Below are 144,179 nucleotides of genomic sequence, written 5' to 3'. Positions count from 1 at the left end.
TGCAGGCCCCAATTTATTTGGTGGAATTAACATTCAGAACCTGGGTGTATATGCCAATAGTAAGAAATGAAGGTGGTATGCAGGCCCCAATTTATTTGGGGAATTGAGACTCAGAACCTGGGTGTATATGCCAATAGCAAGAAATTAAGGGTGTATGTAGGCCCCAATTTATTTGGTGGAATTAACACTCAGAACCTGGGTATATATGCCAATAGCAAGAAATTTAGGGTGTATGTAGGCCCCAATTTATTTGGGGAATTAACACTCAGAACCTGGGTATATATGCCAATAGCAAGAAATTTAGGGTGTTTGTAGGCCCCAATTTATTTGGTGGAATTAACACTCAGAACCTGGGTGTATATGCCAATAGCAAGAAACTAAGGGGGGATGCATGCCCCAATATATTTGGGAATTAACACTCAGAACCTGGGTGTATATGCCAATAGCAAGAAATTTAGGGTGTATGTAGGCCCAATTTATTTGGGGAATTAACACTCAGAACCTGGGTATTTATGCCAATAGCAAGAAATTTAGGGTGTATGTAGGCCCAATTTATTTGGGGAATTAACACTCAGAACCTGGGTGTATATGCCAATAGCAAGAAACTAAGGGGGGATGCATGCCCCAATATATTTGGGAATTAACACTCAAAACCTGGGTGTATATGCCAATAACAAGAAATTAAGGGGGGATGCAGGCCCCAATTTATTTGGGGGAATTAACACTCAGAACCTGGGTGTATATGCCAATAGCAAGAAATTAAGGTGGTATGCAGGCCCCAATTTATTTGGGCGAATTAACACTCAGAACCTGGGTGTATATGCAAATAGCAAGAAATTAAGGTGGTATGCAGGCCCCAATTTATTTGGGGAATTAACACTCAGAACCTGGGTATATATGCCAATAGCAAGAAATTCAGCGTGTATGTAGGCCCCAATTTATTTGGGGAATTAACACTGAGAACCTGGGTATATATGCCAATAGCAAGAAATTTAGGGTGTATGTAGGCCCCAATTTATTTGGGGAATTAACACTCAGAACCTGGGCATATATGCCAATAGCAAGAAACTAAGGGGGGATGCATGCCCCAATTTATTTGGTGGAATTAACACTCAGAAACTGGGTGTATATGCCAATAGCAAGAAATTAAGGTGGTATGCAGGCCCCAATTTATTTGGGGGAAGTAACACTCAAAACCTGGGTGTATATGCCAATAGCAAGAAATTAAGGTGGTATGCAGGCCCCAATTTATTTGGGGAATTAACACTCAGAACCTGGGTATATATGCCAATAGCAAGAAATTCAGCGTGTATGTAGGCCCCAATTTATTTGGGGAATTAACACTCAGAACCTGGGTATATATGCCAATAGCAAGAAATTCAGCGTGTATGTAGGCCCCAATTTATTTGGGGAATTAACACTCAGAACCTGGGTATATATGCCAATAGCAAGAAATTTAGGGTGTATGTAGGCCCCAATTTATTTGGTGGAATTACCACTCAGAACCTGGGTGTATATGCCAATAGCAGGAAATTTAGGGTGTATGTAGCCCCCAATTTATTTGGTGGAATTAACACTCAGAACCTGGGTATATATGCCAATAGCAAGAAACTAAGGGGGGATGCATGCCCCAATATATTTGGGAATTAACACTCAGAACCTGGGTGTATATGCCAATAGCAAGAAATTAAGGTGGTATGCAGGCCCCAATTTATTTGGGGAATTAACACTCAGAACCTGGGTGTATATGCCAATAGGATGAAATTAAGTGTGTATGTAGGCCCCAATTTATTTGGAAGAATTAACATTCAGAACCTGGGTGTATATGCCAATAGCAAGAAATTAAGGTGGTATGCAGGCCCCAATTTATTTGGGGAATTAACATTCAGAACTTAGGTGTATATGCCAATAGTAAGAAATTAAGTTGGTATGCAGGCCCCAATTTATTTGGTGGAATTAACATTCAGAACCTGGGTGTATATGCCAATAGTAAGAAATGAAGGTGGTATGCAGGCCCCAATTTATTTGGGGAATTGAGACTCAGAACCTGGGTGTATATGCCAATAGCAAGAAATTAAGGGTGTATGTAGGCCCCAATTTATTTGGTGGAATTAACACTCAGAACCTGGGTATATATGCCAATAGCAAGAAATTTAGGGTGTATGTAGGCCCCAATTTATTTGGGGAATTAACACTCAGAACCTGGGTATATATGCCAATAGCAAGAAATTTAGGGTGTATGTAGGCCCCAATTTATTTGGTGGAATTAACACTCAGAACCTGGGTGTATATGCCAATAGCAAGAAACTAAGGGGGGATGCATGCCCCAATATATTTGGGAATTAACACTCAGAACCTGGGTGTATATGCCAATAGCAAGAAATTAAGGGGGGATGCAGGCCCCAATTTATTTGGTGGAAATAACACTCAGAACCTGGGTGTATATGCCGATCGCAAGAAATTAAGCGTGTATGTAGGCCCCAATTTATTTGGTGTAATTAACTTTCAGAACCTGGGTGTATATGCCAATAGCAAGAAATTAAGGTGGTATGCAGGCCCCAATTTATTTGGGGATTTAACACTCAGAACCTGGGTGTATATGCCAATAGCAAGAAATTAAGGTGGTATGCAGGCCCCAATTTATTTGGGGAATTAACACTCAGAACCTGGGTATATATGCCAATAGCAAGAAATTCAGCGTGTATGTAGGCCCCAATTTATTTGGTGTAATTAACTTTCAGAACCTGGGTGTATATGCCAATAGCAAGAAATTAAGGTGGTATGCAGGCTTCAATATATTTTTGAATTAACACTCAGAACCTGGGTATTTATGCCAATAGCAAGAAATTTAGGGTGTATGTAGGCCCCAATTTATTTGGTGGAATTAACACTCAGAAACTGGGTGTATATGCCAATAGCAAGAAACTAAGGTGGTATGCAGGCCCCAATTTATTTGGGGAATTAACACTCAGAAACTGGGTGTATATGCCAATAGCAAGAAACTAAGGTGGTATGCAGGCCCCAATTTATTTGGGGAATTAACACTCAGAACCTGGGTATATATGCCAATAGCAAGAAATTAAGGTGGTATGCAGGCCCCAATATATTTGGGAATTAACACTCAGAATCTGGGTATTTATGCCAATAGCAAGAAATTTAGGGTGTATGTAGGCCCCAATTTATTTGGGGAATTAACACTCAGAACCTGGGTATATATGCCAATAGCAAGAAATTTAGGGTGTATGTAGGCCCCAATTTATTTGGTGGAATTACCACTCAGAACCTGGGTGTATATGCCAATAGCAGGAAATTTAGGGTGTATGTAGCCCCCAATTTATTTGGTGGAATTAACACTCAGAACCTGGGTGTATATGCCAATAGCAAGAAACTAAGGGGGGATGCATGCCCCAATATATTTGGGAATTAACACTCAGAACCTGGGTGTATATGCCAATAGCAAGAAATTAAGGTGGTATGCAGGCCCCAATTTATTTGGGGAATTAACACTCAGAACCTGGGTGTATATGCCAATAGGATGAAATTAAGTGTGTATATAGGCCCCAATTTATTTGGAAGAATTAACATTCAGAACCTGGGTGTATATGCCAATAGCAAGAAATTAAGGTGGTATGCAGGCCCCAATTTATTTGGGGAATTAACATTCAGAACTTAGGTGTATATGCCAATAGCAAGAAATTAAGGTGGTATGCAGGCCCCAATTTATTTGGTGGAATTAACATTCAGAACCTGGGTGTATATGCCAATAGTAAGAAATGAAGGTGGTATGCAGGCCCCAATTTATTTGGGGAATTGAGACTCAGAACCTGGGTGTATATGCCAATAGCAAGAAATTAAGGGTGTATGTAGGCCCCAATTTATTTGGTGGAATTAACACTCAGAACCTGGGTATATATGCCAATAGCAAGAAATTTAGGGTGTATGTAGGCCCCAATTTATTTGGGGAATTAACACTCAGAACCTGGGTATATATGCCAATAGCAAGAAATTTAGGGTGTTTGTAGGCCCCAATTTATTTGGTGGAATTAACACTCAGAACCTGGGTGTATATGCCAATAGCAAGAAACTAAGGGGGGATGCATGCCCCAATATATTTGGGAATTAACACTCAGAACCTGGGTGTATATGCCAATAGCAAGAAATTTAGGGTGTATGTAGGCCCAATTTATTTGGGGAATTAACACTCAGAACCTGGGTATTTATGCCAATAGCAAGAAATTTAGGGTGTATGTAGGCCCAATTTATTTGGGGAATTAACACTCAGAACCTGGGTGTATATGCCAATAGCAAGAAATTAAGGGGGGATGCAGGCCCCAATTTATTTGGTGGAAATAACACTCAGAACCTGGGTGTATATGCCGATCGCAAGAAATTAAGCGTGTATGTAGGCCCCAATTTATTTGGTGTAATTAACTTTCAGAACCTGGGTGTATATGCCAATAGCAAGAAATTAAGGTGGTATGCAGGCCCCAATTTATTTGGGGATTTAACACTCAGAACCTGGGTGTATATGCCAATAGCAAGAAATTAAGGTGGTATGCAGGCCCCAATTTATTTGGGGAATTAACACTCAGAACCTGGGTATATATGCCAATAGCAAGAAATTCAGCGTGTATGTAGGCCCCAATTTATTTGGGGAACTAACACTGAGAACCTGGGTATATATGCCAATAGCAAGAAATTCAGCGTGTATGTAGGCCCCAATTTATTTGGTGTAATTAACTTTCAGAACCTGGGTGTATATGCCAATAGCAAGAAATTAAGGTGGTATGCAGGCTTCAATATATTTTTGAATTAACACTCAGAACCTGGGTATTTATGCCAATAGCAAGAAATTTAGGGTGTATGTAGGCCCCAATTTATTTGGTGGAATTAACACTCAGAAACTGGGTGTATATGCCAATAGCAAGAAACTAAGGTGGTATGCAGGCCCCAATTTATTTGGGGAATTAACACTCAGAAACTGGGTGTATATGCCAATAGCAAGAAACTAAGGTGGTATGCAGGCCCCAATTTATTTGGGGAATTAACACTCAGAATCTGGGTATTTATGCCAATAGCAAGAAATTTAGGGTGTATGTAGGCCCCAATTTATTTGGGGAATTAACACTCAGAACCTGGGTATATATGCCAATAGCAAGAAATTTAGGGTGTATGTAGGCCCCAATTTATTTGGTGGAATTACCACTCAGAACCTGGGTGTATATGCCAATAGCAGGAAATTTAGGGTGTATGTAGCCCCCAATTTATTTGGTGGAATTAACACTCAGAACCTGGGTGTATATGCCAATAGCAAGAAACTAAGGGGGGATGCATGCCCCAATATATTTGGGAATTAACACTCAGAACCTGGGTGTATATGCCAATAGCAAGAAATTAAGGTGGTATGCAGGCCCCAATTTATTTGGGGAATTAACACTCAGAACCTGGGTGTATATGCCAATAGGATGAAATTAAGTGTGTATATAGGCCCCAATTTATTTGGAAGAATTAACATTCAGAACCTGGGTGTATATGCCAATAGCAAGAAATTAAGGTGGTATGCAGGCCCCAATTTATTTGGGGAATTAACATTCAGAACTTAGGTGTATATGCCAATAGCAAGAAATTAAGGTGGTATGCAGGCCCCAATTTATTTGGTGGAATTAACATTCAGAACCTGGGTGTATATGCCAATAGTAAGAAATGAAGGTGGTATGCAGGCCCCAATTTATTTGGGGAATTGAGACTCAGAACCTGGGTGTATATGCCAATAGCAAGAAATTAAGGGTGTATGTAGGCCCCAATTTATTTGGTGGAATTAACACTCAGAACCTGGGTATATATGCCAATAGCAAGAAATTTAGGGTGTATGTAGGCCCCAATTTATTTGGGGAATTAACACTCAGAACCTGGGTATATATGCCAATAGCAAGAAATTTAGGGTGTTTGTAGGCCCCAATTTATTTGGTGGAATTAACACTCAGAACCTGGGTGTATATGCCAATAGCAAGAAACTAAGGGGGGATGCATGCCCCAATATATTTGGGAATTAACACTCAGAACCTGGGTGTATATGCCAATAGCAAGAAATTTAGGGTGTATGTAGGCCCAATTTATTTGGGGAATTAACACTCAGAACCTGGGTATTTATGCCAATAGCAAGAAATTTAGGGTGTATGTAGGCCCAATTTATTTGGGGAATTAACACTCAGAACCTGGGTGTATATGCCAATAGCAAGAAACTAAGGGGGGATGCATGCCCCAATATATTTGGGAATTAACACTCAAAACCTGGGTGTATATGCCAATAACAAGAAATTAAGGGGGGATGCAGGCCCCAATTTATTTGGGGGAATTAACACTCAGAACCTGGGTGTATATGCCAATAGCAAGAAATTAAGGTGGTATGCAGGCCCCAATTTATTTGGGCGAATTAACACTCAGAACCTGGGTGTATATGCAAATAGCAAGAAATTAAGGTGGTATGCAGGCCCCAATTTATTTGGGGAATTAACACTCAGAACCTGGGTATATATGCCAATAGCAAGAAATTCAGCGTGTATGTAGGCCCCAATTTATTTGGGGAATTAACACTGAGAACCTGGGTATATATGCCAATAGCAAGAAATTTAGGGTGTATGTAGGCCCCAATTTATTTGGGGAATTAACACTCAGAACCTGGGCATATATGCCAATAGCAAGAAACTAAGGGGGGATGCATGCCCCAATTTATTTGGTGGAATTAACACTCAGAAACTGGGTGTATATGCCAATAGCAAGAAATTAAGGTGGTATGCAGGCCCCAATTTATTTGGGGGAAGTAACACTCAGAACCTGGGTGTATATGCAAATAGCAAGAAATTAAGGTGGTATGCAGGCCCCAATTTATTTGGGGAATTAACACTCAGAACCTGGGTATATATGCCAATAGCAAGAAATTCAGCGTGTATGTAGGCCCCAATTTATTTGGGGAATTAACACTCAGAACCTGGGTATATATGCCAATAGCAAGAAATTTAGGGTGTATGTAGGCCCCAATTTATTTGGTGGAATTACCACTCAGAACCTGGGTGTATATGCCAATAGCAGGAAATTTAGGGTGTATGTAGCCCCCAATTTATTTGGTGGAATTAACACTCAGAACCTGGGTATATATGCCAATAGCAAGAAACTAAGGGGGGATGCATGCCCCAATATATTTGGGAATTAACACTCAGAACCTGGGTGTATATGCCAATAGCAAGAAATTAAGGTGGTATGCAGGCCCCAATTTATTTGGGGAATTAACACTCAGAACCTGGGTGTATATGCCAATAGGATGAAATTAAGTGTGTATGTAGGCCCCAATTTATTTGGAAGAATTAACATTCAGAACCTGGGTGTATATGCCAATAGCAAGAAATTAAGGTGGTATGCAGGCCCCAATTTATTTGGGGAATTAACATTCAGAACTTAGGTGTATATGCCAATAGTAAGAAATTAAGGTGGTATGCAGGCCCCAATTTATTTGGTGGAATTAACATTCAGAACCTGGGTGTATATGCCAATAGTAAGAAATGAAGGTGGTATGCAGGCCCCAATTTATTTGGGGAATTGAGACTCAGAACCTGGGTGTATATGCCAATAGCAAGAAATTAAGGGTGTATGTAGGCCCCAATTTATTTGGTGGAATTAACACTCAGAACCTGGGTATATATGCCAATAGCAAGAAATTTAGGGTGTATGTAGGCCCCAATTTATTTGGGGAATTAACACTCAGAACCTGGGTATATATGCCAATAGCAAGAAATTTAGGGTGTATGTAGGCCCCAATTTATTTGGTGGAATTAACACTCAGAACCTGGGTGTATATGCCAATAGCAAGAAACTAAGGGGGGATGCATGCCCCAATATATTTGGGAATTAACACTCAGAACCTGGGTGTATATGCCAATAGCAAGAAATTAAGGGGGGATGCAGGCCCCAATTTATTTGGTGGAAATAACACTCAGAACCTGGGTGTATATGCCGATCGCAAGAAATTAAGCGTGTATGTAGGCCCCAATTTATTTGGTGTAATTAACTTTCAGAACCTGGGTGTATATGCCAATAGCAAGAAATTAAGGTGGTATGCAGGCCCCAATTTATTTGGGGACTTAACACTCAGAACCTGGGTGTATATGCCAATAGCAAGAAATTAAGGTGGTATGCAGGCCCCAATTTATTTGGGGAATTAACACTCAGAACCTGGGTATATATGCCAATAGCAAGAAATTCAGCGTGTATGTAGGCCCCAATTTATTTGGGGAACTAACACTGAGAACCTGGGTATATATGCCAATAGCAAGAAATTCAGCGTGTATGTAGGCCCCAATTTATTTGGTGTAATTAACTTTCAGAACTTGGGTGTATACGCCAATAGCAAGAAATTAAGGTGGTATGCAGGCTTCAATATATTTTTGAATTAACACTCAGAACCTGGGTATTTATGCCAATAGCAAGAAATTTAGGGTGTATGTAGGCCCCAATTTATTTGGTGGAATTAACACTCAGAAACTGGGTGTATATGCCAATAGCAAGAAACTAAGGTGGTATGCAGGCCCCAATTTATTTGGGGAATTAACACTCAGAAACTGGGTGTATATGCCAATAGCAAGAAACTAAGGTGGTATGCAGGCCCCAATTTATTTGGGGAATTAACACTCAGAACCTGGGTGTATATGCCAAAAGGATGAAATTAAGTGTGTATGTAGGCCCCAATTTATTTGGAAGAATTAACATTCAGAACTTGGGTGTATATGCCAATAGCAAGAAATTAAGGTGGTATGCAGGCCCCAATTTATTTGGTGGAATTAACATTCAGAAACTGAGTGTATATGCCAATAGCAAGAAATGAAGGTGGTATGCAGGCCCCAATTTATTTGGGGAATTAACACTCAGAACCTGGGTGTATATGCCAATAGTAAGAAATTAAGGTGGTATGCAGGCCCCAATTTATTTGGGGAATTTAGACTCAGAACCTGGGTGTATATGCCAATAGCAAGAAATTAAGGGTGTATGTAGGCCCCAATTTATTTGGTGGAATTAACATTCAGAACCTGGGTGTATATGCCAATAGCAAGAAATTAAGGTGGTATGCAGTCCCCAATATATTTGGGGAATTGAGACTCAGAACCTGGGTGTGTATGCCAATAGCAAGAAATTAAGGTGGTATGCAAGCCCCAATTTATTTGGGGAATTAACACTCAGAACCTGGGTGTATATACCAATAGGATGAAATTAAGTGTGTATGTAGGCCCCAATTTATTTGGAAGAATTAACATTCAGAACCTGGGTGTATATGCCAATAGCAAGAAATTAAGGTGGTATGCAGGCCCCAATTTATTTGGGGAATTAACATTCAGAACTTGGGTGTATATGCCAATAGCAAGAAATTAAGGTGGTATGCAGGCCCCAATTTATTTGGTGGAATTAACACTCAGAACCTGGGTGTATATGCCAATAGCAAGAAACTAAGGGGGGATGCATGCCCCAATATATTTGGGAATTAACACTCAGAACCTGGGTGTATATGCCAATAGCAAGAAATTAAGGGGGGATGCAGGCCCCAATTTATTTGGTGGAAATAACACTCAGAACCTGGGTGTATATGCCAATCGCAAGAAATTAAGCTTGTATGTAGGCCCCAATTTATTTGGTGGAATTAACACTCAGAACCTGGGTGTATATGCCAATAGCAAGAAATTAAGGTGGTATGCAGGCCCCAATTTATTTGGTGGAATTAACACTCAGAACCTAAGTGTATATGCCAATAGCAAGAAACTAAGGGGGGATGCAGGCCCCAATTTATTTGGGGAATTGAGACTCAGAACCTGGGTGTATACGCCAATAGCAAGAAATTAAGGGGGGGATGCAGGCCCCAATTTATTTGGTGGAATTAACACTCAGAACCTGGGTGTATATGCCAATAGCAAGAAATGAAGGTGGTATGCAGGCCCCAATTTATTTGGGGAATTGAGACTCAGAACCTGGGTGTATATGCCAATAGCAAGAAATTAAGGGTGTATGTAGGCCCCAATTTATTTGGTGGAATTAACACTCAGAACCTGGGTGTATATGCCAATAGCAAGAATTTAAGGGGGGATGCAGGCCCCAATATATTTGGGAAATTGACACTCAGAACCTGGGTGTATATGCCAATAGCAAGAATCTAAGGGAGGATGCATGCCCCAATATATTTGGGAATTAACACTCAGAACCTGGGTATATATGCCAATAGCAAGAAATTTAGGGTGTATGTAGGCCCCAATTTATTTGGGGAATTAACACTCAGAACCTGGGTATATATGCCAATAGCAAGAAACTAAGGGGGGATGCATGCCCCAATTTATTTGGTGGAATTAACACTCAGAAACTGGGTGTATATGCCAATAGCAAGAAATTAAGGTGGTATGCAGGCCCCAATTTATTTGGGGAATTAACATTCAGAACTTGGGTGTATATGCCAATAGCAAGAAATGAAGGTGGTATGCAGGCCCCAATTTATTTGGTGGAATTAGCATTCAGAACCTGGGTGTATATGCCAATAGCAAGAAATTAAGGTGGTATGCAGTCCCCAATATATTTGGGGAATTGAGACTCAGAACCTGGGTGTATACGCCAATAGCAAGAAATTAAGAGGGGGATGCAGGCCCCAATTTATTTGGTGGAATTAACACTCAGAACCTGGGTGTATATGCCAATAGCAAGAAATTAAGGGTGTATGTAGGCCCCAATTTATTTGGTGGAATTAACATTCAGAACCTTGGTGTATATGCCAATAGCAAGAATTTAAGGGGGGATGCAGGCCCCAATATATTTGGAAAATTGACACTCAGAACCTGGGTGTATATGCCAATAGCAAGAAATTATGGCGGGATGCAGGCTTCAATATATTTGGGAATTAACACTCAGAATCTGGGTATTTATGCTAATAGCAAGAAATTTAGGGTGTATGTAGGCCCCAATTTATTTGGTGGAATTAACTCTCAGAAACTGGGTGTATATGCCAATAGCAAGAAATTAAGGTGGTATGCAGGCCCCAATTTATTTGGTGGAATTAACTCTCAGAAACTGGGTGTATATGCCAATAGCAAGAAATTAAGGTGGTATGCAGGCCCCAATTTATTTGGGGGAATTAACACTCAGAACCTGGGTATATATGCCAATAGCAAGAAATTTAGGGTGTATGTAGGCCCCAATTTATTTGGGGAATTAACACTCAGAACCTGGGTATATATGCCAATAGCAAGAAATTTAGGGTGTATGTAGGCCCCAATTTATTTGGTGGAATTAACACTCAGAACCTGGGTGTATATGCCAATAGCAAGAAATTAAGGTGGTATGCAGGCCCCAATTTATTTGGGGAATTAACACTCAGAACCTGGGTGTATATGCCAATAGGATGAAATTAAGTGTGTATGTAGGCCCCAATTTATTTGGAAGAATTAACATTCAGAACCTGGGTGTATATGCCAATAGCAAGAAATTAAGGTGATATGCAGGCCCCAATTTATTTGGGGAATTAACATTCAGAACTTGGGTGTATATGCCAATAGCAAGTAATTAAGGTGGTATGCAGGCCCCAATTTATTTGGTGGAATTAACATTCAGAACCTGGGTGTATGTGCCAATAGTAAGAAATGAAGGTGGTATGCAGGCCCCAATTTATTTGGGGAATTGAGACTCAGAACCTGGGTGTATATGCCAATAGCAAGAAATTAAGGGTGTATGTAGGCCCCAATTTATTTGGTGGAATTAACACTCAGAACCTGGGTGTTTAAGCCAATAGCAATAAATTAAGGTGGTATGCAGGCCCCAATTTATTTGGGGAATTGAGACTCAGAACCTGGGTGTATATGCCAATAGCAAGAAATTTAGGGTGTATGTAGGCCCCAATTTATTTGGTGGAATTAACACTCAGAACCTGGGTGTATATGCCAATAGCAAGAAATTCAGCATGTATGTAGGCCCCAATTTATTTGGGGAATTAACACTGAGAACCTGGGTATATATGCCAATAGCAAGAAATTAAGGTGGTATGCAGGCCCCAATTTATTTGGGGAATTAACACTCAGAACCTGGGTGTATATGCCAATAGCAAGAAATTAAGGTGGTATGCAGGCTTCAATATATTTGGGAATTAACACTCAGAACCTGGGAGTATATGCCAATAGCAATAAATTAAGGTGGTATGCAGTCCCCAATATATTTGGGGAATTGAGACTCAGAACCTGGGTGTGTATGCCAATAGCAAGAAATTAAGGTGGTATGCAGGCCCCAATTTATTTGGGGAATTAACACTCAGAACCTGGGTGTATATGCCAATAGGATGAAATTAAGTGTGTATGTAGGCCCCAATTTATTTGGTGGAATTAACACTCAGAACCTGGGTGTATATGCCAATAGCAAGAAATTAAGCGTGTATGTAGCCCCAATTTATTTGGTGGAATTAACATTCAGAACCTGGGTGTATATGCCAATAGCAAGAAATTAAGGTGGTATGCAGGCCCAATATATTTGGGGAATTGAGACTCAGAATATGGGTGTATATGCCAATAGGATGAAATTAAACGTGTATGTAGGCCCCAATTTATTTGGAAGAATTAACATTCAGAACCTGGGTGTATATGCCAATAGCAAGAAATTAAGGTGGTATGCAGGCCCAATATATTTGGGGAATTGAGACTCAGAATATGGGTGTATATGCCAATAGGATGAAATTAAACGTGTATGTAGGCCCCAATTTATTTGGAAGAATTAACATTCAGAACCTGGGTGTATATGCCAATAGCAAGAAATTAAGGTGGTATGCAGGCACCAATTTATTTGGGGAATTAACACTTAGAACCTGGGTGTATATGCCAATAGCAAGAAATTAAGGTGGTATGCAGGCCCCAATTTATTTGTGGAATTAACACTCAGATCCTGGGTGTATATGCCAATAGTAAGAAATTAAGGGTGTATGTAGGCCCCAATTTATTTGTTGGAATTAACACTCAGAACCTGGGTGTACAGTCATGGCCAAATGTTTTGAGAATGACACAAATATGATATTGTCACATGATCTGCTGCCCTCTGGTTTATGTGTGTTTGTCAGATGTTTTTTATCACATACAGAAATATAATTGCAATCATATTATGAGTAACAAAAGCTTATATTGACAGTGAGAAAGACAGCAAAACGGAGCGGACCCGAAGGGGTAGTGTAGTGCAGCACATGACAATAAAGGGGATGAGGAGCAGACAGGGACAAGTTAAGGTGAAAAGATGATAAAGAGGGCAAGGGGAGGGGGAGTGGGCTAGCTAGGGGTTATTTAGTAAATAAAGTGGTGAAGTAGGGCTCATTCTACCAGGAGAAATCGTGAGGGAAAGTTGTCTACTCACCATGGCTGATTTGGATGTGCTGCTCCAGGAGATCAGGCAGGCTGCCCTCCAAAATGGGTCCGGCTGGCTTCAGGAGCGGTTTCTGGGGGCCCCTCCGGCAGTGGCTTCTCCTGCTGCTGGTGGGGATTCTCGGCCGCCCCGTCGGCGTGCCCGTCCACCTGAACGGCTCAGTCCAGAGCTGTCCCCGCAGCCCAGGCGCCGCAGAAGGAGCCCCGCAAGGGACCCTCCGGCACCGTCTCCTCGTCGGCATGCCCCGTCGGCTGGGAGCGGTGTGGGGAGGAATCCTGCCCAGCGGCCTGGGCGTGTGGCTCCGGGGGGATCCCGGCGTGTGTCCCCCTCCCCCCGGCGTCGGGATCCTGCTGCAGCTGTTATGGCCGCCCCACTTGCCGATGATCCAGGCAGGGGGCGGGCTCGTCGAGAGCGGAGGTCCAGCGGTGCTCCGGAGCCTCTTCTGACTCCCCCGATGTCGGCTCCGTCAGTCTCTGCGGAGGGCCGGGTGTCCTGCCCGGCCCTGGATGCTGCGGCCTCACCGGAAGTCCTCGGCCAGCGGCCATCTTGGGACTCCCAGGTGCAGGCCGGCAGTGGGGAGGGTGCTGCCGGAGTTAGCCCCGCCCTCTTCGATGACGACGATCCGGTTTCCGAAGAGGGGGAAGGGGAGGAGTCTCAGCCCCCGCCCCCTCCACCACGTCTATGGAGCCTGATGACACCTGGAGAGCAGGCTGGCTGCAGGAGCAGCCCGACGGGACCGTCTTTTACTGCTGCAGGCGGCGCCCCGCCGGCCTGTCGTCGCGGAGTGGTGGCTGCTTCATTTCCTCCTGCTTCTGGTGGATCTTCGGGAGGGACGGCTGCCGGGGTCCGGGTCCCCGCACCAGCTGGTGAGTGTGACCTCACACCTTCCGCTACGGTTAGGGGAGGGGAGGGGGATACTGCTCTTTTACTTACTGAGTTGCGGGGTTGTTTGCAGGGGTTTCAGAGATTGCTGGGTGCTGGGGTGGGTGTCAGTGGGGGTTCTCCTGCGGGTGTTTGGGGGGTGGGGGGTCAGTTCCTGTCCCCGTCCCCTGGGGTTGGTGGGATGGCGTGTTGTGGGGGGGGTCCCTCATGTGGTGTTCGCCCGTCCCCGGCGGTTGCTATTGCTGATGCCTGTGGTGGGTCTTTGGGCGCGTGCCAGGCAGGGCCTTCAGGGGCGGTGGCAGGGGAGGTCAGCGCTGATGGGGTGGTGACGGTGTCTGGGGCTGAGGCGGCGAAAATTAAGGATGATGTCCGCTTGACGGACTCTGCAAAGGGGGAGGTTTACGTCTGTTTCGAGGGGCCGCTGGGGGCCCACTTGAAGCAGGAAGTGCGTGAAAAGATTTGGAAAGGGGAGTATGTGGAGATTTTTTCCCTTCTCCCCCTGGAAAAGTTTAATTTGGACCGGGTGAAGCCCGATGAGTGCAAGAAAGAGGAGGAGGAACTGTGCCGTTATAGGCTGATTCCTCGTACTTTTTCTAACTGGCTACAAGCCTTCTGCATTTTGGCCAGTGTCATAGGGGAAAAGGCGCCGGAGAATTGTTCGGCGTTGTTTTACTATCTTGATGCGGTGGGGGAGGCGTATCGTGTCTATGGTGGCAATGCGTGGCTCCGTTATGACGAGCACTTCCGTCAGAGGAAGGCGGTTCGTCCTGCCTTATGCTGGGACCACAAGGACATTGCCTCTTGGATGAAGTTGATGGCGGCCCCTAAAGGGGGCGCGGGCCAGTCCTTTCGTGACGGTTCCGGCGGTTCCGGGTCTCGATCGGTTCCGGGCGGGACGATCATCGGGTGGCGGTAAGGGGTGTTGCTGGCAGTTTAACGAGGGTCAGTGCAAGTTTGGCAACGACTGTCGTTTCAAGCACGAGTGCTCCGGTTGTGGGGGAGCCCACTCCCTCACCCGGTGCTTCAAAAAAGGCAAAGGGAAAGGTGGGGACCCTGATGATAAGAGGGTCGACGCCGGTGAGGGTCGAAAAGATGGCGGCATGGCTAGGGCGCTATCCAAATAAGGCGGCGGCATCGCGCTTGTTGCGGAGGTTTTCTGTTGGTTTTAGCATTCCTTGTTCTAATTTGGGGGGAGGGGGGGGAACCTCGTAATCTGGCGTCGGCACTGGCGCACCCCGAGGTGGTTACGGCGAAATTGGCGAAGGAGGTGGAATTGGGTCGCATGGCGGGTCCCTTTGATAGTCCTCCTCTAGAGGGCCTCCGGGTCTCTCCTTTGGGTGTGGTTCCAAAAAAGGAGCCTCATAAATTCCGCCTCATTCACCATTTGTCGTATCCGGAAGGAGTATCGGTGAATGACGGTATTGATCCCGAGCTGTGTGCAGTGTCTTATGCATCTTTTGATGCGGCTTTGGCCTGGGTTCGGCGGTATGGGGTGGGTGCGCTGCTCGCTAAGACTGACATAGAGGCGGCCTTCAGGCTTTTACCGGTGCACCCGGATAGCTTCCACCTTCTCGGGTGCAAATGGCAGGATGGTTACTTTGTTGATAAATGTTTGCCTATGGGGTGCTCTATCTCCTGCGCCTATTTTGAGGAGTTCAGCACCTTTTTGGAATGGGTAGTGCGGCAGCGTACTCAAGTGGACTCGGTGCTGCACTATCTGGATGACTTCCTGTTCATTGGCCCTCCGGGTACGTGGGTTTGTCCGTTGCTGTTGCAGTCTATGGAGGAGACTTGCCGTGTTTTTGGCATTCCGTTGGCGCCGGACAAGACGGAGGGGCCGGCTACTGTGGTCAAGTTTTTGGGCATTGTCATTGACACTGAGAGGTTGGAGTGCCGGCTGCCGGATGACAAGTTGACTGAGTTGCGGGATTTGGTGGGTAGGGCTGTGCGACAAAAAAAACTTAGGCTGCGTGAATTGCAGTCCCTGTTGGGGCGCCTTAATTTTGCTTGTCGCATCATGCCCATGGGCAGGGTGTTTTGCCGGCGCCTGGCTGCGGCCACGGCGGGCGTTCGTCGTTCGTTTCATTTTGTTCGTTTGGGGAGTGAGTTGCGGGATGATTTGCTGGTTTGGGAGGGGTTTCTGGCTCGGTATAATGGGCGGTCGCTCCTGCAGGCGGCCCTTGTCTCTAATGTGGACCTGGAGTTGTTTACCGATGCGTCCGGGGCTCACGGGTTTGGGGCCTACTTTCAGGGTCAGTGGTGTGCGGGGGAGTGGCCGCAGGCTTGGCGTGAGTCGGGGTGGGTGCGTAATTTGGCCTTGTTAGAGCTTTTCCCCATTGTGGTGGCGGCGACGGTTTGGGGCGAGCGGCTGTGGGACCGCAGGGTGCGCTTCCTTTGTGATAACTTGGGGGTAGTGCAGGCTATTAACTCCCAGACTGCGCACTCCCCTCCAGTGGTTCGTTTGCTGCGTCGCCTGGTGTTGCGGGGGTTGGAGCTCAACGCACATTTTGTTGCTGTGCACCTGCCGGGTTCCACGAATGTTATAGCGGATTCCATTTCTCGATTTCAGTGGGACCGATTTCGGGAGGCGGCGCCAGAGGCGGAGGCGGCAGGGATCCCGTGTCCGGAGGAGCTGTGGTTGCTGGTCTCAGTGTGGCGATGTCCCTGGTGCGGCGGTCCTTGGGGGAATCTACATGGTGGGGTTACGCTCGTGTCTGGTCGGAGTGGGAACTACTGCTGGGGGAATTGCATGGGGCGCATGTTCCGGTTGATTTGGAGGCGTCCTTGTTGGTGTTTGTTGGGGCGGCTTTTAGTGCTGGGGTTTCTCCGTCCAGGCTGTCCAGGCGGCTCTCCGCCTTGGCATTTTGGTTTCAGTTTAAGGGTGTGCGGGATGTCACGAAGACTTTTCTGGTGCGACAGGCTGCCAGGGGTTTTCGACGAGGGGCGGCCACCAGGGACCGGCGGCGCCCGCTGACCTTTTCGATTTTGCAAGATCTCGTGGGGGTGTTGGGGCATTTTTGTGTGTCGGAGTACGAGGTGGTCCTGTTTAGGCTGGCTTTTGCCTTAGCGTTCTTTGGGGCTTTTCGTATTTCGGAGTTGGTGTCTCGGAGCCGGGTTTGCCCGGGGGGTTTGTTGTTGGAGGACTGCCGGCTCTTGGGGGATGATTTCGTTTGTCGTATTCAGCGCTCTAAGAGCGATCAGGAGGGCAGGGGTTTGGTAGTACGCCTGTGTCGCCTGGTGGGTTCGGCGGTTTGCCCGGTCAGTTGTTTTGAGGCTTTCTTGCAGATCCGGCCATTGGGGGGCGTGTCCTTGCTTGTGCATGTGGACGGGTCCTGTCTGTCGAAGTTTCAGTTTGTCCAGGTGTTGCGCAAGGGTCTGGGTTTTTTGGGACTGTCTTCCGGGGACTTTAGTTCCCATTCCTTCCGGATTGGGGCCGCCACTGAGGCGGCGCGCTGGGGCCTTCCGGAGGATGCCATCCGGCGCATCGGGAGGTGGGAGTCTGATCGTTTTCGGCTGTATGTTAGGCCTCATTTGCTGTGAGCTGTTGTCGGGTGGGTGTGGGGCTGTTGGGTCTTTTTGCCGTTGTTATGTTTCTGTTTTGTTGTGTTTCAGGTTCATCCCCGTGTTTGGTCTGGATCGTCGGCCATTCTTATGTTCACTGGGGTGGCGTTCGTGCAGACGCGCGGCCTTCCGGGCGACAGCTGGGCTTTGACAGATCAGCGGTGCAAGTTAAGTGGATTGGGGTTAGGGGCTTGCTGTGGTCTCGCTTGTTGGGAGAGCTACAGTATTACGTGGATATGGATCGGGCCCCTGACGTTTTAGTTGTACACGCTGGGGGGAATGATTTGGGGCTGCGTGCCGCTAGGGAAGTGATGCGGGACATCAAATTGGATCTGATGCGTTTGTGGGTGACGTTTCCTGGTTTGATAGTGGTCTGGTCTGACGTGGTGGCTCGGTTGTCTTGGCGGCACGCTCGTTCTCCTTCGGGCATTAATAGAGCCCGCATAAAGCTCAATAAGAGGGTGGGCCAGTTCGTGGCCCGCAATGGGGGTTTGGTAGTCCGACATCGGGAGCTTGAGGTGGCGTCGCCTGATTTGTTTCGGCCCGATGGGGTACATCTTAATGTCATCGGTCTAGATATTTGGCTGTTGGCCATTCAGGATGGCGTTGAGAGGGCAGTGCGGTTGTGGGGAGACGAGCGGGTGTGAGGTGTCACTCCCGCCCGTCGTGGCGTGGTCAGGAGGGGTCTTTGTAGGCAAGAAACGGGAGTGGAGGACAAAAAGGGGGGTAACTCCACCCACTTGTTTAATTGGATGCTGATTACTAAGTCCTGAGGCAGGGTACCCAGGACGGGTTGACACTCTGGTGTTGGTGCCCCTGGGCTAGGTGTTCACGGCCAAGGGTAATAGCCGGAGTCTGTATATCTAATGCTTGGGGAAGAATTGCCTTCAGAGATCCCTCCTTATGTCAGGTTTTGAATATTGTGGGGAAGAAAGGTTTTTCTTATGATGTTATTATCAGTATTGGAATGTTTAAAAGATACTTTGCTGTTATGGTACTAATAAACATGGCCGCTGTGGCCTTTACTCCCAAACGTGTGTCAGTGTACTTACTGGGGAGGTTAAGGTCAAAGGGGGGTGGAGGTTTGGGTCACAGCTCTGACTAGACCATTTTATTAGTCATGAGTTAATGCAGCAAGTCAATATTTGCAGTGTTGACCCTTCTTCTTCAGGACCTCTGCAATTCTCCCTGGCATGCTCTCAATCAACTTCTGGACCAAATCCTGACTGATAGCAGTCCATTCTTGCACAATCAATGCTTGCATTTTGTTAGAATTTGTAGGTTTTTGTTTGTCCACCCGTCTCTTGATGATTGACCACAAGTTCTCAATGGGATTAAGATCTGGGGAGTTTCCAGGCCATGGACCCAAAATCTCTATGTTTTGTTCCCTGAGCCATTTAGTTATCACCTTTGCTTTATGGCAAGGTGCTCCATCATGCTGGAAAAGGCATTGTTGATCGCCAAACTGCTCTTGGACAGTTGGGAGAAGTTGATCTTGGAGGACATTCTGGTACCATTCTTTATTCATGGCTGTGTTTTTAGGCAAGACTGTGAGAGAGCCGATTCCCTTGGCTGAGAAGCAACCCTACACATGAATGGTTTCAGGATGCTTTACAGTTGGCATGAGACAAGACTGGTGGTAGCCCTCACCTCGTCTTCTCCGAATAAGCTGTTTTCCAGATATCCCAAACAATCAAAAAGGGGATTCATCAGAGAAAATGACTTTACCCCAGTCCTCAGCAGTCCACTCCCTGTACCTTTTGCAGAATATCAGTCTGTCCCTGATGTTTTTTCTGGAGAGAAGTGGCTTCTTTGCTGTCCTCCTTGAGACCAGGCCTTGCTCCAAGAGTCTCCGCCTCACAGTGCATGCAGATGCACTCACACCTGCCTGCTGCCATTCCTGAGCAAGCTCTGCACTGCTGGTAGCCCGATCCTGCAGATGAAACACTTTTAAGAGACGGTCCTGGCGCTTGCTGGTCTTTCTTGGGCGCCCTGGAGCCTTTTTGCCAACAATGGAACCTCTCTCCTTGAAGTTCTTGATGATGCGATAGATTGTTGACTGAGGTGCAATCTTTCTACCTGCGATACTCTTCCCTGTTAGGCCATTTATGTGCAGTGCAATGATGACTGCATGTGTTTCTTTAAAGATAATCATGGTTAACAGAAGGGAAACAATGATGCCAAGCACCAGCCTCCTTTTAAAGTGTCCAGTGGTGTCATTCTTACTTAATCATGACAGATTGATCTCCAGCCCTGTCCTCATCAACACCCACACCTGTGTTAATGGAGCAATCACTGAAACGATGTTAGCTGGTCCTTTTAAGGCAGGGCTGCAATGATGTTGAAATGTGTTTTGGGGGATAAAGTTCATTTTCTAGGCAAATATTGACTTTTCAAGTAATTGCTGTTAAGCTGATCACTCTTTATAACATTCTGGAGTATATGCAAATTGCCATTAGAAAAACTGAAGCAGTAGACTTTGTAAAAATTAATATTTGTATCATTCTCAAAACTTTTGGCCATGACTGTATATGCCAATAGCAAGAAATTAAGGGGGGGGGGGGGGTGTGCAGGCCCCAATATATTTGGGGAATTAACACTCAGAATCTGGGTGTATATGCCAATAGCAAGAAATTAAGGGTGTATGTAGGCCCTAATTTATTTGGGGAATTAACACTCACAACCTGGGTGTATATGCCAATAGCACGAAATGAAGGTGGTGTGCAGGCCCCAATTTATTTGGGGAATTAACACTCAGAACCTGGGTGTATATGTGTTAGGATTGTGCAGTAACTGCGGCCATGACATGGGTGTCGCCGAATGTTCCTCTGCACAGTCCAGGGTTGCAAGGGTTAACCTGCCTTGCAACAGCCGGGCGTGGTTGACTGGTTGATCGACGTGTGTCAACCAATGGACGCTCGGATTGGGCAGCTGGGCTAGTTGCTGGTGACCGCCCCTTGCCTATATAAGGGGGCTGGTCCGGACGCCCGGTGCTCTATGATAACATTCTGAAACGATGCATGTGTATGTATGGGTTACAGCCTGTAAACCTGAATTGCCTTAGCTAGTAAATTACCCCTGAGATAGCAATGCCACTGTTAGTCATGCAGCATGCTGCCTTGTATGTGTGTGGTAAAACTCTGTAGGGTCAGCTAGCATAACTTCTCAGACAGGGTGACTGGGAGTGGGCTTGGCAGTAGTTGCCTGGGTGGTTGGGTGGAACAACTGCACACAGGGTTTACTTGGTCTCTGGCTTGTCCTGGAGTTCAGGCTAGCCAGTTTGTTTATTTGTGCGGCTGCTCTGACTGCACAGGACTCTGTGACTGGTAACAGAGCAAACCTGGTGGTTTAATTTATCTGGCAGTGACATCAACTGTCAGTCACTGTTCACACCAGGTTTTTAGTAGTCAGTAGCCCAGAGGGCTCCGCAGGGTTTTCATTTTAGTTTTTTTAATAAATCCTGCTGACCATAACAATATGCCAATAGCAAGAAATTAAGGGTGTATGTAGGCCCCAATTTATTTGGTGGAATTAACACTCAAAACCTAGGTGTATATGCCAATAGTATGAAATTAAGGTGGTATGCAGGCCCCAATTTATTTGGGAAATTGACACTCAGAACCTGGGTGTATATGCCAATAGCAAGAAATTATGGGTGTATGTAGGCCCCAATTTATTTTGGCTTGTCCCAATATATTTGGGAATTGACACTTAGAACCTGGGTGTATATGCCAATAGCAAGAAATTAAGGGGGATGTAGGCCCCAATATATTAGGGGAATTGACACTCAGAACCTGGATGTATATGCCAATAGCATGTATTCCAGTTAGTTCCAGGGGTGGGGGTGCACACTGTTGGAACATGGCTATATAGGGTATATGGGAATACACTTTCAGTGTATCCCACTTAGTATCATCCACACCGCAGAAAGATGGATTGCGCGGATGCAGCCTGTCAATCCCATATTAGTGAGATAGACACTTTGACAAGCTTCTCCCTTGAATGTAGCTCTTAAAAGAGCTGTTGGTTCTCTTCTCCTTCCTATCCCTGCCTAGCCGAATCTAATACCTATCTCAATGGCCGCAGACCACCGTCTGTGACCAAGTGAATGCTCAGAATGACTCGAAGCTGGCCGGCGCTGTTGTTATTAATCAGAGGTCACATGTATTCGGCAGCCAATGGCATTTTTCTATTTTTTTTCAAGGTCCCTGTTGTCGTCGTTCCTGTCCCACCTCCCCTGTGCTGTTATTGGTGCAAAAAAAGCGCCAGGGAAGGTGGGAGGGGAATCAAGTTTTTAGTCAGTTTACCACATGCTGTTCGATTCGAATCGAACATGCCGAACAGCATGATATCCGATCGAACATGTGTTCGATAGAACGCTGTTTGCTCATCTCTACTAAAAATGCTAATATTGGTGATGTCTTGCTTAAGGTTAACCCTAAACCCTTTGATTCTGACAGGGAAACACCAGCTGTAGGGGTGACCCATGATACTAATGATTTTCCCCTGTCATTTCCTATGTGCATGAACCAGGGCCTACTGCATAGTGTAAACCAAATATGGGGAAAAATTGTTGAACAATTGGTGGTGTCCCGAGAGCGGTTTAAGATTTGGCGCATAAGCATATGTTAGGAGGACACTTGGGGTACAAGACCAAAGAGTGCATTCTACAGCTTTTTTTTTTTCCTGTGGCCAAACAGGCGCCGGATAGTTTTCTCGGAGCACAGGGGACACCCCTACGGATGTTTGAGCGTTGGGGATCGCCCCCAGTGCTGCGAGAAAACTAATTAGCATATGGACAAAAACCGGGATATCTACGGAATGGCGGCGCGGAGAAGACATGTAAAGGTAGGGGTAGAAGAGCATTTTTTAAAGAGGAGCTTTCATGGTCCGGGGCACAGGCAGTTCTATATACTGCTGGAAAGCCGACAGTGCACTGAAGTCACATAACATCCAATAACAGGTTAACCTGCATCAATATTTAAAAATGGTGGTACATGTGCTGAAAAAATGCCCAATCATACGATCAACATATATAGCTAAAGAGCAAACGCCAAAAAGCGCAAACGCCAAAAAGGACGGAATCATATATCAATGAAAATGTATTAGATGTAAGACACAGATTAGGGCAAACAGAAACATGTACTATGTGAATAGAACCAGATAACAACTACCTGCAGTCATGGTGACAGAAACTGGTACGGCACTTGCTAAAAGAGGGTGTCCCTGGTATCAGTCTGTTTGCCCTAATCTGTGTCTCACATCTAATACATTTTCATTGATATATGATTCCGTCCTTTTTGGCGTTTGCGCTTTTTGGCGTTTGCTCTTTAGCTATTTATGTTGATCGTATGATTGGGCATTTTTTCAGCACATGTACCACCATTTTTACATATTGATGCAGGTTAACCTGTTATTGGATGTGATGTGACTTAATATATTTCTTTATATACCTTTTGGTGCACATGTATTTGTGCTGACATAAATTTCTACTGCTTCATTATCTTTGATGGGTGGAGCCATATGTATAATATTTGGGTATTTACCATCATGTAATTATTAACATACTGGTTTAACCTGTTACCTGCTGTGATTTATTTTCTATATATATTGGGGAATTATTATATCTTTATATTTATGCTATTGTAGAGATAATTTTTATACTTTCTACCCCACTATATACTTATATTGGCGATTGATACATCGGTAATGTGCACTTGTGTTATATCTTTGTATCTTCTCTTTGGCTTTTTTGTTACATCTGCCCTGCTGCCATATATTTCTCTTTTTTTTATACTAAGTATTAATAAATATTTACATATTTTATACATAAGAGAAACTTTTCCTTTTGGTGTATTTATTTCTATTGCGTTTTTGGTCCCCATGTTTTGGTTGTACGTCCTTCTTCAAAGCAGCGCCTATCGCGCTGTACAGTGTGAGCGGGGAGGAACGCCCCCTCCTTCTGCTCACAGTGCTCATCCATAGACGAATATTATCAGGAGGGGAGGGGGCCTTCCTCCCCGCTCACACTGTACAGCGCGATAGGCGCTGCTTTGAAGAAAGATGTACCTGACTGACTGTCAGGAACGCCCTTCTGACTGTAAAGAGCTACGGTACCGGGACCAATAGCTTTTTACCCGGGGCACAGATCAGGAAAGCCTGAATTCAGCGCACTGTCAGCTTTCCAGCAGTATATAGAACTGCCTGTGCCCCAAACCATGAAAGGTCCTCTTTAAGGCTATTCCGACGTGGCTTTAGCTAAAAACAGGATAATGATAGAATGCCTTTAATAAAATCTGTGAAAAGGCTGTTGGGTCAAAATGCTCACTAGACCTCCTGATAAATTCTGAGGGATGTATTTTTCAAAATGGTGTCACTTTTGGGGGGTTTCCCTTATACTGGTACTTTAGAGGCTCTGCAAATGAGACGTGGCACCAAAAACTATTGCAGCAAAATCTGCTTTTCAAATTCTCAGTGTTGCTCCTTCCCTTCCATGCACTGCCCTGTGCCCGAACCTCAGTTTACACCCACATGTGGGGTATTTCTGTGCTCGGGAGAGATTGCACAACAAACTGTGAGATGCATTTTCTCCTTTAACCCTTTGTGAATGTGTTAATTTTAGGCTAAATGAATGTTTTATTGAAAAAACAATGAAATGTCTAAATTTCACCTCCATATTTTTTAATTTCTGTGAAAGGCTTAACCCCTTCCCGCCGATGGCACTTTTTGACTTCCTGACCGAGCTCGATTTTTCAAAACTGACGTGTCACTTTGTGGCAATAACTTTGGAACGCTTTAACTTACCAAAGTGATTTTGAGACTGTTTTTTCGCAACACATTATACTTCATGTTAGTAGTAAATTTTGGTTGATATGTTTTGTGTTTAATTATGAAAAAATAGGAAATTTGGTGGAAATTTTGAAAAATATGCATTTTATAAAGTTTGAGATGATGTGCATTGCATACAGATAGTCAGACCGCCAAAATTATATCATAAATCTCATGTCCCAGATCTCTGCTTTATGTCGCCATCAAACTTTAGTCACCCTTTTATTTTTTACGGACATTATTAGGTTTACAAGTGAAACAACAATATTCAAAATTTTCAAGAAATTTCCAAAACCCATTTTTTAAGAGACTAATCTAGTTATGAAAGACCCTTGTATTAAAGACCCCCATAAATCACCCCATTTTCAAAACTGCACCCCTTAAATAAGCCAAAACAACATATACCTAGTATTTTAAACCTATAAGTGCTTAACAGGAATTAATACAAAATGGAGGCAAAATTTTCAAATTTGATTTTATTTTACTAATATTTTCGTTTAGCCGTAGAATTTGCACATTCACAAGGGGTTAAAGGAGAAAACGCATCCCACAATTTGTTTTGCACGTTCTCCGGACTACCATAGTACCCCACCCTTGTGGGTGTAAACTAATATATGGATGCACAGCGAGACGCAGAAGGGAAGGCGCGCCAATGAGCTTTTAGAGGGCAGATCTGACTGTGATCAATTTCAGGAACCATGTCGCATTTACAAAGCCCTGGATGTGTCAAAACAATGGAAACCTCTAGAAAGTGACTCCATTTTGAAAACTGCACCGATTAAAGAAATTATCAAGTGATGTAGTGAGCATTAGTAACCCCGAAGTGAATATGTAAGCTGTGCGGAGTAAATTGGGTACACCAAATCCCATTCTATCTTCCCACTAGCTCCTATGACACGGACGGGGAAGAGGAGCATTCTGGGGGATCAGCGCTGGTGTATTATCTCTCATAAGCTCTAAATATGGGGTGTCCCCTGAAAACGCTCGCACAGCTTATACATTTCCTTCTAGTCGCAGCCACTTACAGTCCTATGAAAAAGTTTGGGCACCCCTATTAATCTTAATCATTTTTAGTTCTAAATATTTTGGTATTTGCAACAGCCATTTCAGTTTGATATATCTAATAACTGATGGACACAGTAATATTTCAGGATTGAAATGAGGTTTATTGTACTAACAGAAAATGTGCAATATGCATTAAACCAAAATTTGACCGGTGCAAAAGTATGGGCACCTCAACAGAAAAGTGCCAGTAATATTTAGTAGCTCCTCCTTTTGCAAAGATAACAGCCTCTAGTCGCTTCCTGTAGCTTTTAATCAGTTCCTGGATCCTGGATAAAGGTATTTTGGACAAACAATTCAAGTTCAGTTAAGTTTGATGGTCGCCGAGCATGGACAGCCCGCTTCAAATCATCCCACAGATGTTCAATGATATTCAGGTCTGGGGACTGGGATGGCCATTCCAGAACATTGTAATTGTTCCTCTGCATGAATGCCTGAGGATTTGGAGCGGTGTTTTGGATCATTGTCTTGCTGAAATATCCATCCCCGGCGTAACTTCAACTTCGTCACTGATTCTTGAACATTATTCTCAAGAATCTGCTGATACTGAGTGGAATCCATGCGACTCTCAACTTTAACAAGATTCCCGATGCCGGCATTGGCCACACAGCCCCAAAGCATGATGGAACCTCCACCAAATTTTACAGTGGGTAGCAAGTGTTTTTCTTGGAATGCTGTTTCTTTTTGGACGCCATGCATAACGCCTTTTTGTATGACCAAACAACTCAATCTTTGTTTCCAAAATGAAGCTGGCTTGTCCAAATGTGCTTTTGCATACCTCAGGCAACTCTATTTGTGGCGTACGTGCAGAAACGGCTTCTTTCTCATCACTCTCCCATACAGCTTCTCCTTGTGCAAAGTGCGCTGTATTGTTACCGATGCGCAGTGACACCATCTGCAGCAAAATGATGCTGCAGCTCTTTGGAGGTGGTCTGTGGATTGTCCTTGACTCTTCTCACCATTCTTCTTCTCTGCCTTTCTGATATTTTTCTTGGCCTGCCACTTCTGGGCTTAACAAGAACTGTCCCTGTGGTCTTCCATTTCCTTACTATGTTCCTCACAGTGGAAACTGACAGGATAAATCTCTGAGACAACGTTTTGTATCCTTCCCCTGAACAACTATGTTGAACAATCTTTGTTTTCAGATCATTTGAGAGCGGGCTGTCCATGCTCGGCGACCATCAAACTTAACTGAACTTGAATTGTTTTGTAGAAAGAAATGGTCCAAAATACCTTCATCCAGGATCCAGGAACTGATTAAAAGCTACAGGAAGCGACTAGAGGCTGTTATCTTTGCAAAAGGAGGATCTACTAAATATTCATGTCACTTTTCTGTTGAGGTGCCCATATTTTTGCACCGGTCAAATTTTGGTTTAATGCATATTGTACATTTTCTGTTAGTACAATAAACCTCATTTCAATCCTGAAATATTACTGTGTCCATCAGTTATTAGATATATCAAACTGAAATGGCTGCTGCAAACACCAAAATATTTAGAACTAAAAATGATTAAGATTAATAGGGGTGCCCAAACTTTTTCATAGGACTGTATGTCCTAATGTTTTGGCGACTTTTGAGGGTTTTGTCTTCACATTGTACAAGCTAGATTTTTATTTTTATTTTCTGGCAATGTGGCCATATGAGGGCTTGGTGTTTGCGGTATTAGATGTACTTTTCAATGCCCCCATTTTGGGGTGCCTGACACTTATTGACTAATTTTATTAACTCTTTCTGGGTGGGATGTAAAAGGAAACATCAATTCTGGCATTGCTTTTTAGCATTTATGTTTTTTCCCCGTGATGAGTACAGAATAAGTAACATGTTACCTTTATTCTTCGGGTCGGTACGGTAACGGCGATACCTCATTTATATTATTTTTTAATGTGTTGCTATTTGTGCAGAATAAAATTCAATTTAGGGAAAAAATCAATTATTTTTGCATCGCCATCTTCTGAAAGGCATAACATTTTTATTTTTTGGTAGACAGAGCTGGTTGAGGGCTTATTTTTTGCGGGATGACCTCTGCTTTTTATTGGTACCATACTGGTTTTCATCTGACCATTTGATTACTTTTTATTGAACATTTTGTAAGGGAAAGGTGGTGAATAATCATTATTTTGTGCGTTTTTTTTTTCCAAATTTCCATCAAATTTCCCATTTTTTTAATTATAAATAAATATAAAAATATTGATCAATATTTACCACAACAAACTTGTGTAAGTTAAATCGTCTCAACCACCACACAAAAAAAAGAAACAGACCAACGAATAGTCACCTAACCACAGTCCGATAGCTCTGCAGGGTCTGGCTGTAATGATGTCTGCGGCTCGGCGCTCATTGCACTTCCCTGCACAGACAACACCAGTCAAAGGTTGAATAATGGAGCACAGAACTGATAGCTCAACGCTCCACTATGGCATACGTCCTAACTGTGCCGATTTTTTTTTTTTTATGTAGATTGTGAGCCCCACATAGAGCTCACAATGTACATTTTTCCCTATTAGTATGTCTTTTTGGAATATGGGATGGAAATCCATGCAAACACGGGGAGAACATACAAACTCCTTGCAGATGGTTTTTTGCCCTTGGTGGGATTTGAACACCAGGACCCAGCACTGCAAGGCTGCAGTGCTAACCACTGAGCCACCGTGTGGCCCCCCTAACTGTGCCGATTTATGCAGGGCATTCCTGGATTCAGGGTCATATCCCGAGATGTATGTCCTGGCTTCATCTCATCTGCATCTGGAGGACGTAGATGAGTTGAATACAGTATCGGAGGAAGCAGGGGCTGTTGCCAGACAGCTCTTCAACGCTGTGCTACGGCTCCGGGCACGATATGATGACGTCACTCACATTGCACTCGCAGCTTTCCAGAACAGACTGAGACTGCAGACAGGGGATCGAGGTTAAGGTGGATATCAATGTTTTTATGTTAAATTTTGATGACAAATTGAGGAGGAACAGTAACCTAGGGGCAGAGATGGAGGGGAACATTATACTGGGGGCAGAGATGGAAGGGGAACATTATACTGGGGACAGAGATGGAGGGAAGGACATGAAACTGGGGGCAGAGACGAGATGGAGCATGAAACTGGGAGAAGAGATGGGGGCATGAAACTGGGGCAGAGATGAGGGGTTACATGAAACTGGGGCACGGGAAGGACATGAAACTGGGGGCAGATGGAGGGGGGACATGAAACTTAGGAAAGATTGGGGGGCATTAAACCATGGGAGTAGCTGGAGGGGTACCTTTCTGCTTCTAGCTGCCCAAGTTTAATGTCCCCCTCTAGTTGCCCCCAGTTTAATGTCCCACTTCAGTTGCCATTAATTTATTGTCCCCCTCCAACTACCCCCACTGTTTAATATCCCCCTCCAACTGCCCCAGGTTCATGTCCCCTCTACTTTCCCCCATTTTAAAGTTAATACTGTGGAGTAGTTGGAAAGGAACATTATAATGTGGAGACATATAATGTACGGGTGACTGTAGGATGATTATACTGTGTGGGGGCACATGAAAAATGAATGAGAATGGAAGGAGTCAACATAAAAGTGAGCGGATCTAAATTTGAAGCGGCACACATATTTTGTCCCTCTGTCTGTTCTTCAAAAGTTGGGAGGTATGCACTATGGTATTCATTCATGGTATGATTATATGACTTCTATAGAATCTATACATAGGATGAATCTTGCAACGTAAGAAAGGTTGTGGACCATTGCTGTAAGAGAAGAACATGTGCACTCCTATTATTGGGGTGCATTGTTCCCAAATAGGATGTGCCTGTTAAACTGCCTCCTATCAGTAAAGACTGTTTTTGTGTTTCACCATGGGTCAGACCCAAAGTATTTTAGATAAAGCAGATTACAGTTAACCAAATTTCATACTCAAAATGACAAGGGGTGCATGTTTCTAGAGACAGTACATCAATTTATGCTTTTCACTATATCGTTTAACCCTTTGTATTTACCAAAGGAATTCAGCTGAGAAGAACTATCAAACTTTGGACATTTCATGTTATGGCACAACTTGAACACCTGGGTGTGCACACAGTGGTATTTGTTTGTAGGTGGAAATCCCCAAAACTGGTTTAGTTATCATACTACCTTACCATACTGAGCTTTGTGTGATTAATTGTATGACGATAGACAGACAGGCTTAGATACACAGTTTTTTGTTTGTTTTTTTTTACACTAACTTCTTTATTGACTTCATTCAAGGTGTGAAATGTAGAAGTTAGGATTTTAGATTTAGAAGGAGCCCTGAAGATGATGGGCCCTTGTATGTCTTTGGAGTGTGGGAGGAAACCGGAGTACCCGGAGGAAACCCACGCAAGCACGGGGAGAACATACAAACTCCATGCAGATGTTGCCCTTGGTAAGGACCTCAGTGCTGCAAGGCAATAGTACTAAGTACTGGTGGAACAGCAACAGCATGCAGAACGGCAGCCACTTCTAATGGCACGAGCAGCTCTGGATAATCTGCGCCGGCAGGACGATAACAATCGGCGGACTCTAGCAACTAGGAGAAGCAAATATAATGTAAGTAATGGGACAACATATTACAGGAAACTACTGTGATGTCACTGCGGCAGGATGGCAGAGGAGTCTTATCTATACGGGGTAAGGGATCATTGTTCATCATACATGGGACAAGCTCATCACTGACAGTGAACATCTATTCCGCATGAAGTATTCTCACTGACTGACATGATACAACATGGAGGGTATTGTCACACTTACCTCTGGCTCTGACTTCTACCTCTCCTATGGCTTGGTTTTGTTCTCTCAGGTTTAATGCAGCTTTAGAAGGTGACAATTGTACAGACCCGAACAGATCTGACGATGTGAATGAGGATGACTTGCTGCTACTAGTAGTGCTCCTCTTATTGTCACCAGCAGCTTTAGAAGGTGACAATTGTACAGACCCGAACAGATCTGACGATGTGAATGAGGATGACTTGCTGCTACTAGTAGTGCTCCTCTTATTGTCACCAGCAGCTTTAGAAGGTGACGATTGTACAGGCCTGAACAGATGTGACCATGTGTATGAGGATGACGTGCTGCTACTAGTAGTGCTCCTCTTATTGTCACCAGCAGCTTTAGAAGGTGACGATTGTACAGGCCTGAACAGATGTGACCATGTGTATGAGGATGACTTGCTGCTACTAGTAGTGCTCCTCTTATTGTCACCAGCAGCTTTAGAAGGTGACGATTGTACAGGCCTGAACAGATGTGACCATGTGTATGAGGATGACTTGCTGCTACTAGTAGTGCTCCTCTTATTGTCACCATCAGCTTCAGACGTTAAAGATTCTATCTGCCTGTTTTATAGAAGAAAAAATGAAAATGAAAAACAATACAGAATACCCAGCTAAATCCACTGCAATGTTACTGAGCTCCCAGCTGTGTGATAAATGTATTATCATGAGGACAGATGGCAGGAAATATGTCTACACTGCTGACCTGATACCCTAACACTGGTGAGAAAGGCTTCAGCAAATACTGCCCCATCTGGCTAAGTCAGAAAAGATGGCTGGGGTGATGGATACATTTAGTAAAGTGTTACCCCTGTCTTCTATCTGTTGTTCTCTACAGATATCAACCCAGAGATCCCAGTAATAACCCCACAATCTACTCACATTTCTGAGTGGTCCGCGCTGTGCGCCGGGGAACAACCTGGAGAGGACTTGGGATCCTCACTGATCACCATCCTGGTACAGAGCTAAATACACACAAGGAGATACAAGATATAATGTACATAAATATATTGTTTCCCTTTTGCTGTAAATGTATTATGTTACAGGTAATATAGACATATAGCTCACATACTGGACTTACTTTAGAAAACCTTTGAGTTGATGACACAAAGTTTTTGAGTTCTTGGCAGTCATCGTCCTCGCTTGTTTCCTCCTCCTCATCTGAGACTTTATGGTGGTGTCTCTTAGAACGAGCTACAAGCCATAAGAATTCAAGTGTTATCACAGGTTGTTAGTATAAGACACGACACAGAAACAGAAATCATTTTATCATTACTAATGATGGCAACATAAAGAAACGGAAGACGAGACAAACAGCTCGGTCTAGATGACATCTCATTGTACTTACTACCATCAAAGTTGCTGGTGTCCATGTCTGACACTAGCTGAGGAACATACTCTGGCTTCTGACTCAGAATGTTCTCAAAGTCCAAGTCCCTCAGGAATGGGTGAACCTTGAGCTCCTTTGCTCCTCCTGGAAAAATAAGAAAAAAAAGTGATGGAGAAATTGACAGAGACTGCCAAATGGAGATATGAAGGAAAGATAATCATCTACTAGAAGCCATACAATAAAGAACTGGAAATAGACAGTCACATAAAGTAAAAATTCTCAGTGCTGATCCTCATGAATATGACGTTTGTCTTGTTCCACAGTCCAGGGAGTAATAAGTATATATTAATACTGTTATATATATTACCTGTCCCAAGTCTACGTGCAGGATCTTTTCTAAGAAGCTGAGTGATAATATTTTGTACATCGGGTGGAGGAGCGTTGTCAATAGAACTCCAATGTATGTTTCCTATCATATAGAAAAGCAAATATTACAGAAAATAAACCACTGAAGTGTGATAGAAAGCAAACTTCTGATTTACAGAGCAAATATCTAAACCAATCAACCAATTCTAACAATAAAATCAAGGACAATGGCATCTCATATCATCCGGATTATTCTACTTACTCACGACAATCTTAATAAAAATCTCCTTTTTGAATTTTCCAGCAAACGGTACAGATCCTACAATGAACTCATGTAGGATGATCCCCAATGACCACCAGTCAACGGGTCTTCCGTATCCCTTCTTCATGATAACCTCTGGGGCCATGTAATAAGGGGTGCCACCGACCTGAAAACCAGTAGAAGAAAGACAATGAATTAAAAATCAGTATGACCAAAGATATCAGTGCAAACATTTTCTAGAAGGGAAAATAGAGAAGTTGACAGAGATGAGATCTGTAAAGAGCGAGCTAAGAAGAAGCTAGATTCTTGTAAGTACAGCTGACCTTACGATCGTGGAACTCTTTGCTGATATCCATCATTGTAGGCTTGAAGAGATTTGTTGCTGGTCTCATAAGGCCGACTTTTGCAAGCCCAAAATCGGTGACTTTAATATGTCCAGTGGGGGTTATCAGAATACTGTGAAAGAAAAGATGGTGTTAGATCCAGGTAATAATCCATAGACTGTAAGATAAGAGGCTGTAACTCTCTTTCCCTTTATTATACTACAAGTGTCACTTACTTGTCAGGCTTCAGGTCTCTGTGCACCACACCATAGCTATGCAGGTATTCTACAGCAAGAACCAGCTCTGCAAAGTACATCCGAGCCAAGGTGACAGGTAAAGAGCCCATTGACTTTAGAAGGCTCCCGCAGTCTCCTCCTGCAGCAGAAAGCAAAAATGACCGGTAAGGGAGTTATACAAGGTAGATCCCACATGTCATATAACGATAAGTAACCTGAGACATAGGAGAACGACATAACATATAGAGATATATAGAGTACATACTATCAGGATGATTGTAGTAGTGGTGAAATGGGTGAAATCTAAATACAATGCATATGTCCTACCTCCTACATACTCCATGACCATACACAGGTGAAGTTTGGTTGTAAAGGAGCAGAGCATGGAGACCACAAAGGGACACTCTACGAATGTTAGGACATCCCTTTCTATAAAGGCCCGTTGTAGTAGGTTTGGATCAAGGTTCTTCTTATCCAGTTTCTTCATAGCAAATAGTTGGTGTGTGTCTTTATGGTGCACTAAGTAGACAGCCCTGGAGAAGAGAAAAATCCATGGATTATAAAGAATAGAGTGATAGACCTACAGTGGACACTACAAATACATGTCTAGTAATATATGAAATAACACTCCATAAACTTGAGAGGTCTACACAATGTCAGGACTGCCAGAGTCCTCATCCATGTCACATCCTCACTGACCTGAATGGTGACTATTGGATGTGGACAGTGATGTGGATCTATATCATTTCTCTATGACAACATTGAACTGGCAGAGGACAGAGGCAGAAGCATTGTCATAAGAAACCCAGGACATGTATATAATACCAACATAATGCTCACCCAAAAGCCCCACTGCTGACCAGTTTGGAGGTCTCAAAGTCTCTCTTACATGGCTTTCTCGCCGCATTCAATGATCTGATCGAGTTCTAAAGAAGAATAAAAGAAATAACAATAAGACATAGAAGCTGCAGAAAATAAAAGCTCCAGATGTGGAAACTTCTCCCCTCATAACTGATTTACATCACAGCAGATACAGAGGACGTGATACAAGCCGGACTCTGCACAGACCCTATAGAATATAAGGTGTATCCACCATGCACATGTATTATTGTACAGTATTGGATAGTAAGGGATATCACACACTGGAGGTCTCAGTATAAATGTTATTATGTAACACAATAGATCTGATCTACATTAAGAATAGAGATATTTCATGGGGTATAATATCAGATATGTCATTTATACCCAGTTCTCTGGTGATATAAGGACACCTCTCTCCATGATACTTACACTGGCAGATTCTTGGACCTCTGGGGTCTCTGAGATTTCAATTTCTGCATTTGGTAACTCAGATGTATCTAAAATATTGAAGAAGAACAAAGAAGAAACATAATGTATTAGATTATATCAATCTGAAGTACATAATATAATAACATAATGAAGACAATGTCAGGGACAATCATGGACAGTCTGGTCTAGATGAAGGGGAGAACTTCTCAAAGAAGTCGGCCATTGGAAAGGATTTATCATACTTGTAAATAGGACGTAGGATGGTCGGCTTACCTTCAGTCAGATCACTTTCTGGTCCCAGTTGACAGCTCTCATGGTCAATTTCTGGTTTTGGAATTTGCCCCTCTTTGGCGTCGCCTTCTGTTTTGTCCTAAAAGTTATAAGACATATAATGAATTATATATATATAGAAGGTAGGAAGATCTAAACCTGGATTTACATGATTTATTTCATTATTGGGTGGAATTACTTTACACTGCAGCTCCTCTCTAGCACATCCACATTAATATATAAGTAACTTATAATCACAACATTTCTATAATAACATCTATTATCAGAACTGCAGCATTTACAAGAAGGACAAATCTGATAACTAAGCAAGACCACAAATAGAGGTCAGAAATAATAACTCCCCACCATTGTCCTGTGAATACAACAGCAGAATACAGGCTGCCATAAAATATCCTGTATCTGCCTGGAGATGACAAGGAAGATCATGAATCTGATGTTCTGATATCTGACTGGCAATGTGGAGAAAACAAAGACATATCATATAGAAGATGATCCTTACCAGGCGTTCCAATGGGGCCAGACGTTCTATCACACACAGGACGTATAGGGCCAGTTCTTTGACAAAGGCCAATTCTCCACTTTGGGATCTTTCTTCAGCCTAAATAGATCAAAGCAAACAGAGAAGGAAAATCATGAGATTAGAACGTGCACAATGGTTTGTGTATAAGATTTGGTCAGGATTTCTACCATTTACCTGTTGTAGTAACAACATGTCATGGAATCATGCTGCCTAGTAACACTTAGAACAGCATTCCATAGACTTACAGATGTCGCCATATTATGTGCAACCGGAATTCTCACCGGTATAGCGGCACAGTCAGTCATATTATAAGAAATATTATGTATATTTATTAGGGCTCCTCCTATCTTCTGCTACAGTTACATTTAGGTCTAAATAACAATTTAAGTGAATAACCTTTATTACATTATTATTACTATTAATATCTATTATCCTATATAAGATCTGTGAAAGGTATATTAATAGTGATGGTGAGCTGTGATGTCATCATGGAATCATGTTGCCTAGCAACACTTAGAATAGCATTCCATAGACTTACAGATGTCGCCATATTATGTGGAACCGGAATTCTCACCGGTATAGCGGCATAGTCAGCCATATTATAAGAAATATTATGTATATTTATTACAGCTCATAGATTTATCTTATTATAGCAAACAACATGGTTGTTGACCAATGTAGAATAACCTTTATAGTTTTATGTCTTCCTGCAGCCACCACTAGAGGGAGCGCAGGAGATTACTGCAGACAGTCTCAGGAAATTGCGTATAATCATGAAATTAGAGGAGAAAGCGGAGAATGCCATTATATATTAACATTTCACTCCTCCTATCTTCTGCTACATTTACATTTAGGCCTAAATAACAATTTCCTGTGAGTAACCTTCTATTATAGTGTTATTACTATTATTATCTATTATTGTATATAAAATATGTGCAGGGTATCTGCTATTTACCTGTTGTAGTAACGCCCGTATGTTGGTCTGGAAATCCTCAAGATAACTTGAGATTAGACGACCTTGGTGACATTTGGTCAGGCAATCTCTCACTAGCTCCACCACCAGCCGGTGAGTGAAGCTGAGGATGCCATCAGGTGGTGGATGCACATTGTCAGGGGAATAGTTGTCAAGAATCCCCTGTAGTGCTTCCACCAGAGCATTGTCCTTTAGAAATTTAGACATTGCAATCCAAGCGCAGTCAGTACGTTCCTAGCTATAGAACAAACACTGACAAGTGTGACCCCAAGACTGTGAACAGTGTATTAGTAGTGATGGAAGCTGTGATGTCATAATGGACAGCCATGATCTGTGATGTCATCATGGAATCATGTTGTCTTGCAACACTTAGAACAGCATTCCATAGACTTAAAGATGTCGCCATATTATGTGGAACCGAAATGCTCACCAAAATAGCGGCATAGTCAGTCATATTATAAGAAATATTATGTATATTTATTAGGGCTCATAGATTTATCTTATTATAAATGGCCAGCCCCATAATGGCCAACCATGATCTATGATGTCAGCATGGAATCTTGGGCTGCTAACTTTAAGGGACATTACTTAAAAGGTTATTGCCTAGCACACGGTCTGTTTTAGGTCTTGATAGCAAAACCATTTTGTTTGTTTTTCCATCATCACATAATAAGCCCTATAGATTTTTGATTTCTGTCAATGTAACTGTATGAGGACAAGTAAAACCCAGTATGTAATAAGATTAGAGAAACCAAAAAAAAGGTAAACAGACACAGAATAATGAGGTCATAAAAGACCAAGATTCATAATTAATAATATATACAAACTTTAATATTACCACATTAAAAAATTATACAAAATATATGCTGTAAATGGCAACAGTAAATATACAAAAATGAGCACAGCAGAAGTGTCCAATGGAGCCCTAAATAACAATAAAGTACAGATAATAGAGAGATGTACATTTATAAGCCTATAGCACATAGACCAAATGGGTCAGCTATCCAGTGAGGTTCAAATACACAGATGATACCAACAGGATTAGGTAGAGTTGTAGTATAGTAAATTGTGTATGCAGACACAACAGGATTAGGTAGAGTTGTAGGATAGTAAATTGTGTATGCAGACACAACAGGATTAGGTAGAGTTGTAGTATAGTAAATTGTGTATGCAGACACAACAGGATTAGGTAGAGTTGTAGTATAGTAAATTGTGTATGCAGACACAACAGGATTAGGTAGAGTTGTAGTATAGTAAATTGTGTATGCAGACACAACAGGATTAGGTAGAGTTGTAGTATAGTAAATTGTGTATGCAGACACAACAGGATTAGGTAGAGTTGTAGTATAGTAAATTGTGTATGCAGACACAACAGGATTAGGTAGAGTTGTAGCATAGTAAATTGTGTATGCAGACACAACAGGATTAGGTAGAGTTGTAGTATAGTAAATTGTGTATGCAGACACAACAGGATTAGGTAGAGTTGTAGTATAGTAAATTGTGTATGCAGACACAACAGGATTAGGTAGAGTTGTAGCATAGTAAATTGTGTATGCAGACACAACAGGATTAGGTAGAGTTGTAGCATAGTAAATTGTGTATGCAGACACAACAGGATTAGGTAGAGTTGTAGTATAGTAAATTGTGTATGCAGACACAACAGGATTAGATAGAGTTGTAGTATAGTAAATTGTGTATGCAGACACAACAGGATTAGGTAGAGTTGTAGTATAGTAAATTGTGTATGTAGACACAACAGGATTAGGTAGAGTTATAGTATAGTAAATTGTGTATGCAGACACAACAGGATTAGGTAGAGTTGTAGTATAGTAAATTGTGTATGCAGACACAACAGGATTAGGTAGAGTTGTAGTATAGTAAATTGTGTATGCAGACACAACAGGATTAGGTAGAGTTGTAGCATAGTAAATTGTGTATGCAGACACAACAGGATTAGGTAGAGTTGTAGTATAGTAAATTGTGTATGCAGACACAACAGGATTAGGTAGAGTTGTAGTATAGTAAATTGTGTATGCAGACACAACAGGATTAGGTAGAGTTGTAGCATAGTAAATTGTGTATGCAGACACAACAGGATTAGGTAGAGTTGTAGCATAGTAAATTGTGTATGCAGACACAACAGGATTAGGTAGAGTTGTAGTATAGTAAATTGTGTATGCAGACACAACAGGATTAGATAGAGTTGTAGTATAGTAAATTGTGTATGCAGACACAACAGGATTAGGTAGAGTTGTAGTATAGTAAATTGTGTATGTAGACACAACAGGATTAGGTAGAGCTGTAGTATAGTAAATTGTGTATGCAGACACAACAGGATTAGGTAGAGTTGTAGTATAGTAAATTGTGTATGAAGACACAACAGGATTAGGTAGAGTTGTAGTATAGTAAATTGTGTATGTAGACACAACAGGATTAGATAGAGTTGTAGTATAGTAAATTGTGTATGCAGACACAACAGGATTAGATAGAGTTGTAGTATAGTAAATTGTGTATGCAGACGGTAGTAGTGGTTTCAGCCAATTCTCCCCCTTTGCGGTCCTCTAAATAATAGTTACCCCCAGGACTTGATGCCAAAATGTTATCAATTTGACAATCAAAATCAAGGTCCATGTCTGGGTCCTCAGTCCAATCCACTGCATCAATCCCAAACAATGAGAGTGATAGTTCTGGAACCACCGTTTTAGGGGCTAAGAATTTTAAAGGGGCTAACACTCTGCTGGTAAGAGGCTGAAGTCACCTGAAGGGCCTCAATCTCTGCTGGTAGCTCAGCTTAAGGGCTTGTAACTTAATTTGGAAGGGCTCACGGCCATAAAAGTGAATTTTGGAAGGTCTTACCATATCACACTCACACATCCACAATGACAGTTCAGTGTGGGTACTGTTGGATTTCTCATTGTCTATTCCATCTGTGCTTGTCATGAGCAACAGGATTTAAAGGGCTGCTTGTTAATGTTTCTTTAGCTTAAATTTGGGTTCCTGTCCATCCAAATGGGGAAGAAGGTTTCCAGGTTTTCTCCCACTTTGATAGAGGTTTTTTTGAGTGTGGAAAGTGTGTAGTTGATAGGCTGTGATAGTGGGGTAATACTGTGACTTGGGCATGTTCGATGCCCCCAGACATGCTTCCCCTGCTGTCCCAGTTGCATTCCAGAGGTGTTGGCATCATTTCCTGGGGTGTCATAGTGGACTACCCCAGGAAACACTCTACCAGCAGAGTGTTAGCCCCTTTAAAATTCTTAGCCCCTAAAACGGTGGTTCCAGAACTATCACTCTCATTGTGTGGGATTGATGCAGTGGATTGGACTGAGGACCCAGACATGGACCTTGATTTTGATTGTCAAATTGATAACATTTTGGCATCAAGTCCTGGGGATAACTATTATTTAGAGGACCACAAAGGGGGAGAATTGGCTGAAACCACTACTACCGGTAATGGTTCTCTAATATGGGACTCTACATTACCTCTACAGGGTTCTGATCAGGTGTTAATAGTCCAAACTAGAGATGAGCGAACAGTGTTCTATCGAACTCATGTTCGATCGGATATTAGGCTGTTCGGCATGTTCGAATCGAATCGAACACCGCGTGGTAAAGTGCGCCATTACTTGATTCCCCTCCCACCTTCCCTGGCGCCTTTTTTGCTCCAATAACAGCGCAGGGTAGGTGGGACAGGAACTACGACACCGGTGACGTTGAAAAAAGTAGGCAAAACCCATTGGCTGCCGAAAACATGTGACCTCTAATTTAAAAGAACAGCGCCGCCCAGCTTCGCGTCATTCTGAGCTTGCAATTCACCGGGGACGGAGGTTTCCGTCCAGTTAGCTAGGGGTTAGATTCTGGGTAGGCAGGGACAGGCTAGGATAGGAAGGAGAAGACAACCAACAGCTCTTATAAGAGCTAAATTCCAGGGAGAAGCTTGTCAGTGTAACGTGGCACTGACGGGCTCAATCGCCGCAACCCAGCTTTCCCAGGATCCTGAATGGAACACACTGACAGTGTATTCCCGTATACCCCATATATACACCCCAAATCACCGTTCCAACAGTGTGCCCCCCCACCTTCACCTCAGAAATACCCTGCAAGTTCCCTAGCAATAGAATTGGGGCTATATACACCCACAATTTTTGCTACTGGTATATAGTGCCATTGTCTCACTGGGAATTCAAAGAATATATTGGGGTTACGTGCACCCACAATTTTTACTACTGGTATACAGTGCCATTGTCTGACTGGGAATTCAAAGAATATATTGGGGTTACGTGCACCCACAATTTTTACTACTGGTATATAGTGCCATTGTCTCACTGGTAATTCAAAGAATATATTGGGGTTATGTGCACCCACAATTTTTGCTACTGGTATATAGTGCCATTGTCTGACTGGGAATTAAAAGAATATATGGGGGTTACGTGCACCCACAATTTTTACTACTGATATACAGTGCCATTGTCTGACTGGGAATTAAAAGAATATATGGGGGTTACGTGCACCCACAATTTTTACTACTGGTATACAGTGCCATTGTCTCACTGGTAATTCAAAGAATATATTGGGGTTATGTGCACCCACAATTTTTGCTACTGGTATATAGTGCCATTGTCTGACTGGGAATTCAAAGAATATATTGGGGTTATGTGCACCCACAATTTTTACTACTGGTATACAGTGCCATTGTCTCACTGGTAATTCAAAGAATATATTGGGGTTATGTGCACCCACAATTTTTGCTACTGCTATATAGTGCCATTGTCTCACTGGGAATTCAAAGAATATATTGGGCTTACATATAACTTCAATTCCAGGGAGAAGCTTGTCAGTGTAACGTGGCACTGACGGGCTCAATCGCCGCAACCTAGCTTTCCCAGGATCCTGAATGGAACACACTAACAGTGTATTCCCGTATACCCCATATATACACCCCAAATCACCGTTCCAACGGTGTGCCCCCCCACCTTCACCTCAAAAATACCCTGCAAGTCCCCTAGCAATAGAATTGGGGCTATATACACCCACTATTTTTGCTACTGGTATATAGTGCCATTGTCTCACTGGGAATTCAAAGAATATATTGGGGTTACGTGCACCCACAATTTTTACTACTGGTATACAGTGCCATTGTCTCACTGGGAATTCAAAGAATATATGGGGGTTACGTGCACCCACAATTTTTGCTACTGCTATACAGTGCCATTGTCTCACTGGGAATTCAAAGAATATATTGGGGTTACGTGCACCCACAATTTTTACTACTGGTATACAGTGCCATTGTCTGACTGGGAATTCAAAGAATATATTGGGGTTACGTGCACCCACAATTTTTACTACTGGTATATAGTGCCATTGTCTCACTGGTAATTCAAAGAATATATTGGGGTTATGTGCACCCACAATTTTTGCTACTGGTATATAGTGCCATTGTCTGACTGGGAATTAAAAGAATATATGGGGGTTACGTGCACCCACAATTTTTACTACTGGTATATAGTGCCATTGTCTGACTGGGAATTCAAAGAATATATTGGGGTTACATATAACTTCAATTCCAGGGAGAAGCTTGTCAGTGTAACGTGGCACTGACGGGCTCAATCGCCGCAACCCAGCTTTCCCAGGATCCTGAATGGAACACACTGACAGTGTATTCCCGTATACCCCATATATACACCCCAAATCACCGTTCCAATGGTGTGCCCCCCCACCTTCACCTCAGAAATACCCTGCAAGTCCCCTAGCAATAGAATTGGGGCTATATACACCCACTATTTTTGCTACTGGTATATAGTGCCATTGTCTCACTGGGAATTCAAAGAATATATTGGGGTTACGTGCACCCACAATTTTTACTACTGGTATACAGTGCCATTGTCTCACTGGTAATTCAAAGAATATATTGGGGTTATGTGCACCCACAATTTTTGCTACTGGTATACAGTGCCATTGTCTGACTGGGAATTCAAAGAATATATTGGGGTTATGTGCACCCACAATTTTTACTACTGGTATACAGTGCCATTGTCTCACTGGTAATTCAAAGAATATATTGGGGTTATGTGCACCCACAATTTTTGCTACTGGTATATAGTGCCATTGTCTGACTGGGAATTCAAAGAATATATTGGGGTTATGTGCACCCACAATTTTTACTACTGGTATACAGTGCCATTGTCTCACTGGTAATTCAAAGAATATATTGGGGTTATGTGCACCCACAATTTTTGCTACTGGTATATAGTGCCATTGTCTGACTGGGAATTCAAAGAATATATGGGGGTTACATGCACCCACAATTTTTGCTACTGCTATACAGTGCCATTGTCTCACTGGGAATTCAAAGAATATATTGGGGTTATGTGCACCCACAATTTTTGCTACTGGTATACAGTGCCATTGTCTGACTGGGAATTCAAAGAATATATTGGGGTTATGTGCACCCACAATTTTTACTACTGGTATACAGTGCCATTGTCTCACTGGTAATTCAAAGAATATATTGGGGTTATGTGCACCCACAATTTTTGCTACTGGTATACAGTGCCATTGTCTGACTGGGAATTCAAAGAATATATTGGGGTTATGTGCACCCACAATTTTTACTACTGGTATACAGTGCCATTGTCTCACTGGTAATTCAAAGAATATATTGGGGTTATGTGCACCCACAATTTTTGCTACTGGTATATAGTGCCATTGTCTGACTGGGAATTCAAAGAATATATGGGGGTTACGTGCACCCACAATTTTTGCTACTGCTATACAGTGCCATTGTCTCACTGGGAATTCAAATAATATATTGGGGTTATGTGCACCCACAATTTTTACTACTGGTATACAGTGCCATTGTCTCACTGGGAATTCAAAGAATATATGGGGGTTACGTGCACCCACAATTTTTGCTACTGCTATACAGTGCCATTGTCTCACTGGGAATTCAAAGAATATATTGGGGTTATGTGCACCCACAATTTTTACTACTGGTATACAGTGCCATTGTCTGACTGGGAATTCAAAGAATATATTGGGGTTATGTGCACCCACAATTTTTGCTACTGCTATACAGTGCCATTGTCTCACTGGGAATTCAAAGAATATATTGGGGTTACGTGCACCCACAATTTTTGCTACTGGTAGATAGTGCCATTGTCTCACTGGGAATTCCACAAATAATTTGGGGATTCATTCACCCTACATCTCAGGCTCTTGCCATATTCACTCAGGTTGTCAGTGCTGCACCAGCTCGTTCCCAGACAGCTCGGCCCGAAAAACACGTTACCTATATAGAGGATTTGGACAATGAAGACAACATGTTCTAAATCTAATGTCTGCACCTTCTCCAGAATTAAAATAAAGGCAGCGTTTAACTTTCAAATAGCACTGCACAAAGGAAGAGCTTATCAGCTTGTCTCATGACATGCTACTGAAAAGTGTCATTTGTGTATCTTAATGTAAATATAGTTGTATAAGCTTTTTGGGTTTTAGGCACTGCCAAGTTATTTATTACCACCCGCTCCCTAATAATGATGATGACGCCAAAGTCATTGTTGGTGTTCAGAGCTCACAGCTTTGGGTGACATTTGTCTTGCTCTCTGTCGGTACCAGCTGTCTTTTTGGATACCGTAAAGTTATGTTGACTTTATTAACAGCTATAGAAGCTTTAGCCAGGTTGTGACGGTGTGTAACCCTAACAACACTAAGTGGGATACACATTAATAGTCAGTCTATGTACGCTAAACGTATCACTGAAGTAATTTTTTTTCCCTCTCCCCTAATATAAGAAAGGAACAGACATTAGACCTAGACCGGGGTTCGAGGCTTGTAAAAATCCAGTATTATTTGTTCTTCATGATGTGAAATATGTGTTGAAAAGCAACCCAAGATGAAGTCAGCCATGTGTGCCAGTGTGTTACTTGGCATGCCTTTGCTGGCCCCAACTGTAAGGGTCACTCTCCATTTCCTCCATTTTCCACTCCCCTTCACACCATTTGTGGTGAAGCAATGGGATGCACTGAAGTGCACCCTCTAGCCTCGTGTGGGATAGGGACATCAGATGCCACTCCAACCCCCTCGTCTTCCTCCGCCAGCCAACGGTGCGAAGATGAGAGGAGTGTGCTCTGAATGTTTTCTGCCTAGCAGAGGCTAGTTCTCACTTACGAAAATGGCCCCACTTTGACCTGTATATCAGGCACAATGGTGTAGGTTTCAAAGAAACATGGCACCAACAAGTTGGAAAACGTGGGCCATGCGTGGACCGTGTTTGAGTCTGGCAAGCTCCAGATCTGCTACCAGGTTCCAGCCATTATCACAGGCGCAAAAATGCCAGGCCCCAGGTGTAGCAGGGAAAAAAAATGCCATCTCAGCCAGGATGGCATCCCTGACCTCGGAGGCACTGTGCTGTCTGTCCCCCAAGCTGATCAGTTTCAGCACCGCCTGCTGACATCTCCCCATGCCAGTGTTACAGTGTTTTCCGCTAGTAGCTGGGGTGGAGGTTGCAGCTTCGTAGGGTTTCAGTCTACTCCTGCCATGAATTTTGGCCTGGGAGAGGAGATAGGCCACCCCAGTTTGCACCCGGGGAACAGACTCCACCACATTCACCCTGCCTGTCATTAAAGATAAGCACTGCAGCATCCCTGACCACAGGCGCTTGTCCATGTGTCGGTGGTCAAGTGGACCTTGCAGCAAAGCGCAGAGCTCTGGGCCCGACTGATGTTATGGGACACATGCAGGCGCAAGGCAGAGACAGCACACCAAGAGAAGTAGTAACGGCTAGGCCCAGCATAGGGAGGTGCCCCAGCTGCCATCTGCTGACGGAAGGCCTGGGTCTCCAGAAGCATAAACAAACACCAACATCTCCAGGGCCAGCAGTTTATCGATGAGGCTGTTAAAGGCTTGGGCATGGGGGTGGGTTGTGTTGTACTTCTGCCTGCAATGAAAAGCTTGGGAAATGTGGAGTGGCTGGGAAGAGGCGCATGATGGTGCAGGCCAAAAGGGCGCATGAGGGTGAACTCCCCAATGTGTCAGAGATAGGTGTGTAGGTGTCCTTGCATCATATACTTGCACCATATTTGGCTTTGGAAGTTAATTTTGTGCCAAAAAGTGGTTAAGACAGCGATCCCTCAGCTACTCCCGTTACACTGTCTATTGAAGTTACCATCTGTGGAAGTGGACCACCATTTCTAAGATCCCAAAGGAAGCAGGCAAGAGATGTGCAGTTCAGAAAAAAAGATGAGAAAATAAGTGTAGGCTGTAGAGCACAGAGTGATCGGAGAGGACAGAGCTGGTGTCGGCCAGGTATTCCCACAACATGCGCCTATACTTGTCCCTCCTGGTGACACTAGGCCCCTGAGTGGCAGTAATTTGTCCAGGGGGGCCATTAACGTGTTCCAGACCTAGGAATAAGTCTTCCAACAGTGTAGAGTTTTGCATGCCTTTGCTTCTACCCACTGTTTTTGCTGCTTAGCTTCCCTCCACATCTACACTGCTTTCACCCCTAAACATCACCCCAGTTTATGCCTTTGCTTCTACCCTTTTTTTTCTGTTGAATTAGCTTCCCTCCACATCTACACTGCTTTCACCCCTAAACATCACCCCAGTTTATGCCTTTGCTTCTACCCAGGATTTTTGTTGATTTAGCTTCCCTCTACATCTACACTGCTTTAGCCCCTAGACATCACCCCTGTCCATGTGGGGTCGGTGGCCTCGTCATCCACCAACTCCTCTTCCAATTGCGCACTGCCCCCTTACTGCAAACCGCACATGACCACAGCTTGCCTTGATGGCAACTGTGTCTCATGATCCCCACTTAGGTCCAGACAAGTCGGTGGCGGGTCCAAAACCCCAAAATTGGAAGGAAATGGCAGATGCTGCAGTATTTCTAACACCTGTTCCTGGTGCTCGGGCCTGGTCTGTGTTGTACCCTGCACCCTGCTTAACGCAGCTGCCATATCCGAAGTTGTGCTGAGCGCATGCTAATGTTTCGTGTCCAGTGCAATGGATGGGATGGGATTTCACATAAGTCTGCCACCCATGGCCACTCATGGTTGAGCAACTGAGGGAGTTGACTTTGACGAACCCGAGGGTTTTGGAGTTGGAACTACATCAAAGGTCTGTGCTGCTCACACACTCTGCTCAACACATGATATGTTTAGTGCCAGCAGTGTGGAGACGTCGCACAACAGCCGTTGTTCCAGCAGGTACAGGCGTTGTAGGAGTGCATAGAGGCTAGCAGCGGCAACTATAGACTTTAAAAACTATCCGCACAAGCGCCACACTTTCACCAGTAGCTCAGGAACATTGGGGTACCTTTTTCAAAAGATTAGCAGCAATGAGTTAAAAACGTGGCCCAGGCATGGAATATGTTGCAGGCTGCCAAGCTACAGAGCCAATCCCAGGTTACGGCCATTATCACACATGACAACATGCCTGGGCCCAGGTGCAGTGGCAAAAACCACATTGCCGTCTCATCGAGGATGGCATGACTCACTTTGTAGGCAGTGTGCTGTCTGGCCCCCAAGCTGATGAGCTTCAGCACGGCCCGCTGACGTCTCCCCACACCAGTGTTGCAGCGTTTCCAGCTCGTAGCTGGGGTCAATTTAACAGCGGAGGAGGGTGGTGTTTCAGCCCTCCTCCCAGGAATGTTTTGTGGGGAGACAAGTCAGGAAAATTCTTGAAACGGGAGAGTTTTGCATCTTTGCCCTTGCTGCCTATGGACATCCCTTTGCCTCTAGCCACCATTTTCCCTGCTTTGCTTGCCTCCACATCCACACTGCTTTTGCCCCTAGACATCACCCCAGTCCATGCCTTAGCTTGTACCCCCAGTTTTTCCTGCTTAGCTTGCCTCCACATCCACACTGCTTTTGTCCCTAGACATCACCCCAGTCCATGCCTTAGCTTGTACCCCCAGTTTTTCCTGCTTAGCTTGCCTCCACATCCACACTGCTTTTGCCCCTAGACATCATCCCTATCCATGCCTCTGCCCCTAGCCATAACTCTGCCACCCCTGGAAACTCATGGTGCAGAAACTTTGGTTGCTGACTTTGAGGAACCCTTGGGTTTTGTAGATGGAACTCCATCAAAGGTCTGTGCAGCTCACACACCCTGCTCAAGATATGGTATTGTAGGGTTTCAGCGTGTGTGAATGACGGACAACAGCCTGTGTTTGGACAGATGTAGGCCTTGCTAGAGTGTTTTTAGGCTAGCAGCGACTCCTGTGCACTTGCAAAAGTGGGCGCACAAGCGCCGCATTTTCAACAGTAGCTTCGGTACATTTGGGTATGTTTTTAAAAAACTTTGCACCACTAGGTTAGACGTGGGCCAAACATGGAACGTGTTGGAGGCTGGCAAGCTCCAGAGCCGCTACCAGGTTCCAGCCATTATCACAGGCGTAAAAATGCCAGGCCCCAGGTGTAGCAGGGAAAAAAAAAAGCCATCTCAGCCAGGATGGCATCCCTGACCTCGGAGGCACTGTGCTGTCTGTCCCCCAAGCTGATCAGTTTCAGCACCGCCTGCTGACATCTCCCCATGCCAGTGTTACAGTGTTTTCCGCTAGTAGCTGGGGTGGAGGTTGCAGCTTCGTAGGGTTTCAGTCTACTCCTGCCATGAATTTTGGCCAGGGAGAGGAGATAGGCCACCCCAGTTTGCACCCGGGGAACAGACTCCACCACATTCACCCTGCCTGTCATTAAAGATAAGCACTGCAGCATCCCTGACCACAGGCGCTTGTCCATGTGTCGGTGGTCAAGTGGACCTTGCAGCAAAGCGCGGAACTAAGGGCCCACCTGATGTTGAGTGACACGTGCTGGTGCAAGGCGGGGACGCCACACCGGGAGAAGTTGAGACGGCTAGGGACGGCATAGTGAGGTGCCACAGTTGCCATCAGGTCCGGGAAGGCGGGAGTTTCAACAAGCCGGAACGCCAACCTCTCCTGGGCCAGCAGTTTAGCGATGTTGGCGTTCTAGGCTTGCGTGGGTGGGTGGTTAGCGGTGTATTTCTGCCGGCGCTCCAATGTCTGAGAGATGGTGGGTTGTTGTAAAGAAGCGCCTGATGGTGCCTTTGATGGTGCAGGAGAAGGAGATAAGACAGAAACAGGGGAGGATGAGGGAGAAGTCAAAAAAGTGGCGGAGGCAGATGAAGTGATGTCCTGGCTCGTCCTCTGGAGTGCATCGCCAGCACTGTGAGCAGAGGCAGTGGCATGAACGGCGGGCGACGTTTGTCCTGCCGTTGCTGCCTGCCACTGATTCCATTGCTTGGATTCCAAATGACGGTGCATTGAAATGGTGGACAGGTTGCTCTTCTCAGGGCCCCTACTCGATTTCGAGAGGCAAATTGTGTAGACGACACTATATCTGTCCTCGGCGCATTCCTTGAAAAAACTCTACACCTTCAAGAAACGTGCCCTCGATGGGGGAGTTTTTCTGGGCTGGGTACAAAAGGGAACATCTTCGGACATTCCGGGTCTGGTCTGGCTTTGGCAAAGCAGCTGACCTCTGCCTCTGGACATGTCTCTGCCTCTAGCTACCCTTTTTGGTGCTGCACCTGCCTCAACATCCACACTACTTTCCCAGCTTGACATCTGCCTTGTCCAGGTGGGGTCGGTGTCCTCGTCGTCCACCACCTCCTCTTCCAACTCCTGTCTCGCCTCCTCCTCCTGCACAATGCGCATGTCAACTGGCTGCCCTGACAGCAACTGCGTCTCATCGTCGTCGATGAGGGTGGGTTGCTGGTCATCCGCCACCAAATCGACCGGAGATGGAATGGAGGAGACTCTAGTGTTTGAGCATCTGGACACAGATACTCGTCTGTTAGGTCCGTGGAATCGCGAAATGGAGGGGCAGGTTGCGGTACAGTCAAAGGAAGGGAGAACAGCTCTGGGGAGCAGGGACAGTTGGGGTTATTGTTCTCGGAAGATTGGGAATTTTGGGTGGAAGGAGGACAAGACTGTTGGGTAAGAGGAGGTAGAGGCTGCCTGGCTGGTGGACAATGTGCTTTAAGCGTTATCCGACAGCCATTGCAAGACCTGTTCCTGGTTCTCGGGCCTACTAATCTTTGTACCATTCAGCCTAGTTAATGTGGAACTTTTGTGCAAAGCGCAGAACTTAGGGCCCGCCTGATGTTAAGGGACACACGCTGGTACAAGGCTCAACTCACCCTAAGTGCCAAAAACACTGCTGGTGCAAGGCTCTACTCATGCCAAGGGCCTCAATCTCTGCTGGTAGCTCAGCTTAAGGTCCTGTAACTTTGTTTGGAAGGGCTCATGTTAAGGGCTAGAAAAGTGAATTTTGGAAGGTCTTACCACATCACACACACACACACACTCAAAATGACAGTTAAGGGTGAGGGCTTTTGGAATTCCCATTGCCTATTCCATTTGTGGTTGTCATGGGGAACGTGATTTAAAGGGGTGGTTGTTACTGTTTGTTGAGCTTAAATTGGGGTTTGTGTCCATCCATTTGGGGAGTAAAGAAGGTTTCCAGGTATTTTCCCACTTTGATAGAGGTTTTTTTGAATGTGGAAAGTGTGTAGTTGTTAGGCAGTGATGTTGGGGTAATAGAGGGTCTTTGGTGTGTTAGATGCCCCCAGACATGCTTTCCCTGCTGTCCCAGTGTCATTCCAGAGGTGTTGGCATAATTTCCTGGGGTGTCATAGTGGACTTGGTGACCCTCCAGACACGGATTTGGGTTTCCCCCTTAACGAGTATCTGTTCCCCATAGACTATAATGGGGTTCGAAACCCGTTCGAACACACGAACATTGAGCGGCTGTTCGAATCGAATTTCGAACCTCGAACATTTTAGTGTTCGCTCATCTCTAGTCCAAACAACATGCTCCAGTACTTTAGATGTAGATCAGAAACCACTTTCCCTTCTGACACAAGACACCGCACACACTACACAAAACATATATATGACCGCACCAGTCTAGGCATACGGTGCTCACCAATGGGAAAAGGATTTGTCCAGTGGCGTAACTAGGAATGGCGGGGCCCAGTGGTGAACTTTTGACATGGACCCCACCAACCGACACCGACGCCGAAGACCTCGACCGGCCCCCTCCTCCTCACTCTATTATGCCCCATAGTGGCCCCTGCACACAGTATTATGTCCCTTACTGGCCCCTGCACACAGTATCATCCCCCGCACACAGTATTATACCCCATAGTGGACACCCATAAACAATTATTATACTCTGGGGTCTTTTCAGACCCCAGAGTATAATAATCGGAGACCCGGGGGAATAAAATGATGTCAGACGTCACATGACCCGGGACGCAGGCCGAGTTCATGTGACGTCAGAGACGTCAGAAAGGACGTCAGGAAGGAGGCCTGCCCGGATCGTGGAGAGGTAAGTAACAGTGTTTTTTATGTTTCTTACCTCTCCCGGGCCTCCGATCATTATACTCGGGGGTCTGCAAAGACCCCCGAGTATAATAATAGTATTTGTGGGGCCAGCGGTGTCACTTACCGATCCCGGCCCAGCCAGGATCGGCAAGTGAATAGGGCCCGTAACGGCCTATAAAAAGAAAACACAGCGGTAGCGGCTGTCACCGTGCCCCCTAATGGCCCAGGCCCTGTGGCAGCTGCCTCCACTGCCTCTACGGTAGTTACACCCCTGGATTTGTCCCGTACAATATAACTCCAAAAAAACAGGCAGCAAACCAAAAATTGTATAAAAAGTGAAGGAGGTTTATTGCCTCATACTGCGAAGAGCCTGTTTCAAGCATTACAACAGTGATAGTATGCACATATACACTCACCGGCCACTTTATTAGGTACACCTGTCCAACTGCTCGTTAACACTTAATTTCTAATCAGCCAATCACATGGCAGCAACTCAGTGCATTTAGGCATGTAGACATGGTCAAGACAATCTCCTGCAGTTCAAACCGAGCATCAGTATGGGGAAGAAAGGTGATTTGAGTGCCTTTGAACGTGGCATGGTTGTTGGTGCCAGAAGGGCTGGTCTGAGTATTTCAGAAACTGCTGATCTACTGGGATTTTCACGCACAACCATCTCTAGGGTTTACAGAGAATGGTCCGAAAAAGAAAAAACATCCAGTGAGCGGCAGTTCTGTGGGCGGAAATGCGTTGTTGATGCCAGAGGTCAGAGGAGAATGGTCAGACTGGTTTGAGCTGATAGAAAGGCAACAGTGACTCAAATAGCCACCCGTTACAACCAAGGTAGCCAGAAGAGCATCTCTGAACGCACAGTACGTCGAACTTTGAGGCAGATGGGCTACAGCAGCAGAAGACAACACCGGGTGCCACTCCTTTCAGCTAAGAACAGGAAACTGAGGCTACAATTTGCACAAGCTCATCGAAATTGGACAATTGAAGATTGGAAAAACGTTGCCTGGTCTGATGAGTCTCGATTTCTGCTGCGACATTCGGATGGTAGGGTCAGAATTTGGCGTCAACAACATGAAAGCATGGATCCATCCTGCCTTGTATCAACGGTTCAGGCTGGTGGTGGTGGTGTCATGGTGTGGGGAATATTTTCTTGGCACTCTTTGGGCCCCTTGGTACCAATTGAGCATCGTTGCAACGCCAAAGCCTACCTGAGTATTGTTGCTGACCATGTCCATCCCTTTATGACCACAATGTACCCAACATCTGATGGCTACTTTCAGCAGGATAATGCGCCATGTCATAAAGCTGGAATCATCTCAGACTGGTTTCTTGAACATGACAATGAGTTCACTGTACTCCAATGGCCTCCACAGTCACCAGATCTCAATCCAATAGAGCATCTTTGGGATGTGGTGGAACGGGAGATTCGCATCATGGATGTGCAGCCGACAAATCTGCGGCAACTGTGTGATGCCATCATGTCAATATGGACCAAAATCTCTGAGGAATGCTTCCAGCACCTTGTTGAATCTATGCCACGAAGAATTGAGGCAGTTCTGAAGGCAAAAGGGGGTCCAACCTGTTACTAGCATGGTGTACCTAATAAAGTGGCCGGTGAGTGTACATAGTGTGAACAAAATTTATCAACAATCCCCGCTCCTCCCCGCTCACACAGTACAGCGCTATAGGCACTGCTGTGAAGAAGGACGTACCTGAGTGACTGTCAGGAACGCCCCTCTGACTGTAAAGAGCTGAAAAGTTTCTTTTTAGCTCATCATATCCTTGAAAACCAAAAAAATTCCAATCAGTCCATCTACCTGGAAAGCACGGGGAGCTGTATGGACTCGTATCAGTGACAAGCAAAAATCAGCAAAAGATATAAATTATAATTATTTTCCATCAAAGTATTCTGATGGAAATAAAAATTATATTTTATATTTTTTGCTGATTGGATGTGGATCTTCCCTGGTCTCCTGGGTTTTACTGCTTTCATCTCAGCAGCTTGCCGGGACACCATATAATGAGATGTGTTCTCTTGCCCAAAAGATAGTTCATTTTCGGAAAAAACTGACTTAGCTTCATCTAACCACACTTCTGCATTTTATCTTATTTATTTTTAATAAGTATTAATAAAGAATTGTTTTTATTGGCATATAGTGCCAGGGTCTGACTGGTAATTGAAAAAAGATATTGGGGCTTTCATACCATCCTCAATTCTTGCTATTGGCATATAGTGACATATATATAACCATATAATGAGCGTGTTGTTGGCGTTGATGATCCGCCTGCTGCAGCGTTTCGGCATGTCTCAGCTGATATGCTGCTGAACTTGCACTGTGCTTGCGATTGTTCCGGCATCTCAGCAGTTCGCTGGAACGCCATATATTGAGCATGTTGTTGACATCAATGATCCCCTTGAGCTCCGCTTGAGGAGAACTCTGTAACTTCTGGCTACCTTCATAGCTCTCGTTCTTTTAGAATTTTGTGACCAACTAGATTTTCTTTTTCCTCTCATGTTTAAAAGTTGCAAACTGTCAATTTGGATTAAAGGGCTTTGTGAGCACTGCCTGGAGCAGATCAGATAGTATGCAAATGCAGGTACACAATCCACTGAGGGTTAGCTGTGTGTTTACATAGAGAGATAGACAGACCTGCCTTTATCAGAACCTGAGATAAGCTGCTGCAAGAGCAGTGTAATATAGTATGTGAACATAAATTCATAACAGTCGTGAAGCCATGTCATTTACCGGATAAAAAGTAGCCAATGTGTTAATCCAGGTCCATGTCAGTGGGTATATAGATGAGACATTTGTGGAAAGGATCTGATCAGTTAGAAGATGTCCAACCTGCCAAACCAAATCAGAATCAGATCATGTACTGTAGTCCCTCATATGTTTCAGCCAGGTATAACTAAGGCTAAGTTAACATCTGCACAGGAGTCACCAGAAATAGCTGAAAATCGAAAGTCCTGCATGGAGGTCTTTTCTCTCCGCTGATTCAGTTTTGAAATGGTGGACACCCGTCGGAGCCCATTATAGTCAATAGGGTTCACTGATGTCCTGGTGTAACCGCTAAAACAGTGATCTGGCTCTCTATCATTCGGGGACCCCCAGTGGACCCGAACAACAGAGAGCCCTGCACAGATGTGAACCTGGAATACACACACAGAAGATACAGCACATACCTGGAGCCCAGTCAAGGACTGATTACGCTGGTCTGTAGCAACCTAATATAATGGAGCATAACCTGCATTGTAAGACTTCGGGAGGAGGGAGCTGTCAGCCTGTGTGGACAGTTCTAAAGATCAAAGGAAAGTAAAGTGGTGGGAGACAGGCAACAAGCAGAACAGTGCGCCCCCTCAGGAGCTTGGAGCTCCGGCACTTGCCCTGGTTTGCTGGGTGCTGACACCTGCCCTGGACACAATCGTGATTTCGCTGACATGATCCAAGTCACAGCTAAGGGCTAATCACAGGTCTCAGCGGTCTCCAAGGCCTAAAGGGAGTGGATACCTGTGTGCTAGATCCCAGGGGAGGTAAGACTGTTTGTTATGTTTGCTCATCTCCCCTGACATAGTGAGACCTCAGAGTATAATAGCAGTTCGTGGGTGGTGAACCCCGAAAATTTAATGATCAGCCAAATCTGAAATTTTTGGAAAATTCACAATGACAACTTGTTTGGTCATCCCTATGTATGTGCCATTATGGCACATAATATGGTGTGGAGGGGCCACTATACTGCAAGGGGCCCACTATGGGGCATCTTAATGTGTAGAGGGGCCACTATGTGGTATTATACTGTATGGAGGCCACTATGGCACATTAAGTGACATAAGTACCGGAGTAGCAGTGGTAGAAGCTGCCACAGGTCTTGGGATCTTAGGGAACTCAGTAGCCCCCTGATGCTTTTTTTTCTTAACTCACTTTTTCATTTTTTTCTTTTTTTTTCCCAATCCATGCTCCTGCTCATGGCTGCAGGGTGGTTCATTATGGGATATACAACTGTGTGGAGGGGCCACTATGGGGGATAATACTGTGTGGAGGGGCCACTATGGGGTATAATACTGTGTGGAGGGGCCACTATGGGGTATAATATTGTGTGGAGGGGCCACTATGGAGCATAATACTGCATGCAGGGCCACTATGGGGTATAATACCGTGTGCAGGAGCCACTATGGGACATAATATGGTGTGAAGGGGTCACTAAGGGGCATAAAACTGTGTGCACGACCACAATGGGGTATAATACTGTATGGAGGGGCCACTATGGGGAATAAAACTGTGTATAGGGGCCACTATGGGACATATTACTGTGTGCAGGGGCCTTGTGGGACACAATAGTGTGTGCAGGGGCCACTATAGTAAATGGGGAGGGGGGGGGGGGTCTGTGCTTTCTGAACAGCCAAAGGTACCCTTAATTCACCCCTGCTCCTCATGTGCACAGATAACACCTTATCCTAAAAACTCATTTGAATGAATAGGCACACTAAGGGTGAACACATTTCTTTATTCTATTTTTACAGTGACGTTTTCACATTGCAGTGTTTTTCATTACAGATACAAAAAAATGAGTGTGTAAGACGTGTGCAAACAATACGGTATAAACACAATGACAGTGTCTTGGGTCATTTTATTACAGGTTAGATTCTTACACAATATGAACATTTTATACAATGATATTATTATTTCATCCCAAAACACCATGTTACCTTTACAAGGAAAATTTAAAAAGGTTTTCTTGGACTGTAATATTGACGGCCTGTTGTTAGACTGGGTCATCAATATCAGATCAGTGAGGGTCCAACGCTTGGCACCCCTGACAATCAGCTTGAGGTCATCATGAGTGCTGCAGCCTAAGCACAGTGCCTTACAGTGGCTGGGTTTGGTATTGCAGCTCAATCCAATTCATTTGAATGGGACTGAGTTTCAGCATGGTCATGAGACCGGTGACCTGAGTTGAGAAATTGGCATTCGCTTGAGTACCATGGCTTTTTATTCAGCTGATCAGAAGGGTGTTGGATATTGGACCTCCACTGAACTGAAGTCGGTGACCTACCCAAAGGACATAAATATTGTGAAATTGGAACCCCAAAAGACCCTATGCTATGGTTTATTTATTGTATGTTCTTGTATTTACAGAATGTAATACGATACATAACACTAAGAATTCTTTATGCATTTTTGGTTGATTTCTTGGTTTATATCAACCACATGTGTGTATGTCAAATGTCATCTAATGCAAAAGTAAAGTGCTAAAAATTACACAATATACACAATATAGGAAAAGAGTTCTAAAAAATAGCTATAGTGTAGCTATAGGATGTGATGACGTTCGAATAGGTGTTCGAATGACGGAGAGACCAGTGCAGATGTGAACCTAGTCTAAGTGTCAGGGCTTAGGAGCAAACACAAATTACACCCCATGTGTGTGACCGGAAGAGGAGAACAGAATTCTAACGCTAATTATTTCGATTTCCTCCTCTTAAAGTGTAAAGTCATCAGGAGAATGTCCATTTGTACAGTGTATTAGACTGTTTTTGGTAAAACACAAGTAATAGCTAAATTCCTACAGGTTAGTAATACATACACTATGTAATAGTACCATTTAGAGATGGAACAGAATATACATTATAATACATGCTCTTTAGGTACACTAGAAAAGTGGAATTTTGCTACAGTGTATATGGATAGTACTATCTTTATATATAATCTGGCTGTATTTGCTGCACAAACCTCCCTAGGAAATAGGTATACTATATTCAATGGAGCGGTAATCTGCTCTGCATAACTGTACACCACTATGTATATAATGACCACATGGAAAAAAGTGTGGAACAGGAAAAGATATATGTAAAACTAAAATATTATCTTTAATAGAACCATATTAAAATTCTCACTCATGGTGAAAATGTAGAAGTTCATTTGTTCTAATAACACAAGCAGCTATTCAGAAGTAGCTAGAGGTATATAGACTCTCCTTACTCTCACTGTGAGCTGCGAGAAACTGCTGAATCCTCTCTGAGTAGTGTAGAGGCTGTGACGGGAGACCTGCCCCTCCCCTCTTCACTCATTGTATTTCTGCCTGAAAAACTTTCACTAGGATTCAACCTTTTTGCTACCTTGATGTTCACTCCCTGTTACTAAGGAGGTTCCGTCTTTAGAAACCAGCATGCTGAAGGCGGTGATGGTGGGAGGGGTAGGACCTCTCTTCATTGTCTCTTGTACAAATATTGCATTGGGGCTCATGAGCTTCAACTTACTCCTCTGTGTACTTCTTTCTACTTCTGACTAGCTGCCTGTGTTATCAAGGTGAATTGTTTTCTAGATCTATGCTTTTAGTTTATTTGTAGTGGTCTTTCTCTATGAGTGAGAATCTGTATACAGTAATAATAAAGGTTATATTGTATCTTTAATTTTATATATATATATATATATATATATATATATATATATATATATATATATATATTCCTGTACTCCCCCATCACTTTCTTTTTCTCCCTTTGTTTCAATGAAGGGAAATCTTAATGCTTCAACATGCCATGACATTTTGGGATTGTGTCAGCACTGCTATACAGTCACAGCAGTCAGTGAACTGAGCACAAGTTTGTAGATTTCCCATCCTTCTCTCTGTACAATATGTGCAAAGTATGGGATATGGCACCATGGTCGGGGCTGCTGTGCCACTTCTATTACTTATATATGAGCACTGATGCACGCGCTCCCGTCCACTAGCAGCTTCCAGGGCGGAGAGGCTGCTGTAACAGTCCAGGTATTGGCCCGTGGATCAATAAACACATATATACTGTGTATATATATATATATATATATATATATATATATATATATATATATATATACTTCCGTCTCAGCACGGTCATGAGAGTAATGACCTGAGTTGAGCAAATGGTGCTCACTGGAGTACCACGGCCTGTTTAATCAGCTGATCACATGGGTGTCGGAAATTGGACCTCCACTGGTATAATATATATATATATATATATATATATATATATATATATATACAGTCCTATGAAAAAGTTTGGGCACCCCTATTAATCTTAATCATTTTTAGTTCTAAATATTTTGGTGTTTATAACAGCCATTTCAGTTTGATATATCTAATAACTGATGGACACAGTAATATTTCAGGATTGAAATGAGGTTTATTGTACTAACAGAAAATGTGCAATATGCATTAAACCAAAATTTGACCGGTGCAAAAGTATGGGCACCTCAACAGAAAAGTGACATTAATATTTAGTAGCTCCTCCTTTTGCAAAGATAACAGCCTCTAGTCGCTTCCTGTAGCTTTTAATCAGTTCCTGGATCCTGGATAAAGGTATTTTGGACAAACAATTCAAGTTCAGTTAAGTTAGATGGTCGCCGAGCATGGACAGCCCGCTTCAAATCATCCCACAGATGTTCAATGATATTCAGGTCTGGGGACTGGGATGGCCATTCCAGAACATTGTAATTGTTCCTCTGCATGAATGCCTGAGGATTTGGAGCGGTGTTTGGGATCATTGTCTTGCTGAAATATCCATCCCCGGCGTAACTTCAACTTCGTCACTGATTCTTGAACATTATTCTCAAGAATCTGCTGATACTGAGTGGAATCCATGCGACTCTCAACTTTAACAAGATTCCCGATGCCGGCATTGGCCACACAGCCCCAAAGCATGATGGAACCTCCACCAAATTTTACAGTGGGTAGCATGTGTTTTTCTTGGAATGCTGTTTCTTTTTGGACGCCATGCATAACACCTTTTTTTATAACCAAACAACTCAATTTTTGTTTCCAAAATGAAGCTGCCTTGTCCAAATGTGCTTTTTCATACCTCAGGCAACTCTATTTGTGACGTACGTGCAGAAACGGCTTCTTTCTCATCACTCTCCCATACAGCTTCTATTTGTGCAAAGTGCGCTGTATAGTTGACCGATGCACAGTGACACCATCTGCAGCAAGATGATGCTGCAGCTCTTTGGAGGTGGTCTGTGGATTGTCCTTGACTGTTCTCACCATTCTTCTTCTCTGCCTTTCTGATATTTTTCTTGGCCTGCCACTTCTGGGCTTAACAAGAACTGTCCCTGTGGTCTTCCATTTCCTTACTATGTTCCTCACAGTGGAAACTGACAGGTTAAATCTCTGAGACAACTTTTTGTATCCTTCCCCTGAACAACTATGTTGAACAATCTTTGTTTTCAGATCATTTGAGAGTTGTTTTGAGTAGCCCATGATGCCACTCTTCAGAGGAGATTCAAATAGGAGATCAACTTGCAATTGGCCACCTTAAATACCTTTTCTTATGATTGGATACATCTGGCTATGAAGTTCAAAGCTCACTGAGGTTACAAAACCAATTTTGTGCTTCAGTAAGTCAGTAAAAAGTAGTTAGGGGAATTCAAATCAATAAAATGATAAGGGTGCCCATACTTTAGCACCGGTCAAATTTTGGTTTAATGCATATTGCACATTTTCTGTTAGTACAATAAACCTCATTTCAATCCTGAAATATTACTGTGTCCATCAGTTATTAGATATATCAAACTGAAATGGCTGTTGCAAACACCAAAATATTTAGAACAAAAAATGATTAAGATTAATAGGGGTACCCAAACTTTTTCATAGGACTGTATACACACAATTTACATATGAATTTAAAGTTAACATTCATATGTTCATTTTGCTTCCTCCTTAGACCAGAGCCACCTATAGGAATAGACACCACCATAGACACCTATATGGCCTACAGTACCTATATATAAATCTGACCCTAGGTCTAAGCATCCTGTTCTCCAAGAATTATATTTACAAAAAAAAAAAAAAATTGAACTATCGGACTATTTTATAACTTCCTCTTTCACTATATCACCAGTAATAATCCTGAGACAATGTTCAAGTATTATCAGATATGTTGAGGGCAGACTTCTTCATTCTTCCATCTTCTTCTTCAGAGGTCGTTTGAAAAAGCCGAGCTGAAAAGTGAAGAAGAATGTTACATGGCGTATGGATATTATGCATTGTCTGAAAATTTTAGTAGGTAATTGAAATGCATTCCTTAGGCTAATGCCTGGTTCATATCTGTGTTTGGTAATCCATTCGGGAATCTGCATTGGGACCCCCCGAACAGACTACCGAATGCATTGGAAAGCGGTGCGCAGTGAAAGCATACGGAGCCCATAGACTATAATGGGGTCCATGTGCTTTTCTGCACGGTCTCCGCATGGAACATGCAGACAGAAAAGTAGCTCTCAATCTACTTTTCTGTCCGTATGTTCTGTGCAGGCAGCGCGCGGAGAGCACACGGACCCCATTATAGTCTATGGGGTCCATGTGCTTTCACTGCACACTGCTTGCCAATGTGTTTGGTAATCCGTTCTGGGGGTCCCCTATAATAAAGCATACCATATACCGTGTATGTGCGTCTATATCAATACTTACCTTCCACATTGCGAATATGATGAGGGCTAGTATGAGAAGTCCAATGATTATACTCAGAGGAATTACCCAGATGGGCACCTTGCCATGCTCCAGCTCCTTAGACAGTTTTATCATTGTCTGCAATGAAAATATATCAATCAATGATATTGCAGCTCTGCTCTATTGAAGTGAATATGACTTACATGTAATACCACACATAACCTGTGGATGGGTGTGGCGCTGCTTCTGTTAGGACATATAACACTTTTGAACAGAACTCTGCTTACACTAAGGGCACTAAGAGGTTCTTGGCAGAAATTTTGAGCAATTTGTAAGAAAGTCCCTACACACTACATAAAGACACCTCATAAAGTCACTCCAAGGTACTGGCCACTAGGTGTCTCCCTTTCCTCTTACTTGGGGCCCACTGCCTATCATCAAGTGAAATCCGTAGCTGCAGAGTAAGGGTATGTTCACATGGTGGAATTTGCATTCCGCGTGTTAACCTTCCACGTGGCTAACCGCGATATCTCTTTGTCTCACCTCTCCTGGGCAGCTGGTGGCCACTTAGTATCATCTTCAGGCCTCTTACCCAGTGTCATTACATGAGCACCCTCCAATTGTGATTGGGCATTAGCGGTGACCCCAGAGCTCATGACATTAGTCAGAAGTATGAAGAGGACACAGGGGGACCAACAAATGCTGTGAGGATACCCAGGAGAGGCTAGGTAAGGTGAGTTTAACTTTTTTTTTTTTTTTTTTTTCACCTCCCGCTGCAACTCCACACATTCAGCCCAAAACAAGTGTAATGGGAAGCAGGTGATGATATACGCAGTAACTGCATGGAGCCACGGAACAACGATATAACACAATTTAATAAAGAAAAGAGGGGAGGGGAATGAAAGCCGGAGAGAAGGTAAGAAATAAGCATATAGTAGCTAAGCAAAATGTATAACTTCAATATGACAGTGCACACAACACAATGTGGTAGTTACCCCTCTAGTGTCCTTAGTTAGAACCAGGGGCGTAACTACCGTGGTAGCAGCAGCAGCAGCTGCCACAGGGCCCGGGCCATTAGGGGGCCCGGTGACAGCCGCTACCGCTGCGGTTTTTTTATTTTTATTTTAAAGTCCGTTACGGGCCCTATTCACTTGCCGATCCTGGCTGGGCCGGGATCGGCAAGTGACACCGCGGGGCCCACAGAGGCTATCATTATACTCGGGGGTCTTTGCAGACCCCCCGAGTATAATGATCGGCGGACCGGAGAGGTAAGGTAACATAAAAAACAGTGTTACTTACCTCTCCACGATCCTGCCAGGCCTCCGTCATTCGTGTCTGACGTCTCTGACGTCACATGACCCAGGCCAGCTTCCCGGGTCATGTGACGTCTGACGTCATTAAAGCTGGACAAGAGCGGACAGGACAGCCAACAGGAACAGGTAAGCAACTGTCTCTGTTCTTTTAATGGTTTTAATCCCCCGGGTCTCCGATTATTATACTCTGGGGTCTTTTCAGACCCCAGAGTATAATAAATGTTTATAGGTGTCCACAGTGGGACATATGGGGACACTATGGGGGATAATACTGTGTGTGCAGGGGCACTATAGGGGTTAATACTGTGTGTACATTGGACACTATAGGGGTTAATAATACTGTGTGTGCATTGGACACTATAGGGGTTAATAATACTGTGTGTGCATTGGACACTATAGGGGTAAATACTGTGTGTGCAGGGGACACTATGGGGGATAATACTGTGTGCATTGGACACTATAGGGGTTAATAATACTGTGTGTGCATTGGACACTATAGGGGTTAATAATACTGTGTGTGCATTGGACACTATAGGGGTTAATAATACTGTGTGTGCATTGGACACTATAGGGGTAAATACTGTGTGTGCAGGGGACACTATAGGGGTTAATACTGTGTGTGCAGGGGACACTATGGGGGATAATACTGTGTGCATTGGACACTATAGGGGTTAATACTGTGTGTGCATTGGACACTATAGGGGTTAATACTGTGTGTGCATTGGACACTATAGGGGTTAATACTGTGTGCGCAGGGGACACTATAGGGGATAATACTGTGTGCATTGGACACTATAGGGGTTAATAATACTGTGTGTGCATTGGACACTATAGGGGTAAATACTGTGTGTGCAGGGGACACTATGGGGGATAATACTGTGTGTGCATTGGACACTATAGGGGTTAATACTGTGTGTGCAGGGGACACTATGGGGGATAATACTGTGTGCATTGGACACTATAGGGGATAATACTGTGTGCATTGGACACTATAGGGGTTAATACTGTGTGTGCATTGGACACTATAGGGGTTAATACTGTGTGTGCATTGGACACTATAGGGGTTAATACTGTGTGTGCAGGGGACACTATAGGGGTTAATACTGTGTGTGCAGGGGACACTATAGGGGTTAATACTGTGTGTGCAGGGGACACTATAGGGGTTAATACTGTGTGCATTGGACACTATAGGGGTTAATACTGTGTGTGCAGGGGACACTATTGGGGATAATACTGTGTGCAGGGCTTACTAAGGGACATAATAGAGTGCGGAGGAGGGGGTCAGTCGAGGTCTTCGGCATCGGTTTGGGGAGGGGGGGCCCCATGTCAAAAGTTCGCCACGGGGCCCCGCCATTCCTAGTTACGCCACTGGTTAGAACCTGCATGCATTGACTAGGAGAGGCCTCTCTTAAAGTGAATCAGTAACACGGTGCACCGTATCAATCTTCCAGGCAGGGGCCTGCTTTATCTTCCAGCACACAAGGCTGCTTTAAAGCTTGACCGAGCTGTATGGCCCCTCACTCTACTCACACTCCCACGTACCTCTGTTTACAAGTTGACACAAGGCAGGAATAGTGAAGTCTCTCAGGGTCCTTGTTCATCAAAGGAAAGTCCTTAGTGAGTACAGCAACCTCCAGCAGGTCCCCTCTGCATAACATGTGTCTCCTTCTGCCTACAGCTTCCTGTGATCACACACTTTTCCTCCCTGGAAAATACTATTTTTCTCTGAGCTGTAGGGGAGGGTTCTTTTGTGAATAGTTTTTCCCTGCAATTTAGTCTTTTGGCAGTAGAAGATCAGACACAGTTATTCCATAAGCCCCTTACATGCCCCCCCTCTTTGACATTGGCCGTCCCGGTCGATACTTTCCTCGGATGCCCTACATAGGGTCATGCGAAAGCACCCTCTGGCGTTTGGGGGTCAATACTTTGTAATCAACCCTATTAACAGTGTACCCAAATTCATCTGCCAAGTACCTTTCAGGGGGAATACCAGCATCTCAGTTCTACGTATACCCATGACAACTTCTCTTGTGGTCTGAGCTATATCAGGGGTCACAGCGTTCTCATTGATGGCTCTGGCGAAGGTCAGATCATCCTCTGTAGGGATGGCACCTGCGTCTGGATTAGATGGAGGAACGAGGCTGTCTTCAAGGTTTACATCTTTTGGTTCTCTGTCAGGCGATGCTTCCCAGTCGACTGGGTTAGTCGGAGGCTGCCACCATTCTTCGTCTTCAAAGCCCCCCTCAGTGGGGACACATACAGATGCAGGTGTGTTCTCAGCTTCGCTTCCAGTCAGTCTTGCCTCAGAATAACAGGGCCTTAGCATATTTCGGTGGAGAATGCAAGTACGGTCCCCTCGCGCATTTTTCACTTCACAAACTAGTCCGTGGGGGAAGTTTCTCCTGACTACAATGTAGGGTTCTACTTCCCAGCGCTCACTCAATTTATGTTGTGGACGCTTCTCAGCAACTAGAACCTTGTCACCCGGTTGGAATGGAACCTCTTGTGCAGGTTTTTGTGGCGGATGTGTCTTTTCTTGTAGTCGCTTGGTGACAATGCGATGTACAGTCTCCAGTCGTCTGTGATGGCAATCTACCCAGGAGCCCACACTCTGATTTTCACTATCCGCAGGGGGAGTCAGGTTCAATTCCTCAATGCCCCTCCCGGTCCTTCCAAACAGCAAAACATATGGGGCATAGCCGGTGGTAGAGTGAACATGATTATTGTAAGTCCACACCAATTCTGCTACATAATTGGGCCAGTGGCTCTTTTGCGATCATCTTCTAATGTGTGTAGCATCTGTAATAGAGTCCGGTTGAACTGCTCACAGGCTCCGTTTCCTTGTGGATGGTAAGGAGTGGTTTTTGACCTTTGCATGCCATAGATTCTCTGCAGCTCCCTCATGACACTGCCCTGAAAGCAGGCCCCTTGATCAGAGTGTATTCGTTTGGGACAGCCATATACTTGGATGAAGTTCTCACTGATGGCTTGCGCAGCTGATGCAGCCGTTTGATCTTTGGTGGGCGTCACCACCGCAAACTTGGTGAAATGATCCGTCATCACAAGACAGTACTGATAGCCCCGATGTGAATGTCCAATCTCCAGATAGTCAATCATACGCACTAGAGATAAGCGAACAGTGAAATATTCGAGATTCAATATTCGTTTCGAGTAGAGCCTCAATATTCGACTACTCGATTGAATATAGAATCCCATTATAGCTTTGAGGTGAACTTGTGGAAATCTGGAATTTCATCTTCTTTCAAATGTTCATCTATTTCCCCCACAGGAACTTCTGAGGTGACTTGAGAGAGAGCACGTCAGCATATTGGTTTTCATATTTTGAGCGGTACTGTACATGGTAGTCGTACTTGGATAAACATGCTATCCATTTTTGCTCTATGGCCCCCAACTTGGCAGTGGCGATGTGCGCCAGGGGGCTGCTGTCCGTGTATACTTCAATCCGGGCTCCTGTGAGGTACTCGGCAAACCTTTCAGTGATTGCCCACACTAATGCCAGCGGTTCCAAGCGAAAAGAGCTGTAATTCACGGGATTACGTTCTGTTTCTCGTATGGCTGCCATAGGCAGTTACACGTTCAACGCCCTCTTGTACTTGTGACAGTACTGCGCCTAGTCCGGAAGGGAAGATTGTAGTCTGCTTATGCGAGGATAGGGGCACTGGTGAAGGCTTCTAGTACCAAGTACAACCACTATACAATGTTATAATGCGCTGCGCCTGATATGTAGTGCAGAGGCCACAGCGATCAATGTCATAGTCTCAGATGACCCCTTTAAGTATCGGACTTACCTCATAGTTTTCACTCTCAGGGTTTAAGGCTATGATGGATGAGTCACTTCTCAGGACAGCGCTTAACACGAGGGTCAGACTGTGGATACTGGCCTGCATGACAGAGATGACTTCACTTACTATAGGATTACATTCCCATCATGTCCCTCCCTATACATATATAATACTGTAGACTATATATAATATATATATATATATATATATATATATATATATATATATATATATATATATAGCACTATATAGCATATATATAGCACAGATAGCACTAGCTATGGATGTATAGATTTCTCTTTGCTACAATAAGAATTATATGAGATACATTATCAGAACTGGACACATTATTCTAGATGTGGTCTCACCAGCAGGATCACAATCTCTCTTCTTACTGGTTATATCTCTAACTGTACAGTAGATAGTGTATAGAATACTTGGCTGTATGGCTAGAGATATAACCAGGAGGAAGAGATAGATTGTTATCCCAATGTATGAGGCCACTTCAAGAATACTGTGTCCAATTCTGGAGATCCCACCTACAAAGGGATATAGATAAAATGTAATGAATACAAATATGGGCTACAAAAATAATGGAGGTTCTGAAGCATAAAACTTATCAACATGTATTTTCCACGGCAGAAATCTGAGAGTTGGAGGATTTGTGCTGTAGATTTGGAGGATTAACCCCAAGATAATGCAATTTCTGCGAGAAATGAGTAGTGGGCTCTTTACTTCCACAGCATTTGCTATGGGAAAATTCCTATGCATGGAAGCACAGTTGCAGTGACCACATTCACGTATGTATGGGATACAGATTTCAGTTTCCTTACTATGTTGTCCACGCCTTACCTTAATAAAAGTGGCTTTCCATACTCGCATAGAGATGTTGATATGAGTTTTGTCCGATGGCTCCACAGTACAGTAGAATGATGGGCAGACGTTTCTCTTGCAGTCCTATTGATATCACCTTATTATTGTTATGCATCATATGTCCATGGTGTTTTCTTAGACTCTGTTCACATTGGCATCATGGGTTCTACTTTTACAGGATCCACAACAGATCCTTTGTAATTGTTTTGATCCTATTGATTAACTTACGATTCGGCAGCAGACTATTCTGTCCTTAAGATGCCACGACTATGATGTGAATACTTCTATGACTATGTCTTTACAGCAGAGGTCAGAGGTTATTTGGAGCTGCAATGGGGTCATGTGCATAGGGTCAACATGATAGAACAGAATCATGATGCAAGTATGAACAGAACCCTGTGAATTTATATTACATGAGTCCAATACACATTATCTTCTAGAAGACAACATAAAATTGGTGTTCACGTTTCTGGCATATCCATACATTTGGGCTTGTGATCACTTTGGACCGAAATGATTTACTTTGGACCATGATTCATACCATTGAGAACCCTATGTGGGACAGTGATGGATGACAATATCTGTCCAACTCTGCGGAATATGTTGGTGCTATATAAGTAAGCAAAATAACTCACTTGTGATATATTGCAAAGAGCTTCTCACCTCTTACCATCATTGCAAAACAAAGGCCTCTTGGAAGGTCGAGCATGATTTTAAAGGGAGCAGCCTTTATTGGGCTATCTCACTGAGATTCTGTCTTCCTAATTACATCAGGGAAGACAGGCTTGCATGTTCCAGTGAGTGCCCTCTATTGGTTTGCCACACTGAGGCACCTGACTTCCTAATTACATCATGGAAGACAGATTTGCATATTCTTCCCATATATATATGGACATTTTTGATGTATATGTAGAGTATGCAGTGCACAATATCTGTATACAGTAACCATCACTACAATAGCCATACGGTACAATACTATAATATACCATATATACTTGAGTATAAGCCGACCCGAATATAAGCCGAGGCCCCTAATTTTACCACAAAAAACTGGGAAAACTTATTGACTCGAGTATAAGCCGGGGGGGGGGGGAATGCAGCAGCTGCTGGAAAATTTCAAAAATTAAAATGGTCGGAGTTTTTGGGTGCAGTAGATGCTGGAGAAGGGGAGGGGGTGTTTTGGTTGTCTGTCTGCCCCTTCCCTGAGCTTGAGGACTGTTGTCTTCCCCCCCACACACACACTTGGAATTCCACCTGGCTCAATATTGGGTATCTGCAGTGCTCCTATTAACCCCTTCCCGACGGAACAGGAGCACTGCAGATCCCCTATATTCAGTAGACCGGGCACGGTCAGACTCAGGGATACCTAATGTGTTTGTGTTTCACAGTCATTTTCTACTTTTATATATATTCTAGGGAAAGGAGTGAATTAAAAAAATGTTTAAAGCTTCTTTTTTTCCCATTATTTTATGGGAGATTCTATACATTGATATTGCGGCTGATCATAGACCCCCCCCCAAAAAAAAAAAAAAAATAATAAAACAACTTTTTTTTTTCTTTTGCTGACTCGAGTATAAGCCGAGGAGGGCTTTTTCAGCACAAAAACTGTGCTGAAAAATTTGGCTTATACTATAGTATATAGTGTCTAGTGGCGGTTCTCACCATATAGTGCCATAATACTATAGAGACCAAATAACAGTTCTAATATTTACCAAAATTGTGTCTTTTATACTTTCTGTAAATGGTTCCAAATAGTACGTTCTTCCTGAATTTATATTGAAAGGATCCAACAGATTATTAGTATCACAGATCACGTTCTGGAAAGAGAAAGCGGAAAGTTAAAGAAAAGCTAAAATGATGTTATTATATATTATAAAGCTGTTATTGTCTTGTCCTATTAATATTATAAATGTGAAATGTTTGTGAGTTTGTGGGTTTGTGACTTTGGATGTTCGGATGTTTGGAGGTCAATCACGCAAAAACCGCTCCACCGATTTGGCTGAAATTTTCCACATACATAGTTAATACACACGATTGTGCAATAGGCTACTTTTGAACACAATAACCCACATACGTTTTCCACACGAACCCCACAAAAAACTAACTGACATCACCATCTCTGCAATCTCACACACTTTGGACCATAGCAAGCCCCTAAACTTCACATTACCCCCTACAGCCTAGCCCCTAACCCCACACACTCACATTCACATATACTTTCCCACTTTCACCCTCACCTTCCTGCAGGAGCCTACCTCTGTCACTCTCGGGACCAGCCATGTTTACCGACCCCCACCGCTGGGAGGATCCGCGCCACTGCCCACCACACTACTCCACTAGCTTCACAGGAGCATGCGCACTTTGCACACATAAACAACGTGTTACTAGCACACCACCATTTTGCGCCTCCACCTTAGGCCGCAGCAAACAAAATCCTGCCTCCAGCCCGCAACAGTACCCGACGCTGCTATCACCTCCCTGCTGTTTCCTCTGCACGATCCATCCACCAGCTCGACACTGGTAAGTTCACGTACGCCATAGCCCTTCCCTTACACAATCGTGCATACACTGCGCTACCCCTGTCATGTCTCCGGTTCCTGTCAACTTTGCGTCCTCCGCCGCCTTCTCTTACCTGTCCCGCGGCTCCCGTCTGTCCCTCGCTGCGCGGAGGCATCCTCCTGCTCATCTCCGCCGCCTACACTGGGCTAGGGTGCCGCCGCAAAGGTTTATATAGCAGCCGCTGGCTCTCCCACGTCTCCCACACAGCTCAGTGTGTCCAGGCTGCTGCAGGCTATGCTACGTAGCCTGCAATAGCACTGGCACAATTATGCAATACATAGCAATACATTATGATTGCAATGCATTGCATTGTTCAGGACACCCCCTGCTGGTGTACAATGGTATTGTTTTGCAAGCTGCTGGATGCAGCCTGCAAAGCTCATTAGCATTAAAATAAAAAATAAAAAAAACAATACTGTGAAACACACACATTACCCATCCCCGCCTCCGAAATCCCCCACTCTACTAACTCAACTAAACATTACGCCTGCATACACTCACACTATTAGGCAATGCATTGCAATACATTACTATTGCAATGCATTGCATTATTCAGCACATCCCCTGCTCTCCTTCACACCCACTAAACGCCCATGTATTTGCTGAAAATACACGTCTACAAATACACGTGTAAGGGTCCATTCACACGGCGTAACGCGGCGCTCATTTGGTGCTTATTTTTACGCCGAGCGCCGCGTTACGGGAGCGTTTGCGCCACGCAATTTACGGTGCGCGTTTACGGTCGCGTGTATGTGGTGTTAACCCGATCGTAAAATTTCACCCGCGACTCGATTTACACACTTCTTCAATCACCGCAGACGAAGTAGCTGCTAGTTATTATATAAAACATAGAAATCTTGTTAATATTACATTGCAGATCCAGGATACACTCTGTTACATCTGTAGATAAGAGAAGCATTCAGTAGTAATGCTCTTACATCCGAGTGTGACACATTGGTCAGGTACAGGAGGACGTTGCCATCGGGAGTTTTAAAGTTTAATGAAAGACGGAAATTCATCCTGGGCACCGGGATATAGTCATTCCTCTTAATCTGTAAAATACAACAAAATTATATAGGATAATGTCTAAAATCAATGTGGTCAAGCGTCATATTAGAGCAATGACATGTCATATATAGTATACAGCCCAATACTTAAGGAAGTAATGGAGGAACAGAGTCCTCAAATGTGATCCCTTATCTTAATAATCAGAGCAAAGATTTTTTGGTGTATATTATGACGTTCTACAGAATCTCAGGATGTTCTGCAGGATCTGAGGTGTGTCTTATGATGTTCTGCAGAATCTCTTGTTTGTAATATAATGTTCTGCCGCATTTGAGATACGTATGATGTTCTGCAGCAGCTGAGGTATTGTTTTGATGTTATGATGTATGTGAGATATATATTATCCTGTTCTGCCACAGCTATAGCGACTATTACAATGTTCTGCAGCAGCTGGGGCATCTATTATGATATTCTGATATGTGCATTATGTTTTTTGCAGCAGCTCAGGCCTGGTTCGCATTTACATTCAGTATTCCATTTGGAGAATCCGCTTGGGGACCCCCCTGAACGGAATACCGAACGCATTAAAAAAGCAATGAAACCACATGGACCCCATAGACTATAGTGTTTTCCGCGCGTTGTCCACATAAATCATGTGGTGACAAAAGTGCTGCTTGAAGAACATATGCAGAGTTTATGTACGAACGAGTTACTGGACAGTTCCCATAGATATGTATTATAATTAGGGTTGAGCCGATCCTGACTCCGATCATTTTTCATTCGAATCTGATCTCGATCCCAATGCAAGTCAATGGGATTTTTTTTATTAATCGGAGATCGGATTTTATAAGCAATCCTAGTCACTATACAGCATGGAATCTAAGAATTGTTAGAATCCACGCTGTGTAGTGAATCACTAAGTAGCCAGAGGATTTTTTTTTTTAATCCTCTGGCTACTTAGTCCCCCCTGGTGTCCACTTACCTCCAGAGATGGCTGGTCCGCTGTTCTTCGCCTTGCTGCCGCACCAGCTGCAGTCTTCTTCTCCCTTCGCTGCCCCCTCCCTGCCAGGTTAGGAGAGTGTGGGCGGGTTAGGAGAGTGTGGGCGGGTACTGGTGTTGAGGGAGAATCCCCGCCAGAGTACGGGTCACTTACAGTGGTCAGTCACCTGCTCCAAATCAATCATGCATGTGCGCGTTGACTAGAATGAATTCTGACACATATGTCAGGGTTAATCCCAGTCCATGCAACGAGCGTGATGCCTGTTCACACAGAACTGAGGTTTATTGAGGAAGTTACAGTTTTTATACAGGAATGCAAGAAAGATAAGATAACGGCAGGCTGTAAGCATATACGTCTTGTATCCGAATACACTGGCGATCAGTCATTGGCTCTTAAATTTCAACATCTTTTAGCTTTCGAGTTCCCAGGAAATGATACTGTCTTTCTTGTAAACCACATGACGATCATGTGCGTCAGCATCTGGGTGTGGTACTGGATACAGGCGCCATCTTAATGTATAAACGTTGCACAAAGAAAAATATAATTTCTTAAGCAGTATAAAGCATGTATAAAAATAAGAATAGACATGGTCTACCTTCACACTGGAAGGGGAGATGTCACGTCTCCCTGCCCTGTACCCGCCCACACTCTCCTAACCTGCCCACACTCTCCTAACCTGGCAGGGAGGGGGCAGCGAGGCGAAGAAGACTGCAGCTGGAGCGGCAGCGAGGCGAAGAGCAGCGGAGCAGCCATCTCTGGAGGTAAGTAGCTACTACAGATGTTACTTTAGTCTCCCATTAGAATGAATGGAGGCAGCCGGCGCGCAGGGGGTTAAGGCTGTGTGCCGGCTGCTTCCATTCATTCCTATGGAACCGCAGCGGAGCCTTCACACTGAGTATACACTATATACTCAGTGTGAAGACATTGTGGGAAATACTACCGATCTCGATCCCACCTAAAAAGATCGTGTTCGGAATTCCGATCGCGATTGTGAAATTTTCTCGATCACCGATCGGAATCCGATTTTTTCCGAACACGATCGCTCAACCCTAACTATAATAACCAAATATTAACTGCACCTCACAGTATTCCTCACAGCACACAAGGTCACTTTATATAACGGTGAAAATAATACCGCACACTGGAATTACCAGATAACTCAGATGAATTTCTGGCCCAATCACATCGGTAGAATTAATGACAGCCGGGACTGAATCATTGGCAGGAACACTGATGTGGAATTCCTTTTTAGAACTAAAGAAAAAATCAAAATAAAATAAAATAAAAATAAAAATATATACATTACATTATCCAAAAATCAAGAGATGAAAGGTGAAAATAATATAAGTAATGGAATAGTTGAAAATACAGAGACATTTACTAAACTGGATGGCCAAAATGAACTCTGATAAAGATAAAACTCAACTTTTGATTGTTTTTTTTTTTTTTTTTAAAAAAACTACCCCATATAATAAGTGATGAAAAATGGTTACAAAATTCGGAACAAGTGCAACCCAGCAGTTATGTCCTCTCTTAACTAGCCACTGATATTGTGCAGTGAGAGATATATTAAGGGATGCACTAGTCCTCAATACATTGAACTACACCAATTGCCACCTATTCTATTCATTCCTGTGGTCTCCCTGGTATATGGTGTATCAAGAAATGTATCCCTGTGTGAGGGATAAAGAGGGTTAGTATAAAACAGGAAAGCCTGCACAATAATCTGGCACGCTGCTGTGTAACAATGTAACCCAATGATTAACCCTCTAATAAGCGGAGACTGCTAGATACTCCACCCTGGTATGTTGGGAATTGCTATGTCAGACCTGGGGTATGGATACCACCCCCCGAATATCTTGTATTCTGACAAGTTCGGATCTGCAGACAGTTATAGAGTTATACAGGATCACAGTGATCCGCAATAAATTGCTCACTATCACATGTGTTACATAAACCCACCCAATGCTGCCAGCACTAAAAGGTAAGGATGGGTAGAGCATAACCGTCTCATTCTCCCGTCTCATTCTCCGTTTGCACAGATACATAAAGTGCCCCGGGATCGTGCCGATATTAATCAGCTATATTCGCGCAGTTATTTACTGTATGTTATATATTTCTCCACACTTTCTTCTCTCAATTAGCGCAGTGACCTGCAGTCATAATAATACTATAAACTAAATATATAAATAAATAAATTTGAGGTTCTTCGTTGTACATATTGGATCAAACAGTAGGAAGCCCTATACCTGCCCCGACAAGGCGACCTCATTAAGATAAGACCCTACACTAATACCTCTCCCGGACCCAAGTATGGGTCTGCAGTATGAACACAGGGCAATGACATACCTCTCCTGGACCAGAATAGGTCTACAGTGTGAACACAAGGGAAGTAAGATCCAGAGAATACTCAACTTAAATGGCCTTGGGGAAATGGGTTCTCTGTCGGGGCAGGTACAGGGCTTCCTACTGTTTGATCCAATATGTACAACGAAGAACCTCAGATTTATTTATATATTTAGTTTATAGTATTTTTATAGTTTTTCTTTGTTCCTTTGTGCTGTGTCAGAGTGCTGCTATATTTTTCTGTTTTTATGTATTTTGCCATGGTAGCTTGCATCTGTTCACATTGGGAGGTACTGTCTGAATTTTCTTCTATGTAGATAGATAGATAGATAGATAGATAGATAGATAGATAGATAGATAGATAAAGATAGATATGAGATAGATAGATATCAGATAGATAGATAGATAGATAGATAGATAGATAGATAGATAGATAGATAGGAGATAGATAGATGATAGATAGATAGATAGATAGATAGATAGATATTAGATAGATGGATAGATGATAGATAGATATTAGATAGATAGATAGATAGGAGATAGATAGATAGATATTAGATAGATAGATAGATATTAGATAGATAGATAGATATTAGATAGATAGATAGATAGATAGATAGATAGATAGATGATAGATAGATAGATATTAGATAGATAGATAGATAGATGATAGATAGATAGATGATAGATAGATAGATAGATAGATAGATAGATAGATAGATAGATAGATAGATATTCAGTACATACCCAGTAAATGTCATCCAAGTCTCGTATTTAACTGAAAATTTGATGTTTTTTCTGTTATCGTCCAAATTCTTCTCTTCACTATCACTGTAAGGAAACAACAGAGCTGCATTCATATCCATTATCTTGATACTACTGTGTGAATTACGGCTTACTGTATGCTTACTCTAGTCCAATTAACCCAATAGTATCTAATTTGTCAAACCACACACTAAGCTTTCATATACAGGGGTGCAGTATGGGGGGGGGGCACACATTATGACCTGTGGGGATGTAATATGCAACAACGGTCTAAAGCCAAAGTGGAAGTAGTTATGAACAGTAGTGGGGATGGGTAAGTGAATATCGACCATTACTTGCTGGAATAATCTAGTAGGTAGCGGTGTGATGTCACTCTGTGGAGACAATGTGTGCAATATATTGTGTGGGGGGTTGTATAGTGTGTGGGGACCAATAAAGGGTCAGTATCCTGTGTGGGGTCCAATAAAGGGGGCAATATATTGTATAGGGAACAATAAACGGGGGCAGTAAAGAGGGAAATACTCTTGTGTGGGACAATATATTGCCCCTATACTGACCCCCATAGAGTATATTGTACACTGTATGGGGGCCAATACAGTGGATGTATGTATAGGGGGGGGGGGGGGTCAGTAAAGGGTTCATTATACTGCATGGGTCCCAGTAAAGGTTATTAAAATAAGGATTATTTATACCATACCTTACTGCATTGATAGATATGGACACTTTATCCAGAAGGTGCGAGATATTGAACTGGAAAGTTACCGTGAATGTGATCTTCAAATGGAGAAAGAAAAAAAGTCATCGTATTATAGCTATATGAGACCGAGTCAATCCACTATCCAATAAGATGTTATAACACAACTATAGATCCGGCCCTTGGAAACTTTTTGGAAAAAATTTGGTCAGAAAAAGTATGTTGAAATAACACACCTTGAAATATCCTGTTGTTCTCTATGGGTCAGACATGTAACTATCTTTTTGGAAAATTTCTTGGTAATATTAATTAATTAATTTTCTTGGTAATATTAATTAATTGATGGATATTCTATTCTATATAGGCAATGCAAAAATAAGTATACCTAACGCTCTGCTCACATCTACTGTACATAGTAGTCTCTGATAAAAATGTAAACCAAAGGCAGTGTTGGATGAATCTCAAGATGGACACCGACAGCACCGACAGACCCCATTGGCTTATAATGGGGTCCATCAGGTTATGTTGTGGTGTCAACTACTACATATTTTTATGACAGGCTATTATACCAAAAAAAAATCATTGTACTGTGTAGATCCATGAGTCCACTGTACTCATGAGTCTATCACCTCCCCACCAGTCAACGATGGCACCAATGCATTTGCCTTCATACACAGTAGACTGTGATAGTCTATAACCTACCGATTCAGCGCGCCTTAGGAAAGGATATCCAACTTTACATGCAAATTCTGTATCAGACTCACAGCTTACTTTTGGTTTATCCTGTGATTAACAGAAAGAGATTAGGAATAGATGGAAAATCTTCTTTAAGAACCCCCCCCTGAAAAAAAAAACCCCAATGAGTATTAACATTTCATTCATTTTTGCTTCATACTTAGCTTCTGCATCAGACTAAGCCCCTGTTTCTGATTCTGTATCCCTTAGCTACTGCTCATGCCTCACCCTCCCCTCTCCATAGACTTCTATAGACACATGTAATCTGCCATATATTGGGAAAAATATGAAACCTCTTCCTGACCTGTAACACGCCATACAACTGCAGAGATGGCAATCCCCATAAAAATAGTACCCTCCTAACTTCTGATAGAAGTCTCCTGCAGTCCATCTCAAGATCAGTATACAATTAAACAACAGAGAATAGACCTTCCCGTGCCGAAACATTTCTGCCAGGAAGATCATAATATCACCAGTGACATGAAAATGTTGATTTTAAGAGGGGATTTTAAATCAAGAAAACAGCGACTGATTTATGAATACAAGTGCATGACCCTATTTAAGACTCTGGACAATGGAATGAATGCATCACATGGTTTCATGTCATTCTATACAAATCACTGAACTAAGACAGCCATAAAGATTTTTATATTTATATTTACTTATATTTATATAAGTTTTTATATGTACAGTATATAGTAATAAGCCTCTTCCCCCCTCCCTCCTGTAATCCTATCCCTGTGTCCAGTTATACATAAATATGCAGCCTACAGAGAGTGTTTTTAGATATATCTGAGGAAGAAGCCCAGAGTAAGCTTCGAAACGTCATATTCTGTCATCATTATGAGTTAGCCATTAAAAAAAAAAAAGGTATCACCTACTGAAGATTTGCAAGTTTTTTTTTTTTTTTTATATTTCATAACCACTGGCTAACACAGTACAAAAACTTGTTTAACATAAAAAATAGAGCATTTTTTTGGTCACACAGAACAAACTTTCTAATGGACTTGATTGACTTCTACTATGAAATGCCATCTATGTCGTTTACCTCTATTCCAGCTAGTATAATATTCGGGGAGTACTTCATTGTGACAGTAGGGTTATAGGCGCTGTCCCAGTTGTTCCGTAATGTCACAGTAACGTTGAACTTGTCTTTGTTATATTTTACCACTGTCTGCTTAAAACTAAGGGGAAAAAAAGAAAATCTGAATCAGATGAATATGAGACATGGATGTCGTCAATATAACGTTTAGATCATAAAGTGTAACCCAAAGTTTTCTATCTTTTTCCAAATTCTCAACTATGGACATACAGAAGTGTGACTTGGTCCTTAGCTCCTGTAACATCTGTATCGGGGTCCTCAAAATGTATAATATTGGTGTCTCCTAATATGGCAGGGGATTTGTTGGGATACCTATTTACCAACTGGACCCTGCCTGCAAGGGTTTATAATTAGAGATGAGCAAGTAGTGTTCGATCGAATACTACGGTATTCGAAATACTCGTACTTAATCGAACACTACTAGCTGTTCGAAGTTTAATGTTCGAAGCAGAACCAGCATTGATTGGCAGAATGCTATACATTCTGCCAATCAACGCTGGTTCTTCTCTTACCTTTCCGAAGTCTTCTCCGCGCTGCGTCCCTGCGTCTTCTTCCAGGTGGAATTCACTCTGCCTAGGCATCTGGCCTAGGCAGAGCTGACTGCGCATGCACGGGCATGCACGCGCATACACACGCATGCGAAGTCGGCTCTGTCTAGGCCGGATGCCTAGGCAAAGTGAATTCCACCTGGAAGAGGACGCAGGGACCCTGCGCCGGGAGAAGACTTCAAGCAGAATCCAGCCCGACCGTCACTCATGGACTTGGTAAGTGTGCTTTTATCGAATGTTGCCTACCCCTGAAATGAGCATTTCCCCCCCATAGACTATAATGGGGTTCGAAATCCGTTCGAACAGTCGAACAGTGTGCGGCTGTTCGAATCGGATTTCGAACCTCGGACACTTTAGTGTTCGCTCATCTCTACTTATAATGTACAAGGGAAGAGAGGTGGAGACAATAGTTGCGGGTAGACCCTGTTCAGATGGTGGTGGGGTGGCCTCAGGGTTATTGAAAGTTGTAGGTGATTCTTCAGGGTCCTCTTGGAGGATGGGGTGGGGGAGGGCAGTCTTATATGTCAGTGGTGGTGATTTCCAGAGTGTAGGGGGTATGCAGGAGAAATCTTGGAGGAGGTTGTATGAAGAGAGGATGAGGCTAGGTTCATGGACCTCCAAGGATCTCCTTCGTTCATAGCGGATACAAGTGTGTTGTGAACCTTCTACTGTGGGTTCTCACAACTGTAGTTTAGGATAAAGAGGTGACATTCAATGTGATAAAATGTGTATATATTGTGTTATGTGTAACTCTAATTTGTATGGAAATTTCAATCCACATGCCAATATATAGGTAGTTCATAAGTCCAGTCAGGCATTGGGACACCGGACCATCGGAGATCTTGCTCATCAACAGCCCTATATTTCTCACAAAAGGAAATTATGACATCACGGGTGGGAGGTTGTAGGAAGTAGCTTTGGGGGTCAGGGGTCCATGAATGTGATGAGGTTCATGATTTTAGGGTCAGATTCTTTGGAGACACATCTAATGGGAGATCAGTTTGTTTTCACAGAAGATAGAAGTATATTCACCTGGTAGACACATTGAAGCAGTTTTTGTTATTGTACCATTCAGCTGAGTGAAACTTGCAGGCAGCCATGTGCTTGCCATTCATGAGGAGCGCATTTCAACCTAAAATCTCCTTCAGGTGAATGTACCCTTAGCAAGGTCGGACTGGGGTGTCTAGGATCCACCAGTGGAATTGTTTCTAGGGGCCCACCATCAGGACCCCTGCAGACCAGCGATACTGAGACAGGGCGGCTAAACATAATACTATGTGCAACAACGCACTATCTAAATCTACTTCTGCACACTGTATGTAAAGCGAACAGCGCAGCTCCTAGAAATGTTACCATTACCTGTAGCCACGCTGTCCTGGAAGAGCTGATCTGCAGAGGTCCTGGCTGTTGTATCAGCACAGATGTAATATTGATGGCCTATCCTAAGGACAGACCATCAATATTATAAAGATGGATAAATCCTTTAAAGATTTGTCCAGAAATTGGAGCAGCCCATGTGCTGGGCGGGAGGTGTAAAATAAATAAAAAGCGCCTTCACCTGTCCCCGTTGCTCCATTGTCTGCTGCCAGTGTCCATTTAGTCTTGTGCCGGCGCCTCCTTGATGGGAGTCCTGCACCTCATGTGATAGCTGAAACTAATCAACTTTCCCGTTCTGTGTCCCTGGTGAAGAGCTATCGTTGCCATTACCGTAGCGATTCAGTGTCAGAAGGGCGTCTATTGCGCTGTACTGTGAGAGGGGGCATTGCTTACCATCTAGCGATAGACGTTGCTGTGAAGAAGAGAGTTCCTGACTGACTGTCAGAAACGCCCTTCTGACAGTGAAGAGCTACGGTACCAGCACGATAGCTCTTCACCGGGGGACACAAAAAGGGAAAGGCGATTGGCGGCAATGCATCAGTTTCTCCTGCGGCACTTTTTGCAGAAACTCCACAGAGGTTTCCTCTGTGGACTTTTTGCTTCTATTATACCTACAGTATAGGGACACTAAGTGTTTCTGTAGGTATAAGAGACATAAGATAAGATAATCCTTTAATAGTCCCACCTTGGGGAAATTTCAGCGTGTTACAGCAGCATAGTAATACAGATACAGGATAATACAGAGTAATATGTTACAGACGTAGACACAGATAAGCTGAGAAGAGAAGATATACTAGGAGTCCATGGCAGCTAAGGAAAAACAGAAGAGAAAGAGGAAGACCTCATGGTGAAACACGTTCAGAATAAGCGGCGTCTAAAGCAGCTCCATTCATTTCTATGGGAGCGGGGATACGAGCGCTCCCCATAGAAATGAATGGGCTGCTTCTTTCACTCCGTGCAGTCCCATTGAAGTGAATGGGGAGTGCCGGCGTATACGGCAAGCTCTGCTCATGCCGGAGCGTACACGCCGGCACTCCCCATTCACTTCAATGGGACTGCACGGAGTGAAAGAAGCAGCCCATTCATTTCTATGGGGAGCGCTCGTATCCCCGCTCCCATAGAAATGAATGGAGCTGCTTTAGACGCCGCTTATTCTGAACGTGTTTTACGTTCAGAATAAGCTAGCGTTTACTCAGTGTGAATGCACCCTAACACTGTAACACATGATAGCGGTGTGGTGTGCTGACCGCTGGCAGGACCGCCGCTCAAAGATTCAGCGGTGAGTTGCCCTGCTCCACACAGATCTTTTAAACCTCCTACTCCGCCCTCCAGGCTGTTGTGATCCAATCTCCATCATGCTGAAAACACACCTCTTCCATGTCACTCCCCTAGCCCACGTGGGGCACATCTCCCTCATGCATTACAATGTACCACCCACTAGGCTGAACTTCAGTCCAAGCGCAGAGGATTATACCGTTCTGTTTCTTCACACATGCGCATTACATTCTACATCGTGCCGAACCTTTTCACAGTCAGCACGCTACCAATATACTGTACCTGCGTCTATGCATGTGAACGGTCCCCATATTCTAAAGCGCTACCAAGCCTGGATCAATAGATCCACATACATATAGAAAAAAAACAAAAAAAACTCAAAAAAAAAATAAATATTTTTTTTTCTTTTTTTCTTTTTCTTCTATCCTTCCTTTTGAGTGTTATTGGGACGTATCCAGGAACAATTATCCCACTAAATAGAGCGCCCCTTTTATATATATACCAAAAATACATGAGCGAAGGTAAATATCACCAATAACCAGGTATTGTCACACAAACTAAATGCTGCAGTCATTAGTAACATGCAGCAGGAGGATGAAAAGGGGGAGAACTAAGGTGTGAAATAGCAGACCTGTAAGAATATTGAGTAGGAGAACCATATTATATTGGGACAACAGCATATCATGCCGGACACGTTTATGTAAAATAGATTCCATCTGAATAGTCTAAAAGTAGAGATGAGCGAACACTAAAATGTTCGAGGTTCGAAATTCGATTCGAACAGCCGCTCAATGTTCGTGTGTTCGAACGGGTTTCGAACCCCATTATAGTCTATGGGGAACAGATACTCGTTAAGGGGGAAACCCAAATCCGTGTCTGGAGGGTCACCAAGTCCACTATGACACCCCAGGAAATGATGCCAACACCTCTGGAATGACACTGGGACAGCAGGGAAAGCATGTCTGGGGGCATCTAACACACCAAAGACCCTCTATTACCCCAACATCACAGCCTAACAACTACACACTTTACACACTCAATACCACCTCTCTGACAGTAGGAAAACACCTTGAAACATGTGTATTTGGCACTTGCAGTGAGGAGAGCTTGTCACCAGCAGTGAATTTGGCCCTTGTAGTAAGTTGAGGTTGGCACCAACATTTGTTTTGAAAATCAGGGTGGATTGAGCCTCTAACCAGCAGAGTTTGGGCAAATTCATGGTGGAGGGAGCCTCTAACCAGCCCAGTTTGGACCAATTCATGGTGGAGGGAGCCTCTAAAAACCCCAGTTTGGACCAATTCATGATGGAGGGAGTCTCTAAACAGCCCAGTTTGGGCAAATTCATGGTGGAGGGAGCCTCTAAAAACCCCCAGTTTGGACCAATTCATGGTGGAGGGAGCCTCTAAAAACCCCAGTTTGGACCAATTCATGGTGGAGGGAGCCTCTAAACAGCCCAGTTTGGGCAAATTCATGGTGGAGGGAGCCTCTAAACAGCCCAGTTTGGGCAAATTCATGGTGGAGGGAGCCTCTAAAAACCCCAGTTTGGACCAATTCATGGTGGAGGGAGCCTCTAAAAACCCCAGTTTGGACCAATTCATGGTGGAGGGAGCCTCTAAAAACCCCAGTTTGGACCAATTCATGGTGGAGGGAGCCTCTAAAAACCCCAGTTTGGACCAATTCATGATGGAGGGAGCCTCTAAATAGCCCAGTTTGGGCAAATTCATGGTGGAGGGAGCCTCTAAAAACCCCCAGTTTGGACCAATTCATGGTGGAGGGAGCCTCTAAAAACCCCAGTTTGGACCAATTCATGGTGGAGGGAGCCTCTAAACAGCTCAGTTTGGGCAAATTCATGGTGGAGGGAGCCTCTAAACAGCCCAGTTTGGACCAATTCATGGTGGAGGGAGCCTCTAAAAACCCCAGTTTGGACCAATTCATGGTGGAGGGAGCCTCTAAACAGCCCAGTTTGGGCAAATTCATGGTGGAGGGAGCCTCTAAACAGCCCAGTTTGGGCAAATTCATGGTGGAGGGAGCCTCTAGCCAGCCCAGTTTGGACCAATTCATGGTGGAGGGAGCCTCTAAAAAACCCAGTTTGGACCAATTCATGGTGGAGGGAGCCTATAAACAGCCCAGTTTGGACCAATTCATGGTGGAGGGAGCCTCTAAAAACCCCAGTTTGGACCAATTCATGGTGGAGGGAGCCTCTAAAAACCCCAGTTTGGACCAATTCATGGTGGAGGGAGCCTCTAAAAACCCCAGTTTGGGCAAATTCATGGTGGAGGGAGCCTCTAACCAGCCCAGTTTGGACCAATTCATGGTGGAGGGAGCCTCTAAAAACCCCAGTTTGGACCAATTCATGGTGGAGGGAGCCTCTAAACAGCCCAGTTTGGACCAATTCATGGTGGAGGGAGCCTCTAAAAACCCCAGTTTGGACCAATTCATGGTGGAGGGAGCCTCTAAACAGCCCAGTTTGGGCAAATTCATGATGGAGGGAGCCTCTAAACAGCCCAGTTTGGGCAAATTCATGGTGGAGGGAGCCTCTAAAAACCCCCAGTTTGGACCAATTCATGGTGGAGGGAGCCTCTAAAAACCCCAGTTTGGACCAATTCATGGTGGAGGGAGCCTCTAAACAGCCCAGTTTGGACCAATTCATGGTGGAGGGAGCCTCTAAAAACCCCAGTTTGGACCAATTCATGGTGGAGGGAGCCTCTAAACAGCCCAGTTTGGACCAATTCATGGTGGAGGGAGCCTCTAAACAGCCCTGTTTGGGCAAATTCATGGTGGAGGGAGCCTCTAACCAGTCCAGTTTGGATCAATTCATGGTGGAGGGAGCCTCTAAAAACCCCAGTTTGGACCAATTCATGGTGGAGGGAGCCTCTAAACAGCCCAGTTTGGACCAATTCATGGTGGAGGGAGCCTCTAAAAACCCCAGTTTGGACCAATTCATGGTGGAGGGAGCCTCTAAACAGCCCAGTTTGGGCAAATTCATGGTGGAGGGAGCCTCTAAACAGCCCAGTTTGGGCAAATTCATGGTGGAGGGAGCCTCTAACCAGCCCAGTTTGGACCAATTCATGGTGGAGGGAGCCTCTAAAAACCCCAGTTTGGACCAATTCATGGTGGAGGGAGCCTCTAAACAGCCCAGTTTGGACCAATTCATGGTGGAGGGAGCCTCTAAAAACCCCAGTTTGGACCAATTCATGGTGGAGGGAGCCTCTAAACAGCCCAGTTTGGACCAATTCATGGTGGAGGGAGCCTCTAACCAGCAGAGTTGTGGGAAAGCAGGGTGGAGGGAGCCTCTAACCAGCAGAGTTGGTGGAAATCAGGGTGGAGGGAGCCTCTAACCAGCAGAGTTGTGGGAAAGCTGGGTGGAGGGAGCCTCTAACCAGCAGAGTTGTGGGAAAGCAGGGTGGAGGGAGCCTCTAACCAGCAGAGTTGTGGGAAAGCAGGGTGGAGGGAGCCTCTAACCAGCAGAGTTGTGGGAAAACAGGGTGGAGGGAGCCTCTAACCAGCAGAGTTGGTGGAAATCAGGGTGGAGGGAGCCTCTAACCAGCAGAGTTGGGGGAAATCAGGGTGGAGGGAGCCTAGTATTAGCAGAATTGTGCAACGCTTATGGTGGATGAGTATGAGGATGCGGAGGAATTGGAGAGGTTGAGTACAGACATGGAGTTTCATGTTGGGGTGCTTTACACAGGTGGACACAAAAATGAAGGCTCTATCCAGTGGTGGTTCATTTTTATCAAAGTGAGCCGGTCGGCACTCTCAGCTGACAGACGGGTGCGCTTGTCAGTGATGATGCCACCGGCTGCACTGAACACCCTCTCAGATAGGACGCTGGCGGCAGGACAGGACAGCACCTCCAAGGCATATAGGGCAAGTTCAAGCCACAGGTCCAACTTCGACACCCAATACGTGTAGGGCGCAGAGGGGTCGGAGAGGACAGGGCTGTGGTCGGAAAGGTATTCCCGCAACATGCGCCTATACTTCTCACGCCTGGTGACACTAGGACCCTCCGTGGCGGCACTTTGGTGAGGGGGTGCCATCAAGGTGTCCCAGACCTTAGACAGTGTGCCCCTCGTTTGTGTGGACCGGTGAGAACTTGGTTGCCTACTGGAGGAACTGCCCTCCCTGCCGCCAACGTCACATGCTGGAAACATCTCCATCATATTCTGCACCAATTGCCTGTGGCAAGCATTGATGCGATTGGCCCTCCCCTCTACCGGAATAAAAGACGAGATGTTGTTTTTATACCGGGGGTCAAGGATAGCAAAGATCCAGTACTGGTTGTCCTCCATGATTTTGACAATACGCTTGTCGGTTGTAAAGCACCCCAACATGAACTCAGCCATGTCTGCCACAGTGTTAGTTGGCATGACTCCTCTGGCCCCACCGGAAAGTTCAATCTCCATTTCCTCCTCATCCTCCATGTCTACCCATCCGCGCTGCAACAATGGGACGATTCGAAGTTGCCCGGAAGCCTCCTGTATCACCATCACATCATCGGACAACTCTTCTTCCTCCTCCTCCTCCTCCTCCTCCATTAAACGCAGTGAAGCGGACAGATGTGTGGACCTACTCTCCAGCTGTGACGGATCGGATGCTATCCCTAACTCCTCTGTGTGATCTGAGTTATCCCTGATGTCAATCAGGGATTCTCTCAGAACACACAAGAGCGGGATTGTAAGGCTCACCATCGCATCCTCAGAGCTCACCCTCCTTGTGGACTCCTCAAAGACCCGTAGGATGTCACAAAGGACTCTCATCCATGGCCACTCATGGATGTGAAACTGAGGCAGCTGACTTTGTGGCACCCTAGGGTTTTGTAGCTGGTATTCCATCAAAGGTCTCTGCTGCTCAACCACTCTATTCAACATCTGAAACGTTGAGTTCCAGCGTGTGGGGACGTCGCACAAAAGCCGGTGTTGTGGCACATGCAGGCATTGCTGGAGAGATTTTAAGCTAGCAGCGGCTACTGTCGACTTGCGAAAGTGGGCGCACATGCGCCGCGGTAGAGGAGGAGGAGGAGGGGGGTGTTCTTCTCGTGTCCCTGCCAGGAATGTTAGGCGGGGAGACGAGGTACACCGGGCCAGTTTGGGAAGCAGTCCCAGCCTCAACTACATTCACCCAGTGTGCCGTCAGTGAAATGTAGCGTCCCTGTCTGCATGCACTTGTCCACGCGTCGGTGGTCAAGTGGACCTTTGTGCAAAGCGTGGAACTAAGGGCCCGCCTGATGTTGAGTGACACGTGCTGGTGCAAGGCGGGGACGGCACACCGGGAGAAGTAGTGACGGCTAGGGACGGCATAGCGAGGTGCCGCAGTTGCCATCAGGTCCAGGAAGGCGGGAGTTTCAACAAGCCGGAACGCCAACATCTCCTGGGCCAGCAGTTTAGCGATGTTGGCGTTCAAGGCTTGCGCGTGTGGGTGGTTAGCAGTGTATTTCTGCCGCCGCTCCAATGTCTGAGAGATGGTGGGTTGTTGTAAAGAAGCGCCTGATGGTGCCTTTGATGGTGCAGGAGAAGGAGATAAGACAGGAACAGGGGAGGATGAGGGAGAAGTCAACAAAGTGGCGGAGGCAGATGAAGTGGTGTCCTGGCTCGTCCTCTGGAGTGCATCGCCAGCACAGTCAGCAGTGGCAGTGGCAGAGGCAGAGGCAGTGGCAGAGGCAGTGGCAGTGGCATGAACGGCAGGCGGCCTTTGTCCTGCCGTTGCTGCCTGCCACTGATTCCAGTGCTTGGATTCCAAATGACGGCGCATTGAAGTGGTGGACAGGTTGCTCTTCTCAGAGCCCCTAATCAATTTCGAGAGGCAAATTGTGCAGACAACACTATATCTGTCCTCGGCGCATTCCTTGAAAAAACTCCACACCTTCGAGAAACGTGCCCTCGAGGTGGGAGTTTTTCGGGGCTGGGTACGAACTGGAACATCTTGGGAGATTACGGGTGTGGCCTGGCTTCGCCTAAGCTGCTGACCTCTGCCTCTGCCTCTAGCTACCCTTTTTGGTGCTGCACCTGCCTCAACATCCACACTACTTTCCCCGCTTGACATCCCCCCTGTCCAGGTCGGGTCAGTGTCCTCATCATCCACCACTTCCTCTTCCAACTCCTGTCTCATCTGCTCCTCCCGCACAATGCGCCGGTCAACTGGATGCCCTGACGGCAACTGCGTCACATCATCGTCGATGAGGGTGGGTTGCTGGTCATCCACCACCAAATCGAACGGAGATGGAGGAGGCTCTAGTGTTTGAGCATCTGGACACAGATGCTCCTCTGTTAGGTTCGTGGAATCGTGACGTGGAGAGGCAGGTTGAGGGACAATGAAAGGAGCGGAGAATAGCTCTGGGGAGCGGGGACAGTTGGGGTTATTGTTCTGTGAAGCTTGGGAATTTTGGGAGGAAGGAGGACAAGACTGTTGGGTAATAGGAGGAGAGGAGGCAGAGTCTGACTGGCTGCTGGACAATGTGCTGTAAGCGTTCTCTGACAGCCATTGCAAGACCTGTTCCTGGTTCTCGGGCCTACTAAGGTTTGTACCCTGCAGTTTAGTTAATGTGGCAAGCAACCCTGGCACTGTGGAGTGGCGCAATGCTTGCTGCCCCACAGGAGTAGGCACGGGACGCCCTGTGGCTTCACTGCTACCTTGCTCCCCAGAACCATTCCCCCGACCTCGCCCACGGCCTCGTCCACGTCCCTTTCCGGGAGCCTTGCGCATTTTGAATTCCCAGTTAGAAATTGGCACTATATACCAGTAGCAAAAATTGTGGGTGCACGAAACCCCAATATATTCTTTGAATTCCCAGTCAGACAATGGCACTATATACCAGTAGCAAGAAATGAGGGTATTTGTAACCCCAATATATTCTTTGAATTCCCAGTCAGACAATGGCACTATATACCAGTAGCAAAAATTGTGGGTGCACGTAACCCCAATATATTCTTTGAATTACCAGTCAGAAACTGGCACTATATGGCAGTAGCAAGAAATGAGGGTATTTGTAACCCCAATATATTCTTTGAATTCCCAGTCAGACAATGGCACTATATACCAGTAGCAAGAAATGAGGGTATTTATAACCCCAATATATTCTTTGAATTCCCAGTCAGACAATGGCACTATATACCAGTAGCAAGAAATGAGGGTATTTATAACCCCAATATATTCTTTGAATTCCCAGTCAGACAATGGCACTATATACCAGTAGCAAGAAATGAGGGTATTTATAATCCCAATATATTCTTTGAATTACCAGTCAGACAATGGCACTATATACCAGTAGCAAAAATTGTGGGTGCACGTAACCCCAATATATTCTTTGAATTACCAGTCAGAAACTGGCACTATATGGCAGTAGCAAGAAATGAGGGTATTTGTAACCCCAATATATTCTTTGAATTCCCAGTCAGACAATGGCACTATATACCAGTAGCAAGAAATGAGGGTATTTATAACCCCAATATATTCTTTGAATTCCCAGTCAGACAATGGCACTATATACCAGTAGCAAGAAATGAGGGTATTTATAACCCCAATATATTCTTTGAATTACCAGTCAGACAATGGCACTATATGGCAGTAGCAAGAAATGAGGGTATTTATAACCCCAATATATTCTTTGAATTCCCAGTCAGACAATGGCACTATATACCAGTAGCAAGAAATGAGGATATTTGTAACCCCAATATATTCTTTGAATTCCCAGTCAGACAATGGCACTATATACCAGTATCAAGAAATGAGGGTATTTATAATCCCAATATATTCTTTGAATTCCCAGTCAGACAATGGCACTATATACCAGTAGCAAAAATTGTGGGTGTACGTAACCCCAATATATTCTTTGAATTACCAGTCAGAAACTGGCACTATATGGCAGTAGCAAGAAATGAGGGTATTTGTAACCCCAATATATTCTTTGAATTCCCAGTCAGACAATGGCACTATATACCAGTAGCAAAAATTTTGGGTGCACGTAACCCCAATATATTCTTTGAATTACCAGTCAGAAACTGGCACTATATGGCAGTAGCAAGAAATGAGGGTATTTGTAACCCCAATATATTCTTTGAATTACCAGTCAGAAACTGGCACTATATACCAGTAGCAAGAAATGAGGGTATTTGTAACCCCAATATATTCTTTGAATTCCCAGTCAGACAATGGCACTATATACCAGTAGCAAGAAATGAGGGTATTTGTAACCCCAATATATTCTTTGAATTCCCAGTCAGACAATGGCACTATATACCAGTAGCAAGAAATGAGGGTATTTATAACCCCAATATATTCTTTGAATTCCCAGTCAGACAATGGCACTATATACCAGTAGCAAGAAATGAGGGTATTTATAACCCCAATATATTCTTTGAATTCCCAGTCAGACAATGGCACTATATACCAGTAGCAAGAAATGAGGATATTTGTAACCCCAATATATTCTTTGAATTCCCAGTCAGACAATGGCACTATATACCAGTAGCAAGAAATGAGGATATTTGTAACCCCAATATATTCTTTGAATTCCCAGTCAGACAATGGCACTATATACCAGTAGCAAGAAATGAGGGTATTTATAACCCCAATATATTCTTTGAATTCCCAGTCAGACAATGGCACTATATAGCAGTAGCAAAAATTGTGGGTGCACGTAACCCCAATATATTCTTTGAATTCCTAGTCAGACACTGGCACTATATGGCAGTAGCAAGAAATGAGGGTATTTGTATTCCCAATATATTCTTTGAATTCCCAGTCAGACAATGGCACTGTATACCAGTAGTAAAAATTGTGGGTGCACGTAACCCCAATATATTCTTTGAATTACCAGTCAGAAACTGGCACTATATGGCAGTAGCAAGAAATGAGGGTATTTGTAACCCCAATATATTCTTTGAATTCCCAGTCAGACAATGGCACTATATACCAGTAGCAAAAATTTTGGGTGCACGTAACCCCAATATATTCTTTGAATTACCAGTCAGACAATGGCACTATATGGCAGTAGCAAGAAATGAGGGTATTTATAACCCCAATATATTCTTTGAATTACCAGTCAGAAACTGGCACTATATACCAGTAGCAAGAAATGAGGGTATTTGTAACCCCAATATATTCTTTGAATTCCCAGTCAGACAATGGCACTATATACCAGTAGCAAAAATTGTGGGTGCACGTAACCCCAATATATTCTTTGAATTACCAGTCAGAAACTGGCACTATATGGCAGTAGCAAGAAATGAGGGTATTTGTAACCCCAATATATTCTTTGAATTACCAGTCAGAAACTGGCACTATATGGCAGTAGCAAGAAATGAGGGTATTTGTAACCCCAATATATTCTTTGAATTCCCAGTCAGACAATGGAACTATATACCAGTAGCAAGAAATGAGGGTATTTGTAACCCCAATATATTCTTTGAATTCCCAGTCAGACAATGGCACTATATACCAGTAGCAAAAATTGTGGGTGCACGTAACCCCAATATATTCTTTGAATTACCAGTCAGAAACTGGCACTATATGGCAGTAGCAAGAAATGAGGGTATTTGTAACCCCAATATATTCTTTGAATTACCAGTCAGAAACTGGCACTATATGGCAGTAGCAAGAAATGAGGGTATTTGTAACCCCAATATATTCTTTGAATTCCCAGTCAGACAATGGAACTATATACCAGTAGCAAGAAATGAGGGTATTTGTAACCCCAATATATTCTTTGAATTCCCAGTCAGACAATGGCACTATATACCAGTAGCAAAAATTGTGGGTGCACGTAACCCCAATATATTCTTTGAATTACCAGTCAGACAATGGCACTATATACCAGTAGCAAGAAATGAGGGTATTTATAACCCCAATATATTCTTTGAATTCCCAGTCAGACAATGGCACTATATGGCAGTAGCAAAAATAGTGGGTGTATATAGCCCCAATTCTATTGCTAGGGGACTTGCAGTGTATTTCTGGGGTGAAGGTGGGGGGGCACACCGTTGGAACGGGTATCGGGGGTATATATCGGGTATACGGGAATACACTGTCAGTGTATTCCATTCAGGATCCTGGGAAAGCTGGGTTGCGGCGATTGAGCCCGTCAGTGCCACGTTACACTGACAAGCTTCTCCCTGGAATTGAAGTTATATGTAAGCCCAATATATTCTTTGAATTCCCAGTCAGACAATGGCACTATATGGCAGTAGCAAAAATAGTGGGTGTATATAGCCCCAATTCTATTGCTAGGGGACTTGCAGGGTATTTCTGGGGTGAAGGTGGGGGGGCACACCGTTGGAACGGGTATCGGGGGTATATATCGGGTATACGGGAATAGACTGACAGTGTATTCCATTCAGGATCCGCGGAAAGCTGGGTTGCGGCGATTGAGCCCGTCAGTGCCACGTTACACTGACAAGCTTCTCCCTGGAATTTAGCTCTTATAAGAGCTGTTGGTTGTCTTCTCCTTCCTATCCTAGCCTGTCCCTGCCTACCCAGAATCTAAGCCCTAGCTAGCTGGACGGAAACCTCCGTCCTCGGTGAATTGCAAGCTCAGAATGACGCGAAGCTGGGCGTCGCTGTTCTTTTAAATTAGAGGTCACATGTTTTCGGCAGCCAATGGGTTTTGCCTACTTTTTTCAACGTCACCGGTGTCGTAGTTCCTGTCCCACCTACCCTGCGCTGTTATTGGAGCAAAAAAGGCGCCAGGGAAGGTGGGAGGGGAATCGAGTAATGGCGCACTTTACCACGCGGTGTTCGATTCGATTCGAACATGCCGAACAGCCTAATATCCGATCGAACATGAGTTCGATAGAACACTGTTCGCTCATCTCTATCTAAAAGGTTTTATTCAACACCATGCGTTATCTCATTGGAAAGCCAATCTAAGAGTACCCATATGCAGAGTTAAATGTCCGTGTAGGCACCATTCTAAAAAAAAGGTGTTTTATTCTATAAAGCAAGTAAAGTCCAGTTGTTCGTTCAGTCCCTTTGGTGATATAGTGTCTAGTTTAAAAATCCATTTTGCCTCCTTTTTCAATATGAATCTGTCCCAATCACCCCCAATTGGGAGGTGGCTTCACAACTTCTATCACCTGCACCTGTACCCCATGCGTATCTCCTGCATGACATGCAGAGAAGTGACGTGCCACAGGGGTATCTCTACCATTCTGTATGTCACAAATGTGGTCTCGTATACGTCTCCTCAGCTGTCTTTTGGTTTTCCCTACATATACAAGTGGACATGGACAACTAAGGAGGTACACTACCCCCATGGTAGAGCAGTTGGTAAATTCCCTACATTCAAAGATAACCCCCGTGGATGGACTAGAAAACCTAGGGTTACTATTAACAAAGGGGCACGCAGTGCACCTGCCACATTTCTATGTCCCCAAAGGCTTACACTGTGTAAGCCAATTGCCATCTTGCAGGGCTCTAGGCAGACAACTACGCACTAATCTGTCCTTCAGATTCTTTCCACGTCTAAAGGTGACATTCGGTCTATCACCAATCTCATTTGCTAAATCCGGATCTGCCTCCAAAATATTCCAGTGCCTAGATAGTAATTTTCTAACCTTGCCATGATGCGTATCAAAATTACCAATAATTCTGAATGGACCCTTTTCCTCCGTTCTGCTACGAGGTACCAATAGCTCCCTGCGTTCTGTTCTTCTTGCCCTATCAAAAGCTCTTTTTATGACAGGCTTAGGGAATCCCCTATTTGAAAATCGTGTAGAGAGTTCTTCTGATTCACATAGGAAGTCTGTGTAAGTAGAACAATTGCGTTTGGCCCTTAAAAATTGGCCCACCGGAATCCCCTTCTTAAGGGGCTCCGGATGACAACTTAGCCAATTCAAAAAGCTGTTTGTTGATGTAGCTTTCCTATGGACCACTGTATTTATCCTTCCATCCCTCTGACGGCTCAGTCTCAGATCTAAAAATGTAATGGAATCACTATTAAATTCTGCCGTGAATCTCAATCCCAAATCATTCTTATTGAGATTCTCCACGAATAATTCAAATTCCAGTTTCGACCCTTTCCATAGAATGAGAATGTCGTCGATGTATCTGATCCACAGATCAATATGCTCTGACCAATTGACATTGTCTTCTGAGTGCACTACGGTTTCCTCCCACCAGCCGAGGTATAGGTTAGCGTACGTGGGGGCCACCGGGCTCCCCATCGCTGTACCCCTCAGCTGGTGGAAGGTCCGCCCCTCAAATGTAAACACATTTCTTTCTAGGATGAAACTCAACAGCTGTAGGACAAAGGTGTTATGGTCCCACAACTGTATTTTCCTTGATCTAAGATAATAATTGATAGCCTCATACCCTTTAGCATGTGGGATGGAGGAATACAGCGCCTCGACATCCAGACTGGCAAATGATGTACCCGCCTCTAAAACCACACCCTCAAATTTATTAAGAACATCCATACTGTCCCTAGTATAGGAAGCCAGACCCAGCACGAATGGTCTTAAAATCGTGTCCAGATATTTACTAGCATTTTGGGTCAGGCTTCCTATCTGGGACACAATGGGTCTGCCCCTTAATGGGGCAACCCCTTTATGAATTTTTGGTAGGGTGTAGAAGGAGGCCATGACTGGATGTCGAGGCGCCATGAAGTCCCTCTCACTTTTGTCAATAAGTCCCTTTTGAAGGGCATCCTCCAAAATGGTCCTGAATTCCAAAATAAACCCATGAACCATTTCTTTCTCAATGATGGTATAACAACTAGTATCCTTAAGAATAGACCAACACATGTCAGTGTATTTCTCCCTGTCAAGGGCCACGACATTGCCCCCCTTGTCCGCCGGTTTAAGGACCAAATTGTGATCCTTCTCTAGACCAAGCAGGGCAGCCATCTCCTCCCTATCCAGGTTTGACACACCAAATTTTTTGCCTGTCTTTTCCATCTCTCTCAAACTCTTAGTAACTAACTGGACAAAGAGGTCAATGTGCGTATAATCTCCTGGGGGGGGGGGGGGCAATTTCCTATTGGGGGGTCTAAAGTTCGTAAACGGACCTTTGCTTCTGTCTCGCTCAGACTCCTCTAGGAGTTCTTCCAAAACATTTAACCCTTCAAAGTCTGATACTTCCAAGCCTAGGTCCTCACATTTATCACTTTTTGAAAAAGGAGGCAAAATGGATTTTTAAACTAGACACTGTATCACCAAAGGGACTGAATGAACAACTGGACTTTACTTGCTTTATAGAATAAAACACCTTTTTTTTAGAATGGTGCCTACACGGACATGTAACTCTGCATATGGGTACTCTTAGATTGGCTTTCCAATGAGATAACGCATGGTGTTGAATAAAACCTTTTAGGCTATTCAGATGGAATCTATTTTACATAAACGTGTCCGGCATGATATGCTGTTGTCCCAATATAATATGGTTCTCCTACTCAATATTCTTACAGGTCTGCTATTTCACACCTTAGTTCTCCCCCTTTTCATCCTCCTGCTGCATGTTACTAATGACTGCAGCATTTAGTTTGTGTGACAATACCTCGTTATTGGTGATATTTACCTTCGCTCATGTATTTTTGGTATATATATAAAAGGGCGCTCTATTTAGTGGGATAATTGTTCCCGGATACGTCCCAATAACACTCAAAAGGAAGGATAGAAGAAAAAGAAAAAAAGAAATTTTTTTTTTTTTTTTTTTTTTTAGTTTTTTTTTTTTTTTTTCTATATGTATGTGGATCTATTGATCCAGGCTTGGTAGCGCTTTAGAATATGGGGGCCGTTCACATGCATAGACGCAGGTACAGTATATTGGTAGCGTGCTGACTGTGAAAAGGTTCGGCACGATGTAGAATGTAATGCGCATGTGTGAAGAAACAGAACGGTATAATCCTCTGCGCTTGGACTGAAGTTCAGCCTAGTGGGTGGTACATTGTAATGCATGAGGGAGATGTGCCCCACGTGGGCTAGGGGAGTGACATGGAAGAGGTGTGTTTTCAGCATGATGGAGATTGGATCACAACAGCCTGGAGGGCGGAGTAGGAGGTTTAAAAGATCTGTGTGGAGCAGGGCAACTCACCGCTGAATCTTTGAGCGGCGGTCCTGCCAGCGGTCAGCACACCACACCGCTATCATGTGTTACAGTGTTAAGCTGTTTATTTTGTGAAGTGAGAAAAAGACCCCTGATGACTCTTTTTAATAGAAGAAACGCTGCGTAGGGTCATAAATTCCCAGTTAGTCAGTGGACTTATCATCCAGTTCAGCATTTGTACGGTGACCTGACTGTCAGTGCCTCTCTCCTCTCTGTTGGCGTGGCAATAGGCCAGTAACCTCAGAGGGGGGGAGTGATTTGCTGGCAGTTCACGCTTTGGGTCCTGTTCACAAGTTGCTGTTTGGAAAAAAGCCACTGTGGTTTATTAGGGAGTGAGGGTTTCAATATCCTATAGGGCATATATAGGTGTATATACAATTGCCCCTCCCTAGTTTTTTCTTCACTTTTGTATGGAATGAACAGGTGGAACACAATCATTTTGTTTTACTTTTTGGATTGGTTTTAACCCCTTAGCGACCCTTGACGTAACTGTACGTCATGGGTCGCATGGGGCTGTATGGAGCGAGCTCACACGCTGAGCTCGCTCCATACACGGCAGATGCCGGCTGTATAATACAGCCAGGACCTGCCAATAACAGCAGCGGTCGGTGCCCGAGCCGATCGCTGCTGTTAACCCTTTACACACTGCGGTCAAACGCGACCGCAGCGTGTAAACAGCGCAGGCGGCATGGGCGCCGCCATGTTTCGCCGATCGCCGCCCTCCTGAACGTCACATGAGGGCGGTGATCGGTTACTATGACAGCCAGAAGCCTATTGAAGGCTTCCAGGCTTGTCTCTGCACGAGATCTATTAGACGATGCCAGAGGCAGCCTCTAATAGAAGTGCTGCGATTTTCCTATTCACTGCAATACTGTAGTATTGCAGTGAATAGTATGAGCGATCAGACCCCCTAGGTTTCAAGGTACCTAAGGGGTCTGATCATAAATGTAACAGAAGAAAAAAAAAAGTTTTTAAAAGTATTAAAAAAATAAAAAAAATATAAAAGTTCAAATCACCCCCCTTTCCCTAGATTAGCTATAAAAGTAATTAAAGAACATTAAACATAAACATATTAGGTATCCCCGCGCTCCAAAATGCCCGAACTATTAGAATATTAAAACATTTATCCCGTACTGCGAACGGCGTAGCGGCAAAAAAAATAAAAACAGCCAAAAAGCGTTTTTTTCAACACTTTGCCTCCTATAAAAAATTGAATAAAAAGTGATCAAACCATCAGATCTTTCCCCAAATGGTATCAATAGAAACGTCATCTTGTCCCGCATAAAAAGACACCACAACCAGCTCCATACATGGAAATATGAAAAAGTTACAGGTGTTAGAACATGATGACACAAATTTTTTTTTTCTATTTTACAAAGTTTATCATTTTTTTAAAAGTATCAAAACATTTCAAATACTATATAAATTTGGTATCACCGCGTTCGTACTGACACGTAGAACACAGGTAACATGTCATTTGTACCAAACAGTGAACGCTGTAAAAATTAAACCCATAAGAAAATGGCGCAAATGCATTTTTTCTCCAATTGCGCCTCATTCTGAATTTTTTTCCAGCTTCCCAGTACATTGCACAGCATATTGAATGGTGCCATTACAAAGTACAATTTGTCCCGCAAACAGTAAGCCATCATGTGACTCTGTGAACTGAAAATTGAAAAAGTTATGGCTCTTGAAATGTGAGGAGGGAAAAACGAAAATGCGAAACCAAAAAATGGCCTGGTCCTTAAGGGGTTAAAGGATATCAATAAAAGTGAAATTTTATGTGTTTATTTTTTTGGGCAGATAGTGTCATTTGTCCCTCTGTGAACTTTCTAATATACACACATTTGTTTGAAATCAGTGAATTTATGAATACTATATATACTCATATATAGCATACTCACACATATACATTGTTATAGCACTTATACATTAATATACATTCATATACCATATATGTCATATATATATATATATATATATATATATATATATATATATATACATATATGAATGTACGAATACTATATATACTCACATATACACATACACACACATACACATTATTATAACATACTGTATATACTCACACACACCTGTATACAAACATACAGTACTCACAGTATACAAGACACAGACTTTAACCCTTAAGTACTATCATGGTGTCTATCATAATGATATGTGTATGGTAGTGGTGTATGATAGACACCATGATAGTACTTAAGAGTTAAACAAATATACACATATACATAATAAATATTACATTTTACAAAAAAAAAAGAAAAAAATATACTCACCTTTTAAAGCAGAAAGTGCAGCATCGCAGCAGACTCCTCTCTGTCCCCACACAGAGTGATGTAAGGGATAGGTGATGACTCACTGCTGGGAGGGGGAGGGGGGAAGTCCGGGCTGCACGGAGAGTTGTACATAAGATGGCAGCGATAACTGCAGCTGCTGCCCCTGGTGTCCTCCCGATGTATACTGTCCCTATATTAATACGGAAAGTATACCACTGGCAGGAAGCCTCTGTGTAAGTGTCAGGGCCCTGGGCAACTGCCGGTAGCCGGCCATCTTTAGTCATTACAGCGCTGCCGGGAGCCTGGGGTCCCCGAGCTTACCAATCCAGCCACTGCCACTATCAGTGCTCATTTTGTCAGCACAAATGCACTATACAGGGGCCCGACCCAGCCCCTGACATCCCGATCGGGCCCCTGACCCATGCTTCTGCATTGGGGAAATGAGGAATGATAGTCAAGGCTCAGGCCCACCGGGGGATTTCCCGGTGGGCCAGTCCGACCCTGACCCCTAGCTCTTACTTTATAAAGTACTTATTGTTCCTTTTCAACTCATAGTTGACTATTTGGCTGACAAAGTGCATAGAAATTGGACCAAACTACATAATATAACTATAGTTCTTGGTAGGAGTAAGTCCTCACCTTTTGTCACCCATGGTTAACTGCGCATCCAGTGCAAGGTCAGCTATACATCTCTTCTCAGGTCCACAATCCATGGTGAAAGGAATCTACAAATAAGAATATATAAGCTAAACGGTAAGCTCTGTGACAATTCAGAATGAAGAGGACCTTTCTCCTCCATCACCAAGCCCAGCTCTTTACAGCACTTAATAGCTGCTTCTCCACTGATTCTGGGACAGGAGGAATTTTCTCTCTAACCTTTCCTGAGCAATTAGTGCTGTTAGTTTTGGTGCCTGATATGATATTTAGTCTCTGTACTGTCAGGTGGGCGGTGTCAGGCTGAGGCAGACAAAGGGTGTGATTCTGAGCTCTGACACTGACTCTGGTGCTCTGAATCAGGCCTCCTGCCTGATACCGCTCTTCCGACAGTACAGAGCTTAAGTAGCACATTAGGCACCAAAACTACCTGCACTTGTTGCTTGGGAATGGTGGGGGCTAGAGAGAAAATTCAAACTGCTCTGGAATCACCTGTACTCTATGTTTTGATGTGATTCTGGGAATACCCATAACTTTTTTTTATATTTCCATGAAGGAGATGCATAGGGTGTATTTTTTTTTTTTTTTTTTTTTGCAGGGTACTTTTTAGCACTACCATTTTGGGGAATATCTATCGCTTTGATCATTTTTTATTCAAATTATTATCACAAGTGAAACAGTGAAAAATCCACAGTTCAGCACTTTTGATTTTTTTTTTCCGCTACAGCGTTTAGCATATGGGAAAAATCTTTTTATAAGTTTGTAGACCGGTCGATTTCCCACACGGGAATACTTAATGTATATGTGTTTCAGAGTAACATTGTAATTGTAGATGTATTCTAGGGAAAGGGGGGTGATTTGAATCTTTAGGTAATTTTTTTTTTAGATATATTTTAATTTTTTCTTTTAATTTATTTTATTATAACCTCTGACCTCAATCCCGCTGGAAAAGATCGGGATTGGAATTCCGATCGCGATCGTGAAATTCACTCGATCGCCGATCGGAATCCGATCTTTTCCGATCCCGATCGCTCAACCCTATTAATAATGCTATGTAATCCTCAAATAATCCTGCTCTGCAGTGCACTCTGTCCCATACAGCCCTTGTACTCTTAGGGGCTAACTTGTGATATTACTATAGTTATGTAGCTTCACTATTATACAGGGTGACCTCAACCACTTGGCATTTGTTATAAATAGTGTTGCGAATGGTTTCTGTAAATGAAGCAATTTCCTGAGCACAAATAAAGCAAAAGTTCACTTCCATATCCATGGGTACGTAATCCCTAACCTAGACCCTCTGTGTACAGTAAGAGGCTTTAGTGCTCACTGTTATGTCTATTAATCCTCTACATTTCTGTGAGACAATCCAATGCAAACCAATGACGCAAAATGTGTCCACTTCCCATGCGGATTGTTTCCATAGTACATTATTTCTGATGTTATTATTTTATGACACCTTTATAATAAGCAGATCCTTATGATACAGCAGCACCATGATACTGATAGAATGATATAAGAATGATACTAACCTAAATTTGGTTAAGGACTCCAATTTCTCATGAACCAAATCAATCCGATATTGTAGTATGCTAACAAAACAGGTAGTAAGTCACAACATAACCACTAGGTGGCTATACATAGACACATATAGGCTATTGCTTTGTGACACAATATCAAAATAAGTAGGGGGCAACATGGTGGCTCAGTGGTTAGCACTGTAGCCTTGCAGGGCTGGAGTCCTTGGTTCGAATATCACCAGGAACATCTGCAAGGAGTTTGTATGTTCTCCCCATGTTTGCTTGGATTTCCTCCCTTTCTACAAAGACATACGGATTGGAAAAAAATGTACATTGTGATCCCAATATGAGGCTCACAATCTACATAAAATAAAAAAGACAATATCAAAAGAAGTATTGTCTTGAAAAGCTACCGTAGTGCTCCAGTGACAAACTAGACACATCTGTATCCGCATACACTGTACAATCTTATATTAAAAGCAGGGTATCAGTAGCATAAAGTACCAACTGAGTATAATACAGGAGCTCCAAATATATCACGATCCTAAGGGGAACAAGGTAGGGACGGGCGCTATTACAGATTTTGCATTAAGGATGCACATTAACCCTAAGGTTGTGTTAGCATCTGTGCTGCAGATGAAAAAAATCCTGCAACTCCGAATTTTTGTTTTTGGCGGTTTCAGCTTATTCCATTATAGTTAATAGGGTCCGTCAGGCTCCATATGGGACCGATGTTGTAATGATACGGGTATCTGTTTTTTTTGGTCCTCCTACAGACCAGAACAATGGATAGACGTACGCCAGTCTGGACCTAGGAAACTTATAACACACTTTAAGAGGTTGACTCACAATTATAACCTACCACCTATCAATGGTAGTTCCAACGTTTGAAATCCCCCACCACTCATGAGAATGGGGTTTGTGTATTCTGCTTTTGAATGGAGTCATGTTTGCACATGCTCAGTGTTGCACCATAAGGGGGCTTTCACACAGAGTAACGCTCCACTCATTCTGACATGTAAACACGTGACCGCTGTAAAACAGAATCTCATTGACTTCAATGGGTGCCGTCTTACGCGCGCTACACATTGAAATCAATGGAAGGCTTTTTAACCCATTGATTTCAATGTGTAGCGCGCATAAGAAGGCACCCTTTGAAGTCAATGGGATTCTGTTTTACAGCGGTCACTCTGACACGTGTTTACGTGTCAGAATGAGCGGAGCGTTACTCCGTGTGAAAGCAGCCTAAAAGTATATGGGAATGATAAAGTTACGGCTTTCAATTTCTGTCTCTCTTTCACAAATGACTTGTATATTCAAGTCTACGAGGGATCCACGAAAATGGGTGCCACATGGATGCAAATCGGTCATGAAAAATGGACCATTGACCCTTAGTCAAGCACTTTTCTTGGCTTTCTCCATCAATCCTATAGAGATTGAATGGAGCGGTTGTGTGAGATATATAACCCACATTCTGGTAATTGGTGGAGGCCCCAGCCATGGGGATCCCAATGATCAGACACAGGGTAGGAGATAAATTGTTAATATGGGACTATACATTCAACCCAAGCATCTCCTAGCATTGGTCAGATACTTACAAAGGCGTTGACAATATTTGGACGTTCTTGACTCAGGACGGGACCATCCTCTGGGTCCTTAAAATTAAACTCAACTGAAACATTGAGAGAGTTTAGAAAATCTGGCTTCTCCTATAAAATACAAGAATTAGTGGGATTATTTGTTGATATATTATACCTTATTTTTTCTGGTTAATTTTGTATTGTTCCTATCTATAGGGATCTTAAGTCAGTCGCCTGCTGGAAAGGTGCAAGAAAAAAAATATACTGTAGCTAAAGTCAACATTTTTTGGCAGAAGAAGACAATGGACATGCGAGTGAGGTTATAGTCTCATGTCTGGGTAAGAATAAAAATCCATTGAAGGACCCTATTAGTTCTCCGGATTCAACATCCCCATACATTAGCCATGGTATAGATCTACAAAGAGTGTTTTTTGCTTCTAAGGACCCAGTATGTCCATGCATTCAACTTGTACCCCATTGATATCAATGGGAACTGTGCAATTCATCACTTCTACTGTAGGGGCGCTGTAGAGAAATGTAGCCCTTCCTGCCAAGTTCCCACTCAAGTTAAAATATAGCATTGCTGACTTTCTGTAGTCTTTAGTACTTAAATTTGGTACTTAAAATGACAGTTTTAAGAATGTATTACTTGCCACCATATAGAAGTCATGTTTCACACAGTCTCCGCTTCTAGAGATAAGGCCTTGTACAGTCCTCCCATTTGTTTCGGTGAAAAGACTCCGGGACAAAAATCTATGCGAATCCAGAGTAATTTTGTATTCCAGGTCTGTAGACACAAATACAACTACTTTAATCCTGCAGAACTTACTTCTTCGGTTTTGTACATGTTCTCTCGGACTCACCAAATGTTTCCTGCTTAGATGTCCCAGATTTAATGATGATATTGAAACAATAAGTAGTAAGAATGCAGACAGTTTCCTTATTGTTGATGTTGCAGTTTTTGTGTTCCATGTTGATGACATTTGGCTTAAAGATCGGCCTCACTTCCACCTCCGCAACGTCCCGGGACCTAAGGAAAGGGCTTATCTTATTGACAGTGAAACTGAGTAAGATAAATCATTTTTATATGGTTTTATTTACAGCAGAAGTCTACCTTTAGACAAAGTGGGGTCAACAAGTATAAAATATAGCACCTACCATGTTATAGATTATCTAAATGATCTATTTCATCTCCTACTTTATTGATTGAAATTATTATCTACTGGTGTACAGAATTCTGCAGTAAATAGTGGACCCTGACTACAAACACTCCTCTGTAGTCAGGTTTTGTAGAAGCCTGTGTGTCCTGGGGAATGATCCTTAGTAGAGATGAGCGAGTAGTACTCGATCGAGTAGGAATTCGATCGAATACTACAGTATTCGAAATACTCGTACTCAATCGAATACCACTCGCTGTTCGAATGTAAAAGTTCAAAGCAGAACCAGCATTGATTGGCAGAATGCTATACAGTCGGCCAATCAACGCTGGTTCTTCTCCTACCTTTAGAAGTCTTCTCCGTGCAGCTTCCCCGCAGCGTCTTCCGGCTCTTCATTCACTCTGCCAGGCATCGCTTGTAGTGCGGCATCGCTTGTAGTGCAGGCATGCGCATTTGGCTCTGCCCAGGTCCGATGCCTGGCAGAGTGAATTCAGAGCCGGAAGATGCCGCGGGAAAGCTGCAAGGAGAAGACTGCACGGAGAATCCAGCTCGACCCTCACTCGTGGACTTGGTAAGTGTAATTTGATCGAACGTTGCCTACCCCTGAAACAAGCATTTTCCCCCCATAGACTATAATAGGGTTCAATATTCGATTCGAGTAGTCGAATATTGAGGGGCTACTCGAAACGAATATCGAACCTCGAACATTTTACTGTTCGCTCATCTCTAATCCTTAGGCCACCAGATAGGCAGTGTCTTCTACTGATGGATCTTGCAGATGCCTCCTCTCTCTTAGGGCAAGTTCACATGGCGGAAACCTTTTTTTAGCCGCGACGGGATGCCGATGCTCCTGCTACTCCTGATTAGGCCCGAATAAATGGAGGTTGTCTCAAGCCATGGATGCAGTGGTTGATTCAGCGCAGAATCCACGAGAAGATAAGGCATGTGGCATATTTTTTGCGTTAGCATCTGTCTTTCAATTCTTCGGGTCCGCTTGGGGACCCAAAGAATGGAAACCTAATCCACTTAAAAAGCGGAAATGCACAGACCGCCTAGACTATAATGGGGTCTGTCTAAAAAATGGAAAGAGAAAAGTCCTGGTTGCATTTTTGAAGCAGAATGGGGCTCAGAAACCCCAAAGATAGAGACCAAGCGCTAGTGTGAACCCAGCCTTATTGAGCTCACACAGAATTGGGGAGATGAAGAGTGCATAGTATGTCCCACAATGCAATTTTCTGTGATCACACAAAAAAGGATTGTGAATTTTTGCAACCCATGCTGCTTAAATTGAATACCCACCTGGCCCCATTTTTTTTTTAATAGAAGATTGCATTGCATTCAATCAAGATTGCAAAGAGAACTCAAAACAATAAGGGGTCTATAAAAAAAAGTCTAGGAAGTCTATAAGCAAAAATAAAAATGGTGAAAATCACATCAGAGGAATTTCTCCAAAAACAACAATATATGGAATCTTAAATTTTGACATGCCTATATTATACATACCAAAAAAGAGCTGCACCTCCGACTCCTCCAATTGTTACATCTGTTAGACCATCTCCATTTAAGTCCATTTCGCCATGTATGGACTGACCAAAGAACTTCACTCGCTTGCCATCCCCACCTGACGGTATGCGCTGTTAATGTTATAAAAATGGTAATTAGTGAAACATAATTAAAAAATGTTTCCTTCATAGACAAAAACACAAGTCCAGCATCCACTCTATGCACACAAACTTGGCAGGACCCTTTCTGGTCCTCAGTAATACGCTCAGATGTATTAGGGCTCGTTCACACGGTGTAACATGCCGCGTGATGTGGCACGTGTACGCCGCTTGACCCTTTGCGTGCCGTACACGCTCCCATTCATTTGAATGGGAGAGGGGATCGTATGCGCCGCGCTAGTTTGCGGCCGTGCATTTATTCACGGTCGCAAACTAGCGCGGCGCATACGATCCCCGCTCCCATTCAAATGAATGGGAGTGTGTACGGCACGCAAAGGGTCACGCGGCGTACACGTGCCACATCACGCGGCACGTTACACCGTGTGAACGAGCCCTTACAACGGGCATGTCGTAGGTAAAGCTCAAAGAGGACCGTTCATGTTCTCTAACATTGGTGGTGTTATATACTGCTGGAATTCAGCGCACTGTCACCTGTTCACTGGGCCGTTGACGTTAGACTATAACGAGGACTGTCCAAAAAGGGTAGCAAAATGCGGAAGAAACGTAATCCCTAGGTGGAGACCTTCGTAGGTGTGAACCTCGCCTGAATCTGCCACGAAATCTGAGGCAGGATTGAGCAGGACCCTCATTTTTTAGCTTCCTGCTCCGATCTCTGCCTCCCATTGAATATAGAATTGAATCTGTCTCAAGTTCCACTGTCTGACCATATCTACTATATCCCTATATCTACCACCCAAATTTCAATTCATGTTTCTGTTTTTACTTATAGACTATAAGTCCGTAAAAATCCAAATGGAGATCTGTATGGTCAAGTTTATGGATCATGGACATCCACTAAAGTATACGGGTCATTGAATAAAATCAACAGCTTACAGATATCATCCGTGTTCTGTCCGATTTTCACTGATCAAAGAGTAGCAATTTTTTTTTTTTTAAACTGTTGGTTCGTCATTTATGTGCGATGAAAAACAGATGAACCGCAACGTGTCCAGTAAATCAATACAACCATCTGCTGTCAGTAGAAAATAAGGCCTGAGAGGAACCTAAGCTTCTGGGAAATATGAGGAATGGACCTTCTTATTTATAATATATTTTACTAGGTAATTTTTTGGAGTTTTTTGGTTCACCTTTCTTTGACACCACTGTTACTTCACCTGAATGCATCCTAAGGCTAGGATAACATTTGCGTTGGAGACTCCAACGCAGATTCCACCTGAAATCGGGGAAGAGAGAAGTCTTGCGCAGAGGACTTTTCCCTCTGCTGGTTTCAGTATAAAACCCACAAAACCTGGCGGACCCCATTTATAGTCTATGGCAGTGGCGTAACTACCGCAGAGGCAGCGGAGGCAGCTGCCACAGGGCCCAGGCCTAATGGCCCAGTGACAGCCACTACCGCTGCGTTTTTTTTTTCTTTTTTAATAGGCCGTTATGGGCTGGGCCGGGATCGGCAAGTGACACCATGGGCCCCACAAATACTTTCATTATACTCAGGGGTCTTTGCAGACCCCCGAGTATAATAATCGGCAGACCGGGAGAGGTAAGGGAATGTAAAAAACAGGGCTCAGGCCTAGTTGTCTGACGTCTCTGACATCACATGAACCCGGCCTGCTTCCCGGGTCATGTGACGTCCGACGTCATATAAGAAGGACGGCAGCGGAGAAGACAGCGTAGGAGCCGGGGGACAGGTCAGAAACAGTAATTTTTTATGTTTTTATTCCCCCGGGTCTCCGATTATTATACTCTGGGGTCTGAAAGGAGCCCAGAGTATAATAATTGTTTATGGGTGTCCACTATGGGCTATAATACTGTGTGCAGGGGCCACTAACGGACATAATACTGTGTGCAGGGGCCACTAAGGGACATAATACTGTGTGCAGGGCTTACTAAGGGACATAATAGAGTGTGGAGGAGGGGGTTGGTTGAGGTCTTCCACGTCGATGTCGGTTGGGGGGGGGGCATGTCAAAAGTTCGCCATGGGGCTCCGCCATTCCTAATTACTCCACTGGTCTATGGGGTCTGTGGGTAGCCACTTTTTCAGCAAACGGGTTCTCTGACTTTTAGGTCCTCATGCGGACCCGAACCCTGAGAGCCAACATTAGTGTGAACCTTCTGTGAAGCAGCTCATAGAATTAGTAGAAATGTAAGTTTTCTCGGTGAGAATCGGCTAGGCCTGTCCTATACATTAATCCCATACCTGAGCATAGTCTTTCCTTATAGATTTTCCACTTCCATGATAAATATATACAGCCCCTCTGTGATCTCCTTCTAATGGAGCTCCTATAGCCACATCATTGAATCCATCAAGGTTGAGATCCTTCACCGAAGCTATCGCTGTACCGAATCTTGCCCCACATGGCTCGTTCTTCGCGTCTTCTTTACAAGTTTGGTTCAGCGGTTCCAAAGTCATTTCAAGTTTAAACACTTTCTGTGAAAACCAAAAATCTATATATGTTATATACATTATATACCGGTATGGACCAAGTAGTCCTTCAAATAAATGGCTTGAAACATAGTGAACCCCCAAGCTAAAATTAAAGGGTTATAATTGATGTCCTATCCATAAATCTATTTTGGATTGGCAGAGGTCATATTGTCAGGACCCCTGAAGATCAGCTGGTCCCCTGTCTGTGATGGTGCGAGCTGCAGGGCTCACTCGTAAATGAGCACCATAACAGCTGATCTGCAGAGGTCTTGGCAGTGCATTGTGGTATACTTTTTTATGGTGTTCTCGTATGGGATAAATTAGGTCAACTTTTGGATACGCAGATGGGGATGCCTAATACCGTAAATATTTTTACTTTATTTTGTACAAATTATGTGGGTTTTTTTAAACAATTTATTATGCATTTATTTTTTAACTTTATTTTTTCCTTTCCCAAATGGGATCTCTTAATCCCAAGTGTAACGTCCTACAATACTTCTGAGAACATCATACTATAACTGCTGAGCATTGGCTATACACTCATCTCAACGTAACATTACAGGGTAAGACAGGGGTTTCCTGAATAACAAAAAATATTACAAAAAAAAATTCCAAAAATTCTGTATATTACCTTGTGAATCATATACACATAGACTTTCCCTTGCTCTTGCTTTTCACTTCCCATATACATTGGTGCACCAACGAGCAGGAGATCAGTGACTGAATCACCATCAACATCCACGGTGGTGAGGACACTACCAAAGTAAGACCCAATCTGAAACAAAGAAGTAATGTTTGAGTTAAAGGGATTGTACCATGTTTTGAAGTTCTCGCCTATTGATAGGATAGGGGATAACTCCATGTTCAGTAAAGGTCTGTTCACTGGGACCCCCATTGATCCCAAGAATGGGCTCCAGTTCTCCCATCTTGATGGATTTGTAGGCTGAACATGTACCCTCCTGTCTACTCATTCTGTATGGAATTGCTGAGATAGACCTGATGTATTTTTTTTTACTGCATGTCATGGGAGAGGTTTTCATCAGAGACTATTCCAGGACATAACTTGGGGAATCATCTAGGGCTAGGTCATCAATGTCCGACTGGTGAGGGTCCAACATTTGGAAGCTGTTCTGAGCAGATAATACACAGAGAATGGAGCAGGAAGCAGACAGCACTGTTCTTTGTATAGTGACCAAACCAGGTTACTGTAGACCAGCTCCCATTCACTTGAACAGACGTTATCTGCAATAACCCAGTTTGACCACTAAACAGAAAACAGTGCTGTCTGCTTCCTGCTCCATTCTCTGTGCTAAGAACAGCTGATCGGTCGGGGTGTCTGGTGTTATACCCTCACCATTCTGATATTCTTAGGTTTGGTTATCGATATTGTTAGTTTTGAAAACCTCCTTGATTGGTTGAGTTTGGTATATGACAACATATAAAATATATGATATCAATATAATATAAATATAATAAATCTTTATGCTTTACCTGCTCTCCTTTTAAAGTCTGGAGTATATTAATTTTGTGCCCGTTCATTTGGTAGATGATAACTTGGCCGGTATGGTTGTGGCGTGGTTGTCCCGCAATATAGACTTCTTCTCCGTGGAGAGAGGCAGAACTTACAGTGTATCCTAAGAATGAAAAAGTGTAATCAGATGTTAACAACATGGAGTATACAATGTATATCATTCATGAGAAGTCATATGGGGCATACACGGGGTTGGATTGACCCATCAGAGTACCAAAGGATCCTCCGCAGCATCCAAGCTCCAGTATTTGACTACCATGGACAATCCCATTGGAAGGTGACTTTGTAGTCACCATTTACCACTGGGGTCTATTGTTATTGGATGGTGGTGTATGAGACTTGGACACCTTGCCTACGTCTATTCCTTACGAAGATGCATCAACGTTCTTACTGTCTACATGTCTAAAGATGGTTTTATGTTTTTCTAGTTTACTAGTTTATCTCCCTAAATTTTTGTGCAACTTTAAGTTCTATCCTATTTTCAAACCGATGGATGAATAAACTTTCACACAACATTATTTCCATTGGTATCTGCAAAACCAAACATGTGTCCTGAATACAGTAAAGGGATTACGTGTTTCCATTATCCTTTTTCTCTCTATAGGTTTCATTCTCAGCTTTGTCCTGACGTCTTGTCTCATACCATAGGACTTTCAAGACATGATGGTATTTTCTAAATAGCTTTGCTTTTTACAAAGGCTTTTAGGAAACGCCCCGCATTGACCGGCAATGCAGAATGTATCCGCTCACTGTCTGATATTGTGTTTGTTGTATTTATCAGGAAATGTTGAGCGTAGCTTCTCCATTGATTCCAACGAGCAGACAAAACAACAAGGATCTTCTGGGGGAAAACATCCTGCACTGCCAAAGGTGGAGGAAGCTGAATGTCTTCTAGAATTCTGCTTATAGGTCACAGACTTTCTAGTGAAAAGTTTTGTCTTGGTGATTCCTTAGCTCAGTGGTCTCTTTTCAAAAGAGCAGGTAGGGTAAGTGGGTCAGAGGAAGGTTTCTGCCTAGTTCACATTTTTCTTGGTGATGGTTCTGTTAAAAAAGATATAGTCGCCGAGATGAATGACCTCCTGAGCCTTTCATTATGGCAACGGAGCTGGACGAACCTCTCGCTGAAAGTGCTCTGTTGGGGGGTCACAGAGGGATGGAAGATAGTCAGTCACCACTGCAGATAGGTGAATTGGTTTGTATCGAGCTGAGATCGATCAGAATATTCCAAATCGATCGTTTTTTTATGAAGCAGAACAAATGGAGAATCGTCGTGAACAAAAATGCTCACTGCATTATCCTCAGTGGCCTCTTCAGACCTCATAGTATGACAAGGGGAGGTGAAAAAAATAAAATGTTACCTCTTTTGAGCCTGTTTTTGACAGTTCCTGGTGACATTTGGCACTCTACTTTGAAGTCATTGCTCCAAGCTAACCACTGAGGCCAGGACATCACCAGGAGAGCACTGGACACCGCAAGGAGGCCCAAACAGGACACGGAAGCTGAGTATGAATGTTTTTTCATTTTTTTTACACATCCCCTGGGCCTCTACCTGTTATACTGAAGAAACCCAAGAATGCAATAATTTCACTTTCAAATTGACATAACTTCGGCTGTGTATGCCTTAGAACTAGGGTTGAGCGATTGGGATCCGGAAAGACTGGATCCCGATCGGCGATCAAGCAAATTTCATGATCGGGATCGGCTAGAAAATGATCAAAAATCTGATTTTAAAAACGATCCTGAAATCTCAAGATCAGCTCAACCCTACTCCATAAACATAAAGTAACTAGGGCTGAGCAATCAAGAAAGATCAGATCCCAATCGGCGATCGAGCAAGTTTCACGATTGCGATCGGGATCAGCTGGAAAATGATTGAAAATCAGATTTTAAAAACAATCCTGAAATCTCAAGATTGGTTCAACCCTACTTAGAGTGCTAGAAATTGGATAGATAGGTTCCTAGGACTACTGAACCCAGTGTGGGAACAGGACTCCTTGGGCCCTGGATCAGGGGCCTGCTCTATAACTATGTAGAATATGCGCACACCCACTGTGATTTGTATTGTAATCTTTGTTGTTATCATCATATGCACAAGACATATCATCAATGAAGGCTAATAAAGTATTATTTTTTATTACATCCATGTAAAGAGGGTCTTGGGTCCATAGTGGGTTTGTCTTTTGAGGCCCTGTTTTATTAGGGACCCACAGGAGGACCCATTGGTACTCTGATAGCCGATCTGATCCTGTGTCTACCCGAACAACCCAGATCAGCGGATGGAAAGTACGTGAGGTGCTGCACAAGCGATCCCCTGCAAATAATAAGTGAGGATTGTGCTGACCCAGGTAGGCTGCTAGAGGCTCGTTCCTTTCTTGTGCCGTTGTCCTAAACGAGTTATTTCCAGGCGTAACTATAGCATCGCTTTTCATCATGACAACTGTTCCATTCCAGTCATAGGCACCAACTGCACCAAGCATCACCCAGTCCTGCAACCATAGAAGAAGGAAATGTCTCATACAAGAAATAATATATACATTAATAAGAATTAAGTTATGCTGAAACATTTCCCATAAAAGTATCTATCAATTGTTTCAGTTCCTCCTGCTCTATAACATGCCTCCGGGAAATCGGATACCATCTTCAATGTAAGAGGTTCCCTTTAAAGGGGGTGTCTACCATGACCTGCCATATTGATATGTCTACTAAGGCACGGCTGACATGCCAAGTGTGTATGTAGTTAGTGGGCAGGACTCTGCATAGGTAGATGCCATGTATGCCAGGATAAATGCCATGTTAACAGGATAGTTGTACCTTGGAATAATGGGCGCTGAATCCAGTTTGAGACATCTCCATTTCAAAGGACACTGCCTGCTGCTCACTGGTGGCTAAGAGAGAATCAGACAATTATAAAGATGGAAAAAAATAGTTGCACAATGACTTAGGGTGATAATAAGATTTATTATCTGGATCAAATCGTCTTGTGGAATGCCATGTGGATGTCACTATTGTCACTGGATCTGATGTGGTTGTCAGAAATGTGATCAGGTTTAATATGGATCAGACCCAATGTCATACTTTAATCAGATACAACAATAAGTCCAGGTGTGATGTGGATATAAATCCAGTCTTTGCCTTTTTTCATCCAATTTGAGTGCTGCCTCAGTTTTATGTGTGGATAGATCCATAAAAGAGCAGAACCATCCCAAAACTTATGGTTCCAACAACATATGCATATCTATTTATCATCTATCTATCTATCTATCTATCTATCTATCTATCTATCTATCTATCATCTATCTATCTATCTATCTATCTATCTATCTATCATCTATCTATCTATCTATCTATCTATCTATCTCTTATCTATCTATCTATCTATCTATCTATCATCTATCTATCTATCTATCTATCTATCTATCTATCTATCATCTATCTATCTATCTATCTATCTATCTATCTATCTATCATCTATCTATCTATCTATCTATCTATCTATCTATCTCCTATCTATCTATCTATCTATCTATCTATCTATCTCCTATCTATCTATCTATCTATCTATCTATCTATCTATCTATCTATCTATCATCTATCTATCTATCTATCTATCTATCTATCATCTATCTATCTATCTATCTATCTATCTATCTATCTATCTATCATCTATCTATCTATCTATCTATCTATCTATCTATCTCCTATCTATCTATCTATCCATCTATCTCTTATCTATCTATCTATCTATCTATCTATCTATCAATCTATCTATGTATTATCTATCTATCTACAGTATCTATCTATCTATCTATCTATCTATCTATCTATGTATTATCTATCTATCATTTATCTACAGTATCTATCTATCTATCTATCTATCTATCTATCTATGATCTATCTACAGTATCTATCTATCTATCTATCTATCTATCTATCTATCTATCTATTATCTATCTATCTATCTATCAACTATCTATCTATCTATCTATCTATCTATCTATCTATCTATCTATCTATCTACAGTATCTATCTATCTATCAATCTATCTATGTACTATCTATCTATCTATCTATCTATCTATCTATCTATCTATCTATCTATCTATCTATCTACAGTATCTATCTATCTATCTATCTATCTATCTATCTATCTATCTATCATCTATCTATCTATCTATCTATCTATCTATCTATCTATCTACAGTATCTCTATCTATCTATCTATCTATCTATCTATCTATCTATCTATCTATCTATCTATATCTATCTACAGTATCTATCTGTCTATCTATCTATCTATCTAATGCAATTCTTTTCCCTGCATTATACTTAAGCCCATACACAAATTCAGAAAATCTAAATTTGTTCATAGTTGGTTTAAGAATAGGACATAAACTTTAAGAAAGTGGGAAACCCCTTGGCGCTGTCTCTTCTGTAGAGGAGGTAAGATACATTAGATGACACCCTGCAGTTTCTGTCTCCTACTCCCCCGCTGTGAACACATGGTGATATACCATAAGTACGTGTCTCCATGTAGTTGTGCAGAGTATATACAGTGACGGCTGTGTGTACATCTGGTTTGGAGCTGTAAAGCTCTGGAGACTAAGAAAAGTCTTCACATGACTGGTAAGAACATGACACTTCCTTTAACATAAGGGATCTATGAAGTTCAGCGTTTTCTATAAAAATAAACAAAATCGACCAGCGCCCATGAGAAGAATGAAACTCTGCGCTTCTCAGGGCTTAGCCCCTTCACATGTGGGAATAAGCTCCTCCATCCAGAGTATGGCGACCGTGTCAGGCCCAAGACCACAATGTCTACATAACAACTTCCCGTGTAGGAGATCTTGTAATACATTGGCTGTAATCTGCATCTGCTTTGTCTCACAATATGCTGAGATACATGTGCAGAGGCTTCACTTCAAGTAACTAGGCCACAATGCAAAATCCGCGACGCTCTTTCCGACTCCTCGATGATGTCATGTCACTGCTGAGGCCTGTGATGTCATGATGTCGGGGTGCTCAAGTGACCGCTGTGGCCCAAAAACAGGTCTCAGCAGTGACATCACCAGGAGAGCGCTGGACCTCAAGAGGAGCCCCAAAAGATCTAAGGGAAAATGACCATAATTTTTTTTTTGGCCCTCCCCTGGGTCTTCACCCATTATACAATGGGGTCTGGAGAGAGGATAATTTACCACGAGGTATGTTGCGACAGACAATGTAGTTTGTCTTAGACAAATCCTAAATTTGAGATCTTCAGGATATTAAACACTCCTATTGATAGGGAGTGAAACAGATAATCCACTGACTACTACTTAGAAGAAGGTCACGCGTCTCACGAGAAACGTTTAATAGAGACGCCTGACCTTCTTTTACAAATGCTGGGTAGTGGATTATCTGTTCCATTCCCTATCTATAGGTGTGTTTAATATCCTGAAGATCTCTGCGGTGTTGCATTAAGTGATTCTGGCTGAGTGAGGAGAGCCATATGTCCTGGACTCACCTATGGCCGATCTTTGATTAGCAGGGGATGTTACATTCATACATATCTGCAGTATGATTAAAACAGTGCAGTGAGGATTGTACAACACTTATCCTCCAAAAACTATTGTTATAACTGCAGCAGACTAAGGACTCGTTCACATCTGCGCCCCGGTCTCCATTTTGCAGGTTTCCGTTTCCTGCCCGAAACTGAGCAGGAAACAGAAAGCTGCCGGCATTTTTCAAACCCATTCTGAAAAGTGTCCAGCCGTGAGCGCCTGCGAGCATTTTGTGCTCTCCGCGGTGAAATCGTTTTTTTTTTAACCGGACACAAAGTCGGACATGCAGGACTTTGTGTCCGGTTAAAAAAAAAAAAAAATGGTTTCGCCGCGGAGAGCACAAAACGCTCACCGGCGCTCACGGTCTGACAGGTTTCCGTCTTCTGTCTGCAGGAGACAAAAACCTGAGAACGGAGACCGAGGCACAGGTGTGAACCCAGCGTAACAGCTCTCTTCAGTTTTTCAACACTCCTTAGGGTATGTTCACACATCAGTATGCCATCAGTCTGTTTGAATTCAGTTTGAGACTTTAAAGAGGACCTTTCATGGTTTGGGCACAGGCAGTTCTATATACTGCTGGAAAGTTGATAGTGCACTGAATTCAGCGCACTGTCAGCTTTCCCGATCTGTGCCCCAGGTAAAGCGCTATCGGTCCCGGTACCGTAGCGCTTTACAGTCAGAAGGGCTTTTCTGACAGTTAGCCAGGGACGCCCTTCTGCCCAGCAGCGCCTATCACACTGTACAGTGTGAGCGGGGAGGAACGCCCCCCTCCCTCTCCTTATAATACTCATCTACGGATGAGTTGTGTGAGCAGAGGGAGGGGGCGTTTACCAGGACATAGGCAAAAATAGGAGATGTCCTATGTCAATAACTTAGTCATGTGAATAGCTCCATTCACATTCATTGATTGTAATGCAGCCCTGTAATGGAATAAGCGTACAGGCGCACAGACCATGGCGATCTGTTTACGGCAGAAGATAAATTGTGTATATCTGCCAGGAGCCAAGTCAGTATTTCATTTCTTTCCCATCTGTATCTTCCCAGGACCTTCACCTCCCATTACTGTAGCTTCTTAAATATTACACAAGCCCCTAAGAACTATGTACAGTATAGTAAAGCCATAAGAAAATCTTCCTGACATAAACCACGGAAATATATTCATAGATACATTTTAAAAATCCAGTGGTGTCTTATTCACACATCAGTGAACCAGGAGCCGAGCCCATACACAGAATAGGTACAAACCTTTCCATAAAACCTTATCTCTGTGTAGTCTCCATGACTGGTTTCGGCATACAAACATTGATGCAAAATACTGATGTGTGAATAAGGTCTTAGATTTTAGTAGAACATTATCAAAACAAACCCAGTACTATTTCCAAATAATCACATACAATGTGAGATGGATGGATGGATAGATGAATAGATAGATAGATAAATAGATAGATAGATAGATAGATAGATATAAGATAGATAGGTAGATAGATAGATAGATAGATATAAGATAGATAGGTAGATAGATAGATAGATAGATAGATAGATAGATAGATAGATAGATAGAAATATGATAAATAGATAGATAGAAGATAGATGGATAGATAGATAGATAGATAGATAGATAGATAGGAGATAGATAGATAGATAGATAGATAGATAGATAGATAGATAGATAGATAGATAGATAGGAGATAGATAGAAATATGATAAATAGATAGATAGAAGATAGATGGATAGATAGATGGATAGATAGATAGATAGATAGATAGATAGATAGATAGATAGATAGGAGATAGATAGATAGATAGATAGATAGATAGATAGGAGATAGATAGATAGAAATATGATAAATAGATAGATAGAAGATAGATAGATGGATAGATAGATAGATAGATAGATAGATAGATAGATAGATAGATAGATAGATAGGAGATAGATAGATAGGAGATAGATAGAAATATGATAAATAGATAGATAGAAGATAGATGGATAGATAGATGGATAGATAGATAGATAGATAGGAGATAGATAGATAGATAGATAGATATAAGATAGATAGGTAGATAGATAGATAGATAGATAGATAGATATAAGATAGATAGATAGATAGATAGATATATGATAGATAGATAGATAGAAGATAGATAGATAGATAGATAGATAGATAGATAGATAGATAGATAGGAGATAGATAGAAATATGATAAATAGATAGATAGAAGATAGATGGATAGATAGATGGATAGATATATAGATAGATAGATAGATAGATAGATAGATAGATAGATAGGAGATAGATAGATAGATAGATAGATAGATAGGAGATAGATAGATAGAAATATGATAAATAGATAGATAGAAGATAGATAGATGGATAGATAGATAGATAGATAGATAGGAGATAGATAGATAGGAGATAGATAGAAATATGATAAATAGATAGATAGAAGATAGATGGATAGATAGATGGATAGATAGATAGATAGATAGATAGGAGATAGATAGATAGATAGATAGATAGATAGAAATATGATAAATAGATAGATAGAAGATAGATGGATAGATAGATAGATAGATAGATAGATAGATAGGAGATAGATAGATAGATAGATAGATAGATAGATAGATAGATAGATGGCTAATGTTACCTTCTAGAGCAAAGATCCTTTCTCCCAGTGACTCCACAATGGTTGACAGAGCCAGTTCTTCGGAGACGTTGAAGAAGTGTTTCTCCTTTGGCTCACTAGCAATGGACAGTATCTCATTGACCAGCTTCTCTGTGCTTATGTTACCTCGGTTGTAGCTTCCCAGAATCTACAATGACATGTATGTAATGAAGAATTCCGTTTTGGAATAAGAGTACAGAGGTCTATGTCTATGTGTTTCCATGATGCCTATAGGGTTGAATCAATGAGGACACGTACATGTGTGGCCACCTCTCCATTGATTTGCAAGTGAATGACTCGGAGCCCTAATACCAGGCACATCCACTGCAAAATAAAATGTATGGCGCTGTTTCCGGTGAAAAACTAGGGTGACCTGGTGCAATCTAGACCATGGAGGTGTCTAATATTAATAGCCTATCCTAATGAAACTCAACATCAAGGTATGTCTGCTACATATCAAGGAGTTATTGATTACAAATAATGTATTGTATGAGTCCATGATTCACAGTGTATCCCAAACTATTGTGGCCATCAGGCAACAAGTCTACTCAGTAGAGCAGTTATACGATGTATTGGTAGAACAACCTGTCAGAAGGACATTTTGGGTTCTTGTGAAGTATCTAGTCCTACAGTTTAGTGAAGCCATTACATTTTTTCCATCTAAAGGTGTAAAATACTCACAGCAATGGCGTAGGTTTCTATCCCATCCCGTTCACACTCATCAGTCACGTTTTTCAGGCGATAACCATCGTGAGATTCTCCATCTGTTACAACCACCATGACTTTCTTGACACCTCTCCGGGCACCTCTGTCTTCACTAAATGCTTCTTTTCTGAAATATTCAGTAAATGATAATCAGTCAGACTTGATGTTGAGAGCTCCAAGTGTCCTGGACGTTACATGATATCAAGGTGAGAGAAATATCAGATTTGCCACTTGACCCATTTGGACAGATTTCCTAACCAAGACATGTATATAGGTAACTAGGTCACAAAGTAGTTGCTGTAGATGAGCAAACTGGTTGGTTATGTGATTGGAACTCAACAGTGCCCCGGGAAAACCTGATGTCACCAAGGAGGCTGGAAGATCACCAAAAGGGACACCACGAGAGTCCAAAAGAGGTGAGGCAAGGTGAATAGTGTTTACTATTAGAGATGAGCGAGTAGTATTTGATCGAGTAGGTATTCGATCGAATACTACGGTATTTGAAATACTCGTACTCGATCGAGTACCACTCGCTATTCGAATGGAAAAGTTCGATGCAGAACCAGCATTGATTGGCCGAATGCTATAAAGTCAGTCAATCAACGCTGGTTCTTCTCCTACCTTTAGAAGTCTTCTCCGTGCAGCTTCCCCGCGGCGTCTTCCGGCTCTGAATTCACTCTGCCAGGTATCGGGCCTGGGCAGAGCCGACTGCGCATACCCGCTTGTAGTGCGGCCATGCGCAATCGGCTCTGCCCAGGCCCGATGCCTGGCAGAGTGAATTCAGAGCCGGAAGACGCCGCGGGGACGCACACGGAGAAGACGTCTCGGAGGATCCAGCCCGACCCTCACTCGTGGACTTGGTAAGTATAATTTGTTCGAACGTTGCCTACCCCTGAAACGAGCATTTTCCCCCCATAGACTATAATAGGGTTTGATATTCGATTCGAGTAGTCGAATATTGAGGGGCTACTCAAAACGAATATCGAATCTCGAACATTTTACTGTTCGCTCATCTCTATTTACTATGTTTCCGCACCTTCCCTGGACCTCCGCTTATTATTGTCTGGGGTATGAAAAGACCTCAGAGTATTATACTAGAATTTTAATTAAACAAATTTTACAAGGTTGGTCCATATCTGGAATTTGCCTACTAAAGCATGGAAGCTACTGGGTGGTCCGTGACTTTAGTTGGTGCAGTTTCTGTGGAGCTATGGGGTCTGAAGCCTGACTGTAATCTGTCAAAGAGTACGTTGCATGAGAGATAGGGGGATAGTTCAGAGCGGACATGTTGTTCAAGCACTTTTGAGGTTTACGGGAGCAGTGATATGGGTCGATAGTTGGCTGGCTAGGATGACGGATGGTTTCTTAAGGATACGTGTGAAAGTAGCGTGTTTAAAGGCAGAAGGGAAGAATCTCCTGGTAAGAGATAAGTTGAAGAGATGGGTTAGGGCAGGAGAAAAGACTTCGGTGAGGTTGGGGATGAGATGCGCCTGGATCAGGTCAAGCGCGCAGGAGGTGAGGTGGGATTTTAAAATTAGGGTGGAGAGTTTTTCATCAGTGATGGTGGAGAAATAGATTAACGATGAAGTACGTTGGGTAGAATGGTTGTCGGGGGTGTAGGGTGAGACTGTCTCTGATGGTGTCAATTTTGGTTTTGAAATAAGAGGTGACATCTTTAGCTGAGATAAGTGATGTCGGAGGGGGCACAGGAGGATGGAGAAGGAAATTGAAGGTAGTGAATAGCTGTTTGGGGTTGCGGGATAGGGAAGATATGAGTGTGGTGAAGTAGACGGGTTTTACAAAGGTGAGTGCATTCTTGAACTTGAGTACTGCCTCTTTATATCTGGTGAAGTCCTCCTGATAGTGGTTTTTCTTCCAGAGGCGTTCTGTAAACCGTGAATCACGTCACAATTATTTTATCAGGACCATGGGCTAGGGTTGTCTGTAGATCGGTCGGGTTCTTGAGTGGGTTAAAGGGGCCACAAAGTCGAGGGCTGAAGTAATGGTAGTATTATAGAAGGCAGCAGCAGCAACTGTATCCTGGAATGAGGATAGGTCTGCGAGTGCTAGAAGAGACTCAGAGAGTGTGCGAATGCCCAGGTGTTTAAGGTTCATGCAGGGGTGTGTTGGTTTTGGGGGAATGCTACTAAGTTGTGGTCAGAGAGTGTGGTCGGAGAGTTTGCAAGGTTGGATAGAGAGCAGAGGCAGGTGAATATGAGGTCCGGAGTGTACCCCTTTATTGTGAGTGGCATGGAAATAATTGCAGAATCTGATACCTGTGGATCTGACTAACCCGAGTAACTAAATCACTAATAAACTCCTTAAAAATTGTAGAACGTCTGCAAAGTTAACTGAAGCCGCCTTCCTACGTCTTTGAGGTTTCTCATATATCTTTAAGCCAAAACCACATCCTGAAGGACGCGCTGCTTTGTTCTTAAGTAAATGTCTGAAACAAAAAAAGTCTTATTAAACTTTACAATATTCGGAACTTTTCCTCAGTTGCCAGGGAGATGATTATTTTGAATATAAGCCTCTAAAATTCAGTAGAACCTACAGGTTCTGGAGAATTAAGGACGTGGCCATTTTTTTTTTATTAAGGCCTTCTGAAAGCCGTAACTTTTTTGGGCGAATCTAGTTAGACTAAGCCTATATAGCAAAATGAATTCGGAGAGAATCTACGTAAACTCAAGATCAACTCAATACTTGTGACTGTTACTGACGTCAATGATGGTAACAGAGTTGCAACTTCATCTTGTTCTTTATACTCAAGGAGGGTTAGGTTTTCTTTTTTGCTTTTAGTCAAGGCGATCTTGAAAATCTGAAGTGGTCCGAACGTTACAGTGAGGATTCATTTATGGTATTTCTTCCTACAGTTTGTTTCAGGGGCTTAGAACTTTCCACTAGACAGTATATATTGCTTAGTAACCTAAATATGTCACGCTCCAGTCTGCTAAGCCTCATCCCTAAAATCTGAATATAATTCCATTTAGCGGTCTTTGCATTCCATGATGACAGGACAGACAGCAAGCATCATAATTCACCGGGTGCTGGTGGGATGTAATGTTTCCATATTCGGATATGTCTTCAGGGCAGTTGTAGGGTCCATGATATGATTTTTACACCACTTTCCCCACAACAAACAATGAGTTTATGAGCCCTATAGGGAGAAATTAACCAGTTTCTGACCACCCATTGACTATATATGTCTGGACAATGGCTACTTAACTTTGCAAAGGAGATACTTGTCCACCCTTGCAGAGTTGAGTAGCTGCACACGATCATGCTGCAGGAACCGGAAGCCATTGATAGAGAGTGAAAGCAGGGACAGTTTATTACCACCCCTGCCTCCCCGATGCAGCTTCTCCTTACCCCTTCAGTCATGTTATCTCCTGGGTGCCAAAATATTGTCAGGTGCACGTAAAAAATATTAAAATGCGAAAAATGGACAAGGTGGAAGGATCCTTGTAAATGCAAAGGTGCAAATCTACCTGCTGGCCTTGTCTCATTGACACCATGCTTTTCACTCTTTGGCAGCAAAATCCTGCTGGACATGGCAATAACTTCCCTGTCATGATTGCTCAAATTGCATAACCAATGCGATGATGTCAGTCCTGGCCGCCTATTTAAGGGGGAAACCAGCCTTTCCATCTCACCTGCTGACTAAGGTATTTATCTTTGCCTACCTCCTTTTTCTTTAAATTGTCACTCTGACCCTGATTCTGATTCTTCATTGACTCTGACCTTGACCTCAGCCTTGTTCCTGAATATACCTCCTGCCTTGCCCTTTCCATTATTTACTGTATTTAGTACCTGTTGTTCTTCTCCTGTGTCCAGACTAAGCTCCCATAGTCATTACCACCATGACCATTCTCCTGGTTATGGTCCTTGGCTGTGTTCCTGACTATGTTACTGTTTCAGCACGTTAGTGTTTCTGCACTACAACAGGATAATGTCAGTCCTGGCCGCCTATTTAAGCGACACTAGCCTTTCCATCTCACCTGCTGACTAAGGTATTTATCTTTGCCTACCTCCTTTTTCTCTAAATTGTCACTCTGATCCTGACTCTTTGATTCCTCATTGACCCTAACCTTGGCCTCATCCTTGTATATCCTCCTACTTTGCCCTTTACATTACTTACTTGGTACCTGTTGTTCTACTCCTGTGTCCAGACTAAGCTCCCATAGCCATGACCACCTGGACCATTCTCCTGGTTATGGACCTTGTCTCTGTTCTTGACTATGTTACTGTTTCTGCATGTTAGTGTTTCAGCACTACAACCATCGATCCATGACTATTCTTGGGACTATGACTAGGAAACAGGTTAGGGTAGTTCATTAATTTGTAAGCCTGAACAACACTCTTAAATCTAATTATTAGGGGAGAAGGACTAGGGGAATTTGTTATGACTGAAGTTTTTCACTCCAGTCTTAATAAACAGAGGGCTGATGTTATTAATAGAGATGAGCGAACAGTGTTCTATCGAACTCATGTTCGATCGGATATTAGGCTGTTCGGCATGTTCGAATCAAATCGAACACCGCGTGGTAAAGTGCGCCATTACTCGATTCCCCTCCCACCTTCCCTGGCGCCTTTTTTGCTCCAATAACAGCACAGGGTAGGTGGGACAGGAACTACGACACCGGTGACGTTGAAAAAAGTAGGCAAAACCCATTGGCTGCCGAAAACATGTGACCTCTAATTTAAAAGAACAGCGACGCCCAGCTTCGCGTCATTCTGAGCTTGCAATTCACCGGGGACGGAGGTTTCCGTCCAGCTAGCTAGGGGTTAGATTCTGGGTAGGCAGGGACAGGCTAGGATAGGAAGGAGAAGACAACCAACAGCTCTTGTAAGAGCTAAATTCCAGGGAGAAGCTTGTCAGTGTAACATGGCACTGACGGGCTCAATCGCCGCAACCCAGCTTTCCCAGGATCCTGAATGGAACACACTGACAGTGTATTCCCGTATACCCCATATATACACCCCAAATCCCCGTTCCAACGGTGTGCCCCCCCACCTTCACCTCAGAAATACCCTGCAAGTCCCCTAGCAATAGAATTGGGGCTATATACACCCACTATTTTTGCTACTGGTATATAGTGCCATTGTCTGACTGGGAATTCAAAGAATATATGGGGGTTATGTGCACCCACAATTTTTGCTACTGCTATACAGTGCCATTGTCTCACTGGGAATTCAAAGATTATATTGGGGTTATGTGCACCCACAATTTTTACTACTGGTATACAGTGCCATTGTCTGACTGGGAATTCAAAGAATATATGGGGGTTACGTGCACCCACAATTTTTGCTACTGCTATACAGTGCCATTGTCTCACTGGGAATTCAAAGAATATATGGGGGTTATGTGCACCCACAATTTTTGCTACTGCTATACAGTGCCATTGTCTCACTGGGAATTCAAAGAATATATTGGGGTTATGTGCACCCACAATTTTTACTACTGGTATATAGTGCCATTGTCTGACTGGGAATTCAAAGAATATATGGGGGTTACGTGCACCCATAATTTTTGCTACTGCTATACAGTGCCATTGTCTCACTGGGAATTCAAAGAATATATTGGGGTTATGTGCACCCACAATTTTTACTACTGGTATATAGTGCCATTGTCTCACTGGGAATTCAAAGAATATATTGGGGTTATGTGCACCCACAATTTTTACTACTGGTATATAGTGCCATTGTCTGACTGGGAATTCAAAGAATATATTGGGGTTAAGTGCACCCACAATTTTTGCTACTGCTATACAGTGCCATTGTCTCACTGGGAATTCAAAGAATATATTGGGGTTATGTGCACCCACAGTTTTTACTACTGGTATATAGTGCCATTGTCTCACTGGGAATTCAAAGAATATATTGGGGTTATGTGCACCCACAATTTTTACTACTGGTATATAGTGCCATTGTCTGACTGGGAATTCAAAGAATATATGGGGGTTACGTGCACCCACAATTTTTGCTACTGCTATACAGTGCCATTGTCTGACTGGGAATTCAAAGAATATATGGGGGTTACGTGCACCCACAATTTTTGCTACTGCTATACAGTGCCATTGTCTCACTGGGAATTCAAAGAATATATTGGGGTTACGTGCACCCACAATTTTTGCTACTGGTATATAGTGTCATTGTCTGACTGGGAATTCAGAGAATATATGGGGGTTACGTGCACCCACAATTTTTGCTACTGGTAGATAGTGCCATTGTCTCACTGGGAATTCCACAAATAATTTGGGGATTCATTCACCCTACATCTCAGGCTCTTGCCATATTCACCCAGGTTGTCAGTGCTGCACCAGCTCGTTCCCAGACAGCTCGGCCCGAAAAACACGTTACCTATATAGAGGATTTGGACAATGAAGACAACATGTTCTAAATCTAATGTCTGCACCTTCTCCAGAATTAAAATAAAGGCAGCGTTTAACTTTCAAATAGCACTGCACAAAGGAAGAGCTTATCAGCTTGTCTCATGACATGCTACTGAAAAGTGTCATTTGTGTATCTTAATGTAAATATAGTTGTATAAGCTTTTTGGGTTTTAGGCACTGCCAAGTTATTTATTACCACCCGCTCCCTTATAATGATGATGACGCCAAAGTCACTGTGGGTGTTCAGAGCTCACAGCTTTGGTTGACATTTGTCTTGCTCTCTGTCGGTACCAGCTGTCTTTTTGGATACCGTAAAGTTATGTTGACTTTATTAACAGCTATAGAAGCTTTAGCCAGGTTGTGACGGTGTGTAACCCTAACAACACTAAGTGGGATACACATTAATAGTCAGTCTATGTACGCTAAACGTATCACTGAAGTAATTTTTTTTCCCTCTCCCCTAATATAAGAAAGGAACAGACATTAGACCTAGACCGGGGTTCGAGGCTTGTAAAAATCCAGTATTATTTGTTCTTCATGATGTGAAATATGTGTTGAAAAGCAACCCAAGATGAAGTCAGCCATGTGTGCCAGTGTGTTACTTGGCATGCCTTTGCTGGCCCCAACTGTAAGGGTCACTCTCCATTTCCTCCATTTTCCACTCCCCTTCACACCATTTGTGGTGAAGCAATGGGATGCACTGAAGTGCACCCTCTAGCCTCGTGTGGGATAGGGACATCAGATGCCACTCCAACCCCCTCGTCTTCCTCCGCCAGCCAACGGTGCGAAGATGAGAGGAGTGTGCTCTGAATGTTTTCTGCCTAGCAGAGGCTAGTTCTCACTTACGAAAATGGCCCCACTTTGACCTGTATATCAGGCACAATGGTGTAGGTTTCAAAGAAACATGGCACCAACAAGTTGGAAAACGTGGGCCATGCGTGGACCGTGTTTGAGTCTGGCAAGCTCCAGATCTGCTACCAGGTTCCAGCCATTATCACAGGCGCAAAAATGCCAGGCCCCAGGTGTAGCAGGGAAAAAAAAATGCCATCTCAGCCAGGATGGCATCCCTGACCTCGGAGGCACTGTGCTGTCTGTCCCCCAAGCTGATGAGCTTCAGCACCGCCTGCTGACGTCTCCCCACGCCAGTGTTTTAGCGTTTGCCGCTAGTAGCTGTGGTGGAGGTTGCAGCGTCGTAGGGTTTCAGTCACCCCAGTTTATGCCTTTGCTTCTACCCAGGTTTTTTTTTGATTTAGCTTCCCTTCACATCTACACTGCTTTAGCCCCTAGACATCACCCCTGTCCATGTGGGGTCGGTGGCCTCGTCATCCACCAACTCCTCTTCCAATTGCGCACTGCCCCCTTACTGCAAACCGCACATGACCACAGCTTGCCTTGATGGCAACTGTGTCTCATGATCCCCACTTAGGTCCAGACAAGTCGGTGGCGGGTCCAAAACCCCAAAATTGGAAGGAAATGGCAGATGCTGCAGTATTTCTAACACCTGTTCCTGGTGCTCGGGCCTGGTCTGTGTTGTACCCTGCACCCTGCTTAACGCAGCTGCCATATCCGAAGTTGTGCTGAGCGCATGCTAATGTTTCGTGTCCAGTGCAATGGATGGGATGGGATTTCACATAAGTCTGCCACCCATGGCCACTCATGGTTGAGCAACTGAGGGAGTTGACTTTGACGAACCCGAGGGTTTTGGAGTTGGAACTACATCAAAGGTCTGTGCTGCTCACACACTCTGCTCAACACATGATATGTTTAGTGCCAGCAGTGTGGAGACTTCGCACAACAGCCGTTGTTCCAGCAGGTACAGGCGTTGTAGGAGTGCATAGAGGCTAGCAGCGGCAACTATAGACTTTAAAAACTATCCGCACAAGCGCCACACTTTCACCAGTAGCTCAGGAACATTGGGGTACCTTTTTCAAAAGATTAGCAGCAATGAGTTAAAAACGTGGCCCAGGCATGGAATATGTTGCAGGCTGCCAAGCTACAGAGCCAATCCCAGGTTACGGCCATTATCACACATGACAACATGCCTGGGCCCAGGTGCAGTGGCAAAAACCACATTGCCGTCTCATCGAGGATGGCATGACTCACTTTGTAGGCAGTGTGCTGTCTGGCCCCCGAGCTGATGAGCTTCAGCACGGCCCGCTGACGTCTCCCCACACCAGTGTTGCAGCGTTTCCAGCTCGTAGCTGGGGTCAATTTAACAGCGGAGGAGGGTGGTGTTTCAGCCCTCCTCCCAGGAATGTTGTGTGGGGAGACAAGTCAGGCCACCACATTTTGCGACCCGGTCCACGCCTCAACTACATTCAACCACTGTGCCCAAATTGAAAGGTAGCGTCCCTGTCCGCATGCACTTGTCCATTCGTAACTGGTCACATGGAACTTTAGGGCTAAGCGCTGAATTTAGGGACCGCCTCATGTTTGGGGGAAAGTGCTGGTGTGGACGGCACAGTGCGGTGGCGCAGTCGACACTCTGCCCAAAAAGGGCAGAGTGTCCCCCAGCCGGGATTCCAACATCTCCTGGGCCAGATTTCTTGAGATGAGGCCGTTGAAGCCTTGGGCATGTGGGTGGGTTGCGCTGTACTTTAGCATGAAATGAAAGGCTTGGGAGATGGGGAGTTGCTGGGAAGAGGCGCATGATGGCGCGGGCAAAAGGAGAAATGGCAGGAAAAGGTGAGGATGAGGGTGAACTCCCCAAAGTGTCAGAGGCAGATGTGGAGGTGTCCTGGCTGCTGGTCTGGACTGCAGCGCCAGCCCTGTCAACAGTGGGAGAGGCAGTGGCCGCCAGGCCAAACGACGATTATCCTGCGCTTGCTCTCACCCACTGAGCCCAGGGCTTGCCTTCCAAATGATGGCACCCGCAAGAGGTGGTGAGATTCCTCTCCGCAGATCTCCAAACCATCTTGGACTTGCAAATTGCACTAAATTTGTCATGTAACTGACATGTATATGATGAGTCTATCCATTGTCTGTTCATTTTGGTGAAAGTCAGCCTGTCAGCTGACAGACAGCTGTGCTTGTCAGTGATGATGCCACCGGCTGCTTGTACCCCCAGTTTTTGCTGCTTAGCTTGCCTCCACATCCACACTGCTTTTGCCTCTACACATCACCCCTATCCATGCCTGTGCCTCTAGCCATAAGTCTGCCACCCATGGAAACTCATGGTGCAGAAAGTGAGGGAGCTGACTCTGAGGAACCCTTGGGTTTTGTAGCTGGTACTCCATCAAAGGTCTCTGCTGCTCACACACCCTGCTGAACATACGGTATCTAGGGTTAGAGCGTGTGGTGACCTCGCACAACAGTAGGTGCTTCAGGCAGATGTAGGCCTTGCTGGAGTGTATTGCGGCTAGTTCCAGGTACTGTAGACTTGGGAAAGTGGGTGTCCAAGTGCCGCACTTTCACCCTTAGCTCAGCTAATTTGGGGTATGTTTTTAAAAATCATTGCACCACTACATTGAACACGTGGGCCAGGCATGGAACGTGTTGGAGGCTGGCAAGCTCCAGAGCCCTCCAACAAGACAAAAAAGCCTGGCCCCAGGGGCAGCGGGGATAAACAAATTGCCATCTCATCCAGGATGGCATCCCTGACCTCAGAGGCAGTGTGCTGTCCGTCTCCCAAGCTGATGAGCTTCAGCCCAGCCTGCTGATGTCTCCCCACACCAGTGTTGCAGCGTTTTCAGCTCGTAGCTGGGGTCAATCTAACAGCGGAGGAGGAGGAGGGTGGTGTTTCAGCCCTCCTCCCAGGAATGTTTTGTGGGGAGACAAGTCAGGAAAATTCTTGAAACGGGAGAGTTTTGCATCTTTGCCCTTGCTGCCTATGGACATCCCTTTGCCTCTAGCCACCATTTTCCCTGCTTTGCTTGCCTCCACATCCACACTGCTTTTGCCCCTAGACATCACCCCAGTCCATGCCTTAGCTTGTACCCCCAGTTTTTCCTGCTTAGCTTGCCTCCACATCCACACTGCTTTTGCCCCTAGACATCACCCCAGTCCATGCCTTAGCTTGCCTCCACATCCACACTGCTTTTGCCCCTAGACATCACCCCAGTCCATGCCTTAGCTTGTACCCCCAGTTTTTCCTGCTTAGCTTGCCTCCACATCCACACTGCTTTTGCCCCTAGACATCATCCCTATCCATGCCTCTGCCCCTAGCCATAACTCTGCCACCCCTGGAAACTCATGGTGCAGAAACTTTGGGAGCTGACTTTGAGGAACCCTTGGGTTTTGTAGATGGAACTCCATCAAAGGTCTGTGCAGCTCACACACCCTGCTCAAGATATGGTATTGTAGCGTTTCAGCGTGTGTGAATGACGGACAACAGCCTGTGTTTGGACAGATGTAGGCCTTGCTAGAGTGTTTTTAGGCTAGCAGCGACTCCTGTGCACTTGCAAAAGTGGGCGCACAAGCGCCGCATTTTCAACAGTAGCTTCGGTACATTTGGGTATGTTTTTAAAAAACTTTGCACCACTAGGTTAGACGTGGGCCAAACATGGAACGTGTTGGAGGCTGGCAAGCTCCAGAGCCTCTACCAGGTTCCAGCCATTATCACAGGCGTAAAAATGCCAGGCCCCAGGTGTAGCAGGGAAAAAAAAATGCCATCTCAGCCAGGATGGCATCCCTGACCTCGGAGGCACTGTGCTGTCTGTCCCCCAAGCTGATGAGCTTCAGCACCGCCTGCTGACGTCTCCCCACACCAGTGTTTTAGCGTTTGCCGCTAGTAGCTGTGGTGGAGGTTGCAGCGTCGTAGGGTTTCAGTCTACTCCTGCCATGAATTTTGGCCTGGGAGAGGAGATAGGCCACCCCAGTTTGCACCCGTGGAACAGACTCCACCACATTCACCCTGCCTGTCATTAAAGATAAGCACTGCAGCATCCCTGACCACAGGCGCTTGTCCAAGTGTCGGTGGTCAAGTGGACCTTGCAGCAAAGCGCGGAACTAAGGGCCCACCTGATGTTGAGTGACACGTGCTGGTGCAAGGCGGGGACGCCACACCGGGAGAAGTTGAGACGGCTAGGGACGGCATAGTGAGGTGCCACAGTTGCCATCAGGTCCGGGAAGGTGGGAGTTTCAACAAGCCGGAACGCCAACCTCTCCTGGGCCAGCAGTTTAGCGATGTTGGCGTTCTAGGCTTGCGTGGGTGGGTGGTTAGCGGTGTATTTCTGCCGGCGCTCCAATGTCTGAGAGATGGTGGGTTGTTGTAAAGAAGTGCCTGATGGTGCCTTTGATGGTGCAGGAGAAGGAGATAAGACAGAAACAGGGGAGGATGAGGGAGAAGTCAACAAAGTGGCGGAGGCAGATGAAGTGATGTCCTGGCTCGTCCTCTGGAGTGCATCGCCAGCACTGTGAGCAGAGGCAGTGGCATGAACGTCGGGCGACGTTTGTCCTGCCGTTGCTGCCTGCCACTGATTCCATTGCTTGGATTCCAAATGACGGTGCATTGAAGTGGTGGACAGGTTGCTCTTCTCAGGGCCCCTACTCGATTTCGAGAGGCAAATTGTGTAGACGACACTATATCTGTCCTCGGCGCATTCCTTGAAAAAACTCTACACCTTCAAGAAACGTGCCCTCGATGGGGGAGTTTTTCTGGGCTGGGTACAAAAGGGAACATCTTCGGACATTCCGGGTCTGGCCTGGCTTCGGCAAAGCAGCTGACCTCTGCCTCTGGACATGTCTCTGCCTCTAGCTACCCTTTTTGGTGCTGCACCTGCCTCAACATCCACACTACTTTCCCAGCTCGACATCCGCCTTGTCCAGGTGGGGTCGGTGTCCTCGTCGTCCACCACCTCCTCTTCCAACTCCTGTCTCGCATCCTCCTCCTGCACAATGCGCATGTCAACTGGCTGCCCTGACAGCAACTGCGTCTCATCGGCGTCGATGAGGGTGGGTTGCTGGTCATCCGCCACCAAATCGACCGGAGATGGAATGGAGGAGACTCTAGTGTTTGAGCATCTGGACACAGATACTCGTCTGTTAGGTCCGTGGAATCGCGAAATGGAGGGGCAGGTTGCGGTACAGTCAAAGGAAGGGAGAACAGCTCTGGGGAGCAGGGACAGTTGGGGTTATTGTTCTGGGAAGATTGGGAATTTTGGGTGGAAGGAGGACAAGACTGTTGGGTAAGAGGAGGTAGAGGCTGCCTGGCTGGTGGACAATGTGCTTTAAGCGTTATCCGACAGCCATTGCAAGACCTGTTCCTGGTTCTCGGGCCTACTAATCTTTGTACCATTCAGCCTAGTTAATGTGGAACTTTTGTGCAAAGCGCAGAACTTAGGGCCCGCCTGATGTTAAGGGACACACGCTGGTACAAGGCTCAACTCACCCTAAGTGCCAAAAACACTGCTGGTGCAAGGCTCTACTCATGCCAAGGGCCTCAATCTCTGCTGGTAGCTCAGCTTAAGGTCATGTAACTTTGTTTGGAAGGGCTCATGTTAAGGGCTAGAAAAGTGAATTTTGGAAGGTCTTACCACATCACACACACACACACACACACACACACACACACTCAAAATGACAGTTAAGGGTGAGGGCTTTTGGAATTCCCATTGCCTATTCCATTTGTGGTTGTCATGGGGAACGTGATTTAAAGGGGTGGTTGTTACTGTTTGTTGAGCTTAAATTGGGGTTTGTGTCCATCCATTTGGGGAGTAAAGAAGGTTTCCAGGTATTTTCCCACTTTGATAGAGGTTTTTTTGAATGTGTAAAGTGTGTAGTTGTTAGGCTGTGATGTTGGGGTAATAGAGGGTCTTTGGTGTGTTAGATGCCCCCAGACATGCTTCCCCTGCTGTCCCAGTGTCATTCCAGAGGTGTTGGCATCATTTCCTGGGGTGTCATAGTGGACTTGGTGACCCTCCAGACACGGATTTGGGTTTCCCCCTTAACGAGTATCTGTTCCCCATAGACTATAATGGGGTTCGAAACCCGTTCGAACACACGAACATTGAGCGGCTGTTCGAATCGAATTTCGAACCTCGAACATTTTAGTGTTCGCTCATCTCTAGTTATTAACAAACACATGAGGTCTGTACACCAGAACAGCAAATCTAATTTCACTTCTTCACTAGGAACTTCCTGACTACCTGCTGTCTCTGGAACCTCAACCCATCAACAACCCATCGACAGGAAATCTACCGCCTTTCGTGGTTTTTTGGTTCCATCCCAAGAATGACGCAGCGACTTGTGACCAGGCTTCCTCATGTAGACATATCTACTTGCACTCCTGTGAATTGTGCAGCTCCTTGTTCCTCCGCATGTAGTTATAGATAATTCTAGGTTCTACCTAACTCTAACTAACCCAAGTCGTCTTCAGATACAGACATTGTGCCTGGTATAAAATATAACATTACTAGTAGAATACCTGCAGCTTCGCTCGTGAAAAATATGTTAAGTTATTGGTTGTGCTAGCTAATGTAAAATTTTTAGTATCACACTGAAATTGACATTTTCAGAGCTACAGTAAAGTTTTTTACACTTTAATTTTTTATTATTACGGCATTTTACTAATTTGTCGTAACATTGATGTGAACAACTTTTTTTTTTCATTTCAACATTTTTATTGATTTTACATATTCAATACATATTATGTAGTATAAACTATTACAACTATTTTTTGAACAATTTTTTATAAAAAATTAAAATTTATGCACCTTATACAAACATATAAAACATTAACACTAGGGGTGTAACTACTGGGGTAGCAGCACAAGCAGCTACCACAGGACCCAGGACATTAGGGGGCCCGGCGACAGCCACTACCGCTGCATTTTTTTTTTTAATAGGCCGTTACTGGCTGGAGTTACTCCAGACAGTAACAGGCCCTATTTACTTACTGATCCTGACAGCGGCCAGGATCGGTAAGTGACACAGCGGGCCCCACAAACAGTATTATTATACTCGAGGGTCTGAAAAGACCGCCGAGTATAATGACCGGAGGCCCAGGAGAGGTAAGGGAACATAAAAAAACTGTGTTACTTACCTCTCCGGGCAGGCTTTGGACCTACTTGTGTGACATCCCCGACTTCACATGACCCGGGCCTGCGTCCTTTGTGTTGTGACGCACGCCCCCCCGTGTCACGTGACGTCCTGGACATCATTGAAGATGGCCGCCATCAGCCAGAAAGCCAGGGATAGGTAAGTAACAGTGTTTTTTTTATGTTTGTATCCCTCCTGGGTCTCTGATTATTATGCTCTGGGTTCTGAAAAGCCCCCATACTATAATATTTGTTCATGGGTGTCCACAGTAGGGCATAATACTGGGTGAAGGGGCCACTATGACGTATAATGCCGTGTGCATGGGCCACTATGGCGCATAATACTGTGTTCAGGGGCCACTATAGGGCATAATACTGTGTGCAGGGGCTACTTTGGGGGATAATACTGTGTGCAGGGGCCACTATGGGACATAATACTGTGTGCAGAGGCCACTATGGGGGATAATACTGTGTGCAGGGGCCACTATGGGGTATAATACTGTGTGCAGGGGCCACTATGGGGCATAATACTGTGTGCAGGGGCCACTATGGGGTATAATAGTGCGCACAGGAATATGGGTGGGTCGGTCGGGGTCTTCAGCGTGGGGGGGGGGGGCATGTCAAAAGTTCTATTTCATTTCTATTTATGCCACTGATTTACATCCAATTACCAACATAGTGCAGCCCTTCGCCCCTCCCTCCAGTGTAATATATAAGTGGTTCACGGACAAGAGAGTAAAATTGGTTTCCAGTTACACAACTATCTATAGTAGGGCTTCAGTGCTGAGAGCTCCCTGTATAGTAAGCAATAATGACAATCTTTCTATGAAGTAGTTTTCGCCTGACCAATATTGCTTCTCAGTAAGGCTGCTTGCACACTACAGTAACACTACAGTCTCCGGGTCATGGATTCTACATCTCCATAGACTTCTATGGAGCCTGTAAAATTCACAGCTTTGTGAACAAAGAGGTCTATGGAACTGCCAAATCCATGGCCTAGAGGCTCGTGAAGAATACTGTAGTGTGTAAGCAGCCACTAAGGATACCAGACATGTTTTGTCAGTGCATACATGCGTGTACATGTGTGTGATCCATGTGTATGTATGCGTGTGCATGCACGTGTGTGGTCCGTGTATATGTTTGTGTATATGCACGTGTGTGTGCATGCGTGTGATCCATATGTATGTATGCGTATGTGCATGCACATGTGTGGTCCGTGTATATGTATGCGTGTATGTGCGTGTGTGATCCATGTGTTTCTGCGTGCACAGAGTAAGTGTCCATGTGTGCGGTAGTTGTGTGTGAGTATGCGTGTGTGGTCCGTGCGTGTGGTATTTATGAGGTGGCATTGTGGTATTTGTGCGTGGTGTTTGCTTTCACTTTTCCCCATTATATGTATAGGGCCTAAATTTAGGGGCCCCAATCTCATGACGGGGGGACGCTAGCGAGATGTAACATGCGCAGTATTCTGCTCCTGTGGGTGGAGAGGGGGCGTGCCAAATTTTAGCCAAATCGGGCGAGAACTTGTATAGAGCAGACTACTACAGAATTTGAGTTTTTTTATATATATATATATATATATATATATATATATATATATATATATATATATATTTTTTTTTTTTTTTTTTTAATTAGAACAGTAACAGCAATGTTGATCCCTTATGCTTATAGTGTTTCAAAAAATATATAAAAACAATTCAAATTACATTTTTTTTATTTTCAATCCTAGTACACGTACCTTGCAGTGTCAATACCAAGAGCAGTCAACGTCAAAGAACCTCCTCTCTGTTTTATCTTGCTTGCTGCTTGCAGAACACTTTCCGTCGAGGAATGTGTATTCAGGTTAAACTCGTGAGTAACGTTTTCCCCATATTGAACTATTGAAACCTACAATAATAAGAAAGTCATGAAACTATCTCCAGAAGCGAAAGATTAAAAAAATTGACCAGCGAAGTGATGTCTAACTCCTCTTATAATTATAGGAGAAGCCCACTGCTGTGCCCAAAAAAGAAGTACACCTCTAAGGTAAGGCTGGGTTCCCACCATCGCTTGGTTTATATTTGGGATTCCGTCCTCCATTCCACTTGAAAAATGCAGAGAAAAGTCCTTCAAAAGTCTCTTTTTTCTCATTTTTTGGGTGGACCCCATTATAGCCTATATGGTACCTTAGATAACAACTTTTTAAGCGGACTGGGTTTCCGTTAGGGTTGAGCGATCGTGTTCGGAAAAGATCGTATTCCGATCGGCGATCGAGAAAATTTCACGATTGAGATCGGAATTCCGAACACGATCTTTTTAGGTGGGATCGAGATCGGTAATTATTTCCAACAATGCTTTACTACTGGCCAAGCATTGTGGGAAAAGCTAACAATGTTAGCCTTCACACTGAGTATACGCTCCACTCATTCTAAGCAGAATGTATACTCAGTGTGAAGGCTCTGCTGCGGTTCCATAAGAATGAATGGAAGCAGCCGGCACACAGCCTTAACCCCAGTGTGCCGGCTGCGTCCATTCATTTTAATGGGAGACTAAACTAACATCTCTAGTAGCTACTTACCTGCAGAGATGGCTGGTCCGGTGCCCGGTGTTCTCGTTCTTCTTCACCTTGCTGCCCCCGCCTACCATGTTAGTGTTAAAGAGCTAGGAAGAAGGCGGGGCTTGTGGATTAGGAGAGTGTGGGCGGGACATGATGTCTCCCCTCCCAGTACCCGCCCACACTCTCCTAACCCGCCCACACTCTCCTAACCTGGGAGGCAGGGGGCAGCGAGGCAAAGAAGAACGAGAACACCGGGCACCGGACCAGCCATCTCTGCAGGTTAGTGGACACCAGGGGGGACTAAGTAGCCAGAGGATTAAAAAAAATTCTCTAGCTACTTAGTGATTTAAAAAAATCACTACACAGCGTAGATTCTAACAAAGCGTTCAATTGTTAGATTCCATGCTGTATAGTGAATAGGATTGTTTTTAAAATCCGATCTCCGATTAGTAAAAAAATCCCATTGACTTGCATTGGGATCGGAATTGGGATCGAGATCGGGTTCGAATGAAAAATAATCAGAAATCGGATTTCAAAATCGAGATCAGCTCAACCCTAGTTTCCATTCTTCGGGTCCCCAAGTGGACCCAAAGATCGGAAACTCAAGCGCTGGTGTGAACCTAGCATAAGACACGTTATATTCTGTCACAAATTTCAAAAATGTGATAAAAAATCTGTTTCTCAAATGGTTAATAATCTTTGATCACCTTATCAATGGCTTGGATATAGTAATATCGTGGCCGGTGCTCTTACTCTCTTAATGATCTGAGAGTGAGCTTCTCAGGCCATGTGGCTGCTACGATATGAAGGTTGAGATATATGTCAGATATAGTTACCTGTGTTTGCGTCGGATGTATTGTCATTTTTTGAAATAATTTTTGCAAAAATTCAGTCACGCTGACCCAAGGGTATACACTGTTGGATCCATCAAGAACTAGCACCAGGTCCAGTTGGGTGATGCATTCTGGAAAGACATAATTTATAGTTGAGAAGATCTTCTAGGATTTTAGGCTATGTTCACAAAGAAGCTATGTTCACACAGGTCAGAGAGGATTCTCAATCATAGCCAATAGAGTCCATCAGGATTCTCTTTTGTCCAACATACGCTAGATCTATCACTGTTGGGATTTCCAATTTCTCTGTTCCATTGACAAATCGATGGAAACCTCAACAGAGATGTGAACACACCTTTAGTGATAATACCTTACAATAAGGTGAGCCATACCTTGTACTCCAGGAGCAATTGAGTTCAGAACTTGAAAACTAGAGCTGACATTAGAACAAATTCCAGTCGTGTAGTGCAAACTCCCGCACCTGTATGCATAGAGAGGGCCACAAGCCTACGGAAGAATTGGACAAGTCAATCATGTATCCAGTATTTTCCTTGTATTACAAATTATCAGAATTTTGTGGTTTCCTATCAGCCCAGACAGTCACAGCCTATGGTCTATTAACAGTAGGACTTTCTACAGAGAATGAACGATATTGTGACAAAATTTAATTTAAAGAGATTTTACAACAATGACTTAAGCGGGAAAGTTGATGAGATAAAAACGCGATAGCCACTAGAGATGAGCGAGTACTGTTCGGATCAGCCGATCCGAACAGCACGCTCCATAGAAATGAATGGATGCACCTGGTACTTCCGCTTTGACGGCAGCTGGCCGCTTAACCACCCGCGTGCCGGCTACGTCCATTCATTTCTATGCGAGCGTGCTGTTCGGATCGGCTGATCCGAACAGTACTTGCTCATCTCTAATAGCCACTTGTTCAAACCCTCTTGGCTCCAGACCCGTTGGTCATTGTTGACTTTCTTGGGGGGATGACACAGCATACATGCACATGCAGTCAATTGCTTACCTAAGAGGGCATGCTAACATGTATGAGACAAGACCACAGAGCGTAGTGACTGGTCACAGAAGTAGACGTATTGTATATGACGTATGTAGGAAAAGGACAATTCTCCAGCACAAAAAATAAATAAAATGTAACTTTTACTACATATATTTAAAAGCATATACAAATAATTGGATCTATAGAAATAAAAACTGAAACTAGCTTATGCGTTTCGGGATGAAGAATACACTCCCTTAGTCATTGTATGTGACCTCATCACTATAGAACAGGTAAATGAAGACCATTGCGGACTACTGGAGTGGAGGCGCTGGAGCATGGGTAGATTAAACAGGTGAGTATTGTTTGTATTTTTTTTTATTTCATCAACTTTCCTACTCCTCAAGATACTCGGCACCCCCACCGATCAGCTGCTGTAGCTGCCACATGTGCATAGTGTATAGAGTAGGAAGCAGACAGCTCCATAAACTATGTGATGACCATAACACTATGTTGTGGTGACCAGCTGATGGTCACTATTCCCATTCAGTATGATATTACATGGCGGATGTTCAGATAGATGACTAAATGGAATCTCGTTAGGGGGATATTGTCACTCTTTGGGGAGAGACCACCATATAGGTGTTTGGAGACTTATTAAGCCTTTAGCACTCCACTTTGCAAGAGCCATGGGAAGAATGTGCAAATCTGTCTTCCATGATGTAATTAGGAAGTCAGGTGCCTCAGTGTTGCAAACCAATAGATGGCGCTCACTGGAATGTGCAAGCCTGTCTTCCCTGATGTAATTAGGAAGACAGAATCTCAGTGACATAGCCCAATAGAGGCTGCTCCCTTTAACATCATGCTCGACCTTCCAAGAGGCCTTTGTTTTGCAATGATGCTGGGATTATTACCAGGTATAGTCTCTCAACCGAGGACAGCCATTTCAATGTTATTGCATCTCGTCAGCCCGGTGTAGAGAAGACTAACCTGGTAGAGGTGAGAGGCTTAGACAGGGTTAGGGGGATATCGTCACTCCTTGGGGAGAGACCATGCTACTTCATAGATTTCCACCAGATGTCATAATGGCCATATATCCATACTGTATATGGCATGCCAGAAAAGAGCCCCAGTCCATAAGAAAGAAACCAATGAGCCACCACTATGGTTCTTAGACAACTTAGGCTCTCAGTACTTAAGGGTTTGTATTGTAGATTACATAGTTACATAGTAGATGAGGTTGGATAAAGACATTAGTCCATCAAGTCCAACCTATAACCCTACAATCCCTACAGTGTTGATCCAGGGGAAGGCAAAAACCCCATGAGGCTCATGCCAATTGCCCCATTTCAGGGGAAAAAATTCCTTCCCGACTCCAAATGTGGCAGTCAGTATAAAACCCTGGATCAACGTGTCCTTAAAATCTAGAGTCCAAGATGCTGCATGAACTTAATAACAACCCAATATATAAGTAAAATGGGATTATGCTCAGCACAAACACTGTACTCTCTTTGTTCTATGGATCAGTGGGGGACCCAACATCAGACCTCTATGATCAATAAATTTAGACATATCCCAGCAATATGTAGTAACCCCACCAATATAGTAATAATTGCTTGCTACAATTTCCTTACCATAAAACCGCCTTTAGGATTGGTGACCAATGTGGACCCCATAGTCATGTTCTCTTTTACCTCTGTGACATTTGCAATGGTCGTAGATTCTAAAAAATATATGACAGAAGTAACACTCCAAAGTAAATGGATCTCTACTCCAGATTATCTACTTGATATAGAATTAAAAAACAAAGAATTTTGTATTACTTTTTAGTAGAAACGTTAAGGAGTAGCCAAAACATCAGATTTTATTGAAGGCTTGGAATAACTTATCCAAAGCAGACCACGTTCTCTGTAAAACATGGTGGAGGCCGTGTGATGGCCTGGGCATGTATGGCTTCCAATGGCAATGGGTCATTAGTGATTATTGCTGATGTGACAGATGACTGAAGCATCTGGATGGATTCTGAAGAGTACAGCGATATACTCTCTGCTCAGATTGACCCAAATTCAGCAAGGTAGATTGGATGGCACATCACAGTACAGATGGACAATGGCAACCCAGGTAAGGAAGGGTAATATTCAGCAATGGTCGAATCAATCCACTGAGTATGCCTTTCACTTGCTTAAGACAAAACTTAAAGAGGATCTATCATCAAAATTCAGCCCTATGAGGCTATTCAGGCACCGCTAATGGTATTTTATAAGCCCCTCCCCGTTTTAAACTAACATGGTAAAAACATATATGCAAATTATACTTACTGTGCACAGTGGGCGGTTTGTGCACTGGTGGACATCATCTTCCGGCCCGCCTTCCCCTGGTGTCTTCTTCCAGCGATGTCCTCCTGGGCTCTTGCTTTCTCGCCACCATCTTCGTTTCTTCCGGCTGGTTTCATCCAAATCATGCGCGTGCGCAGTAGAGCTCCCTCCAGAGCAAGCTCTGGCGCCATTTTTGTCAATGGAAGTTTGTGACCATACTGCGCATGTGCAGTACGCTCATGTAGTTCTAAGAGGAACTGAGCATACTGCGCATGCTCAGTATGCTCAGTTCCCCTTAGAACTACAACAAAAATTGCGCCGAAGTGTGCATAGTAGCGCTCCGAAGGGGGAGGGAGCTTTTAAAATACCATTAGCGGTGCCTGAATAGCCATTTTAAAGGCTATTCAGGCATATGTGGGGCTCATAGGGCTGAATTTTGATGATAGAGCCCCTTTAAGGCAAAAAGACCCACAAAGAAGTGACACTGCAGTAAAGGCCTGTGAAAGCATCAGAGAGCATGAAACCCGGTGTTTGGTGATGTCCATGTGTCCCAGATGTCAGGCAGTCATTGCCTGCAAAGAATACTCTAAAGCAGGCATGTCATACTCAGGGTACCCCGAGGGCCACATGAGTAACAAGAGGTTGTTGCGAGGGCCGCACACAGCAGCTAATGGCTAGGGCCTAGGGGACTGATCACTAATTCCATGCATCGCAAAAATCCGGCATTTCTATTGCAGGCTACATAGAGTAGCCTACAATGTTTGACATGACTGCTCTAAAGAATATTAAAAAATTATAATTTTATTAATGGGAATGTGTTTCCATTACCTTTGACTTCCTAAAATGAGGAGGCTTGCATTAAACGCTCATTAATAAATTAATAAAAGTCAAATAAAATGGGATCTGTTTGCTAAGTTTTGGAATTATTCTTCGTAAATATTCACTTACTTGGCAGATTCACCTTTGTGCACTTTGACTTCCCATTGGCTGCACATTTATAGACATCTCCTGTTCTTCGTGCTGGTTGACCCTCCAGTGGTGAGCCGATGAGGACCCTTAATATGGAGGAATGCAAAATAATATATTTTAAGTGGTTTTGGATCTGGAACACTGCAGAATTTCCCTGACGAATTCTTTGGCGAGTTCATACAATGGGCAGATTTTACTAACCCATCTACAACAGTTTTCTGGTGTAAATTTGGCGCATCTTTGATGCATGGCACTTTTCTTGCACCAAACATGTCAAACATTGCTCCTTCTGCACCCCACTTACAACTGTTATGAAAGTGAGCGAAGCAGGGGGAGACAGATTTACTATAACTCATGCCAGAAAGTTGGTGTTACCTATACCTGAAATGTACTCCAGTTCAAGATTTTGCATAGATTTCAATCCTGGCGCACAGGAGTGCACCTGAATTATTAAGAGATTTGATGCTCCTAATAATCCCGGTGCATTTCATTCCTGTTGGGGACTTCATTAAGACTGGAATACAGAGTGCCAGGCTTAATAAATGGAGTAGCATTTGACCTTTCAACTCTATGGCTAAAGGCTGTATTTGGCCTATAGCCAGTGGTGTAACTACCGCCATAGCAGCAGAGGCAGCTGCCACAGAGCCCAGGACAATAGGGGCCCGGCGACAGCTGCTACCGCTGCTATCATTATACTCAGGGGGTCTTTTCAGACCACCGAGTATAATGATTGGCGGACCGGGAGAGGTAAGAAACATAAAAAACACTGTTACTTACCTCTCCACAATCCGTGCAAACTTCAGCCTAGTCGTCTGACATCTCATGACCCCGGCCTGCGTCCCGGGTCATGTGACGTCTGACGTCATTGAAGATCGACTACTTCGGAGGCCGACAGCGTTGGAGACGGGAGATAGGTGAGTAACAGAGTTTTTTTATGTTTTTCTCCCCCTGGGTGTCCGATTATTATACTCTGGCGTCTGAAAAGACCCCAGAGTATAATAATTGTTTATGGGTGTCCACAGTGAGACATAATACTGTGTGCAGGGTCCACTAAGGGACATAATACTGTGTGCAGGGGCCACTAAGGGACATACTACTGTGTGCAGGGGCCACCATGGGACATAATACTGTGTGCAGGGGTCACTATGGGGGATAATACTGTGTGCAGGGGCCACTATTGGGGATAATACTGTGTGCAGGGGCCACTATGGGGGATGATACTGTGTGCAGGGGCCACTATTGGGGATAATACTGTGTGCAGGGGCCACTATGGGGTACAATACTGTGTGCAGGGGCCACTATTGGGGATAATACTGTGTGCTGGGGCCACTATGGGACATAATACTGTGTGCAGGGGCCACTATGGGACATAATACTGTGTGCAGGGGCCACTATGGGGAATAGTACTGTGTGCAGGGGCCACTATGGGGGATAATACTGTGTGCAGGGGCCACTATGGGGGATAATACTGTGTGCAGGGGCCAATATGGGGAATAATACTGTGTGCAGGGGCCACTATGGGGAATAATACTGTGTGCAGGGGCCACTATGGGGAATAGTACTGTGTGCAGGGGCCACTATGGGGGATGATACTGTGTGCAGGGGCCACTATGGGGTGTAATACTGTGTACTGGGGTCACTATGGGGCATAATACTGTGTGCAGGGCCCACTATGGGGGATAATACTGTGTGCAGGAGCCACTATGGGGAATAATACTGTGTGCAAGGGCCACTATGGGGAATAATACTGTGTGCAAGGGCCACTATGGGGGGGTAATACTGTGTGCAGGGGCCACTATGGGGGATAATACTGTGTGCAGGGGCCACTATGGGGGATAATACTGTGTGCAGGGGCCACTATGGGGAATAATACTGTGTGCAGGGGCCACTATGGGGCATAATACTGTGTGCAGGGGCCACTATGGGGGATAATACTGTGTGCAGGAGCCACTATGGGGAATAATACTGTGTGCAAGGGCCACTATGGGGAATAGTACTGTGTGCAAGGGCCACTATGGGGGGGTAATACTGTGTGCAGGGGCCACTATGGGGGATAATACTGTGTGCAGGGGCCACTATGGGGGATAATACTGTGTGCAGGGGCCACTATGGGGAATAATACTGTGTGCAGGGGCCACTATGGGGCATAATACTGTGTGCAGGGGCCACTATGGGGGATAATACTGTGTGCAGGGGCCACTATGGGGAATAATACTGTGTGCAGGGGCCACTATGGGGGATAATACTGTGTGCAGGGGCCACTATGGGGGATAATACTGTGTGCAGGGGCCACTATGGGGAATAATACTGTGTGCAGGGGCCACTATGGGGCATAATACTGTGTGCAGGGGCCACTATGGGGGGGTAATACTGTGTGCAGGGGCCACTATGGGGGATAATACTGTGTGCAGGGGCCACTATGGGGGATAATACTGTGTGCAGGGGCCACTATAGGGAATAATACTATGTGCAGGGGCCACTATGGGGAATAATACTGTGTGCAGGGGCCACTATGGGGAATAATACTGTGTGCAGCGGCCACTATGGGGCATAATACTGTGTGCAGGGGCCACTATGGGGCATAATACTGTGTGCAGGGGCCACTATGGGGCATAATACTGTGTGCAGGGGCCACTATGGGGGATAATACTGTGTGCAGGGACCACTATGGGGGATAATACTGTGTGCAGGGGCCACTATGGGACATAATACTGTGTGAAGGGGTCACTATGGGGTATAATACTGTGTACTGGGGCCACTATGGGGGCATAATACTGTGTGCAGGGGCTACTATGGGGCATAGTACTGTGTGCAGGGGCCATTAGGGGGGATAATACTGTGTGAAGGGGCCACTATGGGGAATAATAGAGTGCGCAGGAATGCGTAGGAGGGTTTGGTCGAGGTCGTCGGTGTCGGTCGGGGGGGCATTGTCAAAAGTTTGCCTCGGGGCCCCGCCATTCCTAGTTACGCCACTGCCTATAGCTCAAAGCTATAGCTCAGCTCCCATTGAGTCTGAAGCTGTCTTGTATTCCCCTGCCTGACACCGCCCTTCTAACATTACAGTGCTTAAGTAATACATCAGGCACCAAAACTACCTGCACTTGTTGCTCAGGAATGGTGGGGAGAAAATTCCAACTGTGCTGTAATCAGTAGAGCGGCAACTATGAACAGATGCTAAGAGCTAGAATTGGTGGAGGTGGTGAGATGTCCTCTTTAAGGGAAGGTGACATATAAATTACAGAGTGTTACTAGATAACAATATTTAAAAAAGAATAATAAACCACAACATTGCTCTGTTTCCTCATCTCCAGGAAGCAAAACTGAGAATTTGATGGTCATAACGCTAAAAACACTAAGACTTCATGTCATTTACCATTTCCCTTCTTCATTTTCAAATTGCTGCACAGTATAGCCAAACATGTCGTCCACCGAGCCACTGAAGGACAGACCGTTCTTGACATCCACATTAAAAGGTTCCGACATCTTCAGAAGTGCTGCAAGGTCAAACAACAAATTCCGTGTCATAAGTAATCTGGATTACTTTTTATGAATAATCTGCATTTATTAATATTAAGAATATAAAACCTGAAAATTGAGGAGTCACAGATGTGTAGGATTACACCTCACCATAGAAGTGTATGGGAAGGGGAGAGTAAAGGAGTGAGCAGGAGTTAAATGAGAGGTTATTGGAAAAAGGAAGTTTCTATCTCAGCCCCAGTGCTTTATTCATATTGGTACAGAACAGTACTTCTCTAGAATTTCCTATATGATCCAGCTGATCTCATTGACTATAATGGGCCCATGTTCTGTCCTTCAAGCTGCATGTCAAGGGGTGAAATGTGCGAGGGTCACTGCCTTTTAGGGGCCTCCCTCGTTTTATGATTTATAGCATTGGATGTTGATGAATGGGGGACTTTTAGGCACCGTGTGACAATTTTATTTGAGCTACACTATTAACCCTTTCCCGTCACAGCCATCTGATTTGATTTTCGTTTTTAACTCCCCACCTTCCAAAAACCATATCTTTCTTATACTTTTCTTTATACCAGTGATTCTCAACCTTTCTAATGCCGTGACCCCGCAATACAGTTCCTCATGTTCCGGTGACCCCATTCAGTTTGGAACACGCATCCATAACGGCATGTGTTCCAGCTGAATAGCGCTGCTGCAGACAGTAGCGCGGCTTCTCAGTGGCTAAAGCCATCGGAAATATGTATTTTCTGATGGCTTTAGGCATACCTCCCAACTTTTGAAGAATTTAGCTCCGCCCACTTTTATGTTGACTCTGCCAATTCTCATTAATTTTTCATGTGCTCCCACACAGTATAATCCTCCTACAGTCACCTGTACATTATATGTCCCCTCGCCATCTCTCCCCCAGTTTCATATACACCCTTCATCTGCCCCCAGTTTCATGCCCCCCCTCCATCTCTGCCCCAGTTTCATGCCCCCATCTCTTCCCCAGTTTCATGTTCCCCCATCTCTGCCCCCAGTGTCATGCTGTACCCCCCCTTCATCTGCCCACAGTTTCATGTCCCCATCTATTCCCCAGTTTCATGTTCCCCCATCTCTGGCCAGAGCTTCATGCCCCTCCATCTCTGCCCCCAGTGTCATGCTGTCCCCCCTTCATCTGCCCAGAGTTTCATGTCCCTCCATCTCTGCCTCCAGTGTCATGCTGTCCCCCCCCCTCATCTGCCCCAGTGTCATGCCGTCCCCCCTTCATTATCTTCCACCTTAATGTTTAAAACAAAAAAAACTCTTATACTCACCTTCTAACGCTCCCCCGCCGCTCTCTACGCAGTCTCGCTTACTCATAAAGTTGTAGCCGCGATGTGACGTCATCACATAGCGGCTACACATGCAGATGTCGCAGCGCAGTGTTAAAGTAGGAGCTGGCTGAGACAGCTCCTGCTTTAATCGCCTGTGTGTTCAACTCATTGGCGTCCTCCGGGCGGAAGGTATGCTTTAGGCGACCCCTGTGTTTTGGTCGTTCGACCCCCGCGGGGGTAGCGACCCACAGGTTGAGAACCGCTGCTTTATACAGAGCCATATGAGGGCTTAATTTTTGCGGGACCAATTCTACTTCCTAATGGTACCATTTAATATTCCAAACAATGTACTCGGAAGCTGGAAAAAAAATTCAGAATGGGATGGAATTAGAGGAAAAACTGTCTTTGTGCCATTGATTTTATTGTTATGGTGTTCACTGATGACTTGTTTCCTATATTCTGATTATTACAATTATGGAAATACAAACATTTTTTAGCTTTTGTTGTTTTAACATCTTTAAAAAAAATTACAAAACTTTGAAAAAAAATGATTGCAGTCACCATTAGAGATGAGCGAACACTGTTCGATCGAATAGATATTCGATCGAATATCAGGCCGTTCGAAGTATTCGATTCCAATCGACGCACTAAAAACTCGATTCCCCTCCCACCTTCCCTGGCGCTTTTTTTCACCAATAACTGCGCAGGGGAGGTGGGACAGAAACTACGACAACGGAGGCATTGAAAAAAAATCGGAAAAAGTAATTGGCCTAAATCAGGTGACCTCCAATTTATACGAATAGTGGATTTAACATTTGGTTAATTTGAGACTGTGAACTATGTGAATGTGAGACGGATAGACGTACAGGAAGGGTTAGCTAGGGATAACCTTTATTTAGGTGGGAATGTCACTCAGCCAGCTCTTTGGGGCTCTATCTGGTCGGGATCCCTGTCAGCTTGCGATATGCGGGAACTGACTTTTTCCCATAGGAATGCATTGACCAGCGTTGATTGGCTGAGTGCCATTCAGAGTACAGCATTCGGCCAATCAACACTGGTTCTGCTGGAGGTTCATCTGTGAGGAGGTGGAGTCTAAGATTGGACCATAATGGAGACTGCTGTGGACCGATCTTAGACTCCGCCTCCTCCGGCAGAACCAGCGTTGATTGGTCGAATGCTGTACTCTGTATGGCATTCAGCCAATCAACACTGGTCAATGCATTCCTATGCCGAGATGTAGCAGTGCTGGCCGTGCACTCAGCTTGGCTACTCCGGAGATGCAGCCAAGCTGAGCGCACAGCCAGCACTGCTACACCGGAGAACCACTGCTACACCGGAGAACCGCTGAACCCTGCTGCACACTCAGCTCTGCTGCATCAAAGCTGAGTGTGCACTAAACTCTGCTGCACACTCATCTGTGCTGCACCAGAGATGCGCTGAACCCTGCTGCACACTCAGCTCTGCTGCATCAGAGATGTAGCAGAGCTGAATATGCGCTGAACCCTGCTGCACACTCAGCTTTGCTGCATCAGAGATGCACTGAACCCTGCTGCACACTCAGCTCTGCTGCATTAGAGATGCACTGAACCCTGCTGCACACTCAGGTCTGCTGCATCTTAGCTGTAGGGTTCAGCGCAGCAGAGCTGAGTGTGCAGCAGGGTTCAGCAGTTCTCTGGTGTAGCAGCGGTTCTCCGGTGTAGCAGTGCTGGCCGTGCGCTCAGCTCGGCTGCATCTCCGGAGTAACCAAGCTGAGCACACAGCCAGTACTGCTACATCTCGGCATAGGAATGCATTGACCAGCGTTGATTGGCTGAATGCCATACAGAGTACAGCATTCAGCCAATCAACGCTGGTTCTGCTGGAGGAGGCGGAGTCTAAGATCGGTCCACAGCAGTCTCCATTCTGATCCGATCTTAGGCTCCACCTCCTCACAGACGAGCCTCTGGCAGAACCAGCGTTGATTGGCCGAATGCTGTACTCTGTAAGGCATTTGGCCAATCAACGCTGGTCAATGCATTCCTATGGGAAAAAGTCAGCTCGCGCATATCGCAAGCTGACAGGGATCCCGACGTAATACAGTAACTTGAGCATGTTAGTTGCCCCCGGACATGCTTCCCTTGCTGTCCCAGTTGCATTCCAGGGTGTTGGAATAAGTTCCTGGGGTGTCATAGTGGACTTGGTGACTCTCCTGAGTCGAAGAGTGGGTTCCCCTGAAACGAGCGTTTTTTCCCCATAGACTATAATGGGATTCGAATATTGAATATTTTACTGTTCACTCATCTCTAGTCACCATATGTAAGTTTTTTATATTGCCATATACAGGACTCCAAGTTGTCATAGTAATGG

General features: G+C 44.0%; 1 protein-coding gene across 1 annotated transcript; it reads right to left on the bottom strand.

Annotated features, from left to right (window-relative positions):
- Window positions 1–59,338: 59,338 nt before the first annotated feature.
- On the bottom strand, window positions 59,339–140,589 carry ITGA1 (integrin subunit alpha 1). Its single transcript, XM_075268598.1, has 29 exons — window positions 140,438–140,589; window positions 137,044–137,150; window positions 135,415–135,503; window positions 133,173–133,287; window positions 132,784–132,911; window positions 131,150–131,298; window positions 115,017–115,167; window positions 114,318–114,483; window positions 108,949–109,022; window positions 108,479–108,623; window positions 106,098–106,240; window positions 105,238–105,381; window positions 104,379–104,609; window positions 102,006–102,136; window positions 100,209–100,375; window positions 99,999–100,132; window positions 99,364–99,474; window positions 96,231–96,316; window positions 76,007–76,142; window positions 74,926–75,006; window positions 74,227–74,303; window positions 73,512–73,595; window positions 71,570–71,672; window positions 69,352–69,465; window positions 67,567–67,671; window positions 65,834–65,938; window positions 64,988–65,080; window positions 59,887–60,003; window positions 59,339–59,420 (listed from the first exon to the last, which is right to left on the bottom strand). The coding sequence occupies exons 1-29, from the start codon at window positions 140,587–140,589 to the stop codon at window positions 59,376–59,378; spliced, it is 3,483 nt and encodes a 1,160-aa protein (XP_075124699.1). The 3' UTR covers window positions 59,339–59,375.
- Between the last annotated feature and the right edge of the window lie 3,590 nt (window positions 140,590–144,179).

Source organism: Leptodactylus fuscus, chromosome 1 (assembly GCF_031893055.1).
Source record: "Leptodactylus fuscus isolate aLepFus1 chromosome 1, aLepFus1.hap2, whole genome shotgun sequence".
Taxonomy (NCBI): Eukaryota; Metazoa; Chordata; class Amphibia; order Anura; family Leptodactylidae; genus Leptodactylus; species Leptodactylus fuscus.
The sequence above is the reverse complement of the archived record's forward strand: the minus strand, read 5'-3'. Positions and strand labels throughout refer to the sequence as shown.

Excerpts from the sequence above, each read along its gene's own strand:
- ITGA1 (XM_075268598.1), bottom strand. The coding sequence starts at position 140,589 with ATGACACGGAATTTGTTGTTTGACCTTGCAGCACTTCTGAAGATGTCG. Across the intron at positions 105,382-106,097 it reads AGACTTTAAAAGGAGAGCAG|ATTGGGTCTTACTTTGGTAG; the intron begins GTAAAGCATAAA and ends TCTTTGTTTCAG. Across the intron at positions 73,596-74,226 it reads ATATCTATCAATGCAGTAAG|TGATAGTGAAGAGAAGAATT; the intron begins GTATGGTATAAA and ends GTTTCCTTACAG.